Source organism: Halichoerus grypus, chromosome 7 (assembly GCF_964656455.1).
Source record: "Halichoerus grypus chromosome 7, mHalGry1.hap1.1, whole genome shotgun sequence".
Classification (NCBI taxonomy): Eukaryota; Metazoa; Chordata; class Mammalia; order Carnivora; family Phocidae; genus Halichoerus; species Halichoerus grypus.
Window position 1 is genome coordinate 55229445 of NC_135718.1, and position 133414 is coordinate 55362858.

The window sequence follows — 133414 nt, forward strand, 5'->3', positions numbered from 1 at the left end:
AAGCTCATCATAGAAATAAAACACTGTGCATTTAAACATTATCCACCAAATGCACCAAATAACAAGGAAAAAAAAGAAAAGCTTAAATAAAAGTAAAAGTGGGGCTCCTGGCTGGCTCAGTTGGAAGAGCATGTGACTCTTGATCTCAGGGTCGTGAGTTCGAGCCCCACGCAGGGTTGTAGAGATTACTTAAATAAGTAAAACTTAAAAAAAAAAAAAAAGGAAAGTAACAAATGCATAAAGTCCTATTGCTTCAATGAAAAGATCAGCCTGGGTTGCTGTGGAGGGTTGCAATATCCAGTTGGGCAGAGGAGGGTGCTGGCAATAAAGAAATCAGGCACCTTTGCCCTAAGTATCACTTTCCTGGTAGATGGCATTTTTTTAACAGAATCACTGTAATATGCTATGAGATTCTATATTTTTTCTTATAAAGGAAGCTCTCAGACTTATGGTGGAGTCATTAAAATTCTTTGGAACCCTTCTTAAAATCGTTAATGGGAGAGGCCACAGTGGTGCGTGGAGTCTGGGATAACAGACTGGTTGCTGGAGAAAAGCTGTGGTCTGAGGGGCAGGGATTCTGTCCAGAAGGGGTCCCTTTGATCAGTAGCAAGAGGTCAAGGTCGAGGCTCGGGCCTTATGAGGCCCCACAAAGGCCGTCATGTTGTTGGGTCACCACCATCCAGTGCAATGCCTTTCTGAGACTACTAGTAGGGGCCCCAGAAACCCTAGGTCTCCAAGCGCCCCAGAAAGGCTGCATCTTCCCGCGGCCAGCAGCCTGGGGGTGGGGGCGTGGAGAGCTGTGAATGCCGCTCTTCAGAACCATACTCATTGTGAAGAACATGACATGACCTCCTCAGGACTTGGTGAGGGACACTCGCAGGAGTGGCTTTTTCAGAAAAGAAGACCTTAGCTGGAAAACCACACTTCCTTCAGGGCCCCCTTCCAAGTGGGGGCATCCTCCGTTTACAATTAGGTTAATGTTTGGACAGGGGGACTAGAGGTCCCGCCCCAACACAGAACTGGTCCATTCCTCTGAGTTTGTGTATCAGGGGACAGCGGATCTCGGCCAGTTGGTGTAGTGGAATGTTGCTCTGTTCTGCTTCCACCCCTATGGGGTGAAGCCTGTATGACTTGTGGTTCTACATGGTCTATGCCCAGTCATATTCCCAGAGCCACCTCTTCCTCCAGCATGAACCTGCTGTGACGGCTTCCAGTAGCACGTACAACACAGGTGCCAATTTCCTCTTACACACAGTTGTTACACCCCCATGAGAGCAGCAGAACCCCTTAGAGATTTATATTGCTCATCCTAGAGCATACACATTGAACTCTAATGGCCATGGTGATGGGAACCCTGCAAACCCCTGCTCCTTCATGGGATATACTGAGGGTCTTTCATGGAGGGCTTGGATGGCCATGGAACTGGCTTGCTTTTTGGGGTAAGCTATAGAACAAAAAGTTGGTTTTTGAGAAAAAGATTAGCTCTTCTATTTTCTGCCGCAAATACCAGGCACTGGGTTTCTCTGAACATCTTATCACATATTGGAGACCTCATTCCAGATTCCAACAGTCCATGCACAGAAGGAAACCAAGTGAGTTCCTAAGGGAAAAGGAAGGCACCCGCACAGGGAATTTTAGCCCCTTCTTGTCCACTGCAGCTTGGCATCCAGGTTTGGTGAAGAGGAAGCATTTATCAGCTCAGCCTAGAGCCAGAAAACCTCTTCATGTTAGAAAAAAAAAATAGACACTTATGTGGTTAAAAAGAAAACCAAACAAAACAAATTCCTGATAGGCATAAAGACAAAGGCATTTGACCCGTTGAAATCAGCCAAAAAGGTATTGAATTCTAGAATCGCAAAATACTACATCTAGCTCCACCCTTGCGAGGACGGGGAAGGTCTGTTCTGCAGCTTGCGCCTTCCCCTGGAGATGTGGGGTGTCACAGGTCTGCACTTACAAGTTCACTGTAACATGTTGAACTTCAAACCAATAGAAAACCCCTGGGATTTGCTTATGACTCTGAAACCAAAAAAACAAAGAAAGCATTTTTTCACCGGTAGGTCCTAAGAACAATGTTTTATCAGAATAAACACCAGAAACGAAGTAAAAGTGTGCATTTCCCTGCTTACGGGGAACATAATAGGAGAAATGATAGCATCTGTCAGAGACCATTGAAATGAAAGGCACCAGGAGCGTTTGGGAGGCAAATGGAACTGTCACACAACTTGACAAGCTAGGAGGTCTTTCTCCCAGGAGACTTCGTCTTGTGAAGGTGAGCTAGAATGGTGGGGAGCTCTGGGGGACAGAGGATGGGAATGGAGCTGGAGAAGGGTGGGGGCAGGGACACAGGAGGGAGGCAAATGGTCTGAGGGTGAGAGGTGAATGGAGAGAGACCGGAAAACAAAAGAAAACAGACCAAGGTCCGGTAGCAGATGAGGAGGTGAGAGATCCGCAGTGGGGGCCGGAAGACCATCTGAGCCGAGGGGCTGGGGGCCTTAGCCCTGGGGGGAGGGGCTTTGGCAACCTTTTGGCAAAGTGCCACAACGTCAAGTAGAAACCTCTCAGGCTCTCACCATCTGCTTTACCTGCTTGAGGAGGAGCAAACCCTTGGCCACAGTATGGAGGTAATAACGGGGCCCCCTGGAGACCAGTGACTGACCTGCAGCCCCGGAAAGGTCCTGCATGTTGAAAAAATGACTTCTTTTTGGTAAAAGGCAGTCATGTGTGGGAGGGATTCCTACAGGGGTCAGGATGGGACAGCTGTGCACGTTGTGGGGACACCCGGGGTGAGGAGGTTGGAGGGGGAGGATGGCTCACTCCAGGGGGCTTAGCACCACAATGCCTTCACGGGAGGTGCTTTTGACCCAAGGGAGAACTCAGGGGAAATAACTTTTTAAAAGTCATAGGAAAAATACAATCAGTAAAAAGAAGACATCTTGCTTTAACATCAAAACAGAAATGATAGAAAAACTTAAACCGTTAGCAAACTATATACAGGTAAATGTTTTCTTCTGTAGAAAAGACCCACTGCCTGCAGTATGGACAGGTCCTTACCAAAAGTAAGCACAAGAAAAAATAGTAATAAGTTAGTGCTTTTATCTTCTAGGGATGACTCTTGAAAACTTTTTTCCCCCTACTGCCTAATCTATATAGTGGTCAGATATGCAGTTGACCTTCGTTACGCAATTCTGAAAATTACATTCTGACTCGCTTTGAAAAAATGCATTAAAGCTCAATTATAACTGCACTGAAGCTTCCTGCAATAGAACTTCTTCTCCTGAAGTAGTGAGGTAATGATTGTTAAACTTAAGACAACAGGTTGATGGCTGGCCGGGGAGTCTTGCCCATGATGTAGAAGAGGGCCCAGCGGGGAGCACAAAGAGGGTGGGGGGGTGGCGGGGGGCTGCTGGGGAGGGGAGGGGCCCGGCACCAATAAAACATCTTCTGTCGGCGTCAAGAAAAAGGAGAATCCACATTCAACCAGGAATATGGGTAATGCGAATTTTAAAGAAGGATTAAAAAAAATTTCCCTTTGAGGGAAAAGAAAAATGAAATCCTAGGAACATTTACAGGATTTAGTTTTAAAGAGCAACTTCCCAGGGGGGCAGTCCACAGCCATCGTCCTGCCCCCCCCCCCCATCGGCCACCATGTCTACGACTCTGTGATTTAGCATCCTCAGTTTGTCCTCCAGACCCCCTGGGTGGACACAAGAGGGTCTGCTTTGAATCTGATTTTGCCGGAAATTTTAATGCATTGTTTCTCAAGCGACTCCAGGTAATTGAGGTTTGACTACGCAAAGCAAGATTTTTTTCTGAACCGTGAACGCTAACCGGTGCATTGTCTAGCCTTTACAGAGCGCTTTGCTGTGTTCCTGGTCCTTCCACCCACCGGTGAGGCGGGCAGAACAGCCGAGGGAACGGAGGCTGGGGAGGCTGGGAGTGCGGTGGCCCCGAGGTGGCAGGCGGCAGTCAGGGCCAGCACGTGCACCTGCTTCCTCCCCGCCATGGCGCTTTCCCTCTGGCTGCGGGACTTGCAGGCGTGTTTACTTTGGTGGATGCTTGCAAGAAAACACTTGGTCTTTGGAATGAGCGGAGTGCAAGAAAAATGTCTGTTAGCAGGTGGTTTCACTGTATTTCTTACAGCGAAGCGAGCCCAGGAACAGGCAGTTTCCTCTCTTAAAAGGTGGCCGTGCTGGATCTCTCATCCTCGACTGTTATTGGCTCAGAGTGGTTTGCTGGCAGGTGATGAAGACCATTTGACCATATGCAAATGTCCAGGATCCTGTGAGTCATCGAAAAGTCCCCAAACCCATTCACTTGTGTGCCATGTCCTATAGGGATGCTTTTTTTTTTCTCCTCTGCCCTCAGGATGGCAGGAGTGTTGGGTGGCTGGTTAACCTGGCTATACCCACTGAGCCCCACGTCATGTCTGGAGCACCATCCGGGCCCATTAGCTCTGACTTTCACCACATTCAGGCAGGCACAAGAGCCCCTGACCCCAAAGGGGTCCGAGATGTCCCCCTGCCGTTTGTCGGCAGCCCTGGATATGTTCTTCCCACTCAGGGAAAGAGGCTACTGTTCCTACTAACAGCAAGCACCCAAAGGGGGAGGACGTGGAGTTATCAGTGAGGGTCAGGACTGGATGGACAGCTTTGTGGGCCGGACACTGTGAATGGGAAAAATCATGAACTTGTTCTCATGCATTTTCTTTAACCTGCAGGGCTGAGAAGAGATGTTACCGAATTAAGGTCAGAATGTGTGCTGGTGACCCAGTCTTTCCATCTTGGAACTGTCCCGGGGAGGAATTCCTCTGAGCTGTCGGTTTATTCAAGAAGACGTTGCTTTCCTTCGAAAACCCACCGCCCTTGGTTTATGCCTTTCTCTGGCCTGCCTTCCCTCCCGATGTGGATGTCATTCCCGTTCTGATCTTACCTCCCACCAGAGGGGAGTGGGGTGAGAAGGGGGGCGGGGGTCTCCTTGTGCTTCACCTGGCCTTGACCCCTTGGGCCCTGGTGTCAGCTTGCAGCTCTAAGGAAACAGGAGGGGTTGAGTCCTTGCCAGAGCTCGCCCTGAAAGGGCTGGGGGATGACCTGTATGTTGGGTTACGGTCAGTGTGGCCCCACCTCCCGGTCTGCCAGGTCGACACCTGTGGTCATGGCATGATCATCAGCAGCACCCTCCTTTATTTGCAGAGGGTCCTCGATTGAACGAGAGGATATAGCCACCCTATTCACGGGAGAGGCAGGTGGCGAGGTGGTCTGTGTATGGTGACCGACGGAGATGGAAGGCGGTGGGTGGGTAGTTTCCAAGTACTGTCCCTTCAACAATTTGGTGCAAGGAAGAGGCCTTATTCCAGATCCTCTCTAAGATATGTAGCTTGTCTCTCCATCGCTGTCAGCTCCGCACTGGCTGGAGCATCTCAGGACACCAGACTACATGCGTGAGGCCCTGGGCTCTGAGGGCGTCCCACCTCATTGCCTGGTCTTGTTCACGGGCTTCTCTCCTCTCTGACATCATTGCTCTTTCCTCTCGAAGACAGGTTCTCTCTGTTTTTCCAGCTTGGTACACTCATCAGCTTACGACATTTGAAAGAACCCAGGAAGTGAAAGGCTTCACAGGGATGCACCAAAGGAAGTTGAAGGAAATGTGTTGAGAAGGAGCTAGGAAGGTGACAGGTGTCTGGCCCCAGCCTCCGGGGGAGGCTTTCCAGGGCGGAGCATGACCACGCGGGCAGCCCCTCTGCAGAGAGGCTGCTCAAAGAACTGTAAGTGTCCATGAGAAAGGGGGCAGCCAAGAGCCCTTCAAGATGCAGGAGCCACAGAGGGTCCTAGCTGCAGGCTGTGGCAGAAATCCCAGCCGAGAGCTGGAGGGGACAGGCATGCCCAGCCTTCGCTCTTCTGGTTGAGCTCTGGGCCTTAGGGAGGACAGAGAGCCCCCAGTCTCTTGTGGTCAGCCTCCGATCAGCCCTCAAGCCGGTCCCCTGGGAAGGGTTTGGCCTGCGACCCTCTGTCCGGGGGCAGTTCCGTCTTCTCCCTCCTCCAGGGCAAGGCGCTTTCCCCAAGACTCTGGGCTGGCTGGCTTCACTTCTTGGCCACCAACCATGGACTCTGGCCCTTGAGGAGGCAGAGAGAAGGGGATGTTTGAGAAGAGGCCTCACTGGGGATTGGCCAGGGTCCCTGGCCAGGGACCTCCCTGGGCCAGGGGGATCCCACAGACTTGGCCAACCCCAGTGGACTCCCAGCATGGACCCACCCTCTCTACCCCCTTTCTTCTGCAGAAATCTCATTTGCCCTCCCCTGATTTGAGAAGCAAGTGTGGCCCAGGCTGATGCTCCATGGAAGGGGCTGGAGGATGAGGTAAGGGAGAGAGTGCTTGTCCGCAGCAGCCAGCTCCTCTCTCCTTCCTCGGTGGCAAACTCCCTCTCCGTATTCTGGCCACACTGGCAGCCACGCAGTCCTCTGACAGCCATGGAGTCCTCTGGCTGTGCCCTCATCGAGCACTTAGCATATACGTCTTTGCATTGCTGGGCATCCCTGTTAACTCCTGGAGGGCAGACTGGGTCTCGGAGTCCATAGTAGCTCTGGCCTCCTCGCCTACTGCTTGCACATAGTAGGTGCTTTAATCAAGTAGACTGATGACTCAGCAGGTCATGGGTGTTTATGAGCCTTAACCATGGGAGGGAGACACTGAGCTAGGTCTCCAGGTGCCTAATGAATTAGAAAGTCCCTTCCTTCCAAGAGGTCGCTGTGTGGTGTGGAAGACTGATTTTTCCTCCTCTAATAGAAGGTGGAGGAAGAAAAGAACACAGAGTTCCAGGTTTTTCCAAGGAGGGAGACTCACCCAACTTAGGAACCCAGAAAAGTCTTCCCAGGGCCCTGGTGGTCTGAGCTGGGCCTTGAAAGGAGGGTAGAATTTTGGCAGGTGAGAAAGAAGAGCCATGCAGGCAAAGGGCCTGGCGTGGGTGCGGGTGTGGAGGGGAAAGCAGAGGGTGAGGACAGGGACCTGTGAGCCAACCCAGGCTAGGGAAGGCCCTGCGGGGTTGAGGCTCGGCCTCAGTCCCGCTCTGCCTCTGTCTACACTGCTCTTCACAGATGCTTGGCTGTTCCCCAGAGGAGGCCAGGGGACCTGGGGCCCTAGGGACCAGGGGGTCCCTTTGTGTGGGGAATTCTGCCTTAGCATATAAAACCCAGCTCCCTTTCCCTGCGCCATCTCCCCCCCCCCCCCACGGCAGTGAGGAGCCTGCTGCCTCAAGGGAACGCCACCTCGAAAAATCTGCTCCTTGAAGAAAGGAGCAGCTGGGCCCTCCCTGGTCCTTCCTTCCCTGCTCTCCCTCTCCGTGTGCGCCCTCTTTCCCGGGTCACTCACCAGGGGCCCACCCTTCCCTTCCTTTCAGAGGCATGGAGCCAGAGGTCCCTGACTCTCGGGTGTCTGAAAGTGTGTCCAGGCTCAGGGCTGGGGGTGGGGGGTGGCCGGGCTGCGCTAGGGGTGCAGAGAGCCGGATATGGGGGAAGGCCGGGCGAACCTTACCAAGGAGGCACGGTGTCCTTGAACATTTGTGGGGTTTTAGGGATCCCCCCTGTGTGCCAGGTGGTTACACCTGTGTCACTTCCTCTCTGATGAATTTAGCAGTGTAGACACTAGTCAGAGGAAGAGTCTCTGCCGCCATCCCTGCCCCAGGAGAGCCGACCCCACGCACCGAACCCGCCGGCTCCGGCTCCTCGCAGTCCTGTTCTTCAGGGTCACGGAGCCCGCGCGTGCAGCCCACAGCGTAGCCATGCCAAATCCATGCAGCACACTGTCCCAGCCGGAGAGCGCTAGCTAGAGGGGGCGGGGGACGCTCCAGCGTCCCAGGCCTCCCAGATGCCCACCGGGCCGTGGAGTCAGCGGGTTTCAAGTTGTCAGAGGTCACCCAAGTCAACCTCCTCATTTGACGTTTGGGGATACTGAGAGCTGGGGCAAGTCGTCCCGTGCCACATAGCTGACCATGGAGGAGGGACTGGAAGCTGAGCCTCCTGACCTGCTGGCCAGCGCCCTCCCCCTCCCTGGGCTACCCCGAACACCCCCCCAGGTCTGTGGCATTTCATTCCGCCAGATGAAGTCAGGGCCCCCGGCAGGGAGGCCAGCTCTTGGCCTGGCAGGGCAGAAGCACAGAGTGAGGCAGAGGTGGGGCGATGTGGGCCTGGGTGGAAGGAGCCATTCCTTCCTTAGCGAGGTGGGGGCTTCCTTTGGCCCACGTAACCACAGAGGTACAGGTCGCTGACCTCGGTGAGAGCGGTGATTTGGGCCTGGACCACCCCGTTCCACTGTCACCCGCGGGGGCCCTGGCTCAGTCTCTTGTGAAGCCGGGTGTTCGCAGGCCTGTGGGTGGGCGGTGCTGGGCAGTAATAGAGTGCCTGAGCCAGCGCGCAGGGCTGGACACGGTAGTGAGCCCCCGAAGGCAGCGGGTCTCAAGACCCGGCACTTGACAGTTCATAGAGAATGTTCGCCAACAGGACTGTAATTTGCCCCGTGGGGCGGGGCTTGGGGGCCGCGTCCGCTTCCTGGGCAGGCGGTCCTCAGCAGAAGGAGCTGCGAGTCCCGGGAATGGAGTGAGCGTCCCTAAGCTCCGTGAACGCTCTCTGGCACCGGCCCCGGGCGCTGCCCGCCTCTGATCTGCGCTCCTGCAATGCTCCCATTCCTCTCCTTCTGGCGCCCCGTACTCCTTGTGCTTCTGGCCTGTCAGATCCCCAGCGACTCGGCAGACTTCTCCACCATAGCTTTCCCTACTTCTAATCTCCCTGCACCACCTCTGACCCAGACACGAGTTGAGTGGAGAGGCCCAGGGGAGCCCCGAAGTCAGGCCCTGCAGGGAGGAGGGTCCTGGCTGAGGAGACACAACGAGGCTGCATACAGAGTCCACCTCCGTGAACTGCCTCCCGCTGGGAAGGGTGGTGTGGTCACTGAAACCGGGCAGATCGTTCCTTTTTGTCTCCAACCACGGGCAGCTTGCAGGGAAATGTGTGGAGGACCTTCCCCGGTCCATCTGGGCCTCCTGTCACCTCCTGTGTACTTATTTCTCCTTGACACTGACTTTTAGACTTTTCCTCACACGTATTTCTATGCTATTCTCTGTATTCTTGCGAGGGGCTCTGGATCCCTGTGGTGTTAGCTGGGGTGTAATAAGGAAATGGATAACACCAGGACTGAAAGAAAGTGCGAGAGGCTTCTACTTGGCCAGTTACCCAGGGCGTTCAGCCCCCACAGAAGCTCAGGGTCTGGAGCTTTCCAGCTAATGTTTGACTCTAGTCTGAGGCCATCAGTGGGTTCGGACTGCTCCAATGAGAGCCTGAAAGGGAGCAGGTGTATGAGAACCAGGTTGCCCTGATTCTTCAGGACCTCCATTGGGGTGGAAGGAAACAAAAGGAAGGGGTGAGGGGCGGCAGTGCTGATGGCAGAAATCAGCAAATCTCGGGGGGGGGGCGGGCAGAGGATGTGGGCAGGGCTGCATTGTGACTTTCGTGGGGTGTAGACACTTCCACCTTTGTGGCAAAAATGGTATTTTATGATTGCTCTGGTAGAAAGACGAATGTAACCCTGGCTGGATTCATTATTTTTTTTTTAAAGATTTTATTTATTTTTGACAGAGAGAGAGAGAGCACAAGCAGGGGGAACATCAGAGGGAAAGGGAGGAGCAGACTCCCAACTAAGCAGGGAGCCCGACACGGGGCTCGATCCCAGGACCCCGGGATCATGACCTGAGCTGAAGGCAGACGCTTAACCATCTGAGCCACCCAGGTGCCCCTGGATTCATTATTATAGATTCATTTTCCCCCCGAATTTAAAAGAAATAAAAATGAAAATATTTTCTAAGCCCCTGGAAGTACCGCGGGCCCAGGCTTGTGGCACTTTGCCTGAGGCATTGGCCCTGGCTCGGGGTGAGAAGTGTCCCTGGACTCAGGATGACTTGGAAAGGGCCCCATCCTGGAGCTCTCCCACCATGTGCCAGCTGGCGGCTTGGGCCCGGGGCCCTGGTGCTTCTGCCCCGTGGGGAGGGGACAGGTGAGCTCTGTCTGTGACCACAGAAGCCAGCTCCAGTGCCATCATTTTGCGTTTCAGACGAGAAAGGTGAGACTCGGAGGAGGAAGCTCTCTGATTTCCAAAACACGGAGTGGACATCTAGAGTGGGAATGGTTGGTCCCCATGGGCCTGGGCAACCCGTGGGTCCCATTACCACCCCGTGGCAAGGGTCTCCTGACCGAGAAGCCCCCTCACGCGGAGTTCATGGGACTGTGTGTGGGCAGAGTCTAAGTTTGCCACTGTACTGTCTATGAAGAAAGGATCTATTAAGAAAAATGAAAATGAGGGGCGCCTGGGTGGCTCAGTCGTTAAGCGTCTGCCTTCGGCTCAGGTCATGATCCCAGGGTCCTGGGATCGAGTCCCACATCGGGCTCCCTGCTTGGCGGAGAGCCTGCTTCTCCCTCTCCCTCTGCCTGCCGCTCCCCCTGCTTGTGCTCTCTATCTCTGTTAAATAAATAAATAGAAATCTTTTTAAAAATAATAAAAAAAAGAAAAGAAAAATGAAAATGAAAGAAAATGAGGGGGGATGGTTACAGTACCCAAGCAGTTTGTTATTTTCAAGCCCCAAAGCAACACCAGTTTATGTTTTCAAACACCACACAGTAAACCTGCGGGCCACCCCACAGGTAGTTCATATGTAGTCTTTCAGGCACGGTTCCTGAGACCTTTACTAAGCCGTGCACTGTGAACAGAACTCTATAACACTCTATTTCTTAAAAAATAAACCCAACTTCAGTTGGCCAATGTGGCCCGGATTTGTGAGTGTTTTCTGAACGTTCTTGCTTGGAGCGGAATGGCAATGAGGCACACCTCTCAGCGGCTGGGGTGAGGGGGCCTTGCAAATCTGCACCCCATGACCAGCTACCAGCAGCAATGGCTGTTACTGCCCACTGCCCTCAAAGGGAAGAAACACACAAAATCACCCCAATACCAAAAGCAATAACAAATAGCTCTTTGGAACCCTGGGGATTTCAGCAGACCTGAACTTGACCTTGAAACGCTCAAATGGCACCACAAGGAACTTGGGATATGTTACATACAAGAGACCTTGCTTAAGCGACCCCTCCATCCCTCTCACTGTTGGGCCTCACTTTTCCATACATTATCCTATACTTCTGAGGACCCCTCCTTCTGGGACTTCCTGCTTTCACAAGAGCGAATGTATTTAATTTAATGATTGATCAGGATCATGAGTTGCCAGGTTTCATTTTTTTTTTAATAATGAAAATCCATAAGAGTTTAAAATATTCTTAGACACACCTAGGCAAACACCACTGACCTCCACGTCCCCGTGAATTCGCACATAAGCTAGCGAGCACCTCGGTGCTGGCTGGCCCCCTTTGGCACCAGAACACAATAATTTATTAAGCTTCAATACTTAATAAGTGTGCACAAATATCATGCAAACATATGCCCATACTCACAAACAAAAAGTGTATTAGAGTCGTAGACTTATACAAAACATCTTGTAAACAAAGGGAAAGAGGTTGGCATTTCTCTGTACAAAATATGCAGGTTTTTCTTTTTTTTAATAATCTGTAAGATGCATCATACTTCTGGCATTTTCAAAAAGTGAAAACTGTATAAAAATAAATATTCTATGTACAAACACACACACAGGCCCATCCCAGGTTAGAGGCATCACTGCAAAACAAAAACACACAAAACAGAGTAGAGTTAGTGTCGGTGGGCTTGCGGGGGTCTCCTTCCCTTGTGGGAAAGGAGTGTGCTCTTTGGAGGGCTGCGGTGGTGGGCGGCTCTGGATAGGGGCACCACGGCCCCCTGGGTGCAAGGCCCTGGCGCTGTCTGCACCCCGAAGACAGAAAATCACTTTCACCTTCCTGTCACTCCCTTCGTGGACACTAGAGGGCACCTGCTCTCCATGTGGCCTTGGAGGCCGGGCTGTGGATGAATCGCTCCAGCTTCCCAGACTGAATTTATGGCGCGAACCAACAGAGACGAGGCTCTCGAGGCTCTCGGGCTGCTTCCCCAAGACACTGTAGCTCTTGATGGTGACTGTTCTTCCCCTGCTAAGCTCAACCCCTCGCATCTCCTGGTCAGGGATGCCTTGGGTACCTGGGCGTGTAGGGACCCCGCCTTGGCCCTGGTGTCTTGGTGGTTTCACTACTTTTAACTGAATCCTGTGAACTAATGAGATTCTGGGCATTTAGCACAGAGGAGCTATCGTCTGATTGTAAGTGTGCGTCTGCCGTCACTGAGACAGGGCTAGATTAGCTAAGCACCAAGTCGTGGACATGCTGGGATCTCCAGCCCCTTTATGAGGACAAACCAACAGCTGGAGATCATGGGGTGAGGGCTGTGAGACATCTCAGTGGGAGCAAAGTGGAGAGGGGCCGTGGAGGGAGGGTGAGCAGCACGTTAGGGCTTCTGGATTAGCACACTGATGGCCCTCGTCAAGTTGAGGAGCCCTGTGCTTTGGGGGCCCTGGATGGGTGGGGTGATCTTGTGCAGGGGCATAGCCCTGTGGTGTCAGACAGTTTTAAGGATGGCAATGCCAAGGGCGAACAAATGAAAACTCACTCCTGGTAGGAATCCTGGGACCCCGGGAGGGGCTGGGTTGCAGGACTCGTGTGTGCAAACATGGAGCTCTGGCAGTTTGAGTTCAAGGGGAAGGGTAGAGTGGTGACCCGGCCAGCGTCTAGGAGGAAGTAGGGAAGCGATCGGAGTGTACAGTTTAAGCAACTCAGATTTCCTACATCTGGGTAAATGTCATCATGTGGCTTAATGGCTTAAATGACCTCGTGTGAACAACGAGAATAGCTACTGATAACTAATTTTAAAACCTGGTCTAGTAGTCCTTGGAGGAAAGTGCTGTGGAAATTAACCACACAAAGCATAAAGCTGTCAGCTGTGTGGCTACGTGGAAATTCCAGACGCTGGGGTCTGTGGATGCCTTAAAAAGCATTTTAAAAAGTTCTCTAAGTGCATGCAGTGTGTGGGACGTTTAATGGGCACCCTGCCTTCGGGAGCGTTCCTTTCTCGACCCACGTCATTTGCAGAGAGGCCCAGGATGGAAACTGCACGTGCTTAATCACACTTGAGAAGGGGGGGGCACCGCAAACCGCTGGGCAGCCTTACCTTGTTCCAGCAGCCCTGGACTGGTAAGCCGTCTTCACCCTATAGTGAGGAAGGAAGGCAGATGGCTCAGACTCCGAGACAGCCCCCCAAGCAGGCGGGACGGGGGGACAAGGGCCACAGACACTGCGGCAGCTGATCAGGATGCAGCCCACCTCTTGTCTCTTTCTCTTCTCTGCTGCAGGGCAGAACCTCGGAAGGGGCTGGGAAGCCAGCCAGGCGGACTTCCCATTGACTAGGGTCCCATGTAGTTGTAGGGCAAGGCCAAGAGGGGCTGCCCTAGCCTGTGGGGTCAGCCCTAGCCTGTCAAGGACAGCCCTAAGCCCCGCGGGTCTCTGCTCTGGCTGGACTGGGGGCTAGGTGCTCATGGGTAAGTCACTCAGTGCTTGGCGGCCTGTCTTTTCCTCTGTAAAACCTGGGAAAACACGGCTGTATGAAATGGTCGCTACGGTGCCCCCAGCTCTCCTACTATCTCAGTTGCCTCTCTTCCTCAGCGGTCAGAGGAAGACGTCTAGGCAGGTCCATGTGATAATCAGTAAGGAGGAGGACGGGACACAACGGGGCAAGCCACCTCACAGGTATCGCCACGTGGCCCTGAGGTGCCTTCCGAAAGGCGACGCCGGCCTCTGGCACAGTCCTGGCCATCGCTGGGAATTTGGGGTGGGGGGGATGAAGTGGAGGATGGGATGCTGTGTGCCGTTTGTCTTCTTTGCTGGCGGGCCCCCTGCGGAGCACCTGAGTCTTCTTGGGGCCCGATGTCCCGGCTTCTCTGGCATACCCTTTGGGGAATCTGGAACTTTCATGAGACGAAGTGGGGAGGGTGGGGCTGAACCAGGGCATAGATCTGGTTCTCAGTCCGTGTCTACTAGAACTGCAGCCCAGATTCTAGAATTCACAGTCCAGGGCACAGCAAGGATGGACACAGGGCTTCGGGGGGACCGGAGCAAGTGGTCAGCCCAGAGGCAGTTGAAGGGGAGCCCTCTGTGCCCCAGACCAATCTCAGCACCATGACAGGTACCTAAACCGCTCACCTGACGTTCAGCAGGCAGCCGGCCTGACACGGAGGGCCGAAGAAGTCTAGTTACCTTGTGCTAAGATAGCTGCCCCTGTCCCCACATCCACGACAACACAGCGCAGGAGACGGGGAGAAGAGCAACGGCAAGAAACACGGTTTGCATTAAGGACCAAATAAAGATGACCTTCGTTGTCCCCTCTGGGTCAGGGAGGGTCTGCAGGGGGAGGTGGGACACTCCAGGGCCTCATGAAAACCTTCTGCCCCCTTCCCAAGCCTGCCACGGTGCAACACTCCACATGACTCTGGAAGGGAGAGGAGCCTCCGCGGGCCACAGCGGCATTCCCATTGGCACATGAAGGTGGCGGGGCGGGGGGGGGGTGCGGCGGAGGAGAGCGAGGCAGGCAGAGGGAGCGTGGGAGAGAGGTGGCTGGAGCTGCAGCGGGCGGGACTTGAGGCGTTCAGACCGTGGGAGGCATGTGGCAGAGGGGAGACCTGGCTGGCGATTAGTGGAGGTCTCTGCAGGGGCCAGGGAGTCCCATGGTTGCATGCTCGGGTTCATGGGCCCGGGCGGTGGGGCAGTGGGGGCGGCGAGCGAGGGTGTCTGCGGTGGGGAAACAGGAAGCAAGCTACTCTGTGCTCTTCTTTTGTTGCGTGCACTGGTCCTAAAAAGTCTCTACATGAGGCTCTGTGGTCACCTCTCAGGGTCACAGAGCATATTTTCTTATAACTTTTTCCCTTCTCTTCAAATATAATTCCCGTGGGACCCTGGGGCGGGATTTGGGACCCGGAGTCCTCATCTGACTATTGCTTGTATAAAAATAGCTCCGTGAACTCCAGAACTCCTGGGGACATTTAGGAGAGAAGGAACCTTTTAAGCCAATTGCCTTGGCATGAGGGGCCATCTTCTATTCCCCTTAAAGGGAGGTGAAAAGATAGCTGTGGGGGCAAGAGTGTCCCTGCCCCGAGGGGGCCGGGGCCCAGCCCGAGCCGCACTGTGGCCACTCCGCCGGGACATGCTTGGAGAGTATTCCTAAGTGCCTGCCCGGCTCCTGTCTTCCCTTCCTCGATGACATTCCCAACCTTTCCATTCTCTTCCAGACTTGCTGGTGGTGAACCATCTAAAGATGGAAGGAAGGGAAGCCAAGGGAGGATTTTCTAGGGTCTTTCAGCGTTTGAGCAAAAGGGACGAGCCCTTTAGTCTCTCAAATCCTGCTCTTGGACTGTCCCCTGGTTCTGGTGGTACCACTGGGGCAGCGACCCCAGACCCAGCCTGGAGGAACGGGCAGGGTGGCCCCCTCCTCTACCTCCGTTCTAGAACTTCTCAGTCTCCCCGTGTTTATGAGCATGCCCACTGGTCCCCTGCCACCTCGTGAGATGGTGGAGTGGGAAGGGCTGTGGCATGGGCTCAGGCATCTCATTCAAGTGTTTTGCCAGGTGCTCAGCAGATGCTTTTGCCGAACCAACTGCCGTGTGTGAAGGAAGAGGAGTCAGGGTTGCTACGAGCCTGGCCAGAGAATCCACTTCCCTAGCTTTCTTTCTGGGGGTAGGATGGCTAGAAGCTGCTGTGAAAGGAGAATCATATGCAGCCAAAGCTGGCTTAGGGGGCGGACGGGACGGCTCACATGAAGGGGATGTGCTTTTGAAGCAGCTGTGGGAAGCCAAGAAAACATCCTGGCAAACTTTGCATGCTCGAGGGGGCATGGCGGGAGCCCCTGAGGACAGGCCAGGGCAGGGTGACCCCTAGCGTCTACAGAGAGAAGGGGCAGGAGGCATGTGGGGGGGCGGTGTGTGGCCAGAGAGGCATGCAGGCGAGAACCACACACGTGCGGAAGCCCGAATCGGCCATGCAGGCAGGGGAGGGTGACGCCATACCAATGGGCATGGGGCATCCAGTCCGTCCAGCCCTGGTAACCCCGGCTCCCCTTTCTCTCCTTTAAAACCTCGGTGTCCCTGTTCACAAAACCAACCACGATGATTATTTAGGTCAAGGCTGGCCAGCTCCGACTGTGGAGTGGAGAGGCCCAGTCCCACCCCAGCCAGGATGCAGGACCCTCGAGGCAGCTACAAGTAGGGCCACAATCCCAGCGGATTCCCACTTCCCAGATTCAACTTTTGTGCTCTCTCTGGCTTCCACGAGAGCTGAGCTTTGGAATGTTTACAGCCAGCCCCCTCTCCGTTTAAAGACTCACTTGGAATAAACATGGATGAACTTCAAATTTAGCGTATCATAATTTTCAGAACCTTCAAACGGATTGTGAGGGCACTTGAGAAGCCCAGCTAATGTGCCACAAATCCTTCCTTATAAGCTTGTTTGGGGGCTCCTGGAGGGGCTCTGTCTACTGATTTTGGTCTACGGCTTCACAGGCTTTAGTTGCATGGCTAGTGGCCATGGGAGGCTGTATGTGAAGAGCCCCCTTTCTGGCCTTGGTCTACCCCGTCTGGGGCCTGGGGTCCTGCATCCTGACGGAGGATTCCAACAGCTTGAACTGCTGGCCACAGAGGCGGCCACGAAACGAAGAAGGCAAATGTGTGGCTCACAAATGCTATGCTGGCTTCCAGAGCTATCCTGGAGCGGAGGGCCGAGGCCTGCTCCAAGATCCCTTTCCTCGGGGACCGGGTTCTTGTTTCCACACATCAATTGTTCTGCGTCTTCAGAGGAAAGGGATTTGGCCAGAATGATTGGCAGCTGTGGTTTGAGGGTACCACCACCAGCAGAATTTTCCTGGCCAAGTGACAGGATAGATTTGATAGCATCAGTGTAGACATTCGCTCGTCATCTTAGCTTATTTGCCTTCTTGGTTTCCAACTTGCAAACCTCAAGGAAAAAACCAGAACAATGCAAGTGATAAATGAAGACATACCAATGGGCAGGGGGCATCTAATCCAGGCGCTCCTTGGTCTCCCTTATCCCCTTTGGACCCTCTAGAGCCTTTCTTCCCCCTCTCCCCCTGTAAATAATGGTTTAGTCCAAGAGAAAAAAATAACATCAAAACTTTAGGATCATTCATGTGTTAAGGTTAGAAACAGAAAAAGGAAAAAAAAAATTAAAGAGGGAAAATAGCGTGGCTTAAATAGGATATTCTTCCCAATAGGATTTGAGGTCAGCACCCATCCCCACCCGTCTATAAGCTGGGAACCTTGGCTAAAGCCAGTGGGCAGGGCGGCGGCGGAGGAAATCGAGGCCTGGGGGCTGGGAGCCAGTAGGGCTCAGAGCTGGAGGTGGAGGGAAATGTAGGAGGAAGCTACTCAGGGCCAGTTTTGCTAATTCTGAGCCCAGAGCGGGCCTGGGATGAACAGGGGGACCTACTTCCTTCTCCTGGAGGGTCCATTTTTGAAAGACTTTGACCTGACAACTTTGGTCCCAATTGGTTTCCATTCCTTTGATATTCTATTAGGAGGCAGGATGATTTTATTTAGAGCCCTGGGGTGTGTGTGTGTATGCGTACGTGCGTGTGAAAGTGTGCACATATTGTGTGCACGTATGTGTGTATGAATGTGTGAGTGTGTGCTTGGGAATGTGTATACACGTGTGTGCATATACGAGTGTGTGCTTGTGCATGAGTGTACAAGCTCACACGTGTACGTATGTGTCCAGAGCTCCTTGGGTGGCCCCTGGCTCTCTGATGGGTCCTCCCACTGTATGTGGGTCTCTGGTCTCTGGTCTGAATGAGAGGCAGCTAATTTGTATACAGACAAGTTGGTTCAAGGAACTCATTTGTTTCTGAAAAACTTCAGTAAGCATCATCTTTCTAAATCGAACCCCCTTCTGTATGTGTCGGGGTCACTCTCCATTTCAAGAAAGGCTACGGGGACTTCGTAATGAATTTGAGTTTGGATTTTCCTATGTTGGGTCTCCTTACAAAGGGGCCAAATGTGCCCATGGGGAATCTTCTTGGGAGCAGTTCTCCTCTGCTGCAGAAGGCTGACTGTCTCATGCCGGGGGGCTTCCAGAATGCTCCTCGAGGCGGACAAGGCCTTGAAGGCAGCTAGCACAGGGATCAGAAGAAAGGCTTGGAGCCAGAGCGGGTCCCGCCTATGACCAGCAGTGTGTCTTCGGCAAGTTACTCAACCTCTCTGAGCCTCATTCTTCTTCACCTGTACCACGTGGATAATAGCACCTGCCTCAAAACTTTGTTGTGATGTCTTTGTGCACATTTAATGGTGCCATTTAATGGTGGCAGAGAGTCCGTGCTCAGTAATGATAGCTGCTTCACCATGATTACTGTGGTGACAATGACTTCCCGCGAGCCTGTCCTGGAGCCAAGACGGCTGCCCGCGGTTTGGCCCGGCACATCTACCGTGTTCCCGTAGTGGCAGATTGCACGGTTCCTGGGGGTGCGGGGGGGCCAAGGACAAGAATATTTCTTATGTTTCTCTGAATCTTTGGAAACGCCTCAAATTTCTTGATTCCAGAGGTTCCCTGTAATCGCCAGTGGATTGTTCTGAGTTTTCTAAAGTGCAGACGCTTCCTTGGAAAGTGATGTGTTCAGGAGGACACGTGTATAAGCGTATTAGGTGCCATCCCATTGGCTCTGAGCTACGCCCGCCGATGAGAACATGACGGCGTGAATAGTCCCCGAGCAGTGGACCAGCAAAACCGCTAGCTGTTTGGATGGGAAGCCCCAGGGTAAACTTTCTCAGCAAAGTGGTCCCTCTTTCTCCTCGGGTCAGGCCAGTGTAAAAGTGAACGCAGTTGCCTATGTCCAGGGGGTGGGCAAAACTCCCGAGGAGTTGGTGGGGGTGGGGTTTCAGGTCCCGGATGATTTGCCTTCAGGCAACAGAGGGTCGGCAGCGGGGGTCCTGACTTTCAGGGTGTGTAGCTTGCACTATGGGGAGGCAGGTCCTAAGGGCCCAAGAAATGGCTTTAAAGTGGGTGTCCTTCGAAGGTACTAGAGTACTAGCTTTACCTACAGCCGCCCTGCCTCCCACCCCCAAAGAGTGACACAAAAGTGGCCCTGGTAAAGAAGGGATTGTAGGCGGGGAAAGGGCAAATAAAAGCTTTCTTTAAAAAGTACAGATACAGAACTTGATTTCAGAGGAACTGAGTTGAAGCTCGGAGAGTGGAGGGGAAGGATGAGGGGGATGGGGTCTGGGGGTGGGGCGAGCGCGTGTGCGCGAAGTACTGAAGGAGAGAAGGAAGGAAGAGTCCGGCCTAGACCAAAAGAGATAACGGAGGGCGGAGAGGTAAGGAGGCCAGGGGGACCTGGCGGAGCAGGCCTCTCGCACACACAAGCACGCACACACGCCCCAGCCGGGGTGTCCTGAAGAGTGACGGCGACCTCCCTGCATGCACGCACACTTTCCAGTTGGCTGGCTTGCAGGCAGCTCCACCCCTGCACCCAATTTTCCTGATGCCAAATGCCAAATTCATGCCACCCTTTATCTCCCCCCCCCCGCCTTTTAAGTTGGCTCCACGTGGGACTTGAACTCACGACCCTGAGATGGAGACTGAGCTGAGATCAAGAGTTGGACACCTAACCGACTGAGCCACCCAGGTGCCCCTGGGGCACCCTTTATCTTGTGACGAACTCTTTCATCCTAAACATGGCTCCTGTGCCAAATTCCCAGGGCTCTTAGAGGCTGGGAAGAGTGTCCCTTGTGACAAGGACAGGACATTCTTTCCACGGCCATGTGGGTTCCCTTAGAAAACGGCCTGTTTTGGGCTCTGGGCCTTGAGTGCTGCTACAAGGACCTTCTTCCTTTCAGGAATGGAAAAGAGGCTCCAAGGCCGTTGCCTGGTGGGACACAGAGAAGCGTAGTTTTAAGACGGGGGTCCCCGTTCACTGTAAGACGGAGCAACGGGCTTGCAGCGCGCCCACTTGGGCCTCTCTAACGGGCCCAAGCATAACATGCGGTGAAGTTCGAGAGCGGCCTCAGGCAGCCACCTTCTCACGCCTGGTGGGGGCCAGGGCTCGGAACACCTGCAGCTTCGCCTTCACGAGCAACGGTGAGGCTTCTAACTAGAATGTCATCGAAGCCCCTCTGGTCTTTTCCCTTGACCAAAGCGTCACTATTCTGAGCTTCCAGGCCTCAGGAAAAAGAACTGGCCGTGGCAAAGCGCCGACTCTGCGTAGAACTTCCTTTGTTTTGAAGGCTTTCTTACGAAGCCCTCACATCTCCCCCCAAGAGGTCTGCTAGGGCCAGTGGTATTAAGAGGTCTGTTTGAAGAGGCGAGATGCAGGGGGCACTCTTCCAGGACATTCTGGTGTCTTGAGAGTCAGATCTCTCGAATGGAGGACACAAGCTGTTCCTTGATCCGCAAACCTGCTCTTTGGAACTAGTCAGTTGTTCTTTACGGCTTTCCGGAAAGCGAGTTCGTGCAACCTGTTTTCTAAGTGACATTGCTAATTGACAGGTGGGGCAGGGGAAGGTTTGTAGAGCCTCAGGGAGGAGAAGTGGAGGAGAAATATTCTCCCGCTGATTCCTGGGGCCTCACTGGCTCATTCAACAACCCCAGAGCCTTGCCTCAGCGTCGCCCGCCACCTGCCGCCCGCCGCCTGCCGCCCGCTGCCTGTGACAAGGGCATCGGCCTGCCCCACCTCTGCCTCCAAGGGGAACGTGATCGTCTCTGGTTGTGCAGCCTTTGAATGGCTCACTGCTGCAAGCCAACTGAAAAAGCCGTAAGAAATAGCTTAAAAGTATTAATTGAATATGCTAAAGACAACCAGAACACTTTAGAATTAAGTTAGAAAGGAGATTAGTATGCCAGCTAAGAGGTGGAATGATCAATTTTTTTTCTTTTTCTTTTTTCTTTTTTTTCGTGGCCTCAATTCTTTGATGGCACAGGAAGGAAGGTGGGCTTCCCCACCTGCCTTACCAGCCAGCACATTTCCGGAAGTAGGTCTGATAATTCCAGTGGTTTCTAGACTTGGTCTTCCATGGACAGTTTGGTAGGCGTCACTCTGCCTGCTTCCTCTTCTTTATAGAATATATGGAACAAATTGAGTTACTTTCGACCAGCTGCCAGGAAGGAGAACTTAGGGCTAAAGAAGAGTTCAATAAATATCTTAAATGGAAAAGACCAGAATTGGTGCAGGGTATAAGCATACAGATTCTGGCACTTTCTATCCATGAACATGGTTATCAGTGTTCAAAGATCAGCTGGAGGACCTGGGATCTGGGAGCCACCTGTTCTGCCTCTAAAGCTCTGTGGGAGCTTGGTATATTTTGTCGTGGTCCTGGCCTGTCTCTCCCTCTGAGACCCTTGGACAATGTGACCCACTAGAAGATGCGCTGGAGCCTCTAGGTGCTGTGGGTCACACTCTGGGGACCACTGTGATGAAGCAGCAGGCGAGACCTTCTGTGAACGGACCCACAGTTCATCTCTGGGTCCGAGGTGGTTAAATGGTCCCTGCTGAGGCCAGATGTGGCCTGTGCCAGATACATGGCATGTGTCCCATCCTACCACATGGTTGTGGGGGCTGTGGATGTTCAACAGCTCTGTGTTGGTGATGATGGCAGAAACCAAAGGGACAGCAAAGGACCTCAGAAGGTACAATTCATTTCATGGTCCTGCAGGCTCTTTCCAAGAGAAATAATGGCTGTGATCATTTTTTAAAGGGTTGGCTGCTTACAACAGAAGTGTGCTTGTGCTTGGAGCCGGAATTTATTTCTCTCTCACCAGTGGCCTGGGATGCCTGGTGAAACGAAATCTCAGAAGGCTACGACTAGGCAATGGTGGGTCTAAAAATACCATCGAGGGGTCCATTAGCAGGGCACTGCAGAGAGTGGGCACGTGGCTCCCATGGCTGGACGGCAATGTTAATCTGATGACCGCCGTGGGATTCGGTCTTCCCTTGCCAGGTGGGAAAAAACCATGCTTCCATTTCAGGATTAGGCCCCAGGCTGCCTGCACGCTAGAGTAAGCCCTTTACTACAAAGCCTTTTAATTTTGGATGATTTACCAGGAAGAACTGTATTTGCCAATGTTGGGTCAGGAATCCCCAATTGATCATTCCACCACATCATGAAGACATTAGTAACCACAGCCAAAGTGCAAGGGCTCAGACTCACCCGGTTTCCTTTGTCTCCGGGTGGTCCATGTAAACCCTGCAATAAATCACAGAAATGAAGACACGTTCATGAGAAAGGACAGGAGGGCCATCCAGGCCTTCCTTCCAGGCTCAGAAAGGTCTGATGCCTAATTCATCAGAGACAGGCTTAATTATCCCCGTTTTACAGAAGGGGACAAAGGGACTTGACCTCTAGACACATAATGAGTTATGGGCGCTCGTTCTGCAGCTGAGGCCCTGGCCTGTGACCCTGTTCTTCCAGCTCACTCCTCCCAACAGGTGGCAGGTGCTGAGGACACGGTCTGTGCGCAGAGCAACTCTCCCGGCAGAAGAGGTGTTTGCATGGCTCTCCCGCCAGACTCTTGCCAGAAAAGTGACCCCAAAGCTGCTCTTTTCAAGGTATAGTCTGTCCTCCATGACTTCAGCTAGGGAAGCAGCACCAGGCAAAGACTGACTGGGGTTGGCCGGAGCAAAGTTGCTTGGGCAGCCACACATGGAGCTGGTGACCAGATGTACAACCTTCAAGTGGGTGGAAACAGTGGTCCTGGCTGTCTTAGGCCATCCACTTTTACAACAACACAGCAGGAAAACTGGGGAGGCAGTCCTGTCATGAAACATCTCCTTCTTGCATTATAATGATCTGGCTTTGCTTCTGTCCTTCCTTGATGGCCATGCACATTCATCTGTGAGACCCGCCCCGCATCCCGTCAGATGGTCCATGTGGCTGAGGACCTGGTACCCCAACAGGGCCCACGTGTGCCCAGGTTTGCCTCAAGCAGTGCCCAGCAGAGAAGTTCCACGACCACGTGGCTGTTGGCAGCTTCCTCTGTCATAGAAATCAGCATTCTCACTCAGCTCTGGATGTTTGCTCCAGGCTCTGGGTAGTCTGCCCTGGCAGGGCTTCTGCCGGGGGATAGCGATGGGGGACAGAAAGCTCCAGTCGCATGACACTTACAGGAAGCCCAGCTGCTCCTGTTGGTCCTGTCATCCCCAGGTCGCCTTTGCTGCCCTGAAACAGGAGAAAGAAACCCATGAGCCCCCCCTGATGTGGGAACCACCTTCCGCCCACCGTTTTCTGTTTCTGTAGGAAACCCCGGGAACCTCTCCAGTCCCTTCAAAGAGCCCTCTACGAAGCAAGGGCTCAGCGGAGGGTGTGACTGGTGTGGACTCCACCACGGCGGGGGGCTTGGAGGCCCCCCCCACCCTCCCTCCAGCGGAGCCCATCCCCCAAGGCCCTCTGGAAAGACTGGACAGTGCCCTGAAGCTACTGGCTGGCCTCAAGCAGAAGCCGAGAGGGAAACAAGGAGCAGGAAATGAGCATGGACAGAGAAGAGGGCGGAGAGAGAAAAAGAGCTTTGCTTTCTTCTTTGAGGCCACAACTGTCACCCCTGAAAGCAGCCATCCTGGTCCCCAAAGTGGCTGTGATCTCGGGGAGGGACGTCTATGTCCCTCTTCAGAAGCTCCCCACCCTCTCCACCCTCAGCCGTGTGGTCAGTGAGCGAAGGGGACGGAGCCTCCCCTGCGGCAGAAGGTCCACAGATGCCCCGCACAGGGTCTAGCGCCCCCACAGCCCTCTGGTGATCTCCCGCCCCAAATGTGCGGAACCTGGGGCCTGGCTGGGAAGAGCGGCCCCGGATGGGATGGGCAGCCCTCCTCCTCCCCTGAGCCAAGTCCCCCAGCAGCACGGCACACGTGCCCACTCCATGGGAGACAGTGACTGTGGGAGGGGGCCTAACGCCCTGGCCTCCTGACTTCTTGGTGTTGCCCGGGATTTTCTTACACTACCTGGCACTCCGTTCCATGCTGTCTCCCTAAATCATCACAAAGCTTAGGTGTGTCTGCTCCCGGCAGCACCTGGGTCCCGGCCAGACGGAGCCTATGACCGACGCCAGGTGACCAGGAGCCAGGCACAGGAAGCTGTCCATCTGTCCACTCATAGCGATAAAGTGAGCAACTCAGGCCGGCCGGCTCCCCCACAGGCTATTGTGAGGGCCACCGGGCGAGGCCACGGATGAGGTGCTCACTGGGCTGGGGGACGGGTTGGGACCGAGGACCTGCGGCTGGGCAGGGGCGCTGGACCCCTCCTGGTGTGCAGGGTCTCTGGCGACTGAGCACTCACCCTCTCGCCCTTTGGTCCCGCTGGGCCTGGGACTCCGATTGGTCCTGGAGTACCCTGGGGGGGGTGAAAGAAAGCAAAGGTGAGGGGCCTGATGTCGGTGGGGAGCCCCAAGAGGCCCGCCCGGCACTGGAGATGAGCAAGGTCCAAAGGCCCATTTTCAGGGTTGGCGAGGCCAGGCTCATTCAAGGCAGTCATTGGACTGGGGCGTCTTCCTGTTTGGGGCGGGGGCCTCGGGCAGAGAGGCCTCCCCCTGCCTCAGAGCCAGATTTGAGGAGGGAAACCCTTTTGCTTTCCCACCAAGCTTGCCAAGGCTGAAAACGGTAGAACTGCTGCTTCATTTGCTCCCTGAAGCGCTTGGGGGGGAGTGGGGGAGGCCATCGGGGTGGGGGCAGGGGCCGGCACCTGTTTGCTGTTGCAGCTCCACATGCAGGGGGGGTCATGCCACAGAGACCGATGCAGATGCACACACACAGAGGCAGGCGCGGGGGGGTCATTCAGCCACCGCTCACCCCACCCGCCCCACCGCGGGCCACCCTGGCCTTCAGCCTCTGTCCCCGCGCCGCGGCCCTACGGGGCAGGCCGGACCGGAGAGTGATGGGTGCGCTTCCAATGTCTGCGGGCACTGGCCTGGCAGCGAGGGGGTCCCACCTGCTCCGGACTCAGGGCTCCGGGGGAGTCGGGGCAGCTGGAGCCTTCGGCTTAGAGGCGGGGCGGGGCTGGCTATGGCACACTTAAGCACCTTCCCCAGGTCCCCAGTGTCCACCCTGACTAGAAGGAGGTCTATATCTCAGGTCTATATTGCTCTGCCTCCGTGTTTAGGCTTCCTGCTCAGACGAGGCCCTGAGGATGTGGGGCTGGCAGGTGCGCAGTTCCCGGTGCTGCCCTGGGCTCGAGCAAGTGGGGAAACACTGATTTATGTTATGAGAAAAAAAAAGAAAGAGCCATAAGACGTCCTCCGTGCCCCCTCTGCAGCTACGAGGGAAGACTATGGGGTGTCAGAAATGAGAGTGGCCTGATCAGGGTCATGGCTGAGAACAGCACTGCAGGGTCACTGGCCGGCTTCAAGTCCAGCCTCGAAGGCCTATCAATGCTGAGATATTGGAGAAGCTTCTTGGCTTTCTGAGGGTCCGTTTCCCTCCCCTGTAAAAGGGGGATGATGACATGAGTGTATGCTTTCGAGGCCGCTGCCCGGCTGAAATGGATGAACGCACCTCACGCATTTGGCCCCGGTAAATGTTAGTATTGGCAGGGCAGGGTTATTCCTCCCATAAAACTTTTCCTTTAAGGTTGTGATGTTGACTTAATGAGAAAAATACAACCTGAGGTCCAAAGGGGACAGAATCTATGACTTTGCCCTGCTCCCCTCTGTCCAGCAAGAATGGAGGACAGTTTTGGATTCTCTGATTCCAGCCACAGATCATCCCCCTAGCCCTGACCGGCCACCTGGGGAAGGCACGCTAGGTGTGAGGAGGGTGCATAGGGACGGACTCGGAGCGGGGGAGCACAGCCCAGAACAGAGGTCTAGTCTCTGAATGGGAGAATCAACAGTGTTGCCTCCACAAACGTGTGGTGGGGAGAGGCTCTGGGCGAGGCCCGTCACCTCCTCTGCTTTCTGAGGGCACATGCCATAGGATGAGGCTCTGAGTGGGGCTGCTCTTGGTCCTCCCCCTCTCAAAGCTCTAGGCTCCCGTTGGCATCAGTTGCGGATCCTCTCCACCTCCAGGCCTGTCCTCCCCTCCATAAATGGAACCCTCCAAATTCATCTTCCCCCCGAGTGTCATCCCAGCCAGCTCCTTAGAACCTTGTCTTCTGGGCCTCAAAACTGTCCCACAAGGGCCAAGCTGGGACTCCCTGGCTGGTAGGGGCTGAGCACACACACAGCTCTGGTTATGGCTTGTGGGCAGGGAAGTCCAGCCGCCTGGCCCTGGATGGTCAGTGATCCCTAGACCCTGGGAAGGTGCCAGACTTCAGTGGGAATGCCACTTCCCTAAAGACCTCACGGGGCATTCTGGGAGGGGCCTGGAAGGTGGACAGGAGAGGAGAGACTCTTTTGCTGATGCTTCAGTTGTTTGTCACCAGAAGAAGGGCCAGGTGCTTTCTAGTCATGAGTAGGTGATGCCTGTTTTCTGGAATCAGAAAGAATGGAGAAAGAGGGGACCCAAGTGTTCCTCCTTTGCTCTGCATAAACCCCTTGTTGAGTTGCGGGGCAGCCGGGGCACCACAGGAAGCAGGGTCACGTGCCTGCAGAGCACCGAGCTGGGACCATCCCATATGATCCTAGATGCTACACCCGGCCTCAGCCCAGTACATCCCAGAGGGGGCTGCACAGGACTAGGAAGCCCTTGTGGGCAGACAGGAGATGGACAGAGCTCACAGCAGGAAGACGACACAGCACGACGGGGACATACAGACACTGTTGTGCTTGGTGGGCACGAGTCGTGGTCCCAGGCCCTGGGGCTGGGCTCTCAGGCCTCACTCAGCCTTCCACCCCATGTCCAGCGGTCAGGAGACCCAGATTTAGGACCCTGGGTCCATACGATGGCCAGGGGAATTCAGAGGAAGGCCACCCATCTTTGGTCAAGAGGCCTGAAGAAGTATTTCTGAACTGGGCATAGATGGTACATTTCTGGTGTTGGTGATGGGATAAGGCAGGACTCACTGGGAAAACGAGGCTACAGCGGGGACAGGGACAGACAAGAGGGGTCACAGGCCGGGGGTGGGGTGGGGCGGGCTGAGGGGTAACGGAGAAGTGACACTCACCGGTGGCCCAGGTCTGCCGTCCAAACCTGAAGCTCCCTGGATGAAGGGAACATGTTTGACCGAAAGAAGGGGAGGGGAGGAACGGGAGGGAGAAAAAGGGACCGGGGGAGGGAAGAGGTGAGTGAAGCCGTGACTCCGGACAGACACAAATGCTGGTCATCAAACAACACGGGAGAAATAAGCTTGGGAGGACAGGTGATGGTATTCACACGGAAACCAACAAAAACGGACACCGAGTGGCAGTGTGGCCGGCTGCCGAGGAGGCCTGTGGGGAGCAGTGCAGATGGCCCTTCTCATCCTCTGTGCCCCCTGCCCCCCTCTCTCCTGGTAGTGCCTCCCAGAAATCCCTCTGCCAAGGGGTTGCAGTGCTCTGGGGAAAGGGATGCAGAAAGAGAATTCATGGAAAGGTGTCTGGAACCAGAGGGAGGGCCTCCTTCCCAGGACGGGTCTCCCTGCAGCGGGACAAGCCTATGTGAAGGGTGGGTTGTCTTCCCAGCCTTTTTTTGCACGGCTGTGGAGACGGGCCAGGCTGGGGAACCCCGAGGAAATCAGTACTGAGTTATAGCACCTGGCTTGGGAACGTGGGTAGAAGCTGGCCTGCTTCTGCTCTGGGGGTGGCAGGGGGGAAGGCCCTCGGATGTTAGTCCTCCCGATGCCTGACCTTTCTCTGGCACTGTGTGGTTTGCAAAGCTCAGCACAAACGCAATCCATTCCTGTTCTCCCAGACAGGGGCCCTTTTAGAGAAAGAGGCTTTGGGGGCAGCTGACTGGGACAGAGGTCTAAGGCCACGTATGCCCTGGAGTAAACTGGCTGGCGGGTGGGATGCTAAGACCCACTTGCTATGCAGCATCCAGTGATACATGAGGTGCGAGTAGGTGCTCTTGCTCCAAAGCTGGGCTGGGAAGCTGCCCCCAAGACACACCTAGGAGACCCAGAGGGAAATTTATCTAATGATTGCCATGCGACAAACCAGAGAGAAGGCAGTGGGGACACTCTAGCCCAGTAAGGACTGAGTTCTTAAAAACGGCTACCAGCTGAACCTCAGAAATGAGCCTAGGCTTCAGGATTTTAAAGGTGGGGGAATGCCCCCAGGCAAGGGAGGACAAGGAAAAAGGTGTTGGGTAGTAGGATCCTCCAGGGCCTCCCTTCTCAGATTTAGGATCACAAACTTCTGGGATGATCCTGACTCATGGCCTAGAGAGCTGAGGTTCTCCACCCCACGGCATCATCAGCATTTCCCGAGGGGAGAGGGGGAGCGTAAAATAATAGAGATGCTTGGGCCCTCCCCCACCTCAATTCAACCAGAGTCTCCAAGAGTGAGGCTAGGGTAATGACTTGTTTGAAAAGCTCCAGGCAACTCCAGTGTGTAGCCAGCACTGAGAACCACTTCCGTAGGGCCAACAGGAAGAATTCCATAGGATGTTCTGGAAAAACAGGCTGCTACTCTATGGCATAAACTATGGAGGTGAAGCTGAAAATCAGAACTTCAACTAAATATCCACAAACTTTGTCTACGCAGTACCAATATCAAGTTATCTTGAGACATCTGGAGCAGGGGGCACGGACTGGTGGTTTTCAGGCCATGTGCAGGCCCCTGACATATTTGGTATGGTCTGCGGAGTTGCAAGTAATTTTGATTTAATGTTAGAAAATGGGGAGATTTCACATAAAATGCCAGATGTCCAGCTTCCTTGGAAAAATGAGACCATCTGGAAGTACTGGGCCCTCATTGCCCCCAGATGACAGTTAGCTGAACGGTGGAGGGACTGCTCTCCTTAAGAAGGGATGCATGGCCTCCAGCATGCCCCAGTCCCCACCACTCCCTCTTGCCTCTCTGAAGTCCCCATTCATTGCCATATGTGGAGATGCTGTGTTGTTTTCTTAAGCTAGCAAAAGTATTTCTCTGTACCCATGTCTCTACTGAAAGTTGACAACTTAAAGACAGACTGGGCACTTTTGTCTTTCCTCTGGCACTTTCTTTGTTTATATAACTTGTTTGGTCTCTGCGCCATTTGTATTTCGACCCCAGACTAAATTCTCCAGTATTCACGAGGGCCTTGGGGCCCTGAAGGTGGACAAGGGGAGATTTGTGGTTGAGTGCGGGCAGGAAGGCTCTTTTCTAGTGAGGAGTACTTAAACATTCTGGACACAGCTGAAGACATGGGAAAATGTGTGTTAAAGTCATCAGTTCCCTGTAGTCTGTCAGGCACGTCAGCTCCTTACATGTCCTCCAGCTGATGCACTAATGAGGGTGTAATCATACCTATTGCTTTTGCTGTTTGGTTGCTGTGATTATATTAACCAGACCTTCAAGCTCTGCCAGGCTGGGGTAATTGGGCTTCTCTTTGTTCTTCTGCTCTTTATGGCTTCCCAGGGTGGGAACTGGCCTCGCGCCCAGGACAGAGGAAGCCCCAGTGGCTGGAAAGAGCCCCTTTGCAAGGTGATGGCCTCAACAAAGGAGCGGCCTCTGGCGGGGCCTAACCACTGACCTCATATGTGACCTCAAGTGACTCTCTCTGCTCTGGGCCCATCAGTAAAATGAGTAGATGGATCCGTGACGTCCATTCCAGCTTTCGAAAACCAAGCCACAAAGAGTGCCAGCCCCACTGGGGGGTGAGGGAGGAGGAAGCCCAGGGCTCCAGGGTGGGTGGTAGAGGGCATGCACCTGGACATAGGGGAGGCAGTGATGAGGCCAGGAGCCCATTGGAGCTTGGGGCAAAAGATTCGCCCAGGCCAGGCCCCCACATCTGGAAATGTAGATGCCTCCCGAGCAGCACCTCGCCCCCACCTGGGGTCTGATCTCAGGGCAGGCTGAGATGAGAGATCTGAGTGGCCTTAGCCTGCTGGGACCAGAGAATCTGCCTTTGTACAAGCTTTTCCGCTGTAGCCAGTGCTGAAGATAGGGAAATAGGTGGGAGTTGGAGAACATTTCACTGTCTTGTTGCTCCCAGGTCCTCCAAGCTTGGCTCCCATTAAGGGCAGATTTTTATTGCCTCCGAATCAGGCACATGTAGGGCCTGAGGCTGTTCTCAGGCCACTTGAGGCTCTCCAGCTGGGGGCTCCTTGGGTGGGGGGCCCTGTCTTATTTAGCTCTGCATTCCCTCCGACACCCAGGTCGGGACCTGGCCCAGAGGAAGCCCTCGGGAAGGGAACTAGAGTCTACAGTCTTGCCCAGATAGGAAAGCAAAACCACACGGAGTGTTCTGGAATGCTCAGAACTTTAGAACCCCCAGTTTTGCAGCAGCCTTCTCCCAGGGTCCTGCACGCCACCCCAGCCTCCTCAGGACCACCCAGCTAGGCTCCTCACAGGCTTGCTGGCTCTGAGATACTTACGGGTAATCCCAGCGGCCCTCGATCTCCTTTCTCTCCCTGGACACCCTTCTCTCCTTTTGCTCCATCTAGTCCTGCTTCCCCCTGAAGGAAAGGGAGGGGGGAGATCACACAAGGGTATGTCTCAGACAACTCGTTCTTGCATCCTGGGATCCTGGAGATAGGGGTGGGTTGGGGAGATGGGGGCAGGTAGAGGATGGAGGAAGGAGGGGGCAGAGGTGGCTGGCCCACGGATTGGAGACTCTAAGAATCCTTGAATTCCTAGCCTGGTTCTACCTCCATTAGACTCCTCGGTATCCCTGTGGTAATTGTGAGGTCCCCAAAGGAAAAGGGGATGGGTGGAGCAGAGACAGACCCACAGGGCAGTTCCAGGTCAGGCTTGGGCAGAAGTGACTGTTTGCAGAGCAGGAAAACTGGGGCCCTGCAGAGACTGGCTGGCAGGTGCCTGGAATGCCAGCATGGGAGCTCTGAGGCTCCGCAACTAATTGGGACAAAAAATTGCCCAACAGTCTCTTGAGGAATATTGGGGGCACACGGGACAATATGCCATCAGTCCCAAGGCCCTCTTACCCAGCTGAAATGCTTTTGAAGGGGGAGATTGGGAGACCCCCCCCCAGGCCAGAGACCAATGGGCTTGGACCCATGGAGGGGGCCCACACTACACCCCTCCCTGTCTCCACCCTACTTCAGGGTGAGTGAAAGGTCTGGGGCAGGTTACTTGGAAAAGGATTTCCTCCTTTGCTAAGAATCCAACCCGTTACTCATAGGGTGGATTAATGGATGGGAAAATTCTAAATCGGAAGCCTGCCCAGTGTCAATGATGGATGTTAAAAGGACTTCATTCTCTCCTGGTTGTAGCCACTGGCCAGTGTCAACACGATTCCATTTAGGGAAGGGACTGGCTGGGCCACCCGTCTCCGAAGGACTTTCCTTCTTTTCGGCCCTCTCTGACACTGCCCCTTCCCCCACCCCAGCACCTGTCACGTGACCTCTTCTTACCTTTGGTCCAGGAACACCTTGGAGCCCCTGCGTTTGGAATCAAAACAAGGTACATCAGAAATGCATCTCTAGGTAAGTCAAAAACACCTTGTCCGCAAGTTGGACCACAAAAGCGCAAGGGCCTGGGGTCCCTGCCCAGGGGAAGTGGAGGGAATGCTAAGGGGGTTTGTGCTTGGGGCTCCCTCGGGTGGAGTCTGAGCCAGGCCTCCCCAACCAGGGACTGACTGTGTCTCTGTGACCCCCACAGCTGACCTAGAGCCTCATGAAAGGAAGATGCAGAAGGAACACAGCAAAGGTTGATTAGATTTATGGATGTGAAGTGCTTGGAGCAGTGTCGGGCACGTAAGAAGTCTCGGTAAATGCTGGCTGCCATTGTTCTTACTACTACTTCTGCCAATGACAATGGGTGACACAGTGCCGTGGGCCTGGGAACCCCGCAAAGGAAGGACCAGCCTCTATTGGTTTAGGATGCTTAGGGGCCCTATAAAAGCCCCATCTTTTCACCTGTCACCTGGAAAGGCCAATCCAGTGGGGCTGGTTTTACATCACTTTCCATCTTAATCCAGATGTTTTTGCTGCTGGTTAGCAGGAAGGAGGAAGGGGGAGAGCAGGCATCTTACAGCAAAGGGCAGAGCTTAGTGACAGAGGGACTCCTGCGGGGTGGTGGAACCAGACCCCGCGGCTGCCATGCCAGTCAACTGTTTCTAGGAGAGCCGGCAATGCCCAGTCTCTTTGGTGTCATTGACATGGTGCGGGTTTAACATGGGAGGGCAAAGGAGTAGGGAGGGGCTCGTGGATGAGAAAATCCCACCCTGGGAGGAAGAGGTGACAGCAACTGCCAGGGGGGAGGGGATGGTAGGGACCCAGTCACAGTGGGCTGAAATGCTGACAAGCCCTCCCCACTTACCGGAGGTCCGGGGGGCCCCTCTGGCCCTGGAGGCCCAGGAACCTAGAATCCAAAGGGAGATGGTTAGCCCACCCCCTGTTACACTCCAAGTGGCCTCCCCTTCTGACATGGCCCACGGTCCAAGCCAGAGGGGGACAGAACTGCCCAGCATGTGGTCTCCCCAGAGAAGGCTGAGAACAGGGCAGAAACTCATAGCAACTCATTAACCTGCACAATGTTGGGAAAAAAAAAAAAAAACACCCCACATATTGCCAGGAAATACTGTCAAAAAGTCTAGACTTCCAGATTTTCTTGAAAAAAAAAAAAGAAAGAAAGAAAGAAAAGAGAAAAACCTGGCAGCAGTAGGCCCTTGTTCATGCATGGCCATAATTGCCTGGAACTGAATAAAAGCTTTCCCCTCCAGGTGGGACATGAAATCTTCAGATTACCCCAGTCCCCACCACTCCCTATTGTCTGTGACCTGGAGCTTTGCATTCATTTGTTGTGTGCCTGGCATTTGAACTTGAGACCTTTGGCTTCCAGGAGCAGAGATTGGTTATATGGAATGGGGGGAGGCTGAGCAGCTTTTGAAAATGTCCCTCAAGTCCCCTCGGGTTTGTAACAGAGACTGCTGGTCTCTGCTTCCCTTTAATTAAAGGCAGGAGGGAGGCAAGAGGGAGGCCTGCCTGCTTCTTTCTGAGCTGGTCACCCCATCTCAACTTTGGGGCTCTTCTTGCCTTCTCAGGGTTCGAATCCCACAGGGTATGGCCAGAGTGGTGACCCCTCTGTCAGGCCACCAAAGAGGAGCCCCTGAACTTGGGCAGGCCGGGTCCCTCTCATGTCTCTCGGATCCATGGACTTCTCAGCTCAATCTCTGTAAACTTCATATTCTTTTCTTAAAAAGTTCACTGCTTTCTTTCTCTATTATAAATAAGTGATTCATGTATCCTGATTGTGGTGGTAGCTACACAGACCTACGAATGTATTAAATAAAATTCACAGACCTATACACACTCCTCCCAAAAGTCAATTTTACTGTATGATAATTTTGAAAATAAAAAAACTTAAAGTAATAACAGACGCATTAAAATATTTTGTAAATTAAAGGGAATTGAAAGAATGGAAAGGATAAGTACGTGAATACTCCTAATATTCTGCTTTACTTCCTTCCACTCTTTTTTTGATCCATAAAATGTACATAAATATATGTCCATGCTTAACGATGATTTTTTATATATAATTTGATTCTCTGCTGTTTTGCATTTAACCCAAAACCAGTTTTCTATTTTTTTTTTTTTTTTGCATGTTCCGCACAAGCCTCCTTTCCATGTCTCGACTGAGCGGCACAAAATGAGTTACTCCCCGGCTAGGGCCTGGAGCCGGGCAAGGAACACTCCCAAACACAGGGACTATTATACCATTAGTATTATTACCATAAGTTATTGAATCATTTCCTTCTTGTTAGAAACGTAGCCTGTTTCCAATTTTTACTTCCTTCTGGAAGGAACATTTCTGTGTGTGTAGTGCTTTTCCTGAATCTCGGAGCATTTTATCAGGAGGCCATCCATCTCTAACTCAGGAACATACCATCTCATCCAGTTCGCTTCCCTGAGTGTGGGCGGGCCCTGGTGACACTGAAGGTGACCTCTCCGGGGTCTGCGCAGCCTTGGTGGTCCCTCCCCTGGCTCTGTCTGTGTGGCACAGGAACTCCCACCAAGCATCCTCTCCCTCACGTGCTGCTGAACTCTGTTGCTTTCCGGGCTCTTTCCCTGATATGCCCCAAATATGCCTGATTCTCTCTCATCTTATGAGAACCTGGCCTCCATCCCCAGGACCTCTCTCCCCACTGTTCTCTCCTCTTCCCTTCACCACCACACCTCTCAGAGTAGAATGTGTCTCTCTGGAAAGCTTACTTCTCGAGCTTCCAGGCAAACTCCTACACAGTCTTCAAGATCCTGCTCAAAGGACCCATCTTCTAGGCTGCTCACCCAGCTCATGGAGCGGCTCACCATTCTAGCGCTTGCTGCCTGGGACCGTTCACTGCACAGAGGAGGTTCTGTTTCTTTTCCTACCTCCAGACTCTAGCACCGGGAAGGAAACACAGCGGGTGCTCTGTGAACACCAGTGGGGGACTGCGCCCCGGGGCTCCGAGGCCGGGCTGCCGTGCTCAGTGAATGTCCGGCTTCTTGCTCGCTCCCCATGTCAGGCACGTGTGCCTCTCCTTCTAGAGCAGGAAATGCAGGGCGTCCTGGAAGGACTGGGGGCTGACGAGGTCCTGTCAAATACCCCCCATGACACAGAAGGCCAAGCCGCACAACCTACCTCCACTCCTGGCTCCCCCTTCTCCCCGGGCTCTCCTTTCTCTCCCTGTGGGCACAAAACACCATATGCTGTGGGCGCTGGCACTCGGGGGCGCCGGGCCCAGGGACACCCTCACATCTGTGACAAACTAGACCGGGACTAGACGAGGCCGAGGTGTCGTCAAAGACCACCTCGGAGGGTGAGGGGACAGTCGGCCCGCAGGATGAAGACTGGGCAGGGGGCCCAAGATTACAGTCTTCGGGGATCTGAGGTCCCAGTACGTGGGAGGAGAGGCTGATATCGCGTGTGGACCCTGCGGTGACCTGTGACCTGTTTCTAACCAATAGAATACGTCTTATGGCCCAGGTGATGGGATGTCACTCCTGTGATTATGTTACAGGCCTCATGTTACAAATGATAACGTGCCTACGTTCAGGTTATCACACACACACTCACACACACACACAGAGCCCTGTGTTGGCTGCAGGCACTCAGAGAGACTCCGGCTGGCCTTGGCCTTGAACAAGCAAGCTGCTCTAATGTGAACTGCCTGCCGTGGGCAAGAGCCTGTGGCCGGGAACCGTGGGCAGCCCTTAGGAGCTGAGGGCCGCCGTCCGGCTGCGGCAAGGCACCGACTTACGCCGACAGCAGCGAACCTGGAAGAGAATGAGCATGTAGACCAGCGGCTTGACCACAGCCTCGTGAGCGCCCCCGGGCAGAGGACCCGGCGGAGGCGAGCCTGGACTCCTGACCCCCAGACACTGAGATCAGAAGTGCGCATTGTTTTCAGCCGCTGAATTTGTGATTCGTTACGCAGCTCTAGGTGCAGGGAGAGGGCCAGGGGTGGGCGGTTGATGAGGAAGCTTCCGCACCACATCCAGGAGCAGTCCCTGCAGCCTGGAGCTGCTCTGCGGTGGAGGGGACACGTCAGGAGTCTGGGAGCTGCCTGCCTGTCCCAGCTGAGTCGGGCAGCCCTGGGGAGTGGCTCCCGAGGGACGCCTGCGCTGGGTCACAGGTGGGACTGTTTGACCTCTGAGGTTTTTTATACTTCTAAGAGGAGAATTCTGAGTCTAAGACTCTAGCACTTTCGAGCCAGGCTGGTGCCTGAAGGCAGAGGCCACCGTGCTGTGACCTGAGAAGTGGGAACCGGTGTTCACACTCCAGTGGTCTGCACGGAGTAGCTGTTCATCGAGAGGACCCGCCAGCCCCCCCGCCCCACAAAAGGCCAGGCAGGCGGGGGTTAGTGCAGCCTCGTTGCAGGCCAGGCATCTGCTAGGCTGGTGACCACTGTGAGGGGCACCCTCGCTCGCATGCCCTCATCCACAGTGGCCTGCTGACAACCTTGATACCCCACCCTCTCGCCTTACTGTAAATCCCGGGAGCCCGGTAGGGCCGGGCAATCCTGTTGCTCCGGGTCTCCCTTGGCCACCTGGTTCTCCTTTCTCCCCAGTTGGGCCGTCTAGACCCTACAGATCGACAAAGATCTCTGTTAGTCAAGAGCGAGGGCATCGGTCGAGCATCTGTGACCAACTGTGGCATGCACGCATGACTCCCTTCCTTCAAGGGCAGGGGTCCAGGGTGGTGCCCATTTCACAGAAGAAAACCACTGAAGCACACGGAAGACGCCCGGGTCAAGTCAGCAGCCTCGTCGGACTGGGCAAGGTGCTTTCTCTGTACACGCGGCCTCCCCTGGGTGTCGGGCTTCTGCGTGCTTGCCGAAGACACAGGATGACACCCGTGACCTCATCACCTTCCCAACAACCCAGGGAAGTATCCAGGGAGGGCATGATCAGCCCCATTTTAGAGATGAGAAAACAGAGGTCCTGCAAACCCCAAGGACTTTCCCAAAGACACAGGAGATGACAGAATAGGCCCCTTCTCTTTTGGGGGGGGTGGGCAACTGGCCTTCATAAATCCAGGGGCTTGAGGGAAACCCAGGGGAGTCCCCGGCCCCCAACTCCGGACCCCAGGTTTCCAGCCTGGGCTGCAGGAGGCACCCTACAGAAGCCATGCTGGGCGTGGTGCCCCCGCGCAGGCAGGCATGCGTCCCAGGGTAGGGTCCTGGCCGGCCCGCCCTGGCACTCACCGGTGGGCCCGCCTGTCCTGTCTCCCCTTTCTCCCCCTTCTCTCCTGGGCTCCCCGGGTGTCCGTGTTCTCCCTTCATTCCTGTAGGTCCAAACTTTCCTGGGGGGCCTTGGGGACCGGGAGGGCCCATGTCTCCTGGCTTGCCTCGAGGTCCCTTTACAAGATATTAGCAACACTTATTATATACACTGATGGAGGGGGTAGAGAGAGAGAGAGCACGAAAGAATGGGAAGTCCAAAGGACATGGCTCTTCCGTGCTTGACTGGCCCAGGCGAAGAGCCTGTCCACCTCCCTCGGAATCGGAGAAACCTCAGCACCAGCCCCAGCCCGTCCCAACTGGGTCTTCCTGGCTCCTCTGGGGCCAGCATGTGGGGCTCAGGCTCCTGCAGGATTGGCCCCCACGCGCCCCCACTCCCTTCCCCACAAGGCTCACATCTGGGCCTCTTCCAGAGCCTTTGGCTCCCACCCCCCACCGTCCCCCATCAGCCCAGGTCAAGGTCCCTCTTTGGACACTCGTCCAGGGCATCTGTTCTTACCTTTTCCCCGTCGTGTCCTGGAGGGCCGGGAAGTCCGATCTCCCCCTGTGGCCGGAACAAGGGAAGGTCAGTGTCAGAGCAGAGAAGAGGCACTGTCATTTACGGCACGCTGCGTCAGTGCCAGGGTCACCCTGGAGCTCTGTACTCGCACTGCCTCCATCTCGAGGAGAGGAGCCCAGGGCAGAGCTGTGCGCGTGAGGCCTGGGCTGTGCGCAGCAGGCAGCTAGGTCCTGGCTCCGCAGGCCACGTGTTGGCCACAATCTTGCATGCTGCCTCTGAGCACCCTGGGTACCCCAGGCTCCCAGCCCAGCCCTCCTGTCCTGCCTGCCCCACAGGGAGCTCCCTGCATCTTCACATCAACCCAGTCCCTTTCTTTAGGTCAGGGAGGGAGATAAAAGAGGCCTGGCCTCTGTCTTTGAGGCCAGTGAAGAATGAGCCACATCACCAAGGCAAAATGATGCTATGAGAGGAGCAGAGAGGAAGGGGCAGTGAATTCTGCCTGGTAGATCAGGGGAGCCTTCAAGGAGGAGGTGGCCTTGGAGTTGGGCTTGAAATATGAGGACTTGGAAAGGTAGGGAAGAGGGGAAGGAACTTCAGGGCAGGGGCCCTCATGAGCAGAGGACAGAGGTGCAAACATGCAGGGCCTTCTGAGAAAATCACAGGGGTGAGGCAGAGTCTAAAGGGGAGCAAAGGTGGGGAGCAAAGGAGGGGGGAGGTCGGGGAGGAGCTCAAGTGCCGTGTTCCCTGATGGGGGGGTCGGGGTCCCCTCATGATTCTGCCTGGAGCAGTGGCTTGTCTAGACCCAAGCTCTACCACAGAAGAGAAGCCTGTGAATTACGGGAGCCCAAGTCAGACAGCAGGGGAAGAATGGCAGAGTGAGGTGGCAGGAGTGGGGGTGGCTGTCATGGGGGCAAGACAGGGCCTGGGGTGCCTGGCAGCAGTGGGAGGCGTCAGAGGCAGGCTGCAGTGGTGGCTCCGCAGGGAAGCTGGGAGGGTCCCCCACTGGCTCCCGCACTCGGGGACACAGGCAGCGCCTCTGCGGGGTCTGCATCTCCCTTGTCAGGTCAAGTGTTACCTTCTGGCCTGGGGCTCCGGGTGGGCCGATTTGTCCGGGAAGACCAGGGGGCCCCTAGGAAATAAAAGAAAGACCTGTGGAAGAACTTTCCACCCAAGGAGGGGTGGCCTGTTGCCAGGGGGATGTATGTGGAGCCTAGTTTACGGGGATCAATCATTTTCAAACGTCTCATCAGTGGCAGGAACATTTTTTTGTAAAGGAAATAGCACGGGGACTCTACAATGTAAAGTGGATAAGCACTGAGTGGGTCTGGGTTAGAGTGTTGGGGTTGGGGGTGGGGGGGATCCTGGAGCCACGCCTACCAGCCTCTCCCTCGTCCCCTGGGCTCCAAGAAGATAAATTTCACCTCCCCCGACAGGGACTTCAAAACGCCTCCAGGAAACAATGCAAATATCCATCAATAGGTGCAGGTGTGTGATACCCATCCAATGGAATATTACTCAGCAGTGAAAAATGAAGCAAGCACGGGCGCTGCCATGTCACGGCTGCAACCCAGACATTCTTTGCTCAGCTAAAGAAGCCAGACACAGACGGCTAGGCTGCACAATTCCACTCAGGTGATACTCCAGAAAAGACAGATCGAATCCACCACGACAGAAAGCAGATCAGTGGTGTCCGGGGGCTGAGGGTAGGTGTGGGATCGACTCCTGAGGCACATAAAAGAACTTTCTGGAGTGCCTGGGGTGGTGGATACATGGGTATATACATTTGTCGAAGCTCATCAAACGTCACAGCTAAAGTGGGTACATTTTATTGTATGTAAATTATACCTCGAAGTTGACTTTAAAAGAAAAAAAGATCCCATGAAAGTTTTGTTTTGGATAGCTATTTCAAATAATATATTTTAATGTCCCCAAATGAAGCTCATTGACTTTAGAATCACGTGATGTTAATACCAAGCTCTGGGGTTGAGGCATGATATGATTGGTGTTTGAGTCTGGGGCTGTGCATCCCCAAGTGTTCTGTGGCATACGGCCACTAAAAATAGTAAGTGAAATGAGGGGCGCCTGGATGGCTCAGTGGGTTAAGCATCTGGCTTCGGCTCAAGTCATGATCCTGGGGTCCTGGGATTGAGCCCCGCGTCAGGGTCCTGGGATTGAGCCCCACATCAGGCTCCCTGCTCAGCGGGGAGTCTGCTTCTCCCTCTGCCCCTCCCCCCACTCATGTTTGTGTGTGTGTGTGCGCGTGCTCTCTCTCTCTCTCAAATACATAAATAACATCTTTAAAAAAATAAAAATAAAACATTAAGTGAAATGAAATTCCAATAGTTTGAGAACTTTGGGATCTCCTTTCTTCTCTCCTGGAAGTTAAACCTCATGGTAGTTGTTTTAACTATAAGTATTCACTACAAAAATCCACAGGCCTGTCACTGGTAGTAGGTACGCATGCAAAATCCGGGCTTGGAATTCACTGGTTTTCCAAGTGCAGAAAATGAAATTGATTTCTAGGAAAGGTGAAAACATGGAGGTTGAGTAGCTCCTGATTTTTTAGGGTTATGGATTTTATGAGCTGAAGGTTGAGTACAAGAAACATAAAAGCATCCTCCTTTGTACCTCCATCTCCTTGACGCGGCTTCACGGGGACCCAGCATCTACGCTGCGACAAGAGTGCGCAGTGGAATGGGTGAAGAGCCGCTCCAGAGGATAGCAGGGACCTCCCCGCCATGCCCCGGGGTAGGGGAGGCTCTGGAGAGCCCCTGCTGAGGCTTGGATCACCCTCTGCCCCGGCACTTCAGGGTCAGTCCTAACCCAGCAGATCTGCACCGGCTTTCTGGAGGCCAGACCTCAAGTTCTTGCCCTCCCCTGGCCCCCAACCCCCCACCCGGGCCCCCCAGCCCTTAGCCCGGTGCCTAAGGGAAGGAGGAAGACTTACCATCAAGGCCAGCGTTCGGATCTCCTAAAAACCAATGCCATGCAATCAGTTGAAGAACAAGTCAAGAGCCATCTGGAGGGTCCCCTAGGCCCAGGCATGGAAACATGGGAGCTGGGTCCCCCTTAGGAGCACAGTAAGGTGGGCTCCGTGCCTCCCAACCGCATGCCGCTCCCACCTCTCCCCAAGGTTCACAGAGACTGGACAGAGAATGCTCTATATCTCACCCAGGCTGCTCTGAAGCTGTCCTACACCAGACTCAAACAGGCCCTGAAACGGACTGCCCGCTTCCCTTCACTTTGCCAAAGAGGGAGGACACAACGTCTCTGCTTCTCCCTGATCACTGACTGGGACCCTCCCCTGTTCTCTCCTCTTCCCTAGAACCCAGATTTCAAGGCTCTGACGTACTTCCTCGTAAACAACGAATGCAGAATAGGAAGATACAGAGCCACTCAAGAAACCAGGGGGACGATTGTTGGCATGGAGACAGGATCGTACACCACGTAAATGGATCCACAGAGGTACAGAGTTTCCTTTAAAGGGATGGTTCTCCACCCGGGGGTGGCGTTTGGCCCCCGGGGACATTTGGAGACATATTTGGCTGTCAACGGGGGGTGGGGTGCTCCTGGCATCTAGTGGATTGAGACCAGGGATGCTGCGAAGCATCCTACAACATACAGGGCTCCCCTTCCCCCACAACTCCCCACAAAATGACCCCACGGTTATTGAAGACCTGGGGCTCCAGAACCCTGGATGGACCAGCACCCCCCAGGGTGCCAGGATGCTCCAGTTATGATGCTCAGTTCCCCAGAGCCAGGATAGCCCGCTGGCAGGGCCAGACCAAGAGCCAGGCCACCTGGCGGCCAAATGAAGGGGGTGCATTTGCCCGGAGGCTGGAGACAGAGGCCAAGGGAGAGAGAGCAAGGGGGACACTCTCCTGGAAGCTCTGCCCAATAGCCTGCCCTCAAGCACACTAATGGGGGCATTGAAGTGCCCCCTCATAGGGCCGTGGTGCAGCGCCCAGAGGTCCCTGAGCGCCTCCCGATCTCTAGTCTCTGGGCCAGCTCCCATTCACCTGGAGAGCCTCGTTGATGTTTCCGTTGTAGTCCACCATCTCTCCTTTCCCTGGTTCCCCCTTGGTGCCCTGCAAGACAAATGCGGCCTCAACCCCAGGCCGGGGCCAGTAGGGACGGGGGCGCAAGGCTGCCTGCTCTCTACCAGGTGGGATCGTAGCTAAGGCGGGCTGTGCCTGGCTGCACGCGGGAGGACCCAGAGCTGCAGGCCGGGGAGTCAGGGGCTTCCCCACCCTGAGAGAGGATGCCTAGAGGTTCTAGAACAAACACAGAAGACTCTATGCGACAGACTCTGGTCTAGACAGACCTAGAGAAGACCGAGTCCCATCATGGCTACCATGACCGTAGAAAGAGGTCTCTCTCCCTCCCTCCCATTCAAGGCCCAGAGTCCAGCCATTCACGCTGTGACCCCAGGGGAGCGAGATGTTGTGCTCTGACTCCGGGGGAGATGCACGTACCTTGGGGCCGGCTGGTCCCTGGTCTCCAGCTGCTCCAGGCTCCCCCTGTTGCATGACAAAATTGGAGTGAAAGAGGGATAAGGCTGGACCCGAGAGCACCTGCTGTCCCCAGAGGGGCCATTGTAAGGGGCCCTGGAGGGGCTGGGAGGCTCATCTTCACTCAGGCCAAGAGGCTGCCGACCTTCCTGTGCAGGGAAGCGCAGGCTCCTTCCCTTCAGGGAGCATCTCCACCTGCCTCGCCTCCTCTGGGCCTCCCAGTGCCTCTGGGCTCCTCTGGCTTCTTGCTGAAAGACCTTCTTCCTGGTCTGGGCTAGTTGCTAGGGACTGCACTTGTGACCCGTGTCTGCCTGGCCACCTCTCCCCCACCCCCTATGGCAGCCACCTCTTCGGAGGACCAGGCCCTTTGCTTCTCTTTATTTCCATTCGGCTCACAGAGCAAGAGTCCGTGACCTGAGGGGTCAATAATTGCCATGGAGGGACCATGGGTTCTTTCAGGGGCCTCTCTGCATGTGACAGCCCCAAACTGCAGGATGGAGAAAGGGAGTTCAGCGGAAGGCACTAGGAGCGCTCAACCTCCCCGCTGGGTGGGGTTGGGGGTTGTTGCTGTTGGAAACAGGACAGAACTATGGGGAATGCATGAAAACCTCAGCCCCAATGGTTCTGGGATAATGCTAACATCAGAGACAAATTTAAGAATCAAGACAGAAAGTGTATGTAAAGGGACAACAGAGCCTTTAATATAACTTAATTCCACACGACCCTGCAGCTGATCAGCTCGTGGCATGTCGAGCCACTGTCACCTGCTGATGACCTGCCCCTACCCTCCCTCCTCCCAGAGCATTTTCGTCCCTGAGCACCGTGAGGGACAGGGCAGCCCCGACCTGACCCTCCCACAGGAAGTAGCTGGGGAGAAGTGGGAGCCCCACCTTTACCAGGGGCGTGGAAGCTAACAGAAGCAGGGGTTCTGGGTCCTGCCCCAGCCCAAGTGTCTGACCCTGGACCAGCCTTTGCATGACCGCTGACTCCATGGAAGGCTCTCCCCAGCCAGCAGGAGAGATGGCCACCCAGAGTCACGTCCCGTCAGCTTTGTGCCCCGGGGGTCCGGCTGCAGGGACGGCCACCACACTTGCTCTCCCTGAGCTGGGGCTTGAACTCCCAAGCTGACCTCATCTCAGAACTGCGAGCCTCTGTACCTTGTCTCCTTGCCGTCCTGGGGGGCCGGCCTGGCCATCAACCCCAGCTTCTCCCTGGGGAAGAGGAGAGACTTGGGTGTTAGGTGTCTTTGGATCTCTGTCTTTGTCTGCACCGGCTTCTACTGACTCACCTCCTTCTTCTCATCTGCCTCCCACCCACCCGGGGGCCCAGTCTGGGTCTCACCTCCTCCTGGCAGCCTTCCCTGTCTGCCCCTTTCCTCCTCTGAGTTCTGCACCACTTCCTGGGGTCCAGCCCGCAGTGCCAGGCGCTCCTCAGTTCTGCTTAACACACAAGCCAGCTCTGTTGCAGCCCCCAGGTGGGGACCGCCATGCACCCCCAGCTACCGGGAGGCAGGTCATTTTGGAACCTAAAGCACTTGGGAAGGCACACCTCAGCAGTCCCGCCTGGGAGACAGAGGGGACCATGAAGCCTCTGGGCATGGAGGGAGGGGGCCCGAGAGGCCTAGGATGGGAGGCACAGAGAGAGATGGGAGGAGGCCCCCCCACGCATACTTCCCTTGGTCAGCACTTTGCCTGGCCCTGAAGGAGGACACGGGCTTGGGAACAGTCTTCTAACTTTCCCCTCTTGTGTCCCAGAATGCAGGGACAGTAGTGATCAGGCTTCCCTGACCCCAAATCAAAACCCAAAACCTGACAGGGATCCACACCCCGTGGGGTCAGACTCCGACCCTGGGGATGTCCTGGAGCCCTGGGGGCAGGGCCACCATCAGCAAAGCTGGCGCTCAAGCCAGGGAGGCTCTATTCCTGCCACGGTCAGATGGGCACGTGGGGGTTCACCCGAGACCCTTCCGGCCACTTCATCTTGTCTGTCTGTGGGCTTCCTTCTGGCCCCCGCCACGATACCCCTGTGAATTGTGGGTCTGCTTCTCCTGCTGGGTTGTGAGCAAGCTGAGGGTAGGTTCTCTGCAGCCTCGAAGCCCAGGCAGGGCCCCGCCCACAGCAGCAGGTGGGTGGAATGAATGTGTATATCATCTGAAATCATGTCCTTGCCTTATAAGCTCAGAAAGAGGCCATCCTCACTTCCCCGGGCTGCTGGAGTAAACGGAGCAGTGCAGGCGTCTGCTTCGGGAAACCCAAACCCCACCACTGCAGTTTCCACCCAGTGTAAGGAAAGTGAGGGCAGTCCCATTGGCAGCTGACCCCACTGCTGCTACCGGGCCCCCCGCCCCGCCCCCCCCGGGTGCCAGCACCAGGTGGGGCCCAACTGATCACTGATGTCTATTCAGAGCCTGGGCAGGGGGCCCTTCTGGCTGTCCTAAGCCCTGCAGCTGTCCGTCCCTGACTCAGTTACATCGTAGCTGTTGAATCATTGGGACCATCCATCTGCCCTCGGACTGTTTCTCTCGGATAGTCAAACAGTCACCACTTAAAATCAGGAGCTCAGTCCAAATTGTCTTTCTAGAATCCACTGGAAAAACCACATATCTGGAACAGGAGAGAAGGCAAGGTGCCCAGGACGGAGTCCACAAGAATGGGCTGAAGATAAAGGTCACAGGCAGCATCTCCCTTGAGCGTGGATCCCAGGGAAACTCACCTTTGGCCCTGGGGGCCCAGGTAGCCCTGGGGGGCCGGGCTCCCCTCTGCCCCCTCCGATGGAGTTACCAGCATCACCTTTTTCTCCCTGGGAACAGAATAGGGGATAGTCGGGGAGTAACCATCACTAGGCCTGCCTAGCTCTGGAGGGAGGTGGCCCATCCCTGTCTTTTCTCCCCTCCCAGTTCCAAGGAGTGGGGGCAGCAGACCACCCCTCAGTCCAGGCTGGGCACAGAGGCCCTCAGAAGCCTGGCCTGGTCTGACTGGCCATGGGATTTGCGGAGAGAAGGGACATAGCTATTGCAGGGGAGCAAGTATGGAGCAAAAAATGAGACCCCTCATGCCTTGGGCCTAGACTCTGTTTCTCAGAGTGTGTCCATGGAACCCTCCTTCCGGGGGTGGGGAATATTTGAAAGGTGGCCAAAGGGTGTTAGGGAAGGCAGAGGGAAATGAAGAAGCTCAGGCTCCTGCCCCGCAGGGTGCTCTGAGCCCCGGCAGGTGAAAGTGCCCTGTGACCTTCCAAGGGGGCCTGACTTACGCAGCTCTCCCCACACTTATTTGACCTCAAGTCTTCTTTTCTTTTTTTTGATGGAATGTAATGGAGCTCATGTCCTAGGGAGCACGTTTTCAGAGCTGACACAAAGACATCTGACAAGGTCACAGCTACTGGTCTTTGAATATGGGCATTTTTTGCCAGTCAGGGCCTCCCACGTGGTACCCCACGCACGAATCTAGCTGTGTTCCAGCTTCTTTCCCCCAGTCTGGGAGGGACACCTCCGATACTGGGGCCCCTGAATGGTCAGGGCCGGGAACATGGATGCGGATGAACCCCAAGGCCTTTACACAGAACCCACCATTTTGAGCTTGCTAATACCCACCTTCTGCCCCATGAGGCCGAATAGCCCAGGGGAGCCTGCAGCCCCCTTTTCGCCCTGTGGAGGAAATACAGACAGTGCAGGGTTAGGAATGGTTTCTCTAGGATGCCTGGGAAGGCACCAGCCCCACCAGCATAGGGCCTTGGTTTTCTCTCTGCTGCCTCCCTGCTCCTTTGTGGGCCATTTCCCACCAGACCCCCATCTGCACCTGACTCCTTCCCTGGGCCACTTCACACTGGTGAGGGCCTGGATCATTGTTCTCCTTCTCCCGTATCGGCCGGGCCCTCATCATTTATGAAGTGAGAGGTGCTAAGAGCATTTAGCTCCTTTTTCCGGGTCTCCTGGGGAGAGGCGAGCAGTGTAGAAGGCCAGTAGTCGGGAAAGCTCTTCATTTTAACCGCTCTGCTCTTTTCATTTTTTAAATGTCTAGCATTTAGAGGCCCCCAGTCTCGGCCGACCTCCTCCCTGCCTCCAAGGAAGACAAGCACCATCTCACTAGACTTCTCCTTTGGAGGACTATTTTGAGAAGTTTGCTTCCTGTGATGGGTTGGCTTGCGTCCTCCCAAAATTCATATGTTGAAGTTCTAACTCCCTGTAGCTCCGAATGTGACCTTCGTGGGAAATAGGGTCATTATAGATGTAACTAGTGAAGTTATGAGGTCACACTGCAGTAGGGTGGGCCCCTAATCCAATATGATTGGTGTCCTCATAAAGGGGATATTTGGACAGGGGGACATGCACACCAGGAGAACACCATGTCAAGATGAAGGCAGAGATTGGGGTGATGCTTCTACAAGCCAAGGAACACCAAAGGATGCCAACAAACCGCTGAAACGAGGAGAGAGGCAGGGGACAGATTCTCCCTCACAGCCTGCAGAAGGAACCAGCCCTGCCGACACCTGATCTCAGACTTCTGGCCTCCAGAACCGTGGGACGATAAGCTTCTGTGGTTGAGCCACATGGCCTGTGGTCCTTTGTTCGGGCAGCCCTTGCAAGCTAATACTCCGCCCTAAGCATCTTCTTCGGCCATGAAGAATTTTCTCCCCCATGTCGTGCATCACAGAGCTCTGCTCTCGCTGCACAGATAAAGAGACTCCATGGCTGTGAACGACCCCTCCTGGCCTCAAGTGGCAGAGGCAGGCCCACTCCCCAGCCCTCCTGAAGCTCCATCTTCTACACCATGAAGACGGCACTTGGCCCTCCCAGAGTGGCCCGTATCTGGAGAGCACCCCAAGAGTACCCCACCAGGTCAACACCCGAGAGCCCCCTCCGCAGCTTGATGGCCGCTGGTTCTTGTAGCTAATTACAGAAATGGAGGGCCCTGCGGTCATAGTTTGCCAGGTGTCTCAATGAATTTTCCAGCTAGAGCCACGGAGGATGCCACACCAAGTCTTTAGGTGTCATCCGCTTGCCACCTGCCCTGGGGTAGAAGGTGAATGACAAAACAGCCTGGGCTGTGCTGAGCTGGGGCAGGCCCTGAAACAGGCCGAGTCTAAAGGGGAAGGATGTAGGTGCTGCCCTCCGGAGGCCGGCCGTGGGGGCAGTGGGGGTGGGGGGAGGGGAGGCCTCCCTTCTGCTGTTCTTTACTCCTGAGAACCAACGCTTTCGAGGGGGAAGGTGTGCTTCCGAGTGCAGGATCTCTGAAGCTTTGCCAGGCCATCCGGGCACTCCCCTCTTCCTGGGGACACATGCACCCCGAACACACTACAGGGAGCACACGGGCCATGGGGGGGTGGGCAGGGAGCGGAGGACCAGCAGAGGCCGGTCTGAAGGGGACACACACTCAGAGACACAATATCCTACCCTCTGCCCCCTCTTTCCCGGCAAACCTGGGGGCCCTGGCTTCCCTGCTGCTCCTGGGTCTCCCTTTGGGGTAAGAAGAGAAAGTCACTGATACGAGGATTGGGGGGGTGGTGAGGGGTATGGTGGACAGTGATTGTAAACCAGCGTTTCCAGAATACTAGTCCCATAAGATGTTCCTCTTAAGAAAAGGATGCTCTAGTCAAAAAGTTTGAAAATGCTGCACCAGAGATTACAGTTTTAGAGCTTCCCAATATACACGTAGCATCTTAAAGGCCCTGAGAAGGCCTGCAGTTAAAAACAAAAACAAAAACAAAAACAAAAACAAAAACAAAAACAACAAAAAACCCTGTGAAATATTTTTAACTCTGTACTTCCCAAACATATCTGGCATGGAAACGTTTTTCATGTTACATCCCTTATAGAACGAGACAAGAGAGACAGAGAGCCCTGCAGGCACAAGGGACAAGAGTTACTGCCTGCTGGAACCCGTGTGCAGGCAAACTGACCGAGCTCCAGGCCAGGATCAGGGAGGGGAAGGCATTCCTGACCAGCAGGCCCCTCGTGGGTGGGCCCTCCTCTGCTCAGTCGGGCCCCCAGCTCCAGGCCAGCCCCAGGGGGGCCGAGAGCATAGCAGTAGCTGCCCCCCCCAAAGCTTGATGCTCCGTGTAGCCCAGAACATTCCCTCTGTAACAGTACCTTGGCTCCCGGGGTCCCTGGCTCACCCTGTGTGGAAAAAAAAAAAGAAGACTCCGGTAAAGAGATGAAGGAGAGAGAGTGAGAGCTAATGCACGAATAAATGAGCAAAAGTCCTCATGGGGTGCGTGAAACATCTGGCCAGCCCAGGGCTTCCCTCTGCCTAGGCTTCAGGTCCCAGGCCAAAGGAGGCCTCCTGGACTCTTCCCGATTCTTCCCCTAGGTGAGGGATGTGGCAAGTGTGAGCTCGGGGGGAGAGGAAGGAACGGGCATTTGCTTTGGACACGATGCCCCCGGTCTGTGGACCTGCCGGGAGATCCACATCTGTGCTTCTGGGTGTCCCCATGCATCTGCCTGCCGACCAAATGCGGTTAGCATGGGGTTCAGGGGAAGGACTCCTGCTCTCCTGTCGGGAGCTTTGCGAGCATGCAGCTGTTGGATTCTGAGGTATAAAGGAAAGCACCGGGTCCCCTTGGCCCCTGGCAGGGTGCTGCTCTAGCTAAGGCTGGCAAACCTTAGCTACTTACTATGCAAGGCTTGGTTAAAACGTCTCTAGTTCAAGCTGTGCATAATGGCATACACGTTGCCTTGAGAAATGTTTCTGAATCCTGTCTGCCTCCTCCTTGGCCGAGGGGCCACCCCACAGAGTCCCTGAAGCCCCAACTCCGTCTTCCTCTCTCCTTGCCTCCCATCCTGCCCCTCATGTGAGCAGTGCTAACATGCCACTGACCTTCATCCCAACCACAGCAATTCCAGGAGCTCCCTGGCGGAGAGAAGAAAAAGGCATGGTGACCTGGGGAGAGCACAGAGGGAGGGGCCAGCCTCCCAGCCTCCCCTCGGGGGGGATGCGAAGGCAGACTGCTTGCTTCTGCCTGCTGGCCGGACCCACGGCAACGGTGGGTGGCTGAGTCTGGCACAGGGAGCATGGGTCCCCAGGAAGGCAGAGGCTCTGAGCAGCACAGTTGAGTCCCCCAGGCTTCCCACCCACCTGCTCGGCTCCCAGGCCCTCCTGGCAAGGAGCCCAGGAGTGTCCAGATGGGGGTGTGTCTGGGGTGCAGTGTGGGATAGGAAAGGGGGAGGAGGCTCTGGGAAGGGAAGGGGGTAGAAGGAGAGCCGCGTGGAAGGGGAGAACGGGAGATGGCTGATTTCACCCCTGAGTGGGCAGGTGGGCTTCTCACAGAGAACTCTCTGGATCTGTGCCTTCATGGATTGGGGAGCAGCTGGGAGTGAACCCCATTTCCACATCAGCCCAAGACCAGCCACTTTGAGGTAAATAGGCTTCCAGATGCAGCACGTAGTCAATCGTAAGTGGAGGGGATATTTAGGGAGTCCCTACTCCCCACGTGGGACGGCAGCCAGAGCTGGGCTTACCCGAGAAGCGTTTTTATGGCCCAGAGATGCCCAGGAGGAGGCCCGGCCATGTCAGGAGGGCGCTGGGGAGTGCTGGCTCATGGACCAAAGAGAAGCACCCCGCCCGGAAGAGCAGGCTGACACCGCAGGGGGAGGGGGCTGGGAGGGAAATGTGTACCCCCTCTTCAGGTCTCCACAGCGGACATGGGAAGGAGAAGGAGTTGGGCCTCCCAGGTGTCCCAGAACTTGGGAGAGAGGGCCGGAGCTCAGGCAGGGGCTGCAGGTGGCGGGGGGGGGGGGTGCTGCCGGAGATCGGGGAGGGGCAGGTACCTTTGCTCCATGTTTGCCCGGCATCCCTGGCATGCCCCGTTCTCCCTGAAGGAAGAAATAAAAGAAACACTGAGAAGAGGCCCAGGCTAGCCCGAGGCCTCGGCCCTTGGAGCACGGCCTGCAGGGATGTCCACGAGATACTCCTGCTGGCTGGTCTGGAAGCTTGGGACGCCTGTCCAGCTCACAATGAGCTCCGAGGACCCGGCAGCCACCGCAGGCCGTCGTTCCTCTTAGCTACGTGAACTCACAGAAGGCCCCCCAAGAGAGAGAGGCTCACCAGCAGAGTCCGAGTCCCGAGGGGCTGCAGGAGGGGCTGTGCAGGACCTACCACCAGCCAGGGGCCCAGCTGGGTCAAAGCTCGGTGCACTTGGCCATTCACCCGCGCATTCCTCCCTCTCATCGCCACCTAGCACTTCCTGCTCCGTTCTCACTCCAGAAGCTTCGCTCTTGTGGTACCTGCTGGCTGAGCCACATGGGCTCCTGCCTCTCCTCTTCATCTGGGGCTCCCCTTCCTCCCAGCTTCCTTGGGTCTAACCCTTCCCAAGGGCCCGGGGGTCTTGGCCCTGCACAGCTGAGGGCCAGCCTGTGGTTTGGGGGGTGGTGGAGGCAGGGTGTTACCTGGAACCCATCCGTGGGCACCAGGAGAACTGTGGCTTTGGGACACTGTGGGGTTTGCTCTATGATCTCAGCAGTGTCCTGTCTTTCTCCTCAACCTCTTTTCCCTCCCCGTGAAAATGCCAAACTTCTGGGGTGGGGCTGTGAGCTCAGGAAGGACAGGAAGGAGATGGGGTTGGAGATGACAGCCAGTGACAAATGGAGGTCAAGAGTAGATGAGTCGAGACTGACCTACTGTGTCAGAGAAGGGGGTGGTGCTCAGGAGAGGAAGGAGGGCAGCTCTGGTCTCAGCGAGTTGAGCCCAAATGAAGCCCCAGCCCGGGCTCGGAATGCCAGCAGCGACAGGGGACAGTCAGCGCTTGGCTGTGGCTCCCTGTGTCTGAAGGCAGCTGCACGCTGGGGATGGCACCATGGGGTCCGGACACACTGTGTCCTGGCCCAGCCTCCCCACTTGGGTCCCAAGAGTTGTGGCCTTCAGGCTAGGCCCCAGTTCCCATAGGCTTCCGGGCAGAGGGGGACACTGGTCCCACCTGGCCTCTATCTTTTCCGCTGCCTTCATCCCTTCTCTTCTGCCGTCTTCTGGGAAGTCCTATCCACCCTTCCGCTGGCCAAAGCTAGAACTTCTTCCACCCTCTCTGCTCCCTGACTGGGCCTCGGCGCTGGCGTCTGGGGAAGCTCCCCGGGACACAGGCTGGACAGTGACACTCCCTTACTGCAAAGTAGCCACTGCTCGGCATTGCCCGCAGAAACGGGGCCAGGCATTCCGTCCTCGGCTTCCTCCCCAGCCTCATCACCTGACATCCCGATACCTACTGCCTCTTTCCCTGAAAACACCACCCATTTTCAGGATTCCATGTCTTTTTTTTTTTTGAGAGAGGGAGAAGGAGAGGGAGAATCTCAACCAGGCTCCACACCCAGCTCTGGACATGGAGCCTGATGTGGGACTTGATCTCGTGACCCTAAGAGCTTGACCTGAGCTGAAATCAAGAGTCAGATGCTTAACCAACTGAGCCACCCAGGCGCCCCGGATTCTATGCCTCTCTGATGTTCCCTAGACACCCTGTTCATTGTTAGGGGCCTTGGTCAAATACCATCTCCTCTGTGAAGCCTTTTGCTATGCCCATACCCAATGCTGGTTCCTGGATGCAGCGGGGACCATGCAGCATTTGTAATCGGCATGCATGAATTAATGTCTGCCTGGGATCGTTCACCTCCATCCTCCTTGGGCTAAGTCTCCGAATTCTGCAAAAGGCCCAGAATCTTTAGCTCCAAACACAGGAGCCCTTCCTCACCCTGAGCCCTGAGTCCTGAGCCACAGGCAAGGTTAGTGGATCCGTACTCAGGAGGTGAACACAGCAGACGAGTCATTGCCCCGAGGCCCCAAATTCTGGGAAATCCCTCTTACAGGCCATTTACTGTGTCTGCCATGCGCCTGGCACAAGGCTAAAGGCTTTCCATCTTTCCTCTATTCAATCTCCAAGACTCCTCTCCGATGTGGCAATGGATTTTATTCCCAGTTCACAGGTGAACAAACGGGCTCTGAGAGGCCAGGTGTGATCGCCAAGGTCATGCAGAGTAGGGATTTGAACACAGGTCTTTGTTTGCCGAAGTCCAGGTACCCATTTCTCTAAGCCAACCCCAAGCATCGATGGGCTGATTCTAAAGCCCCTCTCAGCTGGAGGGCCCTCAGGTCCCTGCCTCAGAGGGTGCAGGGGTCAGCGCAGGAGGGCAGCTCCCGGGGCTGGGGGGCTGGGTCTTTAACCCCACGCTGGGCGGAGGAAGGAGCTGGGCAGGGCCCTGCCCGCCAGCAGAGGTCTGCTCTGTGGCCAGCAGAGGGCGCCACAGGACCTCGTCAGAAGCCTGGTGACTGTGGCCACGAGGGTGTCAGAGCCCCCTCCTCAGGAGTCCCAGCCGAGGGCCCCTATCACTGTCTCCTTCAGAGGACCCAGGATCTCCTGCTAACGTTCCAACTGGTCCAACCAGGCTGACTTAGCCCCGAAGACACCCCGAAGACAGAGTCCCCAGGGGTGGGGGGTCCAGGTGGGAAATCAGCTTGGCCCTTCCTCTTCTCCTGTCTTTCCCTCGCCTTCCCTCAGTGGCCCTGCCCGCCTCTCCTCGTCTCCATCTGGGGCAACTGGCTGGGAGTCAGGAAAGGCTGTGTGACCCTAGGTAAGCCTCTTTCCCTCTCTGGGTCCAGGCTCCTCCTCTGCAAAGTGAGTCAGACTGGAGTCCACTGGCCTACTACTGCTCTGGCCCTTTCTCCAGCCACCGCCAGCCCTGCCTGCCTGAGGCCTTTAGCCAGGAGAGAGGTCGGAGCTGGGGAGGGGACACTGGGTCTGTCGGCAGCTGCAGAGCAAGGCTGTGGAGGTGGGAGTTCAGCTGTGGGGCAAATGCTGGTCTAGGACGGGTCTCAGGGGGTCTCTGCTTTCCCTCCCTCCTACCTGGAAGGACAGCTGCAGAAGCTTCAGCAAGGGGGGTGGGGTGGGGGTCTGCTCGAGCCCCATCTCTGGGCTTCTGTCTCCAATCTCAGCAGGAGCAGTGCAGAGCGAACCCCAGGAGTGAGGTTTTCCCGCTAATTGGGGTAGTCCTCAGCCCGTGCTTCCTTGTATGTAAAGACAAAACCACCCTCTCCAGGGAATTCCGGGCCCCTTGGAGCCTCCAAAGGAGGCAGCCCTCCTCATTAGCGTGGCTGACCTTCGCCCCTTCCCTCCCCTCTGGGTCAAGTCTCTTAATTCTACAGATGACCCAGGCTCTCTTGATCCCATTTCAGGCCTCCCTCACCCCCACCCTTCTGTCGGGCAGGAAGCAGGGGTGCCCCCGGCTGACCCCACCCTGCAGGCTCATTCCACTCTCGTCAGGCGGGGCTTACCCCAGCCTGACCTCTGCCCTGGGGACCGGCCCAGTCTGACACCAGGAAGCACTGATTCTGGGATCTGTGAGGTGAGACAGGGCTGAGTCATTGTCAAGGACTTCGGGGTGGCTGTGGACAAGGGCACCTGTCTGCAGGGAGTGAGAAGGGGGTTTCCGGCGGCTATTGCTAAAAGGGGGACCATGACTTCTGTTTACACAATTTTTCCCCTCAGTGTGTCTTTATGAGGGTCCTTTTGCCCATTTCTCTTCTTAAAAGTGTTCCTGTTTAAAAGGTTTAGGTTTGGAATTGTGCTGAATTTAGTTTCACTAACTCGAGTGTCTTCATCTTAAGTACAGAGGGAATTCTCATAGTCTGTCCAAGTCCAAGGTCCCCAATTTATCCCCTTTATCTTTGCCTTCCCTTATCCTCCCAGTAGGACACCAGGAGCTCCCCCAGTGGGCTCCTAGCGACCCCACCTGGGCCACTCTGTAGCTGGGGAGGTGGGCACTCTGTGCGTTGCCCAGGGGCACAGAGCATGGATGGCAGAGGCAGTAGGGGAACCAGGCCAGAGACCCCCAGGCCAGGACATCCCACCACCGAGGAGCCTGGCTCTTTAACCTCTTGGTTAACCCAAGAATGCCTGATTGCTGGCCAGGAAGGGGTAGATTCCAGTCACTGTGGCTAAGAAAGCTCTGGGTGAGCACAGGTGGGTAGAGAGGGGGCTGCCTCGAATGACCTTGAAGGCCGGTCCCAGCCCTGCCTTTTACGATGCCACTATCTCTCCAGCCGGGCCTGGCACAGAGCGCCTTGCAGCACCAGTAGGTTTTCTATTCTGGTCCCGGCTTCCAGGTGGAGGGACCGCTCGATTACCGAGACAGGAGGAAAGTCAGCTCCTTGGAGCACAAAATGGCCATGCTCCTGTCCTGTGCGAGTGGCCTCTTAATTGGTGATTTACTGTTTGTTGGATAAGCAGGGCAGGGATTTGGCAAGAAGACATAGTCTGGAGGGAGGTGGGGGGCTTCAAGGTCAGCTCCCCAACCAAGCAGAGGTCAGGCCAGAGGAGTGTGGGAGATGAATGGATCTCCCTGGGATGAAGCTCCTGTGCAGCCCAGCGCCATGGGGAGGGCCCCGGGTGAAGCAGCTCCACACACAGACTCTTTGTTCTCTGCAGGGAGGAGGAAGGCCTGTCTGAGAGCCGCTGTGGAGGGCTGGGGTGGGGGTGGGGGGCGGAGGCCAGCAGGTGGCTCAGGCCTCGAGGCTGGACCAGGTTCCTTTCCTGGGCTGGGAAAGCCAGGTGAGGCAGGCTAATGTCTCTTTCTGCCCTAAGGGCAGAGTGTTCCTCGGCCTCCCTTCCAGGAAAAGGCAGCTCATTTCCTTCTTCGCTGCCCTAGCCAGCACCAGACAGGAGAGGACTGGAACCGGGGAGATGTCAGCTCCTCTGGTAATTAGGACCGGCAGGAAGTAATCTGGGGAATTACCGGGGTCAGGCGCCCCATCGAAGGCTGGGGCTTTGGAAGGGCGGCTGGCTTGTAATCTCGATTTGAGATCGGTTGATTTTGTAGTTAGCTCCAAAAAGAAAAGTCAGCTCTAATTAATCTGTGGGCTTTGGAGTGTGGGAGAAACAGGGCCCAGAGAGCACAAGCTGGGGGCTGGAGGCTGGCGGGGTGAGACTCTCAGCCCCCACTAGGCCTCAGATCTGAGGCCCTTGTCTCAGATCCCTGCTCTGCTTTATTTTAAATGGTCTGGATGTCCCCCGTAGGATTTCATGGCTTTGAAAGAAAGTTCTGTCCCCACCCCAGAAGGCTCCTGCATCTACCATGTCCATCCGCATGGAGCGCTCCACTGTGCATGAGTGCTGCGGGAGGCCTGGGGTTCCTCAGGCCCTCCGAGAGCCAGAGGGGGACAGGGGGCCTTAGGAAGAGCGGTGGTGCGGGCCTGAGACAAGTTGCCTTTTCCTGCCTTTAGTGGAAGTCCCGGGGCCATGCTAAGTCCTTGGGGGATCATTTGGGGGGATCAGTGCTCATGGACAAACACTCCACTTCCTGGGTTCTTTGACTGAAACGCATCAAGGACCCCAAGGTCGGCTCGCAGAGAACCTAGGAAGCTCAGAGAAAGGCCCGAATCCAGCCCCAGCTTTCTCCCTCAGGAAGGAGATCAGCCCAGTTCCCACCTTCTTTCCTTCTAGGGGAGGAGGGCCTACGGGAAATGGGAAAACGCGGCATCCGGCCCCTCTCCCGGCTCATAAGGCCCAGGTAGTACAGTCATTCAGGGCAAGGATTTGGGATAAGACAGAACTGTTTTTACTACTTCCTGGCTGTGGACTTTCCGGGACTCCCCTCTGTGGGCCTCAGTTTGCTCATCTGTAAATTAGGGCTAAGAATAAAGCCTTCCTCTGAGGGTTGTTCTAAGGCTTCAGTAATATGATGCGGGCACCGTGGCACGTCCGCAGCTGGCCCGTTGAAAAAGCCAGTGAGGCAGCCGTGATAATGTTTCCTGTCATTCTGCAGACATGTGTCCACCCACGTGGCCCCCTGCTCTGACTGGCAGATCGGAATGATCATGCCCTTTTGTAGAATTGAGGACCACATGGCCATACAGTGGGGGGCCAACCTGGGCTGGGTGGGCGAGCTTCTGCCCCTCCCGTCCTCACCCCAGTGCCCTAGACATCTGACCTTAGGGCCCGTCTGACCTTTGCCCCTGGGGGCCCCACAGCCTCCAGGAGGAATAACCACTCTCAGAAGCTGCTCTGGCACATCCTGCCTTCTCTGGTCTGGAAACGCACAGCCCCCAGTGCGCTTCAGTCACGGTCCTTCACGAGAACCCCAAGGCTTACCCCCAAGACTGCCCGCGCGTCAATGCGCCCCCTGCTGCTGAGTCAGCCGGACCAGCTCCGACACGCTTACAGATAAACTCTCACCAGGTTTTGTGATCCACATACAGTCTGACCATACCCATCAATCCCCTTGAAAGAGAGCCAAGGTTGTAATGTTTTAAACACACTTTGCATCTTTTAACATATTTAAAGTAGATCGGTGGTCATAAATTCGGATCAAATTGGTACTACATGGGTGCGCAAACCTGCTCGCGGTGTCTAGGCGGAAGGGCTGGTCCCAAGCAGGGCTGGGGGCAGCGCAGGGCCTGCTGGCCACACTGGGCTTTGATCCGAAGGAGCTAGAGAGGAAGCCTGCCCTGCTAGCCTGGCTGGCCTTTGAGAGGATGCCAGGCGGGGTCCAGCAGGGTGGGGGGTGGCGGGGGGGAGGGCGGCGGCGGTGATGATGGACGGAACTAATCATTGGCAAACTCTGCAGGCCAAGAAACATCTTTGCTAAGAGTTAAATTCCACCCTTGCTGAAAGAAAGACCTCCCTGTATGTGTATCAAGTCTCCGGGACAGGGCAATTGAAGCAGATGAGGAGGGTCTGTCGGTTACCCCATGGGTTCCCCTTACACCCCAAACACAGGGGCAGTCCCACCGCCTCTGTCCCAGCTGGGTGGTCCCACCACCAGCACTCGCTCCTTCCTCCTTGGGTGGTGGGGTGGGGACAAAGTCCTCTTCCCAGCAGCCAGCTGTCTCCCCACCCCCCATGCCCCATTCCAAGCCGAGAGAGGAAGAGAGAGAAAAAAGAAGCTCGGGAGATAAGCCTCCACATCCCAGAGAAGGCACAGGGAGGAGGGACCGTGCACAGTTAGCTCAGCCTAGGCTGAGACCCTCTGCTGCCTGGACAAGAACACTGGCCTGGGGGCTTGGGCGCGTGAGACCCGGCTTCCAGTTCCAGCATGATCCTTCACCAGCTATACAACCCTGGGCAAAGCAGTAACTTCTCTGAACTTCTCATCTGTACCAGGGGGATAAAGAGCTCTAACGGGTCACGGCGAGGACCAGGTGGGATGGGGACCAAGTGAACTTTGGCAGAATCAGAGATGTGAAGTATTGCGGCACTTGTCCCTGGGCGTTAGCCTCTTGATCTCAGAGCTCTGATGGGAAGCAAACTTCTGTCTGGGGATAGTGGTCACTGGCTCAAGACCCCCGCGGCCCCAGTGGGGCTGGGACCGTGGGACGGGCACCTGTAGCCTCCTGAGAGTCACCTGACACCACAGCCTTAAGCTGAGGTCTCTCCATCCTCAGGACAATAGACCCCCAACCTCCTTTCCGGATGCACCGGGTTTCCAGTTGGCCCACGAATGCAGATGCCTGCCACTGGCATTGCTGTGCCCCCGGGGGCCTGCACTGCGCCAGGAGGCAGTAAGTCTTGCGAGTCTGCGTGCGTGGTTGGAAGCAACCACAGAGGCTATAATTTCCACTTCCCGACACAATACAAACTTCTCAGTTTATGCAGAACAAATTAAAGGTCTCTCAGGTCCTGCCATTTCACCCCCCTCCAAACACCCATAAAACAATGCGGTGATGGCAGCCGCCCGATTATAGAGTGTGAGGAATGTGCTTCTCTGGAGCAATCTGTCCCTTTCCCAAATCCCTCCCTCTTCTTGTCCCCCCTTTCCTTCCTGCCTCCCTTCTTCTCCTGCAGCCCGGGTCCAGGTCTGGAGCACTGCACGGGGCTCCCCGCAGCGGGTGGTGCCACCGGAAGGACCCAGGCCAGACTGAGTTCCTGCTCTGCCACTTGCAAGCCATGAAACTCTGGGCAAGCCTCAGGTTCCTCCTTTGTTAGATGGGAGAACAGAACCAGCCTTGCAGGGCAGTCACATGGAAGGACAGCCTGGGCACACGGTGGGCATTCAGGAAGTGGTGACTATGGCTAAGATTATTTTTATGTTATTATCGTTGTTGTAATGACCACCCCTGGGCCTTTGCTCAAATTGTTTCCCTGTCTAAAATGCCATGTCCCTTCAGATTTGCTGGTTGAGGGACAACAGTGGTGGGTAAAAATGGCCATGAATGCTTTGCTATTCCTCCCACGAGAAGCAGAGGCAGAGTCCCTTCCCCTCGCCCCACTGATGCCGCATGACTTGGCCACGTGACTTGCTTTGACCAATAGGACGTCAGAAAAATGTGATGGCCTTGGATGCTTTGGAAAAGCTCTCATGCACTCAGACTTGGCAGGTTTGAACACTGCCCTGGGCCTACCATGCTGTAAGAACAGCTGTGTAGCCTACCGGGGGCTGAGAGGCCATGGCAGGGAAAAGAGAGGCTCCCCCCGCCGCACTCGTGGCGTGCACCAGCCACCCAACACGTGGATGAGACGGCTTGGCCTCTCTATCCATCATCTGACACAACTGCATGAGTGAGCCCAGAGGAGCAGAACTCCCAGATGGCCCATCCACAGAACCAGAATGAGAGAGAAATCATCCTTTTAAGCCAGGAAGTTTGGGATGGTTTGTTACACAGCTATACCCACCCAGATACACCCACCCAGTCACCAGGATGGAGCTCCCAGGCTGTCTTCTCCCAGAAGACTTCACAGACTCCTCCCAATCCAGAATTAATCTCTCTAACCCCCACCATCCATATTCACACAATGCTGTGATGATTGCTTAGCACAATCTGCCTTCACCAGGGTTATTTGTACAGGAATCCTTCTGTCTCTCCAGACTGCAGGTTGTCAGAAAGAAGGTCTGGGACCCCCACCCCTGTAGCCCCCACCATGCTCAGCATGGAGCTCTGCCCAGGGCGGACCCTGGTAATCTGCTCCCATTTACCAGGCCCTCGGGGGCCAGTGAGAACCTGGCCTGCCTGGGTAGAGACACAGGGATGCAGGTTGTCGGTGGGAGACCCACCTGGGTCTGGGGTCGGGCTGGGCCACTGATAACCTGAGGCCCTGCCCCTCTGAGCCTCATCCTCCCCAGATGGAGACACAAACTCCTGTGCAGCCCACCTCACAGATGTGAGGCTCACGCTGGGCAAGCGTGTGTGCAGACATGCCCCTGAGTCTGGTGTGCGTGACCAAGTCCTGCCCCTGCTGGCGCGGTGGTGGGGCCCTACTTGGTTACCACTGGGGACGTAGGGTCCTTCCCTCCCCCTGCTCCCTACCTTCCGGCCGTGGTAGCCCTGGATTCCTGGGTCTCCCTGGGGGAACAAAAAGAAGAAAATTAGTGAGATTTTCCCAAATGCCCCATTTTGGCTTGCTCTCTTGCCCTCACATTGCCATTCCTCTTCTCAATGACTGTAAATCCTCCAGCCCTCCCTGGAACAATAGCTTGCTTCCTCTGAAGCCAACAGAGACTCTTCTTTTCACAACAAGTCCCCATCCTGCAGAGGCGGAGGCGTGGTGGAAAGGGTCCACCTGGCAGGGGCCCAGGAGACCTGAATTTTGCTGCTGACTCTGCCGAACCGGGACAAGTCACTTGCCCCCAGGGCTCTCAGCCTCCACACGTGCAAAATGCTTGGGCAGGGTCAGTGCTTTGCAGCTCCTGGTCCCCCGAGCCCCAGGGCCCCCCGCTTCAGAGGGAGAGTTGGTTTGACACGTGGGCTTCCAGACAAGGTCTCCCAAGAGACCAGATGATCCCGAAGGTCCCTTCCAGTTCTGACTCTGTAGGAAACCCTCTTTGATTGGGATGTTGTGACAGTGCCCCGGGCATCAACCTGGAGTCTCCCACCAGACTCTAAGCTCCTCAGAAGGGGGGACTACAGCCTCCATACTGGTCAGAGTACCGGCTGGGCCTGGGCACTCAAGTGCAATCTCTGTGGGACCCAAGCTGTTACCAGGAGGAGGGTGACACTTTGAAGTGAGCAAAGCGTGACCCATCTCTCACGGAGGTCACTCTCAGCTGCTCACTCAGTAGCCCGCAGAGAGCTCTCCCACCCATTCAGTGCACCGCCCGGAAGGGCCCTCACCTTCGGTCCAGGAGGCCCGGGTAAGCCCTGTGGAAGCAAGAGCAAGGTGAGTGGAGATGGAATCTGCTGGCAAACAGCACAGGTCGGCGTGTTTGCTGCGAAGGCTTGGGGCAGAGGAGTGCTCATGAGCTGTGGGTGTGCTCGAGAACAGAGCTAGAGGATCCTGGAACGGTATCTGAAACCTGTGGAATGTGTGTGGGGACAACAGGCTCACAGCTCCCTTTGGAGCCAGTGTGGGCGCCGTGGGCATCTCTGCTGTGCTCACCCACTGGAAAATAGGTCAGCGGCAGCCTGTTAAAATGACAAGTGTGGTTTGGTCCGCGTCCCTGCCCACCCACCCACCTCCTAATTGGGACCCCTCCCTGGGACGCCGACCCTGCCCAGCAGAGCCTTGGTTTTGCCTTTGGCCCTGCCAGCCTTCAGGGGAGTCTTCTGTCTCCTTCGGCCCAGGGTGCTGTGACCACAGCCCTCGGCCGTGGGGAGGTGGCGTGGGCCCCGGGCCTACGGGAGCCCAAGGGGAGAGGCGAGGGCAGGCTGGCCCCACTGCGGTCTGGGGCGGAGGTTTGGGCAGCACACACAGGCTGGAGAAAAGCAAGATGCCCAAGTCTGGTCTGTTTCCATGGATTTCAAAACATGCTTCCTGGTTTTTTTCTTTATAAACACCCTAACAAAGAAAGCCACCTGGCTTGGGTTCAGTGAGTGGGAACCCGACGTGTTTGGGGGGTTGGGGTCAGCGAAAAAGTGGATTTTGGGTATTTTTGGGGGGTTCTCTCAGCTTGGTTTGGTTTAGTTTCCTAAATTTCACTTCCTTTCAGGTTTTCCATTTTCCCATCTACAAACCCATGGCAGTGAGACTAGTCTTTCTCCCCGGGGTCCCAAAACATAGAAATATTTAAAATTCATTGTGGAGGTTGAGCTGGGCAGGAGGGCAGGCAAGTGAGGTTTTCACACCGAGCTGAGCTGCCACGCTGGGTGCCCTGGGTGGCCAGAGCTGCTGCTGGCCTAGAGGGGCCCTACACCGAGCCTCAGCAGCGGCAGCTAGAGCAGCTGCGAGGCCCAGAGGTGAGGCCGAGTGACACGGAAGGCGGCCGTACTTGATGAGTGGCAGGGACACCGCCAACCCAGCCATTCTATCACTGGGAAGCTATTGCAGCGAAAGCATCAGAAATGCACACACACATTTATGTTCAGGGATCTCTATCACAGGAGGGAACTCTTTAACTACTCGTAAATAGGCCCAGCAGCCCTAAAATTCATTTCACGGGAGACTCCGGCCCAAAGCAAGGGTGTGCTTTATGGTGTTAAGTGAAAAACATAATGGGACACAAACTGTGACGTTACTCAGAACGTGACCAACCTGGAAAATGTTTACGAGCAGACAAGTCTAAGGAGAAAAATAGCAGGACCCTGCAAAATGTTAATGATGGTGAACTCTGGATATGGCAAAATAGATAATTTAAAATGTTTTCTTTGTCCGTGTTCCAAATTTTTCACAATGCATGCATGATGCTTTTGTCATAAGAAACAAAAACAGTTCTTTTTCAATCATGTGAAAGAAACATTATTAGACAGACTTTGTCCTTCACCCTGTCCCTTCAGTAACATAGGACATTCGTCTTGGCTCTAAGATTGAAAGAACCCATTTCAGATGCCTGCCCGGCTGCTCAGTTGCACTAAATATGTCGAGAGAGCGGGCTCTTGGCCAGGGCTTGGAGAGGGGGGGCTTGGTGGACCCTGGGCTTGACCTACTCCTGCCTGAGCGTTGTCTTGCCTGGAGGGGGCACCTGTTGGCTCCTGGGCCCACAGCACGACCCAGCAATTCCACCCCTGGGAATCTAAAGCCACAAAAGGGGCAGCCTCTTAGCGATTTCCTCCCTGGAAGTCGATGGCTGTTGTTGAGGCCTGGCCCCAGAGCTGGGTTTTCAGAACCAGAGTACAACAGGTGAGTGTGGCAGGGATGGGCAGCTTCTTGCAAGAGCCACCCATGTCCAGTGGCCTTGCTAAGGTGTTTCCACCGTTGGGTGGGGATCCAGGTTCTCATCAGTGATGTAAGGTTTGGATGCTTCCAGAGAATTCTTGGGACAAATCTTGGAAGAGGAGGTGGTAGAGAGAGAAGGAAGATACTTACGGGTGGCCCCATGGGCCCTGGCAGTCCCGGGGGCCCCAGAGGTCCACTCGGTCCAGGGGGGCCTGGTGGCCCCGGCGGGCCTTGGATGCCAGCCTGGCCCTGTTCACCCTGATGTTGGTGGAAACAAGAGTTAGAGGAGAGCCCTGGGGCTGGGCAGCAGCTCCCGCCCCAGTACCATGCACCCGGTGAAGGCCCCGTGGTGGGCTCTGGTGGGCAGGCGGTGTGGCGTGGTGGTGATGATGCTGTGGTGGTGACCGCATGCAGGGACCAGTGGCAGCAAGGAGATGGCCAAGACACTAGGCCCCCAAGAGTTGGGGGTTTGTCCAGAGAGGACCTGCTGCACAAGCAGCTGGTCCCAGAGCAAGAGCCCTGCTGGGGCAGAGGCAGAGGAGTGAGCGAGATGACCCTGCCCGACCGCCGGCACGCTCCCGGCCCGCTCAGATGCTGGGGGTCTGGCCCAGGTCCTCAGCCCAGCCTGCCTCGGCCCCTCCCTCCGTGTGGCGGTCACATCCTCTGTCTACGCTGGGCCTCCCAGGCATTCAACGACAGCAGCAGTCCCTTGTTTCTGCTGTCTGATTCTCTGGCCCTGAGTGTCATAGGGGGTCCTTAGCTCAGAGGCCACAGAAGTTGGTGTGGTTCACTAAACCACTGGGCACAAGATCTTGTGTAAAACATTTGGACTGGGGGCTTCTGATGTCACACTGGGAGCCCTGGAGCTCGGGGCCCACATTCCCGCGGGCAGTCACACCCTTCGGGTCTGGCCTGGGTTCCCCAGGTGCCTCAGCCCCCGCTCCCCCATCCTTTCTGCGTGAGGCCTGCTTCTGTCACTTCCGTCATCTGTGCCTGGCCTCAGAGCACAGTTGAGTCTGCAACCCTGAGCTTGGCTGATTTTGACACTGTCAAGTGCCGTATGCCTACATGGGTCTCGATTAGTATTCTTCTGCCCTGCCCCCACTCCTCAGTCAGCTGCTCTGAGCCCAGCCCTCGTCACCCACTGTGCCTGTGTCCAGGATGGGCCGAGGGCCCAGGGAGCTAGGGGTGGCATTGTGTTTCCTCAGGAGGAGGAGAGAGCCCGGTCCATGTGACCCACATCATGGGGCCGGGGGCCAACCAGAGTCCTCCTAGATCTAGACCGAAGCAGTCATGTTATTTTCTAAGTGAGCTCTCCAGGGACCGTCTGGGCTCAGCTCCCGTGAGAAGGGGCCGATCCCTGCAGACTGACTAAAGCAGAACAGCCTGGCAGGCGTGTGAGCTCCAGGCTGGGATGCAGGGGGACACGGCCGGCTGGAGCTTCAGGCCGGCCAGCCTTCCCGGGGCGCTCTCAGCAGCCCTCTGTGACAGGAACAGGGGGCTGAGGATTCCTGCTGCAACCCCACGGGAGGAAAAGATGAGTAGAAACAAGGGGAGAGCAATCTCAGAGTGGGAGCTGTGGGATTCCAGCAGCACCTGCCAGAACCTCGCTGGGCTGGGACATCCTAGCGCAGATGGCACCCAGCGTGGTCATGCTGGGGCCCGGGCTGCATCCTCTGAGAAGCCACTCAAGGGCACAGAGGAAGAGGCGGGGGCAGAAGTGGGTCACGAGTCCCATTCCACAGAAGAGAAAACAGGCTCAGAGAAGTTGAGCTCCCTGACCGAGGTCACGTGGAGAATTCCGTGGGGAGCCAGGACCCAAACCTGGAACTCCAGACTGTTCTTATTCGTTCCAAATAAGCCCCCAGGAAAAAAAAAAAAAAACTGCTCACTGTCCAACTTTCTGCACTTTGGAAATGACCTCCAACACCATCTGCTAAGTACATCATATTTCATATAGCTTCCTCTTTCAGCAAATGTCAGACTCAATGTTTAAGCGTCTTACAGAGCCTGTAAAACAATATTGGTTTATTGATAGGAAATGGGCAAGCCTTTTTATGTCCCATGATGGCCAGCAGCAGAAAAACCCTAATCTCCAGGCAGACTCTGCAGCAGAGTAGGGGCCCCTACGCTTCCCTCTCTGCTTTGGAAAACAGGTCAGGGCAGCACAGAAAGTTCTGGCTCGCCCACGCCTTGCTCTTGAAAAGGGAGAGAGTAACGTGCAGGGGCCTGGATGGAATCCTGGGCACCCTCTCAATTTCTTCATCCGTAAGGTGGGCATGACGATGACGGCCCCTGCACCCCCGGGTGGCCAGTGTGACAATACACCAGATAATCCATGTGGCATTCTTACCGCAGCGCCTGGAGCCCAGGAGGTGGCTAATGCAACTAAGGCCAGGAGGTGGCTCCTGGGGACTGAGGCGAACGGCCAGTCTGAGAAGCAAGGACAGCTCTTCTGGAATGGGGTCTGACACAGGTAGGGGCAGGTGACGGGGGCGGGGGCTGGTGCTTCTCTGAGCTGCCAGGGGGCCCCCTGAAGAGCCGTGCTTGGAGTCGGCGTTGGGAGCACACGGAGGCTCTCGAGGATCTGGCTGCTGTAATGGGATACGCAGGCTCGGGTAGCGCACGCATCATGTGTCCTTCTGTATTTTTAGCTGTTAATTGGAGGGATTTTTCAGCCTCATTCAATCAGGAGCCTGAACTGCTGGCCTCTGGGCTCCTGACTCCTGAGTATGGCCAGATGGTGGCTCTGGACCCTGCTGTCCGGCTTTCAGAGAACATCTCAGAGCCCTGCCCTTTCCAGCATCCCCGCGACGGTGGGGGTAACCCCTGCACAGCATAAGGAGGGCTGGGGGTGTAAGTGGCAGCCGTGGGCCGCCTGGCCTAGAATCCAGCTGCAATGCCTATGCCTGGATCCCTGGCTCTGCGGTCTCTTGTTTTCTGTTATTTGTAACCTGGTTCTATCCCAGCCTCCTTGGGTGCGTAAGGCAGGAAGAAGGAAGCAGTTGCTCACAATGATTACACTTGTTGGGTGTGGGCTACATTCCCTCTGCAAATTCCCTCACTCCTCAAACTCAGGCGACAAGTGATCAGGTGCTAAGCAATCCTTTTCTAAATATAAAGGGTGTAGGTCCAACCGAGGGAGCCACGAATGTGGGGTCTGAAGACCTGGTTGCCGGCTTCCCATTCTGCCTCTCGCTGTTTGTGGGATCTTGGGCACAAATTCACTCCTCTGGGCCTCAATTTAAGAATAGCACTGGAACCACGCCAGGAGCTATCCGAAGCGCTCTGCACACACAATAACCCTATGCAGTAGGAATGGTCAATACCCTCATTTTACAAATGAAAAAGCGGAGGCACAGAGAGGTTAAGCAATTTGCCCCCAATCCCACAGCTCATAAGCGTCCGAGAAGCTGGGTGCCCTGCAATCTACTGGGTGTGTGACCTCAGGCAACTGCCTTCATGTCTCTGAACCTTGACTCCTCCTCATCTGTGAAATAAGCATGATCGTGCCTGAGTCATAAAACGGTTGAGAGAATGAAATGAAATCAGACCTGTCAAAGGCGCAGCCCAGTGGCTGGCACCCACCACCCAGTGGTGGCTGTCACTGTTTTGAGGAGCAGGGGTGTGTGGTGTTGGTGGATCTCCTGGGCTCGGGGGTTGTGTATGTCCGCATCTGTGACATTCACGGGTCCCGTTCTGTCTAATTGACTTGAACTGAAGTAGAGTGGGGCTCTGCCTTTGTCTACTGTCCCAGCTGGCCCGTCGGGGCCCGGAGACCTGCCAAGCCCCTGGGGACGCCACACGTGGTCTGGACAAAGGGGAGGTGTCTACCTGGAAGGTCCGTCTTTTTATGACTGGGGGCGGAGCCAGTCGCACTGAATTGAGGAGAGGCAGCAGCTGAGGAGAGAGATGAGTTGGAAGGCCAGAGGGCAAAGGCCAAAGATCGCAGATGTTCAGAAGGATGCCGAATGTCGCCAGGAAGGCAGGGTGGCCAAGTGGGAGGGGAGGAGAGGAAGAGAGAAGAGTGATTAGCAGGCATGAGGCACAGGGAGGGAAGGTGTGGATGGCGCCCTCTCGCGGCTTGAGGGGGCGCAGCGCCGAGCTTGCCCTTGGATGGCACACCATCCCCGAAGGTGGAGTGTGGCCCTGGGGGTGTCGGCCAGCAGCACGCCCTGACTGGGAGACTGGCCTCCTGACCCACAGCCCACCATTGCACTGCCGGCCCTGCCTGTCCCTGGCTGAGGACGGGGGCTGCTGGGCTGAGGGCAGCAGATGCAGAGGCTCTGGTCGGGAGCCACAGGACCAGCTAAATTGGTACTCAAAGCCAGGCTGGTGTGTGGCAACCACTGGGTTCTTTTTTTGGTTGAACGAGAAAGGCTAGCGTCAGCGAATCTGAGGAGGATGGTCAAGGACAGTGCCAAGTCGGGCTCCCGGGGGCTGAGCCGGCCGAGGGTGTGGCCAGCGTGAGCGCAAGCTAAGTGCTGCTGAGGTCTCCCACTGGGGCTGGTGGGTTTGGAAAATAAAGGCTGGGCCAGGATGTCTCCAGCATGTTCAACCACTTTTGGGGGGGGAGGCAACGTTCAATCACATTATCTAATGTGATTTTCATTTTTGGAAATTCTCCTTGCTTCCAGTCTCTCTACCAATGGAAGCTGAGTGCCCTGCGGCTTTAGGAAGTGGTTAGAGCCCATGTGACAACAAAGATGGTGTATAATTGACCTCTTGCTTTTGAAAGCGTTTTAACTCACACGTGGCCCCTGGGATGAGTGTTAAGAACCGGGGGCCACCCGGGCTGAGAACTGGGAGCCCAACTGTGGCCCTCCAGGTCCCTGCTGCCTTTAGGGGCCTTGGCTGCCCCGAGAGCCCCGCCACCTCCCACTGTGGGGCCCGGGGACGTGCAATGTTGGGCTCTGCGTCCAGGGAGTCTCTCAGCAGAGAGGGGCCCGGAGACCTTCCAGAATCCACAAACCTTGAGGGTAATGATCTGGTTGGAGCGCAGAGCCGAAAGAGTGCTGCTTAGGTGCTCCTGGCGTGGGAGGGGACCGAGGTGGCAGAGACAGGGCGACCGGGACGTGAGTGCTGGAGCCCACAGACACCAGGTGCCCTGCTCTCTGTCCCAGGGTACTCCGTCCCCCCACTCCCCACCCCTCCTCTCCCTCCCTCCCTGGGATGCTGCAGGCTGGAGTAGAGGCAAGGACCAGCCTGGATCTCCCGTTATCCTGTGAGCCTGGAGGCCTGCCACCCCCACCATTCCCACGGAGCCCTGGGAAAACCAACAGGCCCCTCTCCCTAGTTGCGCCCTTGCTTTCCTACCCACTTCCAGATCAACAGGGGGATGCCCGCTGCCTTGTTCTGTCCAACAGCTGAGCACCCAAACCTGTTCTCACCCCTGCCTGACTTATTCCCTACCCTGCCATGGCCGGTCATAGCTTTGCTGCACTCTGTGGCCAAGGTGCTTCTGGAGACTTCTATCCCTGCTCTCTCGCTCTCTTCCTCCCCGTTCTCCCCCCCCCACCCCCCACACATTCACTAAGGACGGATAATGACACACTGCCAATTACGTGTCTGCTGTTGTGTTGTCTTTTGTGCCGGGGGATGCTGTCTTTCTTTCGGGTAACATAACAATCCTGTGAGTCCATCATTTCAAATCAACACAGCTGACCTTCTATTATTGTATCAGGACCAGGCGGGCTGGAACACCAGGGCCCCTGCGTCCCCAGAGCACACGCCGCTCACGGGCTGTCAGTGCGGCTACCGGCCGGCGCGCCCTGCCCGGGGCCCAGCCCGGCTTTGGCCTCAAGCCCTGCCCCAGCTGCTTGTGGTGAAGACCCCCTGCAGCCTCTCCCTAGCCCGGGAACCCAGGGGTCAGAGTCCGAGCGGCGGGGCACTGCTAGAAAGGCCTCCCGGTGGCCTTCCGGAGCCGTGCTGACTCTGAGCCTGACTCGCACTTGTCTCCACTTCCTCGGTCTCCTTGCCTGATGGGGTGGCAGCCAGGGAAGCCACACCGTGTGTGTGCTTCTGGGCACAGTGAGGCCCGTGGCACAGGGATGGGCACACAAAGATACTAGGGTCTGAGAGTGACATGTTTCTGGTCCCAGCTCACTGGGGCTCTCACCGGAGGGCCCACATCTTCGCCCTCCCTGTCCCAGGAATGACCCCTTACTACTGGTGCCCACATCTGCAGCTTCCTAGTAGGACTGCAGCAGGCTTTGGGCTCTATATCTGGGGACAAAGCAAAGCAAAGGAAGGAGCTGGGGCCTGGGGGTGACCGGGAGACCATCCCAGCTCAGAAATCCCCACCCTGTTTTGGAGAAGGCCTCCTCTAGTCCTAAGGAGGCAAAGCAGAGACTTTATCCTTGAATCGATACAACCAGCCCCCAGTTATCTCCCACCATTGAGGTTTGGGTCATCTGCAGCAATGACTAACCCAAAAGTCCCTCTGATTCAGCCGGGGCAGGCAGCCAGACATGCACACCCAGTCACACACGCACGCCGGGCAGGGAGTCAGACCCACAGACTCACACAGCTGCACGGCCTTACAGAGAGGGGATGTGCAGAGGAGACGCAGGGCCAGAAACCCGGAGTCCCAGATGCACACACACGCTGGAAGGCTTGCGTGCCGGCCAGCGCAGGCGCAAACACCCGGAGACACGCTCGGGTGGGGGAACACGGGCGCTGGTGGCCAGGGGGTCCACACAGGCTCCCAGTGAGGACCACCGGGCACACTCCTGGGGGCCGGCTCCCCCTCCCCCACAGCTGCTCTGTGGCTGCTGAGTACAGAAGGGGGTGTATGCTTCTGTTCCCCAACCTCTGTGGGTGCTGGGGGCCCCAGGTGGATGAGGCTGAGCTGCGGGCGGTGCCCCAGGGATGGGTCAGTTTTAGGGGTTCACTTACCCGATGTGGGTACTCTCCACACTGACCCTGGGGAACGGAGGGAAGGAGAAGAGGGCGTTAGGCACTCTGGGGAAATTGCGCCTCAGAAGCATCCTCAGGACCACACGTACTCTCCACCCACCAGCCCTGCACTGGTCCTGGATTTAACTGTCTGAGGCAGGAGAACTAACTCCCTCCCTCTCCCCTGGCTGGCAGCAGAGAAGAAACCCCGAAGGCACGCCTGGACACGGCCCCATGGAACACAGGACAGGATTCTGCTGCCATATCCCACTTGCCATGACCGCAGTCAGGAGTTATGCTCCATGCCCGGCTGGAGGTAGCTTCCAGAAAGTTCGACCCTCTGGGTGGGCCCACGCAAGGGCCCTGAGCAGGAACCCCTAGATGGGAAGTGCAGACATGGAGGCGGGCTGTGGGCCCTCGGAGACGCTTTCTCTGAGTTGGGGGTGCCAGGTCCCGGTACCGTTCGCCCAAGGCCAGCCCAGCAGAGTCTCCATTAGAAATTTAAGGAAATGGAGAATGTACGAGGCCAGGAAGGGAGTCAAGCCAGTGGTTTACAAAGGGACACCTCAAAATCCTAGAGGCGCATGGCGGTGCATCAGGAAGCATGCTGGGCAGAGAAGGAGTCTGCGGAGGGCCAGGCTCCCAGCCACCCTTCCTCCAGAGCACCCTCCCTCTTCTCTCTCCCCTACTGCGGCACCACTGAGGATGCCCTGGCTCTGGGGAGAAACACTAGCATTTGAAAATAACCGCTCTGGACCACTTTCTACCGTTAGGGAGGCAGTTTCCTGTGATGAGAATTCTAGAAAACCTCTATCAGGCTTACCTTTTCTCCTTTTTGTCCTTGAGGTCCCTATGAAGAGACAGAAATGGCAGAGTTAGAAAGTGAAGCTAAGGCCCCAGGGGCCCGAAGCCTCCCTGCTGGGGAACTTGAGGGCGAGGTACCAACCGGCTGTCCTCGGGGACCCGTCAGGCCCTGCAGGGAGGAAACACACACAGGTCAGTGGGCGCACCGAGGCCGGGCAGGGGCAGAGGTGTGGGCCCCGGGTGGGGATCGTGCTGGGCCCAGGGCTAATGCACAGAGTCCTGAAGGCTGGCCTCCACCACCCATGGCCTGGTCCTCCTGTGCCCGAGATGTTCTAGGTGGTGTGGCCCGCCCAGCAAGTCTCAGCTTCCTCTTCCATTGTGGGTGTGACTAGGTGACTGGTGCCCGCACAGGGCCGTGATAAAGAGAAGACACCATCCCTCCTCGTTCCTCCATCGTCCCCTCATGGGCCAGCAGCGAAGGAGGCTGCATGGACACCTCAGGGGGTGCTCTGCTGTTGTGGGCTGTCCTGCCTCACGCATGGCCATCTCCTCATGGAGCCAAGAAGTAGAGGTCCAAAGCCTCTAGGGGACCCTGGCACATTCTGTCTTCTGCTCAGCACTGCCTCAGCATGAAACCCACTGAGCCAGAAGGGCTTCGGGGTACATGCGGGGGGCTTTGGAGAAACCTTTGGTGAAGAGAGGAAGCAGGATGTTGGCGACTTGAGCCATGTTCTGGGCCCCTCAGAGGAACAAAAGGGGTCTTGGGGCTCCTTCTGGGGTGTCTTATCAAGTTTGCAGGGCTGAGAAAGAAGTCTGGGTTCAGGGTGGACCCCTGTCCTTTGAGGAGGACACAGGGTTCAGCTGGTTGTCTCAGGAGCTGACCTGAGGCTGGTGTGGAGGGAAGAGGGGAGGACACGCGCCTTGTGCTTTGAGGACCCGCTCCGAGGCCGGTGTTCAGGATGTGCTGAACTCACACCCGCGCTGGCCCACGGAGAAGACGCTCACGTCAGCTCCACCTCCTAAACGAGGTGATGGAGACGGGGCCCTGTGGCTCAGTGAGCGGGGGGCGCTGGGACGAGAGCTAGGGTCCGCTGACTGCAAAGGTCCAGCTGTTTACACTCCGCCACACTCTCCGAACTGAGCTGGGGCTCAGAAGGCAGGGCTTCTAGACTTGGCTGGAGCCACAGGCAGTGTCTCAGCCTCTGGGGCCCTGAGGTCCCCTCCAGCCACCATCCTGAGGATCTACCTGCTGGACCCGTCTCTTTGGGATCTTCCTGCAGGGGCTCATGTGGGTGGGAGAAGAGCCTCTCTTGCCCCCGACTTGTCAACTGGACCAACCACCAAACTGGAAAATTCCCAGCAGGTTCATGGGAGGGGACAAGTGGCCTTTGGGACAATCCATGGGGCGCCGCAGCCCATCCGGCTGACCAGGTGTTCAGCATAAGGCCCACAGAACATGCCGCATCTGGCAGGGAAGCAGCCTGCAGGTGACCGGGCCGCCCCCTCTCATGAAAAAGAGAGGCAAGGGATGAGAAGGGGAGGGCCAGCGGCTGTGGACAGCAACACAAAGGTTTGGGGCTGTAGGACCTTGGAGCCTCCAATCCAGATGTCCCTGATGGTGGCCCGTGGCACAACAGCGGTCCCCAGAGGTATTGCGTTGACACCACACAGTTTTATTTCAGTGGATTGCCAACATTTAAGAGCAAGGAGAGTACAACACAAATCTGGATTTCAAGTTTCTCTTAAATATTTCAAGGTCCAACAACACACGGCACCAATTAGCTCTAGTTGAGTAGCGGCTGCCCCCGTAAGATGGGTCACAGGTGATGCGCTAAGGTGCTTGGCCCCTCCCCTGTGCCGGGCACTGTCGTGAGCGCTTGGTGTTAATGACATCCTCCCACCCTTAGGGCAGCTCTGAGCAATGGGATAAGAAGTGCTTTCAGAGTCCCAGCTCTCCTTCCTGGCACTTGTGGGATCCCCGATCCTGTCTATAGCTTACATTCAGTTCTGGGGGCTCCTGTGGGGTGGGTGGAGCAGGGGTGATCCCCTTTTGAGGTGAGGACACTGGCTAAGCATGTGAGAGTGAGCCCTAGCCGCCCATGTTGGATGCCTAGCAGAGGGGAAACCATCTGGGGATGGAGGTGAGTGGGAGACAGACAGATGATAAGCAGGCCAAGCTAATTACACTAGACAGCGTGTTGAATTAATAGTGCGGGGTCCCAGTGCCAAGCCAAACAGAAGCCTAATGGTTCTGGGGCCTGTCAGATTCTGATGGATGACTAAGAGGCAGACAGGGGATCTATTACACTGGTGTGGGCTCATGGGACTTGGGATGACCTCACCCTTCCCCCCCCAAGTTAGTTCTGTCCCCCAAACAGACAGGGGAGACTCATGGGTGGTTCAGTGGGGTGGGGCAGTGGGATGGCAGAGGAGGTGCCCCATAGAAGGGTTCCTTTCCCTCAAGACAAAGGGCTCTGGCAGCAGAAAGGAATGTGGTAAGACCCCACCACATGGGTCTCAATCCCAGCTCTGTGATTTAGAAGCTGTGTAGCCTTGGGCAATATACTCAACCCCTCTGTGCCTCCATCTCCCCTTTTGTAGAGTGGGGATAATAAGCCGTTACAAGGATTACAGAACAGTGCCTAGTTGACCATCTTATTACTTCTGGGTTGCCACGGACTGTGTTACGGTTAGTGTCAGGCCACTAGGAAGGGGAAGAGGGTGGCAGGGAGGGGTTGAGGGAGGAAGCACCCCAAACTCCTGGCATCTAAACCCCAATGCCTCTGGAACAATGGCAGCATGGAAGGGTTCCTGCCTTGGTCTCCACGGCTTCCCACATGTGCTGAGCAATGCTTGGAACAGGGGAGGGGCAACAGGACATGCACCTGCAGTGGGGCTGGCCGTGATGGACAGGAAAGCTGGCCGGACACCTGGGCTCCAAAGCCAGCTCTCCCACCCACGGCCTCCAGAGCCTCATTGCCCTCTTTCTGTGGTTATTTTAAGGACTTGCCTGCCTCAGGCCTTTGCACGTGCTGTTCTCCCATGTCCAGAATGCTCTTTCCCATTCCTTTTTCTCTTAGTTAAACCCTCATCCCTTGGGCCGCAGTTCACGTCTTTCTCAGGAAGCCTCTCTGACCCTCAGCCTGGGTGAGGTGCTGTTATGCTGGGGTTTCTCAGGCTAACTGGCACGGCCTTTTTATAGAACGACTGCCAAGGTAATTTGTTAATGATGTGTCTGATTGTTTAACTGCATGCTCCCCTGCTAGATGGTGAGCTATAGGACGGCAAGGACAGTGTCTTTCTTACTCCTGTCTGTACCCCCGCTACCTGGCACAGTGCCCAGCGTAGTGCAGATACTCAGTAAGAATGTGTTAAGGGAAGGCAGGAGGCGGGGAGATAGGGAAGGTGAGAGGGAAAGAAGGAGGGAGAAAGGCAATAAAATGTGGAGGGAAGGAATTAGAGAATTGGGTTTGGATCCTGTTTCTGATGCTCCCTAGCTGTGTGACTTAAGGCAAGTTACTTAGACTCTCTGAGCTTCAGTTTCCACCGTGTCAAGGGGCTACTAGTAGGACCTGGAGCACAGGCTTCTGCTGAGGATGAAGGAGATAAGACACGCATAGGACTTAGCTCCGTGCCCACCACATAGAAAACCCTCAATGAATGTTAGCTGGGCCTGAGTTAACTGGATAGGCTGAAGCCCAGAGGGTGCTGAGTTGCTAAAGGTCCAGTGCAATTTAGGGGGAGCTGGGGCGAAGGCCAGGTCTCCTTCTCCCATCCACGAAGTCAGCCACCTCCGCACCCCGGTTGTGAGCGGAGCGTGTCCTCATGCCTGCACTTGGAGCAAGACGTGCACCAGAGCCGGCCTGGACAGGGACGCGGGGAGCCTGCCATGCTGCACATTCCAGGCCCTTCTGCAGGAGGGGGGTCCTCCCAGTGTAGAGATGACCACCCGGGGAGGCTGGATAGCATCCCAGCCCGGGGCTGGCCCATCTACTCTGAACGGCCCATCCCTTCCATGGAGAACTGGCCCCCTCCCCTGGAGGGGGCGGCCCTGGAGAAGGGGAGGTTCTCCCTTCTGGAAGGAGTGGCCTGCCTGGGGGAGACTGTAGAGACAGGAAATCCCTTTACGAGGCTTTGCAGAATGTGGAAGGGGCTGGGAGGAAGGTGGGGACAACCGTCTGACTCTCCAAGTCGGCTTTGTGCCCAGCTGGGACAGGAGTGCTTGGAGTCCTGGGGCAGCCCCCAGCAGGGCCAGCGCTAGGAAATCCGGTTGCAGAAAAAGAGCTAGATGAGCTCCTCCCCCCCTCCCCCCAGTTTACATTCAGCCCTGAGGCAAAGGCGTGGCAGTTTGGGAGCACCTGCCTCTCCGGACCTCCTTTTCCTCATTTTCCAGGTGGAGAAGCCCCCTGCCCACCTCTCCTCCCTGCGTTGATGTGAGGACCTAGGGGTTTCGTTGCATACAGCTGGGGAGTGACCGTGGGGGCAGCCACTTGACGGTCCCTGTGGGCCCCCTTTGCAGGGCGGCACTTGGCTGAGACCAGGCTGACCCCCCACCCCTCAAGGGAAGGCAGGAAAGCTGGGGTCTTACCATCTCCCCTTTGGGTCCGGGGTGGCCCTGGAAGGAGAAGAGTGTGAGCGCCGGGTACACTGCACCCTGAAACCCCCGCCCTGCCCCCTCCATCACCCACTGCTCATTTTGCACACGTCTTTCCTCCTCACCTGTCCTCTTGCTCCCCGTCCTGGACCTGCTGGCTCAGGCATGGTCACCCGCCCGTCCCCCTTTGCTGGCAACCCCTCAAGAGCCCCTGCCCCATGCACACACCCGGGGCAGCTTGGAGGCACGCCAGGTCCTGGGGGCTGAGTGGGAAAGACCACCAGACCCCTCGCTGTGCTCAGCTCTGGCCTGCAGTGGGGAACTGACCAGGTGGGTGGCCAGGCCCTCACAGCGGGGTGCTGGGCTCCGGGGCGAGACGAGTGCATGGGGCTGGGCTTGGCACTCATTGCCTTCCATTGTCATCTCTGAGGACATCAGAGGGGTCCAGCCCTCCCCCAGCTCACTCCTTCCGAGGAGTGGGGCGGGGTCTCCCTTCCCGCATGAATATTTGGGTCTGGGACCCAAGCCCAAAGGATTAAAACGGACAGACAGAGGAGCTACAGTGGGGACACAGACTCCATCTGGACATGGGTGTGTGGGGGGTCCACCAGGGTGGGAGACCCGAGGAGACAGGGTGGCGCAGGCAGCTGCCTGGTGGTGCTGGGGAGCAGGTGTGGACCGGTGCCCACGCTCCATTTCAAGTCAGCAGCTTGAGCTCTCCACCCGTCTTCCCTCCCAGCTGCCTCCCCGCCTCACCCCCTACCGCAGCCCCTTCGAAGGGCGCCTCAGAAACACCAGCTTCTAGGGGTAGTTCTTGCTCCAGATGCTGAGAACCCAGCTTGGCGGCCGTGGACTTGTGCCCAGGGGAGGCCCACTGGGGGCTGGGGCAGCTCATTCCAACGGCCCCTCCCCACCTCACATTGGCAACGACTTCCCGCCCCAGGAACATCCATTCTCTCTGGAGTTTCTCCCACCGAGTAAGGGTCTTGCAGAAGGACTGAGGACCCAGGGTCAGTGACCTGGATCAAGCGAGGGAGAGGAGCTCACAGCCTGAGAGGGTCCACTCACCGGTTTGCCATCGAGCCCAATGGGACCCTGAAAGGGAAAGAGGCCACGCGTCAAGACAACAGCACAGGTCTCCTGCCAAAGAGGTGGCCCGGGGCGGGGTTTAAGGGCACAGGTTCTGGACTCCAAGTTGGAGTTCAAGTGTCTGCTTGACCACTTACTGGTTGTATGACCATGGGTAAGCTTAAGCCTCAGTTTCCTATCCTACCATGGGGATAATAGAATCTTCCACGAGGGGTCTTTGTGAGGAGTGAACGAAATGCCACCTGTCCAGCACCCAGCACGAGGGACAGCCTGAGGGATGACAGTCACCACGGCGATCACAGACCTACCTCCTCCTCCTTACCCCGAGTGGAAAGTGAACCAGGTGTTGCTAGAAAGCCTGGGGCGGGCTAGCACCAAGGCCCGGGAAAAAGGAGAGCTAGTCGCTTTCCTGCCCTCCCCTTAGAACCTGTCCTCGACCCCTCGGGCAGGGGTCACAGGGCATCCAGATGGCCACCTGACCGCCTCCTGCAGGCGGGTCTCCTCTCCAGACCAGGTCGGAGGTTGCTTCCCTGAGGTGCATCATCTGTCCCACCTTCCAGTGTCCTGCTGAGGTTAACCCAGCCTGTGACTTCCCCCGCCTGTCCCTGTCCTGCTGTCCCTTCATTTCCCTATGACTGTCCCTGTCCTGTCTTGCACTCTGGGCTGAGTGTCAGCTACTCTCCTCAGTGGCTCTCTGGGAGAGGCTGCAGGAAAGGGTCCTTACTGACCAGAGTTTGGAAGGTCAAGAGCAGCTTGAGGGCTGGCCCCACATGAAGTTTAACCCAGCCAGGCCCAGGGGCCACCGGGGACATGGCTCATCTGGGGCCCTCCCTACTTACCGGAAATCCAGGGAAACCTCGAGTGCCTGGCTGACCCTGGAAAAAGCAGGAGAGGAGTGAGGATGGGTGAGGAGGGGATGAAGCTAGACCGAGTCCCCTTTGCTCTCAGAGGGTCTGTGGGTTCCCTCCCACTCCTCTGGGGTCCTCCGGGGGAGATACTCCCCGTGGTGAGCTGGCTAGCGGGGAGGCTGGAGAAAGATGGAAAAAACACCAGAGGAAGCCTCCTCCGGGGCTTGGGGAAAAGGAGGGGCCCAGCCTCTTTTGGGTCCTCCATGCCCTGAACCCCGACATATGAGCAGGTGGCTGGAGGGCACGGACCATGGGGACCGGCCTGGCGCACCCTGAACTCCTGGCTGCGATCTTCTGAGTCCTTTTTATTTATACAGCCGTTGCCCAGGGCTACTTACATGAGGCTGGTTTGGACAGCAGAAGCTGACCTTCAGAAGGTGTGTTTTCAGGCCACACGGGGCAGATCTCTCATTTTTCTCTTGCCCTGGCCCAGCAGGCCCCGCCCCCAGTTGGGCAATCTCTGGGTCCCCCAATCTTTGTGCCCATTCACGCCCATTCTCTTGCAGGTGCAGAGGGCCACTCGGGTCGGTATTTGGGCTGGAGACTAGAAGCCGCCAGTCACAGCCCGGTGGCCTCCGGTCCAGACTCAGGACAACAGAGATGTGCTGAGGTCAGAAGCAGCGTGGGGCTGAGCAGACCCAGGGCTGGGGAGGGCTGAGCGGGAGGTCAAAGCCAGTGGTCCCTTCTTCTCACGTGTCATTCATAGCCGACCTGGTCTCACTAGCCCCGCTCCTGCCCCATCTCCCCTACTCCTCACTCAGGCACACGGTTCCCCTGCTTTCCCCGGACATACCCCATCTTTCCCACTGTCAGCCCTCAGCTGGGAGTCTCCCTTTGACTGATGCGGGCCCCAGTGTCCTCTCAAGCTTGGGCCTCCGAGTCTGGCAGGCTGAGCTATACTCCTTCCTCCAGCAGCCTCAGCTGGGTGACTAAGTCCTTAGGCTTCCCTTTCCTCGGTCCTATAGCATGGGGACAAGAGCATAACCTCACAGCGTCACTGAATCACATCCGATTGTACTCGTGAAGCCTGCTGAAATGGTAGCTGCCACTAATCCATCAATGTTTGCTGGATTGAACCAAACCAAGGAGCGCCAGAATAAAGCCTTCGGAGCCATGGACGATGGGCCCTGCCAAGTGGCAGTTTCCGAATCAGACCCCGTCGGGAGGGAGATTTCTCCACATCCATCTGCTGTGAAGCGGGAACCAGGCTGCTTGGGTCTTCCTTGAAGCCATGGACAGGAGTGCCCAGAGGCCTCTGCTCGGGGGACATGGCTGAGTGGGACGGGGACCCTGCCATCAGGGTGGGAGCATCAGTCAAGTGGGGACAGACCTGCAGTGTCCTACGGGGTCGGGATGGGTTTGTGGCAGGCAGCCCAAGGGCAGGAGGGAGGACATGCCACTCAAATGTCGGAGAGCCCCGGGCTCACTTACTCTCTCTCAAGGGTAAGTGATGCTAAGAATAGCACTAAGGAGAAAACCCGGAAACCCTGCGATGTGGCCTCTGGAACCTCGCAGTGTAAACTTTCAACTACTCCGAATGCTGAGAGGCCCGAGGACAAAGGTCAGGAGGAAAGGATTCCAAGAAACATCTTCATGTCCCGCTCAGGATAATGTTTACACGGTAGGGATAAGCACATGGTTTGCTAATTACAGAGCCTGCCCGGGAGCAGGATGCATCTCCCCAACTCAGAGCCAAATCCGGGGCTAACCAAGGCTTTTTCGGGATTTTGGGAAGAATGTTGTCACTGACCAAATGGAAACTGGGACTCTACTTCCTGGAGATGCTGGGCTGGGTAAGGCACTCGGGGAGGCCTGGAACTGGATTTTAATTACGTGTCTTCAGTTACACGCTGAAGTTGGACCTCTCTTGCAGTGTTTATTGGCCGGTCATTTACTCATGAACTGCCTGTTTGTGTTCCTTACCAAAAATTTCCCCTCGCTTGTTTGTTTCCCATTGGCCCGAGGACAGCTCTTTGTCAAGGTCGGTAACTCTTTGAGGGTCACGTGCGTCGCCAATATTCCTTCCATTTTGGCATTTGTCTTTTTCATGCTGTATTTCCTGCCCGATGGAAGTTTTGCATTCAGGTGGACACACTTATCAATCTTCTCCTATGGCTCCTGGGTTTTATGCCATGTTTCCAGGGGACCTCCCAGTGAAGACTTCACATAAATGTCTGCTCATGCTTTGTCCTCGTATTTTATGGTTTCATGTTTTACATCTAAGTATTTTATCCATTTGGTATTTATTCTGATATAACAAGTGAGGTACAGAATCAGCTTTTTTTTTTTTTTTTTTTGCTTTTACCTTTTGGTAAATGGCTTGTCCCCTGTCTCAGCATCATCTCTTAAACAATCTATTTTCCTCTTCCTACTGTGAAATGAAACCTTTACCGCGGACTAACTTCCCAGATGCGTTTGGCTTTATTTCTGGCCTTCCCATTCTGTCCTATTTAACTGCTCTGTTTTTATAATACATTGGATATCGAGTAGAACAACCAGTCCTGTCCTCCCCTATTCCCCTTACTCTATTTTTCAGAAATTTCCTGACATCCTTATGAAAGCTTACTTTTTTCCTCCAAATGAAATGAGTATTATTCTGTTGGACTCCAACCCCGTAAGAAATTCACTGGGATTGGGATCATATTAAAATGATGGATTATAGATTTATTCATAGATTAATAATGCATTAATACTATGTCCTTCCATGTAAGAACAAGGGGAATAAGCTTTACATCGCTCTCCCAAATCTCTTCCCTTAATTCAAGGCCAGGGTGGAAAGGGAGCCAAGTGGATCCCTGCTTTTTGGAAGTGGACCCTGATGTCTACTCCTACCTGTAATTCGTGTGGGGTAAAGCCACATAGACAGACAGAAGGCTAACTCTCCCTTCCCTTCTCTCTGACCCCTGAATGAGGGTCAGTCCCATATCTGCCCAGAGCCTGCCTCCCACTCCAAGTCAGTGCTGACTATCTTTCAAACAAGACCCCCGTGTTGGTCAGTGTGTAATCGTTGGCTGAGGTGACAGAGAGTGGGAGAGAAGAGCCCTGCTTTGTATAGGATCTGCTAATCTCTGTGGTGTAAATAAATCTCCCACCACAGCTGATTTTAAGCTACCAACGTGATGTCACTGAACACAGCGTTGGGAGGGGGTGTGCATGATCTGCTCTCGTGAGATGGGTGAGCCAACTCCAACTCTGACTTCCAGCAGCAAATGGGGGGCCAAACATCTCCCTTTGGACATTAAAAGGACATCTCAAGTTCATCATGTTCTGGTTAAACTCATCTTCCCCGGCAAAATCCGCTCCCCTATTTGGAGAAGGGTACCACCATCTACTTGGTTACTCAAGTCAGAAAGGTGGAGTCATCTTGAACTCCTCCTTCTTTCTCAATCCCCACTTTTATCATCAGTAAATTGGTCAATTCCACCTCCAAAGGTCCCACCAGTCCAGCCCTTGATTACTGCCAGCGCCTCCCAGCCAGTCCCGCACCTGTAGCCGCTTCTAAACACGCTCCATGCCAGGGCAGGGAGGGATAGGAGATCTTTTTAATCTGCAAATCTGAGCATGTCCATCCTCAGCTGAACACACACCAAGGCTCTCCACTGACCTCAGGATAGAGTCCCGACTCCTGAAGACCCTGTCCAGGTCCTTCTCGACTGGGCCCTTGTTCACCTCACTAGCCTCGGCCTGGCTTTGCTACACAGCGCATCTTCCCTGTTTCTCCAGTAGTTCATAAGAACCCGTCTTACCGTGGGGGCTCCTCCCCAGCCTCACAACCTCGGGAACCTCTGCTCTTCTTTGATCACAGTTTAGTTACCCCTCCTTCTTGGAAGCCTTCTCTGTCTGCCCACACCCCAAGGCGGGTGCCTCCTCCGTATATCGTTCCCCATAATCCCCAGCCACAGAAGGCTTGCCCACTTGGCCTCTCCTCCTTAATGACAAACATCCCCTTTGTCTTCCCCTGCTCCCTGCGCTCACCAGCTCTGCGTGGCTTCCTGGGAGGCGTTGAGGTGGTTGCCCTGGTCTCTAGTGGTCTCTAGTGAGGACTCAGCGGGGGAGGCCCCAGTCATTGGGGTGATGGTCACCCCCACAGGCCAAAGTAGAAGGAGGCTGGGCTTCGTTAAGCCTCCTGGTACTATAATCCCTCTCCTACCACCAAGGCTGCACCCACACGGAGAACTGTTTCTTCTCCTGAAGGTAAATATCCCTTTTAAAGGGTAGAGCTTGAAACAGGGAGGGCAGAATTGCGGCGAGAATGTTGGCTTTGGAATGAGGCGAAGCTGGACCAGCCCAAGCTCTAGCACTGACCTGCTGAGTGGCCTCAGGTGAGTTATGAAACTCTCAGTCTCCTTCTCTGGGAGATGGGCTGGCGGGCCTGCCCCACAGCTTTGTTGGGAGGACCAATAGAGGCCTGGGCATAGGTGGGCTCTCAGCATAGGCCCTAGGACAGGATAGGTGCCCAGAGGATGGAATTTATCACTATTACCTGGATAGAAGGTACTTTTTGCCATTGGAGTCAAATCCCGCGCAGGAGGTATGGTTCCTCATGATGCACACTGAGCCAGAAGCCAGGGGAGCTGAGGCAGACCCCTTCCCCCGAGCGTGTCCCCCAAAAGGGGGCCTTTTCAACAACTTTTAGGTAGCTCGTTGGCACGGTCCTGCCAAAAGGGTATTGGAGGACCGCCGTGATCGACACAATGGGGTCTGTGGTCAGACTGGGAGGCAGGCCGAGGTGGTGGCCAAGGGGTAGGGCCTGTATTCTGTTACTCTTCTGTCCACCCAACAGGCCCGTCCCGGCTTGGTCCTGGCCGTTAGAATCTGGGGACTGGCTTTCTCGGTGACCTTTCTCGGTGACCTTGCCAGGAGCGGCTAGGCTCAGGACATGCACATGGCGGTTCCTCTCATGAAGCTTACGGCCCATCGGAGCAGTGGCCACATGAGCCCAGAGGCCCGGATGCCAGTAACCCTGCGGCCTGGCGGTCTGTTCCAGCAGTGGGGTGCAGAGTGTAGACTCTGAGCCATGCGGCCCGGGCTGAGCACCTGAATCCCCACGTGGCCACAGTCGAGTGAATGATCCTGGGCAAGTCACTTGGCCTCTCTGTGCCCGGCTTTTCTCACCCATGAAATGTAGGGGCTGATAGTACTCCCGGTGGGCTTCTTGTGAGGATTAGGTGAGTTACAGTGTGTAGCAGTCTTAGGACGCTGCCTGCCCAAACTTCAGTGCCACGCGTCAATCCGTAACATCGTCGCTGGGGTCAGAGCCAGAGGGAATCTTGCCCAGGAGGCCAGGACTCTGCAGCCCGGGACCCTTTCAACCCTGCCTCCAGCCTTGGCCCCCGACCAGTCTGCCAGCCCTGCTCCCCAGCTCTGCCCTTTGGCTCCCCATCCTGACCCGTTCCCCCCCCCCAAGCAGCCCTGAACGGCGGAGCCTCAGCTCCTCCCTCTCGGCACAGCCCCTCCTGTGGATGGGATTTAGCTATGGGCTCTCTGAGCCCGCTCCCTAGACTATGGGTAGGAGATGTTCCCGCTTGCACTGGCTCCCTCTGGTGAAGGCAGGGGAATGGGCAGGCTGGACGCCACACCTCCACTGGGCTAGCCTCAGACTCCCAGAGGCTAGCCCTCTGCTTCCCTCTCCCTCTCACTGTGCAGGCAGGACAGGAAAAGTGCACAGTAGAGCATGGAGATGGTGGCCTGATTTATGGGGGAAGCCCTTGGTGCCAAGGGTCCTGGGTTCTAATCCTGTCCCAGCCTCTATGTGTGGGCCCCTGGCCCCTTGCTGGACCTCAGTTTCCCCTTCTGAGGGGGCTGTGCTAGACCATCGCTGAGGTCCTTTCTACCCTGACATTTCGTGATTGTCCTGATGCCCCATGGTTTGGGCTCTCCTTACCATAGTCACAGTATCTTCCCACATCATCACCCACGTCCCCTTTTGGTCCCTAAGGAAACATATCGGAGGGGAAGCCTCTGATTTCTCCGAGCCCCGGGCCACTGGGTAGGGGCACTAAGAACGAGGCCTTTGAGGACGAGTGGTGGGTCAGGCCTCTGCCGAGACCAGGAGTGGGTGCTTGGGGCAGCGGATCTGGATGCTGGGTATCTGCTCCAGGGGCTTCTGGAAACAAGGCTTGTCCCCTATAAAGCTGGAGCAGCCCATCTGGGGAGGGGCGAGTACTTTCTCCCTGCCTGTAAACAGCACGGCCACCTCGCAGCTGCTGGCTTCCTGGCCAAAGGGTGGTCCTCATGAACCCTCCCGAGAAGCTATAATTTCGGTATATTTAGGCAGGCCTGCCCTGGTTGACCACATTATAGGTGGTGGCCGCCAGGCCCAGAGGCACAGCCAGGACTCGCTCCCCTCCACCCAAACCCTTGTCATTAGCTAGCCCAGCCCCCCCACCCTGAAGTAGAGCAAAAACCACTTACAGGGGGGCCACGGGGGCCGATGATGGACATGCCGGCATCTCCTGGGGCCCCCTGTGGGAGAGAGAGAGAGAGGAGAGGGAGAGGGACAGGGGCAGGGACAGGAGGGGGGAGGGGTAGGTAAAGGAGGAGGTAAAGAAGGGAGACGGCAGGTGGGGAAGGGGAGTGGGGTCAGGGGTTGCCCAGCCAGAGGCCGGGAGAACAGAGGGGGTGGGGGGTGGGGGAGGGCGGTGTGGAGGGAGGTGGGGGATCACAGGAGAGGAGACAAGGGGGCGCAGGGAGCATCCGGGAGGGAGTGAGAAGGGCAGCGGGAGGCCGGAGGAAGAAAGAGGGAAGAAAGCATAAGATGTGGGACCAGGGACAGAGGGGGGTGGGACCCCAGGCAGAAGAGGGAAGAAGGGATTCAGCGCAGGGATAAGCAAGGGCAGCTCAGGGAGGGGAGGGCACACAGCTCAGCCACGCTGCTCAGGCCGCAGAGGCCTCCTCTAGGCCCTGCTCGGTGCCCTCCAATCTGCCGCAGCCCCACCCTAGCCTCAGAGCCCCTGAGGCCTTCGTCCCCGCCCCAGCCCCCCAGATGCCCATGTGGCGCACGCCCCCGCAGCAGGTGAGCCCGGCTGCTCCGTGGATGGAGTTGCTCAGAACAGGGGTGGGGACAAGACCCATGCTCGCTGTGTGGGCCCCACGGCCCTGAGCCTGCAGGCGGGGCTGCCTCGGACATCCTAGGCCTGATGTGAGAGTGACACAGAGGGGTGAAGTCGGGCCAGAATTCTCAGCCCTGAGAGGATGGCGGCTGCTGCTGAGCTGGGAGCTCCAAGTGCCATCCAAGGGTGGCCGGGCTGCCCAGATATCTACACCCATGTGTGTGTGTGTGTGTGTGCGTGCGTGTGCGTGCGCGCGCACGCATGTGGGTGCTGGGGGCAGGGAGGGCGACAGAAAGATGAAGGTGTCAGGGACACAGATGGGGGTCAGAGATGATGCCCTGGCAGAAGGATCTAGACCGTGCCCTGCTGTGCGGAGGGCACACTGCTGCTTCCCACCAGGGGGGCTCCCAGGCCTCCCTCCCAGGTCTTGCTCTGCCAGGCAAGTCACAGAACCTCTCCCAGCCCACATCCGTCCTCTGTGAACTGGATGCTGAGGGCTGCTCGGCTACCCTTCCAAGCAAAGGCCCTAAATGTATTTGTGACTGTCATGCCTCACGCCCAGGTAGCAGTGATCTCAGATTTGTAACTGTTTACACCACGGCAGCGGTACTGTAATCACCACACGAGGCAGGGTAGTGCAATGGCTAGGAGCCAGCCAGGGCCCTTGGGTTTGAAGCCCAGCTCTGCTCCTTCCCAGCTGTGTCACCTTGGGCCACTTAACTTCCTTCTGCCTCAGTTTCCTTACCTATCTCATAGGATGGGTGTGAAAGTTTCATGAGATAATGTTGTAAAGTGCTGAAAAGAATGCCCGGTGCATGAAGGGGCTAGCAAGTGTTTGCAATTGTCCTTAGGCACTGATCGTGTCCTTCATCTTTCTCCCAGGCAGCGTGGAGCCCTAGGAGGGGACACCGTGAGGGTGGGGCTCCTCTCCAGCTCTGTCACTTGCTGCTGTGTGACCTTGGGTCTGTGAAGCTGCCTCTCTGTGCTCTCATGTAAATAAGAATATTGAAGCCTCCCTGGAAGGGCTATGTCAGTGTTAATTGGGAGAACAGAGGCCAAACACCATGGCACCTGGCAGTTTGTGCTTAGTACATTGTAGCTGCGAGTGTTCTGCTGCCATTGTCATTATTTTGGAGACGGAGAGACTCCACGCACTGCCATGTACAGGCAAGTAAGTACTAAGCTGGGCATCGGGAGGTCTGGCTTCTCACCCCTGCTCGTCATTATTGGTGTGGGATCTTCAGCAAGCCCCACCCCCGCTCTGGGCCTCAGTTTCCTTCTCTGTAAAGGGAACTGGTTAGATGTGTTGCTCTCTGATCCCTCAGGATCCACCAGGGCTGACGCTCCAGAATGGCCTCTTGAGCTTCTGGCTTCCGAGGGGGCTTCACTCTAGGCCCCTGGGAGTCTCTCTGCGGCAGCACGAAGAGAATTTCTATGTCTGAGGGCACCAGCAGTAGGCTGGGGAGGGACTAGAACCAGCTGCCCCAAACAGCGATTGTGCTTCCCTCGGCTCGGGGAAGGGGGACGGCGAGGCCACAGGCAGCCTGGGTGTGTGGGGAGACCCATGCAGCAGGGAGGCTGGGCCCTTAGCCAGGAGTCAGGGCCCGGACACTGGGCCTGGAGAGCCTGCGAGGTCAGAGTGCTGGGGCCTGTGTGCTGGGGGGAGGGCTGAGATGGGGCCTCTGGAAGCACCCCGAGAATCCAAGGGGAAGAGACTGGGGCAGAAAGGTGGAGGGCAAAGTGAGGACTCACCTTCTCGCCTGGTTGGCCCTTTACTCCCTGGGCAGCCACATGCAACACAGGGTGGGGAGGAGAGAGGGGGAGAGAAAAAAGAAAGGATAAGAGAGAGGCACACACGCGAGAATCTGTGTTAAAGGCACAATGACCAAACAAAAGAAATCGCTGTGAAGTAAGAAACAAAACAAAACATAGATGTTGACACATGACAGGTGTCCCTCCTCCAACAAGCACAGTGCAGGGTTGGCTACAGGTTTACCCCCGGGCCCGGCCCCAGCCAGCCCTTCTAGATAACCGAGAGAAACAGAGGCAAGATGTGTGTGTGTGTGTGTGTGTGTGTGTGTGAGAGAGAGAGAGAGAGAGAGAGAGAGAAACCCATCCAGGTCAGAAAATCTGCCTGAGAAGCCATGAGAAGCCATGTTCCCAGCTCACCGGGTCACCTGAGGTGGTGGTGGTTGGTGGGGAGGGAGCATGAGGGAGACTTGTCCAAGGACTGTGTTGTGAAGTGGAGTTTAGTTGGTTTGAAGGTCCAACTGAGCACCAAGCACAAAGTTTTGCCAAGCTACACACGCTGGGAGTCGTCAGGGCTGGCCAGGCAAGATGTCGGGAGAGGGACTAGAGGAATACGGGAGGACAGACAGTAGGACAGACATCTGGGGGGATGGAGGATGGGTCTGGGATGCAGAGGAAACTGGGCAGTCACCAAGGGCCCCTGTAACCACAGCAATGCGCAGAGAGACAGCTCTGATCTACCCTAATCCACTGAAGCCAGGGGTACCAGCTCTGGTGAGAACCACAGGGGCAACTCAGGCATTTCACACCCCCTGGCCACCCTCGTCCTTATCAGGTGGCTGGGGCCAGGACTCCTACTGGGCAGCCAAATGGATCCATTGTCACATTGAAAATAGCACAAGCAGCATGAAAACCCCCAAGTGGCTGGAAAACAGAAATGGGGGGCTTCCTGTGGCCTTCCCTCCTGCCCCCACCACTGAGGGTCAGAACTCGGCTCAGATGGACACTTCCTGGGCACACACGTCCACAGGGGCCCAAGAAGGAGGGCAGGAGGGGGAGGGCAGGCAGCGGCACTCAGGGTATAGAGTCCTGATGCCCACCTGTTAGGAGCCAGGATCTCGGCGTCTGACAGTCAGCTTGGGTGCAAGCCCCAGCTCCACCCCCCAATCCGAGGCAAACTGAGTCTCAACAAGCTCATCAATAGGACGGGTTCCTGGAAAGCTCTGATGGAGAACGTGCCTGCTTCAGGCCCACGCACGGCAAGCCCCTGAGAAAGGCTGGCTGGCTCTATTCTCCCTGCTGCACACACGAAAGGACCAGTGACAGCCTGGGGGACTCAGGGTTTGGAGTGAGAGAACTAAGGCAGAGGGACAGGGTCAGGCAGGACCTCGGGAAAGACACTTAACATCTGAGCCTCGGTTTTCTCATCTGAGCAATGGGTGGAAATTGTGCCTACCTCCGGCAGCTCTTGGGACCCAATGAGCTAATGTGAGTGAGGCTCTCAGCACAACACCCAGCGCAGAGTGAGCACTCTCGGGTGTTAACTGTGATTTGGAGGCCTTCTCTCTGAGCACCGGGCTCACACCAGGAAAGCAAGCTCCCGCAAGGATGCCATATCCAGGCCTAAGGCCAACCCGTGAGGAGGTGAGGTCAAGAGGCAAGGCATGTGAGTGGCATAGAAGGATGGCGTGGGGGGAGTTGGGGGGCCCTGGGGAGCCAGAGGGAGGTCGAGGCTGATAGCTGTAGGGGAGTCGGGGGTAGACGGGGAGAGTAGCTTGGGCATGTCCTAGACTCACTTGGTGCTGCTGAGGCCGGCATGTGGCCATCACCCCCTCGGGCTGCCCCCAGTGCCTGAGCTGCCCTTTCTAGCCCCCTGGAGGCTAGCAGGCACCCGGGACCAGCCTGGCTCTGGGACCCCGAGATCTAGTGCCGGCCCTCCCATTTCTGAGCTATCCCCTCCCTGCGGAACATTCATTTCTGTTTCCCTTTCTTCATCCTGAGTTTTCAGCAGGAAGCCTTCAGTGTCTAACTCCTAGCCTCATGGTGAGGGTTTGGAAGCACTGCCTGGGAGCCAGCCCCGTCCCCCACCAGCCTCTAGTCTCTGTCTAGGGAAGGCGCCTCGGGACGCCAGCTCGGCGGCAGCTTCCATGGGCATCTTGAGGCTGCATTTGTCACCACCTGTTGCTGCTCTTGCTGGGGAGTGGTGGCAAAGCAGCTGGAAGTCTGAAGAAGAGCTGCTAGCCTCGGGAGGGGGGGGCAGTGGAGTGGGTGGGAGTCCTCCTGATGTCACGAGGGGCTTGGGCCTCATCTTGTCCCTCGGTGGGGGATCGATAAAGAACTTTATCAGTGCCATTTCTTGGCTTTTTCCTTTGCCATGGCAGCTGTATGGAGAGTAGAGTCCTACTGCAAGATCTGAAGGATTGGAATAAAACTTCCTCCTTTCTTCTCTCCAGTCCCTCTCTGAAGCCGACTTGGGTGGAGGAAGAGAGAGGTCTGACCCCCTCCTTGGGGCTGGGGAGGTTGCCATGGTTTGGAGGACAGGGCGGCACGAAGAAGCAAGCAACGGCCACCCAAGCAAGTACAAATGCACCAACTCACCACACGTCCAGGCATCCCAATGGCACCTTTGTCCCCCTGATGAAGGAGGCAGAAACAATTAGATGTGGCTGGAGCCAGGCCAGCGTAGGAAGGACCCCATGGGCTAGCTATGCACCCAAGACCTGCTTTGCATGGGTGGTCGGGATGATGCCCACTCAGCCCCCAAGGACTGTTAGGCAAGCGGCCACCCCTACCACGATCTGCTCTCAGTGCGGTGCTGTGGAAAGTGCACTAACCTAGGAGTCTGGTCCCCAGCCTGAGCCTCAGTTTCCCTATGCGTTTCACGAAGGGTCCAAGGCCCTTCCTCTCTTAGACTTCTGCTGTCACAGTCTAGCTTCGGCTTCACCCAGGATGTGCCATATCTTCGTCCCGCTCAACTCCAAGGCACAGAGCCCGGAGAGTGGTGGCCCCATGTGCCAGGTAAATGGTCTATCTGTGCCAGAGCTGAGGCGCAGTGCCCACGTCCCCCGACTCCTCCCCAGGCCCTCCGTCCGAGAAGGCTACGACAGAGTCCTCTCCCTGCCCTCCTCTCGGCCACCCCTGGCACCAACAGGAAGGACAGTGAGCCACGTAGATACGGCCGCATTACGAGTTTCAGCCGCTCAGAAGGATCCACTTTGTTTCGTAGCCAGGGGTTACATCTTCTTACTCTGGAAATCTGCTTAGTAAGTTTTGTTCCTCTCCTTTTTGGTAGAAAATATTTTTTTGCAATAATACGTGTGCAGACATCATAAAATCTGGGGTGGGGCCTGGGGTTCACTAGGACTCTAGAAGGACGGAAAGCAATGGGGGCCAAAAACCAGACGGTGTTTGTCCTGGCTTCCTGGGCAGGAGAGAGCTGGGTCTGTGGGTTCCCCTGAAGGGTGTGGGCACTTCTGGGGCGATTCTGTGTCTGCTGACCCCACTGAGGCAACAAGCCTTGAGGGACAATTAGCATCTCAAGATGTATGTGGATGGACCCGAGGACAGCAAGTGCTCTGAAATTAGGGTCTTCTTACACACACGGGTCGGTGGTGTCTCTAGGAAATGGCTCACCCTTTGCAAAAGAGTGGCGGGGTAGCAGCATTGGTGATAAGCCTGGATCTGTTTCCGTGCCTCCCTCAGCACCCGTGTCTCTCTCAAGGGGCTGCTGGGAGGATGCAGTAAATGATGCCCCGGGAAAGCCTTCTCCCAGCGCTTGGCACCTGGGGCGTGTCGCACATTCGGGGTCTACAGGTAGTGAGCCCAGCACGGCTGTGGGCAAGTGAATTGTACAGCATGTTTGTGCTTCCGAGTTTTGCATTTCACAAGGGGCTGGCCGCAGCAAATCTTTTTGCGGGTCCCTCCCAGGTTCCCCCACGTGGAAGCACGAGGGGGGCGAGGACCTGGGGGTCAGCGGTCCACCCTTCCTGCTGAGGACACCAGGCCTGCCGCACGCAGGCTGAGACACCCCCACGGCCCGCTCACTCCTGGGCTTCTGAATGATATTGCAGGCTGTGTATTTTGGTTTCTCTTTGTTTCTTTTTTAAAACTAATGTTCTTTGCAGTCCTGGCCATAAAATGCTCGGGTTAGGGACAGGCATGGAAGGGCCAGAGACTAGGAACTCTGTGTAGCAGCCCCTGCTCTGTGAATTGCCCCCAAATGCTTTTTAAAGGTGGACGTTGTCAGAAAAAAACAAAGTCTGCCCACGTTCTCCCCAGTCATCTGATTTTTCCCCTCCTTGGATTTCATGGGACTGATTCGCCCATCCTCTTTTGCTCTGGGGCTCGGTACTTACTGGGAGAGTTTCCAGTTTCAAGGCTAAACACCCTCCCACATGCATTTCATTAAGAAAGTCACTGCTGGACTTGAATTCTAGAAGCTGCTAGATTAGTCAAGACATTACAGTGTAATTCATGTCTAAAAGAAGAGTAACCGGGATGCACAGGAGGGTCTGGAATCCAAAGGATGTGGCCCTCGGCACAGGGAGGGCAGCCCGGGGCCAGCCCCGGCTCGCCCTCCATGCCCCACCTCAGCCCTCTAGTTGGCTACCGCATCTCGCCCGACTCCCGGCCATTCCTGGGCCCTCTGTCATCTAGCACTCAATGCATCTATGCCCCAGGCTACATCCCACAGAGCCATGTCTCTGAAGACTTTACAGACTGTTCTCAAATGTCAAGCATGGACCATAGGAAACAGAGGTATGAAATGTGTGTGACAACATGGCCCCCACAGGTCTCCACTGAAGCTTGGACAATTGGACAAGGTATTTTGCCTCTCTTGAGTCTCAGTTTCCTCATCTATAAAATGGGTATGATAACAGCCATTTCACTGAGTTGTTGAACAAATCAAATATATGAAGAGTGATGGGCATAGTGCCTGGCCTATAGTAGGGTCTCAATAAGAGATGGCTAGTGGTATTACTTCTACTTTTAATCCAAAGTCCCCATGGTTACTTGGCTCAGCCTCTCTGGCATTCAGAAATGGTAACTGGGGGGAAAACAAAGTTTTTGCGTCTCCTTTTACCGGAGGTCACAGGACAAAGGAGGGACAGTGGTCTTAAGCTAAGCTGGTATGCAAGAGGATAGCCAGTTAGGCTGCCACCCTTCCAGACCCCCATTAGAGGGCCTTCAGTCTAGAGGTCAGGTCCAGCCTTGGAAGGGCCTGCATGCTGTCATCTGCCTGCCTGGGGCCCCAGGAGGGCTCCCCAGGAGCTTCACCCTCGGCTGTAGGTTAGAGGTGCTGGAGAGAGGCCTCGCACCCAGACACACCTGAAGGAAAGCAGCCACCCAACCTAGCCAGCCCTTGGCGCGAGGAGAGCAGCCAAGGGAGATAGAAAGGAAGGATGAAATGAAAGCTACTTACTGGGAGGCCGGGTCTTCCAGCGGGACCCTGAAATAAAGAGGGAAAGCGTGAGGTTTACGAAGGTCACGGTGTTAATACCCGAGCGTCCCACACTCTGCCCAACCAGCCGCGTGGCCTGAAGCCACTGTGCTCTAGAAGCCTCTGTTATTGTATGAACAAACTGAAGGCAGGACCTTGATCACTAAGCTTCCTTTCAGTTTTAGCATTCATTCATTCATTCATTCATTTAGAAAAGCAGTTAGTGGGGGTCTCCTCCATGTCAGGCCCAGGGAAGGTGCAAGGAAAAGAAAGACAAGAATGTCCCCTCCCATGTCTCTGCCCCTCATGACTCAAGGATCATCAGGGCTGTGGGTCTCACCGACTCCTCCTCTCTTTGAGTCTTTCTGTCTCAGTCAGTGCGATATTCTACCACTCTTTTCCGGCCCTGTGTGGCTCCAGGAGCCTGTCTTCACTGACCACAGCATGGTCTTTCAGCCCTGTCCCCATTACCCTCCTACTCCTGCCTAGCACAATCCAGGGCACAGACTAAAGGCTCCGTGTAATGGATCGGAAATCCCACTGGAAAGAGGAAGACCTTCAACAAAATGTGTATCAGGGCTAATAATTACCATCCGAGCAACATGCAGAGCGGGTGGCTCCGAAACCAAGCAAATCCTAAGAAAATCATGTCTTTCTAGTTCTGGCGCTCAGCTTCCAGATGGATCTGCTACAAGAGGGTGGCTGAGAAACAGCTCAAATGGTGCCTTGGGGGCATCATGGAGCACGTCGTAAAGGGGAGGAAGCACCTGGAAAGAGCTTCTGGAGCTGAGATGCCGCGCTGGCAGGGCTGGGGCACGGGGTCCAGGAGAGGTGGTGACAGAGACGGTAGGAAGGATTTAGTTGCAAGCACGGGCTCTGGAGTCAGCCTGGCTGTGCTCAAATCCCGGCTCTGTCACTCCGAGTTGACACCTTAATGAGTTGGCACCTTAATGAGTGCCCGAGTTGGCACCTTAATGAGCTGCTTGGCCTCCCTGTATCTCAGTTTCCCCATCTTGTAAATGGGAGAACAATGACAGCTATCTCTTAGGATCACGGGAGATAATGTATGCGAAGCACAGGGGCTGGCATACAGCAAGTGCTAAATAAATGCTCCCTATTACAGTTATTGGAAAAGAGCGCTGGCAGGAGGTGTGTGGAGCGGGCCTCGGTTTCTCCCTGCAGACACGTGGCTACAGATGTGTTTTCTCTCCTTCCAGACGTCCTGCTCTTCCTGCGAAGCCCAGGCGGGACCAGGGTCCCGGGGTGCTCACTGGAACACAAGCCCATGTGCTGCAGGGCTGCTCAGGCAAACCCGGGCAGCCCCAGGAATAAGTCATCCCCACTCTGGGCCTTGTTCCTGAGGACACCCCGGAGGCGGTGGTGCAATGACTCACCCACAGAGAATCGAGGTCACGGAGTCCTTGGGGAATGCTGGGTAATGGTTCTCATGGGAACAGGACCTGTCCCCATCTCTTCACTCTGCTTGATTTTGCCCCCGTGGCACTAAAAGGTAAGCTCCCGGGGGCAGGGATTTTTCTGTTCTGTTCATGGATATGTTTCCAGTGCCTTGAGGAGTGCTGAGCTCATGGTCAGTCCTTCATTCCTATTTGTGGACCAGGGAACCTGAGGGCGGATGCTCAGAACCTGGGAACTCAGCCTCCTTCTTTCCCAGGCCCCCACAAAGACAGCTCAGGCACCAAATAGCCTCCTTAATCCAGAGTTTTCGCACTGAGCCAGTACCCTCTTCCTGTCACTTCTATGTTGCTTGGTCCTGATGCCACCAGGGAGTGGGCAAGACATGGGGCAGCCACCTCCTTCACATCCCAGGGAAGGGAACAGGTCTGCTGAGGGTTTCCAACCCCACACAGTGGGTCTACCCCAAATAGGGACAGAAGGGACAGATTACTACCACTCCTGTGTACCCACCACCTACTCATCCTACCTTATCTGCACACGGGAGGGACTTCCTTTGGGTCTCAGTACCAGGAAGAGCTGTGTTTCAGTCAAGCGCCAGGGGTGCTCCTACCTTCCTGCAGCCTGACTTGAACAACTCTGCTTTCCTCTTTGCTCTGGCCACCAGGAAGCTTGGAGCCCAGTCAGTGGCTCATCTTGCATAAGAGGTTGTCATGTCATTAGCTCTGGATCCTTCCTGCCTCGGCTCTCCACCCTCCTCCATCGTTTCCATATCTCGTTTGTAAATCACCCCAAAATGTTTTTTTTAGAATAAGGTGGGTAGAAATAGATGAAATAAATAAATTAATAAAAACCACAGAATAATCATTTCCTCTTTAAAATGAAAGGCTTACCAGAATCTTTGTGGATCCTCTAGGATTTAAATGAGTTAATATATTCTAACTGGAAATATATTCTAACACACACTTGTGTGTCTATATATATATATAAATACATATATATACATGCATACACACATACCATTATATATATATTCCTCACAACTCCTGGAAGAGGCAGACACTATTACCGACCCCATTTTACAGATGAGGAAACCGAGGCCCAGAGAGGTAAAGCACCTTGCCCAAGGTGACGTAGCTAGAAGTGGCAGAGCCAGGATTCGGATGCAGGCAGTCTGGCTCCACAGCCCACGCTTGCATCACTATGCAAACACAACAGTGCCTAACAGGTGGTAAGTGCTAGCTAGGATTTCAGCAAGGATCACCTTCAGCCAGGGTGGCAGCTGGACATCATGTACTTCCCTGTATTCCTCCGGAGAAAGAGGCCTCCCTACCTCCCTCCGCCTTCTGTTTCAGCTTCACAGTTCCCATTAAGAAGTTCTCTGACATCTACAGCAGGCGTGGCCCGCAGGTGTCAGCTCCAATGTGCAGACTCAGGTGGATTGGTAGCGACTGAGTAAAGCGTTCTGTTAAGAAGCCTCCTGATTGATTAGCAATGTCTGCCATGGGCACGAAGGGTGGGGTGGTGGTGTCCACAATTTGTCTACCATCTAAATGTTTCCTGCTGCTACTTAAATCCATCCTCCTTGGTTGTGTTCTCTAGGCAGTGGCCATCCTGTGCCCTTGGGAACCTGGGTCTTCCAACTGGAGGGGCTCCTAAGAGACACTCAGGGTGGCAACAAGCACTGCCACCAGCCGCCATCTCTCTATCCCTTGCCTCCCTCAGCAGCATTCTTCCGTTGCAGGAAGCAGATACAACAGGGCTAGGAGGTGACTCCCACCCTGGCCAACTTCCCATTTCCTCTTTGTGGTTTCAACCAGGGAAGGGTGAAGGTGCAGGCCACGCACAGAGGCCGGGTTGGGAAACTACTTGGGCTCCTGCCCCTTACTCCTGGCTCAGGTGGTGGCCAGGCGGGCAGGGACTGAGGGAGACCCATATCCATCCCTACTGCATAACCCCCAGGGGCAGCAGCACCGTCTCTGGCTGGGAACCATCGGGGGAGTGAGGCCGGCAGGTGAGGCTTCATCCCGAGCTGACACTGGCAGCTTGGCCCGGCAGCCTGGGGGTGGCGGGGGGATGGGCCGGGTGTCTGGGGCGGGAGCTCCCACGAGTGGGGGAAGTGAGGACTCTTTTTGGCTTTGTCAAGAAAGAAGGGTTTTGAAAAGCAGCCCATTTCCAGCAGGTGGTCTGTTGAAGTTTCCTATGGTGGAGTTTATTTTGGAAGATTGATGACAGGAATTGAGATCTGACATCTAAAACCTGCCATGATAAATCATCCCCCTGCTTTTGGGGACTGACACGGTTTTCCTCCCTCTGTAAGCAGCGGTCGGAGAGCTGGGCAGGATGGGCGGCATGAGCTCAATGTGCCTTTTCAGGACCAGACGGGATAGTAAATAATGGTCTGACTGCAAATTGGGCCGGCTGCTCCCGAAGGGCAGACGGGGAGAGGACCGACCGTGCAATGGCGGCTCTGAGCAAGGCCAGGGATAGCGCTGCTCTCGGGAACCTTGACAAAGATCTGGTGTGGGGGCTCCGCCCTTTCAACTCCAATCCCCAGCTTCTCCCCCCTCCCCGACCCGCCCAACCCGCCAACAACCTCTGGGCCTTTTGTTGGGGTATCAAATGCTGTCCTGAAAGAAGACGTGCTCCTATTCTCCAGATCCATTACTTCAGGGAGACAGTCTCCTTGGGCTCTTCTCAGGTTCTTTGGAAGCGACTGGGCTCCCGGCCCCGCCCTGGGCCTTAGGGCGACGCCAGGGGAAGGAGCCGGACCTGCGGTCATCTGTGTTGTCTCACGCTGTCTAGCCCACTGAAACTGATCTCTCACATCAAAATACCACCAGCACCAGCACTTCCAGCAACGACCACCTGCTGACCACCTAAGTGGGCCGGAATGGAGCCGCCACACAGCAGGGTGGACAGCAGGTCCCGGGGAGCCGTCCACGCAGAGCCACGTGCTGACCTGTCTCCTGAAAGGCCAAGAGACCTTTCAGGACCAGAACTGAGTAGAGATTATCTTTCTTCTTTCTTATACCTGGAGCTTCTTTGAGTCCAGTTGCTTCCTCTGGGGACAAAGGAGCTGGGCCTAACAATGGGGCAAGCCAGCTTTTCAGATTGAAATTGGGACCCGCTGTGCCCCAGGGGCGGCCATTGTCTTTCCCTGGAGAGGTGCAGAGGTGGTTGGAAAGCGAAATGGAGGCCTCCTTCCCCGTGTCAGCATTCTGGAGGGACCCCGCAGAGTTGTGCGGAGAGTATAGGGGCTCCCCTGGAAGACGGCGGGCCCAGCTGTCAGTCCCCCCTCCCAGGGCCCGGTTACCAGCAGGAAGCGAGGCCTTTCAGATGTGCTAGCCCCGGCTGCGGCTGGAGTTACTTACAGGAGGTCCTGAAAGAGACAGAGAAAATGCCAGGGTCAGTGTCATGGCTGGAAGGATAGGCAGACCTGCCTCAGAAGCAGCGTCCAAAAATCCTTCGGCTGAGGGCTTTCCATCTGGTCTTCGACGTTTGTATTTTCCTGGCCCACTTTCACCAAAATAATCTTTCCCCCTTTATTTCATCTCCATATTTTCATTATTGGATGAGAAATCTAGAGGTCTGGGCCCCAGGCGCAGCCCAGCTGGGGCCCTAACTTCCTGCCCCGTAAAATGGGCTCCTCGGGGCCCCGCCCCAACCTGGGGACACGGTTGCTTTGCAGAACACAGGGCCGTGGGCACCGAGGCGACATTGCAGAACATCAACGGTGTGACAGAACCTCAAGAGATGATGGTTACTAGCTTGCTCGCTGTCCTCTCCACGCTTCCACGAAGTAGCACGGAAAACAAGCAGGAAGCAGCTGGGACGAATGACATGCTTCACTAGGTTCCCCACCTGATGTCTATCTGGCCTGTCCTGGTTTCTCTTTAGCCATGAGTCAGGCGTTTCTACCCTCCTGGGTCTGCTGCCCACTCCCTCCTTCTCCCCGCCCTCCTGTGCCCAGGGGTCCCCTCCCTCCACGCCTCTCTCTTTTTTTCTCTTCTACTTCCTTTTTTTTTTTAAGATTTTATTTATTTATTTAATTGACACAGAGAGAGAAAGAGACAGCGAGCGAGAGAGGGAGCACAAGCAGGGGGAGTGGGAGAGGGAGAAGCAGGCTCCCTGTTGAGCAGGGACCCCCTACGTGGGGCTCGATCCCAGGACCCTGGGATCATGACCTGAGCCGAAGGCAGACGCTTAACAACTGAGCTACCCAGACGCCCCTCTTCTCTTCTACTTCTGTCTACCCTGCCCCCCCAGCCCCCCAGAGGCCTCAGCATTAGCCCCCTCTCATTGCCCATGACAGCCAAGAATCACAAACCCCACGTTCCAGAAAGGGGGCAGGAGGGTGGGTGCAGAGCGATGGTGCAGAAGAGGGAGCTGCTGCAGGATGGTGAACTGAAGGCATTTCTGCCCAACGTGAGTCATGAAACCCCCTGGGCCCGTGGGATTCCCAGCTGGGCCTGGTGCGTCTGCCGGGCCCCTGGTGACCTGGCCACGTTAACACAGCTGCTACTCTGCTTCTTTTATGCTCGGCCAAGAAAGACTCCTTATGTTTCCCCTGGCCCCCGCGCATTCCCCGAGCCAGCTTCCTTCTCCCTGCCTTCATCTGCCTGCTTCTCTGTCCGGCCAGGAGGAAACAGCCTCTTTCATGCTGGCCCCTGTCAAGCCGTCACGTTAAGGAGGAACAAAATGTTTTAAATTAAGAAAATAATAAGTCAAGTGCTCGCTTCGGCAGCACATATACTAAAATTGGAAAGAAAATAATAAGTCAAGAGGAGTAGTGACTGGGTGGGGAGGGCCGGGGCAGGCCGGCTCCGTTTGCAGAACAGCCAGAGGGAGGGAGATGGCATGAGGCAGGGAGCATCTGGGACCTATTAGGCGGCGAGGCAGGGCGATGTCACCCAGAATCTGAAAATATCCCTTGAGTGCAGCTTGCCGGAGGGAAGTGTCCTCATGAGAAGCAGGCTGGTGACAAAGTTCAGTCCATGGCAAGTTTCGGATGGTTTAGCCACATGGAGAGCAGATGCCCTGCACCTTCCGGGCCTGACAGGGCCCCAGCTGCCAGTGCCGCAGGCTCTAGAGGAATCTCTGGCGACAGGGCCTTGCTTCGGCGATGGCCCAGCCTGCTGTTAGGCGCCCCTGCCATGTGTGTGTGCTGGATGCGGCTGGGCAGCCGACCCGGGGCTCTGGCGCATAGCACAGGAGAGCTGTTTGTTGGGTCCACCCCAGAGTGGACAGAACAGAAATTCTATTGAAGATTTCAAGGGTTTTTATATCATCCTCACCACCATCGTCACTGCACACACCTCCATGGTCCTTACTAGGTGCCCGGCACGATTCTAAGTGTTTCCCATTTGGGGGACAGTTCTATTATCCCCACTTTGCAGATGAAGACACTGAGGCACAGAAAATCTGAGCTACTGTCCCCAGACCCTTCACTACAGTGTCTCTCTCCATGCTTACCCCCAAACTGCTCACAGATCTGTCCCCTCTCCACACCTCTCCCTCGCCTGCCTGCTCAGCTTTTCAGCCTCTGGCTCCTCTCTCTAGATCCTTCCATCTCTCGGTTATAGGATCCTTCTTATGCAAGGGCATCTGGCTGTGTCAATCTCTTCCAGGCCCCCACTCCCCCACCCAGACTTTAGGAATGGGGAGAGCCCCTGTTTGTTACTTGATTCTGTACCTTAAGAAGGGAAAGAAGGATAAGGGAATTATTAAAAAAAAAAAAAAGAAGAAGAAGACTATTTCTATCATGAACATGTTTCCCTGTCACTGATGATCCTCAAGTGTTCCCCTGGAAAATCTTCCGGCCCTTGGAAAACCTAACTGCTGCCCTGCCCCCCGCCAGCCCTGGATGCCACCTCATGCTGTATTCAATGCCCAGCAGCTGGAAGGTGGCTTGTGAAATCCACCAGTGCCTTGATGTTACAGATGGGTCTCCCATGTGGCCACCTGGCCACCTCAGTAACATGGCCACTGACCGACCTGTCCCACAGCCGGGCACCGAAGGGCAGACTCACCCCCAGGTAATACCAAGTCCTCATTGTACAGAGGGGAAAAGAGAGCCCAGGGAGGGTAGTGACCATGCAGTCATGGTGTGGGTGGGCATAGGGATGGGGCCAGAACCCAGGGCTCCTGACTCCCCAGCCCTGGGTCTTCCAAACAAAGTCACGCCCACACTGCCACAGCCCAAGGGGGTAGGGAGACACCTGACTCCACCCCTGGGCCTGACACAGCTGGGAGAACTTCCAAGACCATCCCAGTGCCCTGGGGTGCGCAGAGCAGCCTGCAGCGAAGCTCCCAGGGCAGGGTCCACAGCAGAGGTTCTGCCTGAGACCCTCCTCCCTCTGCCTGATGTCTGTCACCTACCACCTCGGTGAGGACGCTGCTGTCCTCTCCAGGGTTTGGCTGACCTCCTTCAAGTAAACAGTGATGGTCCTCCTGAACAGACATGGAGGAATGGACTTCTAGGAAGAATCCTGGGGTATCGTTCTAGGTCATGCCTTTCTTCAACCATTTTTTGTAAGTTCGTTCATTCATTCATTCAACAAACATTTGACAATTGCCTGCCATGTGTCACTCGCTGTGCCGTGCTGTGCCGGGCTGTGGCTATGTAGAGATGGATAAGGCACAGTCGTTGCCCTTTGAGGAAGAAAAACTTCATTATTTAAGCACCTAATACCTACTAGGCCCCAGGCTAAGCTCTAGTGATACAGAGATGAATAACTCATTTCCTCCCCTTGAGAAGGCAACAGTTCCCTACGTTAGAAAGCTGGAGAAATTCCAGAGAAGAGAACTAAAATGAACAAAAGGATTTAGGGAGAAAGGTTTGCCGCAGGAGGATGCATCCATTCAATCAACAACATTTACTGAGTGCCTACTATGTGTCAAGCGTCCTGCTGAGCATGGTCATTAGAACAGCACATTTAATCCTTACAATAACTATGTGAGGTGGCCACCAGCATCCTCACATCACGCACGAGGAACCTGAGGCTTCGAGGCTAAGTGATCAACCTAAGGTGATCTCCTTGTCTTAAGTGGTGGTGTCTGGCTTTTACGTGTGTGCAGGTTTTTTGTTTGTTTTTTTGTTTTTTTTAGGCTGAATTTCCACACAGCAGAGCCTGGATTTGAACCAGGTCTCTCTTACCCAGAAGCCTGTGCTCTCGAGCTAGAGGTCATGAAGGTCATGAAATTCATGAGGGGTGGGAGGGGATGCCTGGCCCTCAGCCTCACACCCTTCTAATGTGGGCAGGTAAGCCTCTCCCCGCTCCTCTGAGGGTTTGGCCCTGTCCAGACCCTGGATCCAGTCCTGGTCCTGGAGGGGGAAGCAGAGAGCCACAGGGTGTGCCCAGGTTCCACGTCATATGAGCCGTGATCTGACCCTGCTTGACCGCGGGGCTCCTGGCAGCTGGGGTCCTAGCCTCGACCCATGCCTCCTACTGCCTGCTGCCAGCCGCCTGTGCTGACCACCTGCCGCTTGGCTCTGCCACGTGCCGACCCACCCATTCTGCCAGGACAAATGCTTTGCATCCAGGCTCTCCTTGGAGGTGGGGTGACAGACAGAGCTGGTCATGCTGTGCCTCCTGGAGCCAGGTTTCTCAAATGAGGGCAATTCTGCACCGCAGGGGATAGTTCATTGGCAATATCTGGAGACCTTTTTTGATAATTACAACCGGGAGGCTGCTTCTGGTCTCCAGTAGGTAGAGGCCAGGGATGCCGCTAAACATCCCAAGATGCACAGGCAGCTTCCTACAACAAAGAATGAGGTGGCCCCAAATGTCAACTCTGCTGAGGGTAAGAAACCCTGCCCCAGACTAATGGGACCTGGGGGTTCCTCATGTACCTACAATCTTGCCTGTGCCCCGATATTGAGGCCCCAGCCGTCACTCAACCTTGTGGTCTGCCAACTTTGGGGATCCCATTCTTCTATAGGTTGACCTGTTCTACCTCCACTCAAGACCTTCTTAAGACAAGTAATAATTCATGCATTGAGCATTTATTCTGTGCCTGGCACTATTCAAAGAACCTTAGGTATTTTATGTCACTCAGTCCACCCAACAGCCTGGTGAAGTTGCTACTATTATTATTATTATTATTCCCATTCTACAGATGAAAATGCTGTGGCCCAGGAAGAGTTTAAGACATATATTCACGGTCCAGAGCTCATGCATGCCTGAGCTGGCACTCGAACCCAGATCTGCCTGACGCCACGGCGGCATGAATGCAGCGGGACCCAGCCTTCCGGGACCGTGGGCTCCCTGGAGCTTGAAGAAGTTAAGTGCATGAGAAATAAATGGAGCCACTTCTGTCTTAAGGGGTGGTAAAGGAGAGAAGCGTGAGTAGCTTCAAAAACCATCGCGAGAAATCCATCAGTGACGGGCATGATGGCCTGTTAAGGGAAACTGAATGAGCTCCCAGGCAGCCTCCGTTTTTGAGGTTCACATCAAAGAGAACAGGAAGCCCTTCTCCCTTCCAGCCCCATGGCAGGAACACTGGCTTTCAAGGGAGGGCCAAGGCCGATTTCTGGGCAGCGCCCCTGGATGTGATGCTCTGGGAGCATGCCTGACCAATCCAGCTCTATGACCGACAGAACACTCAGTGAGCTTCACCACAGCCCAATTCCCATTTTATAGATGAGGACACTGAGGCTCAGAAGGGACATACTTGCCTATGGTTCATGGCTGGTAAGTGATCCTGAATCCTAGTCCAGTGCTCTTCCCAGAGCATTGGCAGAGCATTGGTGGGGTGGTGGTGGAAGGGGACTTTACATTTCTGAGAAAAAAATACACAACTACTCAGACAAGGGTGTGCCGAAGCCAGCTCATCCTATAGTCTTGTGAGAGCCGATTGTACGCATCTCTTTCCAACTCTGTGTTCAGTGACTTCACATTGGCAGCTGGAATTTGGCCACTGTGGGAGTAGTCACACCACAGAAATTGGCAAAAGCTACAAAGTAGCTTCCCCCACCCCCAGAGCCATCTGTTAATCATTTCCCAGTGCAGTGCAGCTTAGATCTGTCCCATGATGATGTCTCCTGGCCACAAGACATCCACAGACCTTTCCAGTGTGGCTGGTGGAGAGTAACAGGTCCTGAGAGGAGTGGGCAGCAGTTAAAATCACACACGCCACATGATCTCCTTCTGCACTCATTGCAGACATTGCTAATCAATCACAGCTAGTCTTTCCCCAACGAGCCTTGACAAGGCTTCATCATTCTTTCCAACACAGCCACTATAAATCAGCAGGAGCTGGCACGTGAGATGGAACCTATTAGTCATCTTGGAACTAGAGGCACCTGGGGGCTGAGACTCGGAGAAGCCAGTAGCAGAAGCATGAGGGTCCTTTTCTGACTTATCCGGTGAGCTGAGTCTAGCCTTGGGGCACAGCAGAGATGGGGATGGAGAGGCTGGTAACCCAGAACCCCCAGATACACCTCACACCAGGGGTAGAGACTAGCTTTCACTGCAGTGCTCTCTCCCCACCCCATCCCGCTATCCAGAATGGCAGAGGAAGTGGGAGGCGTGAGCAGGGAAGGGAGCAGCCAGTGAGATTCCCCTCCAGTTCACTTCATCCTCCGGCCCCAGGAGGTCCCCAGGTGACCTATTGCTGCCCCATCTGGAGCCATCAGAGGGCAATTCAAGTGGCCACCTCCCTGCAGATACCACGGAGGTGGCCTTCATCCCTGGCGGGGCCTCAGGCTGGCTCCAGGGGTTTCTGGAGCATTCTGCCCTTGGAAACCCTTCCCTTCAATCTGGAGACTGTCCCCTTTCACGTCCTGGTTTCCCATCTTCTTTGGTGAGTGCCTGGGGACAGGCAGAGGGTGGCGGGACAAGGGCAGGCTCCAAGCCTTGCCTGGCACTTGGGGACCCAGAGGGTGTGCCTGGATCTCACACTCTCTCGGTTGCCTCCCCAGCACTTGTTCTCCCTGCCTCCTTCCTAATGCGACCCCGAGTTTCCTCGGGTCTCCACCATTCTCCACACGGCCCCAGGTCCTCAGAGGAGCCCAGCCCAGGCCCAGCTAGGAAGCGGTGAGGGTTGAGTGCCCAGGGCCGGGACCCTCATGAAGATGGCTCTGGTGGAGTCAGTTTGAGCAGGCCAAGGGGGGAATCCCACAGCTGAGGACACCAAGGGATGGGAGATCTGTTCACCAGGGAAGGACTGCAGTTCCCTCCACCGCAGACCCCCAGAGGCCCTGTCCCCGGGGGAGGCAGCCCCCAGGCCCCGGGAAGTGGCTAAAGGGCTGCTGGGAGGGCTCCTATAGGCGGGGAGGAGAAGGAGCGTGGGGACCTGACCGTGGGGGCCCTGCCCAGGGGACAGAGGGCCATGCCCAGCCCCAGGCAGGATGGACAACAGTTCAGACCAGAGATGGCCACCGGCCACCCCTGTGTCCCCTCAGCTGCAGCCCTGGGAGCAGGGCGCCTGGAAGGCTAAGTGGTGGGCAGGAAGTGGCTGAGTTAGCCCTACCTAGTCTGCCCGCCCTCAGCGGAGGCCGGGCTTGAGGGCAGCGCTGGGCGCAGGATTAGGATGGTGAAGAAGTGTGTCCTGGCACGCTTGACCTGCGTCCCCACCATGCTCACTGCACACATGTTTCTTATCACAAACATCCGCTCAACGCTGGCCGTGTGAGCAGCTGTGCTGGATGGGGTGAAATCACACACTGCCGCTGTTCTTGGGGCGCTTCTTCTCCAGCTCAGGAGATGCCGCCCCACCTCCAAGTGACCCCCCCGCCCCCGACACCCCGTCCCTGAGCCTGAGCTTTGGGCCAGCTTCTCCCTCCAGCAGAGCTCACATGCTGGTCGCCCCACTTACGGCCGCCCGCAGACGTCCCAGACCCTCGAGTCAGCCCCGGGCCCCGCCACGGCCCCCCGGCTTCAGCTCCAGACCCTGAGTGCCATCTGGGCCAGGTGTGCTGTGGGTCTTGCTGTCCCCTCCCCCTCAGGGCCTTCAGCCACCTGGGTGCCCACTCCCCAGGGAGCTCCCGCCTGGGGTGCTCTGTGGCTAGATTTTGCCTTCTTGAGACTCTGGTTTCACCTTTCCTCATTTGATCCATGAAAAAACCCCTGAAAGGTGGGAGCATTTATGGGGGGCGAGCCATGATACAGTGGGGGACTTGCTGTCCACAGCCTCTTGGGGACAGCCCGGCCAGCGAGCCTCTGCTCTGGCTCCAGCCATCTGGGCGGCTCCTGGCCTGCAGACCTGTGCTCACCGCCGGAGACGGGGCCGTAGGGGCAGGCGGGGGCCGTAGGGGCAGGCAGTCCTCACGAGACCCTGCGCTGCCGCTCCAGCCTGGAGCCGGGCTTTACTTTCTTCCCTGGGCTGTCACTTTGGTCCCTGCAGGAGGACCACACCTCTGACCCTGGTCCTTCTTCCTGACACCGGATCTGGCCGCCCGTATCCGATGTTCCCGTGGAAGGCCCTGCTTGGGGCAGCTCACGGCGTCACCACCCTGCTGGCAGGGTCCCACTGGGCAACTGCTGGAAGGAGAGAAGGGAGGGCGGCCAGCCAAGGGTCGAGGCCCTGGTCAGACCCACACAGGACGTTATCCCTCAGAAGCCCCGGCCAGGCCATAGGTTTTGTAGTCTTATCTTTAGACACAAACCTCTACCTCCTGGGGAAGGGCTTTTTAATTTTCAAGTCACATTTATTGATGACCCAGTAGGGGCTGGCCTCCTGAATCTTCTGTCTCAGCTTTATTGTCAACACTAATAGGTCCTGAGTACTCACCAACCTCCAACGGGAGCCCGGCGTCTTACACGGCGTCTCATTGACTCCAGTCCGACAAGTAACACTCCTACTATCCACACCTAACAGATAAGGGAACTGAGGCACAAAGGCCAAGTTACAGGCCCACAGTCAGAGGGGGGCACCGAGCATATCCGTAGCCCCAGAGCTACGCAGATCCTCACCAAAGAGCCCTAACAACCCTGGCAGGCAGGTTCGGTACACATGGGGCTCTTGAGGCACAGAGAAGTTACATAATTTATCCAAGCTCACCCAGCTGGTAAGTGGCTGAGCTGACATCCGGAACTAGCTACACCCTAAAGCTTTTCTTTTTAACCCCTGCGTGTATTGCTTCAACCGTGGAAGCAAGTAAGAGTCAACAAAACTTAGATGGTGGGGCGAGAGGGTCAGACTGTGGAGAAAGAAAATCCGCAGTATGCCCTTTCTAGTCCCCCTGAGGACGGCGCGACCTCATCCACGGGCTTACTGCAGACCCCCGTCATCTCTTTCTTAAAGCCAGTGCCCTGAGCGCCCCGACTGCGGATGGCTGCCAACCCCACGCAGACATTGCGCATCTGAGCGGGAACCCCAGCCAGCCACCCGCACACATGGTCTCGTGCTTTCATTGTTCCCTCCTTTACAGAGAAGTAACGGAATAGACTTGACGTGACTTGACAACTTGGGTCTTTTGCTTATCAAACCGGGCCCCCGCCCAGAACGGTGGGTAAGAGCATCAGTTTGGGAGACAAACAGCCACTGGTTCAAATCCCAGTTTTGCTGCTTGCGAGCTGTGTGACCTTGAGCCAGTTGCTTCCCTTCTCTAGGCCCAGTGTCCTCTTCTGTAAAGTGGGGTAAGGATAGTATCGACCTCATTGGATTTCAAGGAGTAAATGCGAGAATGCAGGTCAGGGGTTTTAGCACGGGTCCTGGCTTAGAGGAAGCACGCAGGAGATGGGAGCTCTGACACTTCTTCTGGTTCTGAATAATGATGTCCTCTCCCAGGAGGGTCTGCTACCTTCCTCTGTGTTCTAACCGGAAGGACGGCTAACAGCTCTCTCCACGTGCCGAGCGTCGTTCTTCGTGTTTTAGGGATATTACCACATTCAACCCTTCCCGAGCCTTACACGGCGGCCACCTCTACCACTCTCATTCCACAGACAAGAAGACAGAGGCACGGCGAGGTGGTACGTCCCTGCTTGGGGTCACAGGCTGACTCCGGGGCCCCCGCTGTTAGTCCGTCTGCTGCACTGCCTCTCAGATGAGCCCCCGAAACCCTGGAAACCAGGGAGAACAAACAGACAGGGGTCAGAGCAAGCGGAGATCAGCAGAGCAGGATGGGGCTGGGTGACCATTTGACTAAAATAGTACAGATTAAAGTCGCCAGCTTTGAACCAGTGGGACAAATTACGCATTTCTTGCTTCCTTGGGCCCCTGACACTTCCCCGTTGGGGTCCTGAGTGAGGAAGTCTGGGGGGTAGGTCTTGCTGGTGGAGGTTACAGGCCCAACTCTAGATTCGGGCCAGGGCTGCTGGCATTGTTCTCTGGCAGCCAGCTTCCCTGACAGCCTCCGGCTCGGGGCAGAGGGGCCGAGCTGCCTGAGCACAGATGAGGGCAGGGGGCCGGGGCTGGGGAGAAGTTCTCCATCAAGTCACCCGCCTGCGTAGTCGGGGTGGAGATCCATCAGGGATGGGGCACCCATCAAGCTCTGCTGGGTCTGATCCCTGATTCTATTTCGATATGGATCTGGAGTCCCACTTGAACTTGTCACCTTTGACCAAATCTCCGAGAAGCAGTGAGGTCCTCCGTGTGACCTGGAGATAGCTCTCAAGGAGAGTTCCCACCCCAGCCCTCCCCTTAGGTCCTTCCCAGGAAGTGAGCGGCTGAGGAAGTTGGCAGTTGAGCAAACAGTGCTCCCCTCCCACATCTAAAATGCACAAAATGTTCTCCAGCAAAGGTCGCATCATTAAGTACGGCCGCTGCACACCACCTCTTCCGAGCTGTTGGCCTTGATTTACCATGACCCCATGGTACCATGCTCAATTCTCTCCCAAGCCCTCAAATATTCAGTTAGTTGTCGTTCTCATTTCTATGTACAGATGCTAATTCCCTGTTTTCCTTGTCTTGTCTTTTCTGTTAGAATGTAAGTTTTCTGATGGGTGCGCTCATTCACTTTTTAGTCATTAGTCCAAGAGGAGCTGAGGGAGACCAGAGGCTGCAAACCCCAGGGCCCTCAAGGAGCCAGATAAGTAACAAATGAATGGAGCAGGCCAGGTGCGCTGCAATAGGGCAGGACAGATACTGGGGCCAAGTGCTAGGGGCTAGCCTGTGTGCCTACAACGGAGTTACCACTCGTTGGCTCCGACCAAATACTGCCAGGGTGGGAGGCAGTCTCACTATTGTTGGATCTTGAAAATATTCAAGAAAAATGGGATGTTTTACGCAAAATCTTCTGGTTTCTAAATATAGATATAAACTGAAGAAAATATGAAAAACTACTCTGCAAGGCAAAAAAGAAGCTGCATTTGGGCCGCAAGTTGCTGATTCGCAATACACAGTCCCTGGGGGCCTTCCAGGCCTGATGTATTCCAATTCCACAGCCCGGAGCTGCCGGCCCAGAATGCGTGCTCGGTTAATCCTTGCCGAATTCATGAATGAGTATGTGGGCAGGTCCCCTGGCTAGCACCCGAACTAAGGATCTAGGAAGGAACGATGTCGTCACAGCATTTGGAAACTGACTTGTGTTGGAGCGTGAGCTTTACCCCAGTGTGGAATTGTTTGGTTATGCCACCTTCGAGAATGCTTACATCTCTCCCCCTTTGCCTCCCTCCTTCCACGAGGCATGGAAGCCCCGAGCCGAAGCCTAGCAATGACCAAGGCCCAAACCTCAGGATGTCAGGTGAGTAAGAAAGCGGGGCTTTACTCAGGCCTGGAGGGGAAGCAGGGTTACATGGAGCCTGGGAAAAATTAATAATCAGTGAGGTACTTAACTGCCCCTGGCTATCTATTTTTCTTAAATCGTACTTTAATTTGCATACAGTTAAAAATATGTACCATGATTAGTAATTAATAAGTGTTAATGCTTGGTCATAGTACAGAGTGTTTTCATTTATAATGGCATAATCAAGTGAAAAATTTGCTTGTCTCTGTCTTTCAATTAGTTATGTCTCAAGCAGCTGTGTTCTTTGCCCACAAGGCCGTGGTGAAGGCGTGCGTGTGTGGCTGTGGGCCAGGAAGCCAGAAAGAAATACGTGGGCGATAGCCTGGAGCCCCTGCGTGGGCCTTCTGTCACAGCACCTGCCTCAACACCCCCACACACGCCTGAGCCCCAGGATGGCCACGAAAACACCTACTGTGTGCCAGACAGCAGACTGCGTGCTTTCTAGTCACGACTTCTAATTTTCATAACACAACTTTTCTGCAAATATGTTCACTTCCAGGTGGAAATAGGATGGCTCAATAAAGTTAAATTGATTGTCTAAGACCAAATAGCTAATAAACGGTGGGGCCAGGATTCTCACCGGGGTCTGTCAGACTGCAAAGCCCACCCTCTTTCCACACCAGTGCACTGCCAGGAGCACTGGGCGCTTCCACTCTTCCTTCCACAGGACAAAGGGGTACAGCATCCACCATTCTCCAGGGAACCACTGGCAGGGCTGAGACGAAACCCAGATGTCAGAGCCCTATTTCTAGTACCAGACGACTCTGGGAGAGCAAATACGTGAGACACGTATCCCTACCCTCCAGCCCGGGCCCATGGCAGACATAACTAGTCGATTTCAGCACAGCTTCTTATACTTTTGGCAGCCACAACCAATCCACTGGAGCTGGTATCTGTGAGGAAACATAGTTGCCTTCCTTGGCCAGGGTCTCAGCTGCAGCTGCAAGCGAAAGAACTTTCATAACAGAGGATGTAGAGGCTCCAGCCAGAGATAGAAACCGCTATCTTAGACACGTGACAGGAGAAGGGACAGGAGGGAAAGGAGAGGATGAGGTGAGGCCCCGTAGGCTGTGCGCCAGGCCAGACAGGCTGGGGGCGGGGCTGGCACGGGACCTCAAGAGTACGTGTCGGAGCTGTGGGGTGTTGGGGGTGAAGGAGGATCCAAGAACTGGAGACATCTGAGCTGAGAAGAGTGAAAACACTTTGGATCTTACATTTGGCTTTGCTTTCTATAAAAAAGGTTTGTTTTTCTGACATTTATTTATTGTTAAAACAGCTCTTTAAGAACATTAAAGGACATTTTGTGAAAGAAAAGCATCGTCCCTCACCCCCCAGCCCCCTGCTCTCCCACAACTGTTTCCAGTTTCTCTCCTGGAAACATCTGATCCTCCTCCACACGCAGCCCTACATTTGCAGGGTGGGAAGGAGCACGCACGTAATGTGGCGCACTGCCTCTTTCCCTTAACGTGACAAGGTAAACACATTCCCACATCGTGCAGCCTTCCAAATGCCATTTTTCAAAGGGCTGCACAATAGAACATGATTTACCTAGATTTGTTGGCTGCTAGATCTGGAAGTTTCTATGTTTTTTCCTATTTTATGCTACAATAAATACCTTTGTGCCTTTAGCACCTTTGATAAATTATTTTCTTAGGCTAAGGAAGTGGAATTGTTGGGTCAACACAGAAACTTGTATGAACACCGTCGTTATGACTTTTTTTTTTTTTTTTTGCGCTTGCTGTTGACCTCGCACGTAAAAACTCCCGGGAGTTTTCAGAGCACTGTACTTCGAGCTTGGAGGTTAGGAAGCTTACTCCAGGTCACCCAGCAGAAAAGAGGCTCTGTTGGAACACGTGTCCCTCAGTCTCCTTATCCAAAACTCCTGCACCCCTGTAAGCCCCATGTGCAGTGGCGGGGGTGGGGGGGCTGTTCAGGGGGAGGGGGTGCTGTGCAAACCCTACAGGAAATGGGGACAGAACCACAGCATCAAGAGGAAGGTGAAGTCTCTCTCAGTTGTGCCCACCAGCATCCCCTCCTTGTGGAATGTCCCTTCCCCACAGGAGGCCCTGTCTGGCTTTTTAAATATGAGAAGATGCCATTTGGGCGGGGGTGGGTGGGGTGGGCAGGTCCCCCAGGACACCAGGTTGTGTTACTAGGTGCTGATTCCCATGAAGGAGCTCACAGCAGAGAAGCCTCTCCCCACTGCGGCTCTGCACAGAGCCCCTCTGCCCCACCTTCCTGCAGCTGGACAGCCCCGGGCTCAGGCTTTGGTGGGGAGGGCAGGAGAGTGTGAGAGCTCTCTGCAGAGGAAAAAGCTGGGTGGTCTCCAAAGTTCTGGTCCTTTTCTGCCCGAGGCACCAGGAAAGTACAATAAACACAGACTGAGCAACCTCTGCCCCAGTCCAACCCCTGCCTCATCCCCAGCCCAGCCCCTGCCCCTGCCTCAGCCCCAGCCCAGCCCCTGCCCCTGCCCCAGCCCCAGCCCAGCCCCTGCCCCTGCCTCAGCCCCAGCCCAGCCCCTGCCCCTGCCTCAGCCCCAGCCCAGCCTCTGTCTCTGCCTCAGCCCCAGCCCAGCCTCTGTCTCTGCCTCAGCCTCAGCCCAGCCTCTGTCTCTGCCCCAGCCCTGCCTCTACCCCTGCTTCTCTGCCCCAGCCCTGCCTCTGCCCCTGCCTCTGCCCTAGTCTCAACTTCGCCCTTATTTCTGCCCCAGCCCTGCCTCTACCCCTGCCTCTCTGCCCCAGCCCTGCCTCTGCCCCTGCCTCTCTGCCCCAGCCCCAACCCCAGCCCAGCCTTAGCCACTGAGAGTCCACCTTGGCTGAGAGCACATTTCACTGCCCAGGAGAAAGATCTGTCCGTTTGGCCCAGCCAGGCCCACTACTCTCCCCAATCAGTCCACTGGAGTCTCCTAGGATTGAATGGGTGAGACTCTAGGTCATACTCAGTGCCACCCTGGACCTCACCCCCAGCCCACTGTTCCAGCCTGGCGTTCTACGGAGCTGCAGAGCCGGTGCCCACACCCAGGGCCAGGGCCTTCCTGGGGCCATATGGGCCAGTCTCCTCACCCAGCAGAGTCCTAGCCAGCCCAGGGTCACCAGTTACTTCTGGAGGCCTCGCCCTTGGTGTCTGACACTGTCCGAAGCTGCCGCTGGGGTTACAGAGCTGAAAAAGAGAGTGAGTCCTGGCATGTGACGCTAGGCAAGTCAACCTCTGAGCCTTAGTGTCCTCATCTGTAAAATGGGCAGGAAGCAGCACCTACCTCATGGGGGCGTGGTGAGAATTCCATGGGACAATGTATGCGAGGTGTTCAAACTGGTAGCCAACACGCAGTACGTCCATGTACATTATTACGTTTTACATTGTTACTATTCTTTCTAGTTGCAAGCAACAAACATTAAACAGAAATAATTAAGTGAGAAAATTCAGGCATTGGTAACTGCTATGAAGAAGTATATGGTAATGCACTGGATGGGCCTGGGACTGGGGAAAATGCTTTAGCCTCAGTGGTAGAGAAAAGCTTTTCTGAGGAAGTTATTGGAATTGAAACTTAACAAATGAGAAGGAGCCGGTGTGAGAGGATCCAAGGGCTGATCATTCCACACAAACTATGACAAGTGTGAAGGCCCTGAGGTAGGAACGATCCTGGGTCTTTGGGAAATAGAGAAAAAGGCCTAAGGGGCTGGAACTGTGTCTCATATGGTAGCCAGAAGCTACCTGGGGCCATTTATATTAAAATTAAATAAAATTAAAATTCAGTTCCTCAGTCTCACTAACCCCACTTCAAGTATTGAATAGCCACACGTGACTAACGGCTACTCTATCAGACGGCACAGGTATAAAATATTTTCATCATTGTAGAAAGTTCCATTAAGCAGCTCTGCCTTAGAGCTTTGGGAGAAAAGAAGAGATTGACATGAGATTTGGCAGGAAGGCCACGCAGGGACCAGACTTCAAAGGATCTTGGAGGCCAGACTGAGGAGCTTGGTCTCGTCCCCAGTGCACTGGGAGACCTTAGGGGTGTCCAGACTTTGGCTTAGGGGTAGAGGTGGAGCTCCCTCTGATTCTCCCACTTGTCTGAGCCAGAGGAATCCTCAAAAGTCAGAGCCGAAGGGGAACAGATGTGTTCACCGAGTCTGATAAACCTCCCAGTTCTGAAGAGTAAACAGGAATGCCACAGAAACTTCCAGGGACCTGGCACTTTCCCAAGGGATGCGCGGCTCCCCGTCGTGAAGGCCGAGGTGGAGCGTCTGGTCCAGGCTATGTCCTGGTGCCAGTACAAAGGCCCCAGGGGTGGGTGCCGTGCCCCCCGGCTCCCCTTCAGAGGGTGAAGGACAGTCCCCCAGACGCTGAAAGCAGTGCCGTTGTCAGTTGTCTTCAGGAACTGTCTTGGCTGAAGAGCACCACCTTGTCTAAGCCGCCTCGGCCCCTCGGCTCACAGAACAGCCTGTCTGTTAGCGCACGGGTGGGAGACAGCCGAGGAGCCGGACAGCACGGCAACGTCCAGCACAGCCCTGAGCAGAGGCGGCGTCCTCCTCCAAGCGGGGATGGCCACCGGGAGGTCCCCACAGGGCCCTGTGTTGAGAAATCCTATCTGCCAAGCTCCCCCAGCCACGCAGTTTACACACGTGGGCCCATGTGCCCTCCCCAGGCCTCTCCCTAGGCCTCCAAGAGCGGTGTTGTAATCCGCATCCTGCCGGAAGCAAGGCCCAGGCTTTGGAGAGCCCATGATGAGCCCCATTTCCCCCAGGTCCCAGAGGCCAGAGCTGGGATTTGAACTCCCATCTTAGAGATTCCAGAATCCACTCTTTTTGCCTGCACTGCACCGGACAGCCTAGACTTCCAGAGTTCCACACCCAAGGGTTCGTGCATCGAAGGACGACTCCATGTTAAGGAACACGGACATTTGGATCTCATCTCACCTGTGCTGGAGTCAAGAACCAAAGTGACACCCTCTCCCTCCACCCCCTGCTCACGGAGTGGGTTGGATGGTGTGGCCACAGCTACTGTCTGTCATCTGTCATGGTCTCTACTTTTCCAGGCTCTACAATCACGGCTTTGATGTGCTAACAGCCCCTAATGGAGACAGTGGCTAATAAATCATTCAGTGGAGCCCAGGATGGTCAACCCAGGCTGCTCTCCTGACCTCTGACCTCACTCAGGAGCTGGCTGTGGGACTGGTGCATATCCCAGGCTTGGGGGCAGGACAATTCAGGGAAGCTGCAATCCGCTAGGCAGCCCACAGTGGGCAAGGCCTGGAAGGAGGCCAGGAACATTGTGACTTCAGCAGATGGGAAAAAACACCCATAAAAGAGTCACTTGGGGATGACAGCGGTGACCTGCCCCGGGGACAAGATGAGGCAGCCTGGGAAGATGTCAGGAGATACTCTCCTTGTTGCCAGCCCCTGAACGGGACACAAGACAATAAAGGCTACACAAGGCATCTGAGAAACCAGTGCCCCTATGCGACTAGGGCCAGAAAGTCCTCCGAATGGGGGCCCGGCGTGGGGGAGGCTGAGGCCAGGATCAAACGGAGATGTGAAAAAAAAAAAAAAGAAAGAAAGAAAAAACAGCCTCTCCTCTTATTATCAAGAAATAAGAATAGAAAGCTGCTAGCCTGAGGGAGTAATCCCACAGCCCTTCCCCAAGAGCAGAGCAGAGGGCTGACCTGGCCGCTGAGTCTGGTCCCCACCATGGGCCTCCACGGCGGGGTGGAGGGACAGGACAAGGGCTCGGCTAGGGCACCAGGGCATCTCTGCCAGCCTCCAGCTGTCCTCCTGGAGGAAGTGGGAAAGGGATTCCAGCGGAGAGAAACTCTTATCTTGTCTCTGGGGGGACCAGAGAATGGGGCTGAGGCCTGGAAATGACCTTCCTTTGGTTTAGGGCCAGAAACCTATTGCTCGAGTCTACGCCATATCACCCTGAACATACGTGATCTTGGAAGCTCAGCAGCGTGCGGCTTTGGTCAGTACCTGCATGCGAGAAACCTGTTGCGTGTAAGCATGGTGATTCAAAATGCTTTTACAATTCTAAGACATGTAAAAAAATGGTTTTGATATTTCTCTTTGTTTTTGGTAAAACTGTTCAGGCAATTGCAGTCCATATGAGCTGGAGGGGAACATGGAGACAAACTCCCCTCATGGCTCAGGCAGAGAAGGGGGTCAGGGGATCTTGGGCAGCTGGGGACGGTGACGAGCAGGAAATCCCATGGGGACAGTGTTGCAGCAGCAAATGTGGGCTGGACGTGGCAGCCCTTGGCTCACAAACGTCCAGACCGCCTGTGACATGGAAGGAGAAGGTGAGCTGTCAGAGGGGGGCAGTCAGGGGTGACAGGGTCCCCTTGCTTATCTTCCCGCTCCCCGAGAGCACCAGCTGTTTCTTCTGGGGGGGTGGCTTCGTTCTGTTTTCATAAGGGTATGGGGGTCCCTTTCTGGTCCAGTGAAACATCCTGGTCTATACGTCTCCAGAAAGACACAACAGAAGTCTGGGGTGGGGAAGACAGGTGAAGCTGACGTCGTCTGGGAAACACAGAAAGGGTGCGCCTGCGGGCTGACCTCTCTTTCACTGAGCGCAGGTTGCTTTATACTCCCGACATCCTTACAACACCAGATCGGAAGTTTCCTTCGGCTACCTGAGCTGCGCAGCCGAACAGACCTGGGTTCAAATCCCAGTGCCTCCTCGTAGCCATAGAGGGGCCAGCAAGTTTCTTTTAATTTCTCTGAGCCTCCGTCTCATTATTTATAAAATGGAACGAATAGTACCAGCTTGCAAGACTATTGTGACAGCAGGACATAGGGACATAAAGGCCTTGCACTTAATAAGCCCTTAATAAACTCCAGCTTTGCTTCTTGCTAGGAAGCTGTCACGTGGGTGGAGGAGGTCCGCCACAGGGTGATGTTAATTTATTTCAGGCACGGTTTGCTCATACTTTGTCACTAGCCTCGGACACTCATGCGGCCACCGGATCCCATCTGCTTGGCAATGTCTCCCCCAGAGCCCCTCATCTCAGCTGGTTCCAGTCATTCTCCCTCCTTGATCTAGAGGGCTTGAGCCAATGACCTTAGAGCTCAACCCACTATAGGACCCAGACCCGGGCAGAGGAAGGAGGCTGACTCTCATTCCTCTGGGTGAGGATCTAGCCTTGTGCAGGGAGAGGGCCCCCCTCCCCACCCTCCGTCTCTCGCAGTGGGCCAGCCCCACCCCCCTGACGACCTTGCTGGGGAAAAGCTTTCGAACGTTCTTTAGGTTTCTTGGCTGATTTTGTGGGGCCTGCCACATGGCTTTTGTGGGTCACAGACAGGGAGGGTAAAGGAGAGTAAGAGCCCCTCCCCCACCTTGGCCAAAGGCCCCTGTCCCTCCCTCGGAGGACTCCGAATCCCTCCCCTGCAAATGCCTGTCCTCCCAGGCTGAGATGCCGCAGACCCGGTGGTTTATACACAGACCCGTTATTTATTGAGAGGCTTAGGGCCAGAATGAGATTGTGGCCACATTCTCTTCTGTCCTGGCTCTTCTCACCTGGGTTGTAAGCAGGGAGGGAAGGAGAAAGGGCAGAGAGAGAGAGAGATGAGGGGACGGGAGGGGGGAGGGGCACTCCTATGTTGAGGGCGTACTCTGCGCCTGGTCTTGGAGGAGGTGTTCACAGGTGCTTACACTGAACGGGTTGCGGCAGGTCACTAATCCACGTGCATGCGTGAGCAGTGCAGACGTGCTGGGAAATAGGATGGTGTCGTGGTCAACAGCACGGCTCTTGAGTCAGGCTGTGGTCCAAGCATCAGCCTTCACTCTTAAGGGATGACCTTGTATACAGACACATTCCTTCACTTCTCTGAGCCTTCGTTTTGTCATCTGCAAAATGGGTATGAGAATTTCTACTTCCCAGAGTTCTAGAGAAGCTGGAGTCAAGCCCCCAGTATGGTGCGTGGCACACTGGAAAGCCTGCAGGAGATGGTGGCTGTCATGGGGAGGAGGGGGAGAGGCCAGGAAAGACGGAAAAAAATAGGAGAGGGTAAGGTGAAGTGTCTGAGCACGAGAACTCATCACCTGTCTCCACCTGCGAGTTGGCCAGCTTCTGTTTTCTAGCAGCATCGTGGGGAGGAGCCCCTAAAGGATGGTGGATGGCGGAGGAGGAGAGCAGATGGCAACTCCCGCCGGGAAGGCCCAGCTGAGAATGATGGAGGGAGATCTAGAGGGTTCTGAGCAGCAGAACTGCCACGACTGCCCCCACCCCAAATTCCTGCACAGCTTGCTCATTGCAGAGGGACCTCAGGGGGTGGGAATTTGGTCCCCCCCACAACCCCCCCCCCCCCCGCCCCGGGGGCTCCTTGCTGAGAATCAAAAAAGCACCCTGTGTCTTTAAGGAGGCGCCTGTTGGGAGCGCAGGAGGGAGGAAGGTTAAGATGATTAGCTGGTGCTAACAAATTTAGGATGTGGAAGAAGTCTTTTCTTGGCTGTCCATCAAAGGAAGGATTGAATGTCCCTGGGCTTGGAGAGAGCAGAAGATGGGAGGAAAGCGCTGGGGGAGGGGAACAGGAGGGCAGTAAGTGTTTACCAGCTGAGCCTTCTCCCTGGACAGGCCTTCCCGGGCACTGGGGGTGTGTGGGAGCTGGGCAGGCGTGCGGGGACCTTGGCTGTGTGTCCACATGCTGGCCTTCCCATCAGCTTGTCTGTCTGTCGTCGCCCCTCCCCCACTGCCCCAACCCCAGCTCAGGTTATGTCCAAGCAGCTGGGCTGAAAAGTGATCCTGGAGGAAGAAGGCCCTTCCTGTTGATTAGGAACCAGGACGCCTTCCCCCAGTCCCCCTCCAGCCGGACCAGACCCCCTCCTCATCCAGGCTCCCTGTCCTGGGGCCACCCCCGGCCCCTTGTCACCCAGGGCTGGGCCACTCTTCATCTAAGTTCGCCCGTAACCAAGGGAAACTTGCCCGGCCTCCCAGAGAGATCGCAAAGCACTCAGGAAAGCCTTCATAAAAGGTTATTTCCGGCACAGGCTGGAAGGGGGGCCTGGATCTGTGCCACGTCCAGGAATGGTTCATTCAGAACTGCCTGGGCACGGCTCTGTGCCAGGGCTTGTGCTCGACACTGGGAAATGGGATAGCGAGGCCTGTGTCCGTCCCTGCCTCAGGACCTGCCCCCGGGGACCTCGCCATCCAGCGGGGGTGGGGGGGAAGGAAAGAAGAGCATAAAGAATTCGCTCAAATGAAATGTCTATAGAACAGTGGCTTCCAGAACTCAACAGGAAAAGGAGGGCTGGGAAGGCTTATCCAGATGCAGATTTCTAGGCCACACCCTTGGAGATTCTGAGGCTGTAGGTCTGGTATGGGCCCTGGGCATCTGCATTTTTAAGCAGAGCGGGTGATTCTGCTGCAGGTGGATGTCGGCATTGATTTGGAAGAAGACCAACAAGTAGGGGACAGGGATAGTGCCAGGAAGGGGTGTAGGGACGGGTGCAAGAGGCAGGAAGAGCTTTCCAGATCTGGTGGCCTGAGCTGATTCCTGCTGGGGAGGGAGGGCAGGCTGAGGGAGAGGAAAGGTGAAGCAAGCTAGCGTGGTGCAGAGGCTGAGGGTGGTGTGGCTGGAACACAGGAAAAGACCAGGCTGAGCCAAAAGTGAAATCATGGAAGCACCCCAGGGGAGGGTAATGTCTTCAGCAAAGGAGGTCTTGCTTGGGTTTGCAGTTTGGAGAGACCTTTCTAGTTGCCAAGTCGCATGAGTGGAGGGGACCAGAATGGAGGCGAGGGCAGGTATTAGGAGGCCGTGGCAAGAATCTCCATGAGGGCCGATGGTAGGGCGCAGTAAGATGGTGGCAGGAGGTGGGGAGGAGTGGATAGTCACAGGGAATGCCAAGGAGGCTGAGTCCACAGGACATGGTGCCTGGAGGACAGAGGGGGAGGGCCAGGGAGGAAGCCACAGTGGCTCTTTAGTTTCTAGTCTCGGAGGTGGGCGGAGAGGGCTGCTTCTCCCCGAGGCTGGAGATACAAGAGGGATGAGCTGATTCAGGGGGAAGACGGGGAGTCTTTGGTTTTGGACTCGGTAACTGGGAGCTCCCTGTGGGCCATCTCAGTAGAGATGGACAGTGGGCAGGTAACAGGACATACAGATCCAGAACGAGGGAAGAAAAACAAGCTAAAGATATGGATTTGGGGAGCTGGCAGAGCCCACGTATTTGTGGCTTTCAAATTTTCGACTCATCTAGTATAGGAAGCTCAGTCACCGCAGAAGCAAAAAGCCTCATGAAGCAGTAGCTCCCTGACCAGGCATGATGTGCTTAATATTTTCTACTTCACTTGTTTCTATTTGATTTCATTTAATTAAAAGCAATGCTGGTCACAGCCCCCTAAATTGATTTTATGCTGATAGGCTGGGACCCGCAATTTGAGAAACACTGATGTCCGTGGAAACGGGAGTCACTGGAGTGAACGAGGTCACTAGGCGGGAGGGTTTAGGGGGCCAGGGTGGGCTCAAGGGGCCCCAACACTGCAAGGAGATGAGGAGGCAGCAAAGGTGACCGAGAAGGGAGGCACGAGCAAACTGAGGAGAAACAGGCTCCCGGAAGAGAGGAGAACATTTTGAGAAGAAAGGAGGCAGCAGAGAGACGTCACAGAGCATGAAGTTTGAAGAGCATGTGGGACCCAGCAGCACATGGCTGAGGGGAGCTCCGAACCCCAGCCTTGGCCCAGACTCAGGGAAGGGCAGCACAGGTCGAGGCTTCAGGGGCATGCTGGGCATGCTACAGGTAGGGAAACCGAGGCCTGAGGGGACCTGGGACTCTCTCTCCTCCCTCTCTTTGTTCTTCAGCCCCTGGCCTGTTACCCCATCTCTACTGAGTGCATGTGGCCCCTTGGGGTCTCAGGAGAGATGTGTGTTCTCATCCTTGCTCGTGCTCGAGGCCTGCTTGCAGCTGAGCAGGACATGTGTGCTGAGGACCAAGAACCTTTGTCCCCTCAGCTGAGGCTCTTATCATGTGCTGAGGACCTACTATGTGCCAGACCCCGTGCCAGGCCCAGAAACTCGGGGGACCTAAACTAATCGGGGTGTGGGTTCGAGACGGCTCGCCTTGCATGGGACATGTCATCTAAGGCGTGAGGAGTGAGTAGGAGCGAGCTCAGCCATGACACAGAACAGACAATATCAGGAGCCTAGGGAGGTCTACCAGGCACTTCCCACGGATCCTCTAGGACTGAGCACTTCTGGGGTACAGAAATCAGGGACTATGTCCTGGGATCTGAATATTGGAAAAGGATGGGGAGCTGGAGACTGGAGGTGCTCGGTGGCCCAGGGACTGCCAGAGCCCCAAAGACCTGGCCAATGACCCCTTCTGCATCAGCCACTTCCTTTTCAACTCAGGCCCAGACTGCCCCTCCCATGACTTCTCCATCTTCCCTGCTGCCCGACACCACTGGATACAGGGTTATGGGAACGCTACCCTTCCGTAACGTTCACTCTGTGTCTGCTCCTGTGCTAAGCACGCCACATGCATTAACCCGCTCAATCCGCACAACAACCCACTGGGGTGGCTACTATTATTTCCCTGTTTTACAGATGAGGACCGAAGCACCAGGTTCAGACCACCTTGTATTTGCGACGGGACCGATCTCGACGGCAGGATGTTCTCAGCTCCCTTCGTGAGGTATTGCCCCTGTGTATTTGTGGGCATCTCTCCTGGACGTTGAGCACCGTGTCTTGTTTAAGTTTGGGACTTATCACAGGCCTACCACAGTGCCTGGCCCAGAGCAGACGATCAACACATTTTCCCTGACAGGTAAATGCAGGTCTATGGATGCCTAGCTCCAGCACGTTCTTTTTGGCCGGCGGCACCTCTCCCGGTGGCTGCAGCAGGGCGCTGAGAGTGAACGTGGAAGTGAGCGCCCTGCCATCAACCTCCTCACCGTCCTCACCATCCCAGTAAACATGAGTTGAGCGCTAACTATATGCTCGGTGCCGTGCGGCTGGCTGTGCATTCGTTGGCTCATTTAATCATGTCACGATCCACAGAGCGAGCCTTCTCGTTGTCTGTGCAGATCAAAGCTGTCCAATAGAACATTTTGCAGTAATGGAATGTTCTACATCTGTGCTCGTTCCATTCAATTTCCACGAGCCACACGAGTACCTGAAATATGGCGGGTGTGACCCAGGAACTAAAATTTCAATTTTATTTAATTTTAATTAATTTAAATATAGACTCCTATGTAGCTAGTGGCAGTCCTAATGGACATGGCCGTGTGGACGAAGGAAGATCCAAGAGGTTAGGTAATTTGTCCAAGAGCCCGCATCTGGTAAATGGTAAAGGTGAGGACTCATGGCCAGGGGGGTCGAGCCCTGACCCCCAGACTTGGGCCCCCCCACCCCCAGGCTGTAACTCCATCTTCTTGCCTCACCCCTAGATTGTGGGTGCAGCGGGGAGGAGTTAACATCATCACACCAGTTCCAGTGCAGGCGGGTGACCTCCGCAGCCCCCGGGTGAATCCCGGGACACTTTGTGTAGTGTGCCCGAACTATGTGAGACTCAGGACCTCCCTGGGTCCCCTTCCTGCTCTGACAGTGGGCACAGGAGGAGACGATCCCACATCCTCCCGCACGGACATCCCACAAACCACAGTTTTTTTGCAAGAGGACTTTCGCCACAGGCTCTGAAGCCGGGGAACATAAACAGTTTACTCTCACCGCATGGGGGTCAGCATCTGGGCGCCAACAGCCTGTGCTGGCTCCTAGAAACAAGGGTGTAGAGAAGACTACGGCATCGTCGAAAGCCAGGGTTTGGGCTGGGGATAATGTTAGTGCCCCGTGAGCCTGGTCAGATGAATGCTGCGGGGGGCGGGATACAGTCCTTAGAGATGCCATGACCTGGGGGGGAGCGGAGGGCTACAGAATATGAACATCACATGGCGGCTGGGTATGAGGACACCTGGTTCTCGTCCCTGCTCTGCACAGAAGCCAGGGAGCTTTTCGTGACACCAACCTGATCAGGTCATGGTTCTGCTCACTACACTTCAGTGGTTCCCTGTTGCTCTTAACATGAAGACCAAAACCTTAACATGGCCTGCAAAGCCCCGTACACTCCAGCTACTTGCTGGCCTTCCGAACCCGTCTCATACCACTCTGTCTCCCAAACTCCCTGCTCTGGCCACCCTGCTCTTCCTTCCTTCCATTCCTCGTTCTTGCCATATTCCTTCTCACCCCAGGGCCCTTGCACAAGCGGTTCCTCTTTGCCTGGTCAATTTCTACTGTGTGTGTGTGTGTGTTTTTTTTTTAAAGATTATATTTATTTATTTGAGAGAGAGAGATAACAAGAGAGAGCAGAGAAGGAGGGAGGGGCATAGAGAGAAACAGGCTCCCTGCTGAGCAGGGAGCCCAACTCGAGACTCAATCCCAGGACCCTGGGATCATGACCTGAGCTGAAAGTGGACGCTTAACTGACTGAGCCACCTGGAGCCCTCAATTTCTACTACTTAAGGATCACTGCCTCAAGGGAGCCTTCCTAGACCTCCCTGACCTGAAGGACTTTTTCTAGTTTTTCATGAAACACTGTATGTCCCTTTCGTGTGGCTGGTTACCATTGCAATTTTACATTTGCTGGTGCAATTGATGGAAGTTGCCTCTCCCACTAAACCATAAGTTCTGTAAGGTCAGGCAGGGGTTATAGTTTGCTCACCCTTGGGTCCCCAGCACCTAGCAAAGACCTGGCATGGGGTGAGTGCTCAAAAGCAAGAGTTGAACACATGAATGCATGCATGGATGAAAGGATGCTATTGTGATTTTGTGCAAGGCAAATCTGTTCTTTGGGCCTGATACCTTAAATGATGACTTGTGGAGAATCTTCTCCATGCCAGATGCTGGGCAGGGCACAGACTGACTGTCCAGAGAGGAGACAGACATGCAAACAGCCGTGATGACACAGCAGGGTAAGGTTTTGCTCAGAAGACCCGCAAGCATTTAACAGAGGCATTTGGTGGGGGCGAGGCTGGGAATCGGGGAGGGTGTCCCTAGATAAGTTTCTGTGGGAGGACCCGCTGACCAAGGGCAAAGCAGGGGCAAAGGCCTGGCAGGGAGAGAGCCCAAGGAAGGCTGAGCAGTGGCGAGCCCACAAGGTGGACGGGGGGCCGGGGGAGAGAAGGGGCCAGACGGCCCAGTGAGACTTTGTTGTGAAGGCACTGATGCCACTGTGGGGTTTCAGGCAGAGGGGTGACAGAGGAGTGTCCTGCGTCAAAGGAGAGGACTGAGCGGGCAGTTTAGGGGCCCTCCAGCTCTGGTGCCCGGGGATAGGAGGCCCATGGGGCTAGATTGAGGGGGTTCCGGAGTCCACTGCCAGCAGAAGCCTCAGGGGACTGGTTTCCTCTCTGACGTCAACGTAAAGGTCACACAGATCCCAGGTCTCTTCTCAGGAGCCACTTAGGGCTCCAATTTGTCTTTTTACCCAGAGCCCTTTGGGATCCTGTGACATTCCCAGCCTGGACCACCTCGTGGGGTAACCAGTCCCCTGAGCTCCCGAGTCACTATGAGAAGCAGGACTTCCTTTAATTTGTCCTAAACTTACATCGCTCAAGTTTCAAAGGGGGGCCCATGATCCTAGTATTTTGGGAGTCAGTGGGGAAGGAAATGCAGGAAGGGGAACTCGGGACATCTTTGACTCCAGGGCCCTCCGCATCTCATCAGCCAACACGCTATACTCCCACAGCCGTTAGGACGGGCCGCCCATCTCTTCCTGCCCCCCAAGCCCAGGCCCTCTCTGCGGGGTCTAAGCCGGGCAAGCCTGATGAAGCAGAGGTGAAACCAGGCCGTTCAGCTGACTTCTCCCTCTAGCACACGGACACCACTGCCGGGGGGCGTGTCAGTTACAGGGCCCCCAGGCAACCAGACTCCTTCAATGCCACCGACTGTCCTGTCCGTCCAGCCCGTTCTTCCAGTCCTTTCCCATCCCTCCCGGACAGCGGCCCCCACCCCCAGCACCTCGGGCTGCAGCCCCTCTTCATTGCCCTTCACACTGCAGCTGCACGCTTCCCTCTCCCACCCCCACAGGCAGCCCGTCAGCAAGGCGGACCAGCATCATCTCCAAAACATCTCCTCTGTCACCGTCGCCTCTCACCTGGGTACCCACAACGGGCTCTCCTCTCCCTGCTTTTCCACCTCTGTAATCCATTCTCCATGCAGGCCAAGAGGAAGGTAAAATGTAAACCTGAGTGTGTGGCTCCCCTTCTTAAAACCCTTGGCTCACTGAGGGTGAAATTTACAAACCCAGTGCCAGAGGTGTGCAAGGTGCCACAGGGCTGGCCCCACGACCCCTCTGAGCTCCCCATTTTCTCTCTCTTTCCCTCCTCCCATCAGGCCACTCTGACCTTTCTCTTCTTTAGACACTTCAAGCTCATTTCCACCTCAGGGCCTTTGCACACGCTGTTCCTGCTCAGAACACTCACTCCCCAGCCTCTGATTTAACTATTTAATTCATTTATTCAATCGGCACTTTTATTGTGCTTTATTCTATGCCAAGCTTACTCTCAGCACGTTTTGAGTTCGGATTCATTTGTTAACTCTTCACACGGCTAGTTCCCTCTTGTCAGGTCAAATGCCCCCTTCTCTTGGGGGCCTTCCCTGATCACCATCAAACACAGATATGCTGCTCCCCGCCAATCAGACCCTGTAGAAAGTATGTCTTGATTCACTTTCATCATAACAATCAATGGTATTTTCTTATTTATTTCCTTACGTGCTTACTGGCTATCTCTTCCACCAGACTGGAAGCTCTAGGAGGGCCGACCTGTCTGTCAGACTGATCCGTATATCCCTGGAGCCTAGCACCATGTCTGCCCATGAGAAGGAATGAATGAAGGGGTCACCTCTCCCCAAGAAGCTTCTAAGACCACCATGCATTCTAAACCCCACATCTGGCATGTACAAACTACAGGATCTAGGTGGGCTATGTTTCCTGTGGATACCGCTTGGAGACCCAGTGAGGGGAATGGCTCCTAGAAGGAGGGGGTCAGGTCTTATCCACCTTCATATAAATATGAAAACAACAACTGGCAGGTTCAGAGCAAATAGCAATCCACTGTAGAGCTTTCAAAGGACCTGCCCAGATATGAACCCAGCTACTCAGTGAGGCTGTCATAGCCCCATTTGACAGATGCAAGAGCTGAGGCCCAGAGAGTCAGGGCCACGCGGTGTGCACAGAAGCCAAGACTTGCCCCCATCTCCCAGCGCCGATCTCAAGTCTTTACAAAGGGCTGGGTCCGCCTGAGCACGGGTGCTCTGGATACAGCATGGGGCTCAGTGGAGATATTCATGTTTGCTGCAGCTGCCAGGCAGCCTAGAGAGGCTCCTGCTCACAGCCCGCGGGAAGGGCTGGTCCCCAGGGCACTTGGGAAGAGAGGCAATGGGAGCAGTTAAAAGGGTGCTGGGCTGGGGTTCAGGAGAGCGGGGTCACAGCAGCTCAATACCATTGATTAGGCACCTTCCCTGTGCCGGGCACTGTACCAAGTGCTTTACACACATTTCCTTAATGTCCACAACAGTGCAGTGCAATCGTTGTCATTGCCCCCACTTTGCAGATGAGAAGGCTGAGGCTCGGAGAGCTTAAGTCACTTTCCCGTTGTAACACAGATGGATCCCGGAACTCAGCCAGCAGACAGTCGTGCCACTGGTTAGTCAGGGTGCTTCCAGAAGTGGCTGAGTGACCCTGAAAGAGCCTCTTGTCCTCTCTGGGTTTTAGAGCCTACCTGTAAAGCCCCGGCTCATACAAGATCTTGTCTAGGCCTGTCCGACTTTAACACGAGTCAAGGAGGGATGAGACAGGATGTGTGGCCACCGGTGTTTCCTGTGGCCCCTGCCACCTGAGGAAGGGCCTGCCTGTTTGTCTTGAGGCAGGGGCACACTGTGCTCTGCCCAGGGCACCATGGGTGGAGCGTCCAGGGACAGTTCATCCCCAGGGCCCCAGCCTCCTGTGCTGGCTGGATGACAGAGACCAGGGGTACACAGGAGTGGAGGAGAGCTGGGAGACCTTGGAGCTACCAAGAAAGTGACTCATCATATCCACCGGGTGGGGCGGGGGGAGTTAAGATGGGCAAATGCTATAAAGAATATACACCCCATTGCAGAGCCGCTGAAATGAACATCAGAAATGGGATCCCAGCCTGCGCTGCCTTTGGATAATAAAATCTGGTACCTTCTCTGTATGTCTCTCTCTCCCTCCCTCCCTCCTTTCATGAATTTTTGAGCCTGTTGTTCTATAGAAACATGATTGCATGGCCTCGAGTGTCCACCCCTCAAGGGGGATGGGCACGGAGGACGGAGAGCTTAGAGCCAAGGCCAATTCCTAACTTTTGTGGGATCCGTTACCCTTGCAGAAGCCAGTAGAAGGGTGAGTGAGCAAGCGCCCCAGGGAGAGCAGAGGAGGTTGGACCTGACTTCATTCCTAGAAATAGTTGTGCGGTGGGTGGTGGCTTCAAGGGCCCGTCGGTTTTAGGGATGTGGCAGTGCGTTTTGTTCCATCAGGAAGAACAGGCTGCCTGCTGGCATCCGGAAGCAGACACCCAGCTTGGCTGGAGCTCTTGGCCTCGGGAGGCAGCGAGGCCCCGTGGTGCTGGTTAACACTGGTCATGGGCTGTTCTATATCCCTCTGTCTTGCCTTCATTTCCGTAAAACGCCCGCCTCCCTGTGACCCCAGCAGTTGCTCTGGGGACCGTCTGGGGGACAGGATGTGGTGGGATGAGTCCAGCAGGAATGGAGAATACCTCCAGTCCCCATGTGCCTGTGCAGGTTAGGGCAAGCTCCCGTCGCCCTCTGGGGGCCTGCTTTTCTCCAACTGCACGATGAACAAGTGGACACCAGTGGGTTTTACATCCCGAAGGGGCGCATGCATCCCATGTACAGCTGCCCCATCCACACCAAAGGGATGGCAGAGGTCACCTCGGGTGGAACGGGGCACTGGCAGGACTGGCAGGGCAGACGCTCCTGCTCCATACCTGGTCGGAGGGCTTGCTTGGATGCACAATTAGGCCAATCCCACCCCCAGAGTAAAGGCTCCTAACTCGTGGCTTGCTCCTCTTGTTTCTCCCTCAGCTAAGTTGGGGAGCACGTTGGCAGATGCCAATATTATAACTCTACGGGTTGGGAGCTGTATTCTTCTAGAGTTGAACAGACCTTCCAAAGTCAAGTTCTCTCTCATGGTAGATGGAGGAGGCACAAAGGGCTGAAGTGGAGACAGGAAATGAATGATCTGTACCTACAAAAAATTAGGCACAATGGGCATCACGGGCACGCCCAACCTCGATTAAGCAGAAAGGAAACTCGATTATCCAGAACATGGCCCTTTTAAGAGATAAGGGCACGTAACTTCAAAATAATGACATAACAGTGATGAAAGAAAGATCTCCGTGGACTTGCAGTGCCGTGCCTCGGTCAGTGCACATTCAGCCCCGTGAATCGTCTACCCCTTTCTCACCCCCATCCCTTAAGGTAAAAACAGAGCATCGCATGCTGGTCGTTGCCTCTGAGGGCCGATCAGCAAAGAACAACAGAGCCCAGGGTGATGTTGTCAAGTGTCTGGAACTCTGAGAATACAGGACCCGTGGGCCGGAACCTGCGCCAGCCGTGATTAATGGGTAAGGCCGCCATGTTCAGACTCATGAGCACCGTGCAGGAACAGAAATTCTTCATTTGAGAAGGACTGGCACCAGGTTCCGGCCTAAAGGGCAACGAGGGAGGCAATTTTGGCTGCCAAAGCCGCCCAGCCCCGGGCGCCCCGGAGCCTGGGGACACAGACGGGCCAGCCCGCTGTGCAAACGCGCAGGCAGGTCTGGGGAGACACGGCCACTCTGCCCCGTCCACGCGGCTCCCAGGACGTCTGGGGCCTGCCCCACACTCCCTGCAGGCTTGTCATGGTGAGCTGGCTACGCTGTGACAGCTCACATAACTATGCGGAGAGCCAGTGTCCACTTATATACCCGTCGCCTGCTGGGCATTTTCCTAGGGCTCCACGCCAGGCTGGCTCATCGCATTTCCTCCCCACTTGGGCGGGTTGAAGTGGCGGGCGGGCTCTGCTGGAGCCCTCTGCCCAGGCTCGACCCCCATCCCCGCCTCCAGGGGCCTCCCCAGGGCCTCCACTGGGGGGAAGAGTCGGCCCAGGGCCCTCCTATCCACCCCCCTTCAGCCGCGCCCCCGCACCCTGGGGACACTCCCACAGTGCCCGGCCGGCCCTGCCGCACACAGACAGATGGGCAGAGGCTGGAGGGGTGGCAAGTCCGAAAGCAAGTCTGTGAAGTGCGCTGGAAAGAATGGCAGGCAGGCCCACAGCCAGCCCTGCTGCCACTCAACTTCTGTAGGGTCTGACCCTTTTGGGATCCTCTCTTCCTTTGGTCTGCCCTGCCCCACCCCCCCATCCCCCCCCCGCCTCTGCCACACCCCTGCATGCCCAGCCAGCTCCCCTCTGCGCTGGGGGCCTCTCCTGCTTCTCACCCAGGAGCTGAGTCCCGGGGTCCTGGTGCCTTAAGGAAAACGGCCAGCTGTACAGGCCACCCCAGGACTGCCGCTGGGCAGCTCGTGAAGCACGCCCCCGCCCCACCTGCGGGCCTGCCCCGTCTGCGCCCCGGGCCTCTGCAGCCGCCGCTGCTTAGGCATCCCTTCACCCGGACTGTGAGCTCCTCTTAGTCTCCTGAGGACGGGCCAGGGCACAGAGCCAGCGCTCCAGGCCTGTTTGTCGAGTGAGTGACGGAAAGACACGGAGACAGAGAGGCAGAGAGAGGGAAAGCAGGTCTGCGTTGACTTCTGGTTCCCTCTGCGTGACATCACTGTGGCTCCAGCACATACCAGCTCTGGGGTTCTGGCCACGTGACACACCTCTTTGGGCCTCGGTCCTTCTCCCACGTAAAACGAAGATAACCATAGTATCTGCCATATAGAGTACGTATGAGGCTTCCAGGAGGTAATGTGATACGGTGCTGAGAACGGCGCCTGGCACAGATACGCTTTGTTGCCACTATTAATGAACGCCCTCCAGCCTCGTCTGGCAGCGCCTCCCTGGACGAGCGTTCTGGCCATTGCCAAGTCCTCGCTTGCTTGCCGCGGCCCAGGGCAGCGCTCAGCCGGCTGCAGGACGGACCCTGGGGGACGTGCATCCGAAGCACGCATCTTCAGATGTTTCGGACTTGGTTTTCAGTCCCAGCCCTGCCACTGTCTGACCCTGTATCCTGGATGGGAGCACGCTGAGCTTCAGGGTCCTCATCTGGAAAACGTGGTCACGGAAGTCTTCACCTCCGAGAGATGTGGGGAGGAGGACGTGAGGTGTGCAAGGCACAGCGCGGGCAATCATGCTGGCTGGATCGGAGACCATCCAGGCCGCCCTGATGGCGGGACAGGACCCCACCAGGGAGTCTCTGAGGTGGGAGGCTGGCTGGGTTGTGACGAGGCATGGGGGCAGCCCGTGACGGAGTGGGCGGCCGGGAAGCTCCAGGAGGAGGAAGCGAGGGCTGCATCCGTGTGCCCAGCATTTCCCACCTTCCAGTCCCTTATAAGGGCCACCGGCCTTTGCTGTTGACTGCCCCTCTTCTGTAAAGCGGCACTGATATTCTTCCAGCGACACTATGGTAGAGCCGTATGGGGCAGAGTGGGCGGAGGCTAGACCTGGGGACCCTCCATGGAGTCTGGGCCCGGGAGCCCCTCCGCCCTCGGCAGCTCGGCACAAGGCCCTAGCTCCACGGCACACATGGGGCTGGAGCTGGCGTGGGAGGAGTGACTCTCCAGCAAAACGTGCCCCTGCCCTCTCTGTGCCCTGAGCAGGGACCTCCGCAGCCAGCCAGATGAAGGCCTTTCTTCTCTAAGGCCAAAGGATCAGAACTTTCCTACCCCACTGTCCCCGGGACAAGCCCTCCCAGGGCCCTTAGCACTTCCACAGGGACATCTTGCCTCCCCACCCAGGCCACCCCAGATACTCCAGAATAGAGCTCTGCACCCTTCCTCTCTATCCGACAGCCCTCTGCTCTCTCCCTGGGGGCAAAGGCACTAGCTTTCGAAGTCTTGGGCTCAAGTCCTGGCTCCATCTCCCAGCCACCACCCCTGTGTGATCCGTAGACATCGGAGCCTCAGTGGCCTCAGCTTCGACCTGGGGAGAACCACAGCCCCACCTCGCAGACTGCTTGTAAGCTGTACTGTGTTGCAGGCATGAGGTAGGATGTTCTCTCTTAATGTAACTACCAGCGTGGTCATTACCTGGGCTCACGGGCTTGTCCTTGCCTTGCGCTGTCCCTTGCCCACATGTAACAAATGGCCAACACTTGCCCATTTTCCTTCTGTGATTTTTACCACTCCCCTTGGCCCCTTCCACATGCTACTCCACGTCTTCTCTTAGCGGGGCCACGCAGCCTCTTCCTGGCTCCTTCCTTGGCTCTAGCTCATCCTCAGCTGCAGCTTCTCACAGCTGGATCATGTTCTATCCTTTCCTAGAAACCCTCACGGCCTCTTCAGGGTGATGTCCAACCCCCTCCATGGCTACCTCTCCCACCCCAACTTTTCTTTCCAGCCTTATCTCTTACTCCATCCTTCTGTGGGAGCTTGCTACAGTCATTCTGGATCATTCCTCCATTCCCAGAGTGGGGAGGGAGTGAAAAAGCCCGGTCCTTAGGTCTCTACACTTTCACTACACTGTTCCCTTGGCTCACAATGTCTTTATATGAGTTTTTATTTACTGACGATTTACTTGTCTTTCAAGGCTTGCTTTAAATGACCCTTTTTCCGCGAAGCCTTTCTAGATCCCTCCCTTTAAAAGTGATCACTCCTTCTCTTGCATTCTCCAACCCTGTTTAGCATTTACCTAACCCTGGACAGGAGGGACTATGATTTACCTGGTATCCCCAGGGCACTGAGCAGCTGCTAGCCCTCTGTGGGTCAAGGTCACTTGCTGATGTAGCCCACGAGCAGCCCAGAGCTGTAAAGAATATATAGTTTGTCCGCTGGGGTGTGGCCTGCCTCTGCGGGGTTGGGATTAGGAGGTGGAAGGTGGGGGTTCACTTAATTCCTCTGGGCACAGTGTCTGCCCTCACAGGGCAGGTTGTAAGGGAAAGACTCTGACAGCTGAACGTCTGCTACAAACATGTGTGATCATCACAGGCCTGGATGGCTCTCTGGGACCTCAGGCAGTATGGTCTCTTCTTTCTCCTGGTCTCCTCTGCTGGCCTCTCTGACACAGGCAGGTGGACAGACAGAGAGAAATGGACACACAGCGGGTGCTGCTGCCTACCTGTGAGCTCCCCCCGGCCCTCCCGCCAGACAGCCATCCCTGATTCTTTGGAGTTTCTGCAAAATTCCAGAGTCACCCACACCCCACGCAGCAGCTGCTGCAAACGTGGCTCGTTTCTCTCTCAGGACGCAGAGCGAAGCTGACAGCCCGCCTCCATATGGGTAAGGAGCGTGAACACGACCCTTCAGAAAAGTCCCACCGCCCGGTGGTTTCCGCTCCAGGCTGTGGCTGGACACAGGGAAGGTGAGTCTCTTCATAAACCCCAGTTGCAAGGTCCTTGACCCATGGTATCAGCGGTGATCTCAAACACCCCATCCAAGGAGCCAACCATCACCCTACTTGTGACTACCCCTCCCTCTGCCACAGTCCATGGCTCTCTGTGTCCCCCAGCACTCACACAGCCTACATCCCGCTAAGTAACTGCATTGTGGGCAAGCCTAGCTGCCTTTCCTCTAATATCTTCCACAGTGTAGGACTCCACAGTTGACTGAGCACTCTTGCAGTAACCCTGTGAGATCATTATTTATATGTAAGAGATTAGCTAATGGAAACTCAAAGGGGTTAGTGGCTTTTCCAATGCTGAAGAGCTAGGCACAGAGAGCTGGGGTTCACACAGGGGGCTCCTGCCCCATGGAAAAGGCCACCATAGCCAATTAGTCACAGAGTCCAGCCCGAAGGGCTCCTCCCACTTCCTCTGATCCAACAACATCTTCTATTCAGCTTTATGATTAAATAATGTTTTATCTTGAAATATTTCAGACATTTAATGAGCAATAAACATAATATAATGTATTATTGGGCAATGAAAAGGAATGAAGGATCGTTACATGTTACAGCATGGATGAACCTTGAAAACGTGACACTAAATCCATAGAACTAGGAAGTAGATTAGTGGGGGTGTGGGGGTGACAGCTAAAGGGTCCAGGGTTTCTTTTGGGAGGTGATGGAATGTTCTAAACTTGATTATGGTGATGGTTGCACAGCTCTGTGAACAGACCAGAAACCATCAAATTGTACACTTTAAATGGATAATATAATGCAAATTATATCTCAATGAAGTTGTTACTAAGAAATAGCATGAACCTGGCATAGCCTCCATCCAGCTTAAATGTTACCAATATAGGGGCGCCTGGGTGGCTCAGTCAGTTAAGCATCCGACTCTTGATTTCAGCTTGGGTGGTGATCTCTGGGTCCTGAGATGGAGCCCGGTGTTGGGCGTGCTCCGCGCTCAGTAGGGAGTCTGCTTGAGATTCTTTCTCCCCGTCCCTCTGCCTCCCCCTCCCTTTGCCCCTCCCCCACTCATGCTTGCTCTCTAAATAAATAAATAAATAAATAAATAAATAAAATCTTTAAAAGAAATAAAAAAGAGTTACCAATATAGCCAAACCCTCAGGGACCCCAGCCCTACCTCATTGCCCCCCCCCGCCCCCCCCCCCCCAGAATGTGATGCTTATCACTCCGGTGCATTTCTTTTCTTTTTTTTTTTTTTAAAGATTTTATTTATTTATTTGAGAGAGAGAGAATGAGAGACAGAGAGCAGGAGAGGGGGAGGGTCAGAGGGAGAAGCAGACTCCCTGCTGAGCAGGGAGCCCGATGCAGGACTCGATCCCGGGACTCCAGGATCATGACCTGAGCTGAAGGCAGTAGCTTAACCAACTGAGCCACCCAGGCGCCCAACTCCAGTGCATTTCTCTATACACTTATTACTTAGGCAAATATTCCCTGAATAATGTGTCTTGTTGTTTTGTGTTTTTAAACTTTATATAAATGAATTATATTGTACATATTCTCTTGTAATTTGCTTTTTTTCCCCTCGATAGGATGAGATTCAGCCCTGGTATTGCTTGGCCTTGAGGTCAAGTTCATCCATGCTCCCTGGGTATGGTATTTCGTTGGTGAAAGTACCACAGTTTCACATCCTACAGTGTGTGTCTCCACTCTGCTTCTGACAAATATTTAGGTTTTCTTTTCCCTTTCCCCGCAGTGCACACGGGGCCACAGGGAACACCCTGTCCTCCCTTATGCACGAGTGAGTGTTTCTCAGGAGGGGCGGCTCTGTGGGGGCCATCACACACTTTGTCAAATAGTGTCCCATTATTTCCTCACACGTAAGGAAACTGAGGCCCAGAGAGAGGACGTGACCTGCTCAGAGTCCCTCAGGGTCTGGGACGGATGCCCAGCCCAAGGCTCTTCTAGCCCCAGCACACTGCCTTTCCAGAACCCTCCATTTCCTTATTTTTATTTCGCTGCAAATCCCAGCGACCACCCAGCGGGCCTTATCAGAGCCGATCTAGGAGAAACACATTATCAGTGCTGTCCAGGAGGGCTGGGGATCTGGCAGTGCTTTCGGGAGGAAACAGGGAAGAGATGAACTTTGGAGAATGCCCCAGGCAGCTCCGAAGTGCCGAGAAGGGCAGCCTTGGGAGGAGAGGCCCTTCCCACGCTGGCCCCCCTCACTGGGGACTTCCTTACCTCCTCGAGGTAACAGCCAGCCTCCCACCCGGCTAGCTGCTTGCCTGAAACGGAGCCAAAAGGCCACAGGAAGTGCCTGCATCTGGAACCCAGGGTCTGAGCTTTACTGACTGGCTGATTTCTAAAGCACAACATCCTGGCTCTGGTTCGGCCCTGGCTCCCTTTACCTGCAGCCTCAGCTCCGGCGCATGGCTGTCACCAGGGAGCCTGCTGGGCATGCAGGGGGGACACTGGCAGGAGGGGAGGCCTGAGGGGGCAGCAGGCCACATTAGGGATTGGGACCTTTAACCTAAGGGCGAATGAAAGGAGGACGTGCTTTAAGGAGGGTTGTGCATTCGTTTTTCAAACACCATTCAGGGATCCGAGGAGGAGCCGTGGGGGGCTTCTGCAGGGAGTTAAGGTGAGAGATGGTGGTGGCTGCAACAGGTGTGTTGGTGGGGGCGCCAGGGGCAACCGGCGGGGCGGGGTCAGCGGGGCTTGGTGGTGGATGGGATGTGAGGGAAATGGCGGGGTCCAGACTGAACCCCAGGTTCCAGCCTCGGTGCTGGGCCCGTGTGGTGGTGGTGGTGGCGCCATTCCCCGGGACTGGGGATGTTGGCTATGGGCCAGGTGTGGGAGAAAGATGCTGGCTTCAGCTGTGTGCGCTTTGAGGACGGGCGACCTGTGACGTGTCCAGGGGGAGATGTCATGGAGGCTGCCTGGTGTAGTGTGTAGGTAGGTTCGAAGGTTCTCCCTGCCCGAAAACCCACAGAGGCTCCCCCCAGTGTGTAAGAGGCTCATGCTGAGTTTTGCAGTCAAGTGCCTGCAGAATCTAAATCAAATGGTCAGTGATCACAGCCAAAGAGAAACCGTCACAGGTGTATACCTCCTGGTCTGTTTTCACGTCCCACCTGAAGACACATTAGTTGTCCCAGCAGGTGGTTTTGCTTGGATTATACGCTGAGCGCACACCAGGCATTCTGTTAGCATGGTAACCAAACAGCAGAACGAAGGAGCAAGGCTCTGGTAGGAGAAAAGGATGGAAGGAGCTGTGGGGATGCGGTAGCAAGCCTGGAGGGGTTAAGAGTCCGTCAAAAAAAAGAGTCCATCAGGGAGAAACAGAACAAAGCCATGAGAACAGCATGAATGGATGTGAACGGGTGAGACACTGGTGTAGGGGCAGGGCAGGTGAGTGGTCCAGTTTTACTGAAAGACAAGGAGTACAGCATAAGAGGAGGCTGGTCAGAGCCCAGGCTTGAGAGATAAAAGTCCTTATGATTGGGATGGCGTGTGTATGAGCACTAGGGAGCCATGGATGGTTTCTGAGCAGTTGAGTGGAATTGATAGGACACAGCGATGATGGAGTATGTGGGTGAAGGAGAAGGAGGCATTGATGCTGCCTGGGGTTAGAGCCTGGGGGTCTGGGAGGTCAGATGGGCCATGAGATGGAATGGCGGGAGGAGGAGGAGGGGGCGGGTGGCCGAGGGGGAAGGGAGCTGACACAGCACAAAAGCTTGGCGGAGGCAGAAAGAGGGAGAGTTGGAATCCTATCGGAGGGTCTCTTATCAGGCTGGCCCTCAGGGATGTGCTTTAAGGATTAGCCAGGAATGACTCAGAATTAACCCATCAATTATTTGCATATAAAGCAGAGTTTACCTGAAAACAGTATTTCTTCAGTGGAAATGTTCTGCCTAATGCAACCATCAGCTCTGCAGTCTTTTTCTTTATTAATGGCACCCAGGGACACTTTGGTCTAAATGCTCCCTTTTCTGGGTTAGCTGAGTCTAAACAGAGGAGAACCACAGCGTAGGGGGCGCAGTCTGCTCTGCTGTAGTCCAAGAGAGCTGAGGGGAGCTCAGTCTAGGATGGAAGCTCTGGCCATAGTCCCTGCCGGTGAAAATGCCCTGTGACTGCTGGGGAGGGGGAGATCCGCCACCAGGGCAACCAGGGTAAGGCTAGACAAAGAAAGGGCTTCAGGACATGTGGACACCAGCTCTTACCACATATGGAAGCTAACCAAGCCCAGAGGGGCTGTTTCAGCCTGAACATCAATTGCCAACTTTCGTTGCTGGAAGGGGCTTCTCTGCCCTCAAGCCAGCCTCCACGTCATTGCTAGATACTGTTCTAGACTACAAACGGGATCAGGTCTCATCGCCGCTCCCCAGCCCTTCCCTGATGCCACATCACCTCCTGGGGCCAGAGCACGTGTTACTGCTCGCTGCGCCTGCACCCACAACAGACATCCCTAAGCGATGGCCACATCTTCCACGGAGCCTGGATGTAGCCTCCGAATCCACGCTGCACGCTCCGGGCAGCCATTACTAATCAGTCACCCTCAGGATGAAAACCGTTTCCCTCTCTTGGCAGGGGGAGAGCTGGAACTCCTCGGCCTGGCCCTTTGCTGTCTTTTCCCACCCTTATTTCAGATCTGTG

The 133414-nt window shown here is 55.5% G+C and overlaps 1 protein-coding gene across 1 annotated transcript; it reads right to left on the reverse strand.

Annotated features, from left to right (window-relative positions):
• Positions 1-11269: 11269 nt before the first annotated feature.
• COL13A1 (collagen type XIII alpha 1 chain) lies at positions 11270-90238 on the reverse strand. The gene is made up of 38 exons (XM_036091182.2): positions 90217-90238; positions 87393-87428; positions 84798-84824; positions 82408-82458; positions 75925-75960; positions 75065-75091; positions 73991-74017; positions 69545-69571; positions 69422-69448; positions 68599-68625; positions 65536-65601; positions 61852-61959; positions 59724-59750; positions 58920-58955; positions 49469-49513; positions 48519-48551; positions 47792-47818; positions 45296-45349; positions 44419-44505; positions 42864-42917; positions 41671-41715; positions 41215-41283; positions 40143-40166; positions 38271-38324; positions 37196-37240; positions 36661-36813; positions 35942-36040; positions 34596-34640; positions 32295-32336; positions 31388-31414; positions 30392-30472; positions 27059-27094; positions 24299-24352; positions 23135-23188; positions 22181-22216; positions 16040-16117; positions 13156-13194; positions 11270-11700 (listed from the first exon to the last, which is right to left on the reverse strand). The coding sequence occupies exons 2-38, from the start codon at positions 87405-87407 to the stop codon at positions 11698-11700; spliced, it is 1785 nt and encodes a 594-aa protein (XP_035947075.2). The 5' UTR covers positions 87408-87428; positions 90217-90238; the 3' UTR covers positions 11270-11697.
• Positions 90239-133414: the final 43176 nt, after the last annotated feature.

Bases quoted from the DNA above. Each gene is read 5' to 3' on its own strand.
- COL13A1 (XM_036091182.2), bottom strand. The intron at 38,325-40,142 runs GTAAGTCTTCCT...TTTATTTCCTAG, and splicing joins TCCGAACGCTGGCCTTGATG to GGGCCCCCTGGTCTTCCCGG. The intron at 30,473-31,387 runs GTAAGAAGAGGT...CCTTTCCTTCAG, and splicing joins AAGGTGTTCCTGGACCAAAG to GGGGAAGCAGGACTAGATGG.